Source organism: Phacochoerus africanus, chromosome 6, assembly GCF_016906955.1.
Source record: "Phacochoerus africanus isolate WHEZ1 chromosome 6, ROS_Pafr_v1, whole genome shotgun sequence".
In the NCBI taxonomy this organism is placed as follows: Eukaryota; Metazoa; Chordata; class Mammalia; order Artiodactyla; family Suidae; genus Phacochoerus; species Phacochoerus africanus.
In genome coordinates, this window is record NC_062549.1 from 60484167 (window position 1) to 60628345 (window position 144179).

Here is a 144179-nt window from a genome sequence, read left to right on the forward strand (position 1 = left end):
TAATTTTCTATTTGACCTATCAGTTTTATTAGTTTTTTCTTTTCAGCTTTTTAGATTAATCTAGACTTTTTACAACCGTCTATTAACTATTTGATCACATATATTTTATTGAAGTATAATTGACATAAAACATTATGCCAGTTTCTGCTGTACAAGATAATGATTCTATGTTTGTGTACACAGCAAAATGATCACCACAAGTCTAGTTAACATTCATTATGATTAATAGTTAGAAACAAATTATTTTTCCTGTGTTGAGAACTTTTAAGATCTACTCTCTTAGAAACTTTCAAATATAGAGTATTAGTAACTATAGGCACCATGTACATTACATCCTCATATGTGTGTATTACATTTTTTATCCATTTATACACTGATAAACACTTAGGTTCTTTTCTTTGGCTATTGTGAATATCTTGGATATTGTAAATAATGCTGCAATAAAATGAGAGTGTGTACATAATTTTGAGTTAGTATTTTTGTTTCTTTTGGGTGAATAACCAGAAATGGAATTGCTGGATCATATAGCAGTTCTATCTTTAATTTTTTGAATAAACTCTTTTGTTTCCCATAGCAGCTGCACCAACTTACATTCACACCAACAGGGCACAAGTGTCCTCTTTTCTCCACATCTTTGACAAGTTATCTCTTGTTTATTTATTTATTTTTTTCATAATAATCATTATAACTGGTTTAAGGGGATATATCATTGTGGTTTTTATTTGTATTCCTCTGATAATTAATAAAATTGAGCATCTTTTAATATACTAGCATCTGGTGTATCTTCTTTAGAAAAAAAAAATCTATTCAGAGCTTCCACCCAATTTAAATTGGATTGGTTTGGTTTTCATTCCTATTGAGTTGTGTGAGCTCTTTATATATTTTAAATATACCCTTTTAACAGATTTGCAATTTCTCCCATTAAATAGGTTACTTTTTCATTTGTTGATGGCTTTCTTCGATGTGGAGAAGGTTTCTAATTTGATACAGTCCCACTTCAATTTTGTTTGCTTTTGTTACCCTTGCTTTTGATGTCAGATTGATCACATATTTTATTTTCATTTTTGAAAGTTTTCCCTGCCTTTTTTGGGTTGTTAAAATAATTACACACTGACTTTCCTATCATTATATCTACCAATGCAGTATCACTTTCTGGTTTCCTTCATTTTTTCTTACTTTCTCGTGTTTTCATCTGGTAATATTACTTTCAGTTTTAATGAAAAGCTTAAGTGATTTCTTCGTTCTGTTCTCCCTTGAGAATTGTGCTCCTTTTATCTTTTGTGCCTCCACAATTCTTTGACAGCCTTACTGTAAGTTGGTTGTAATATATCATTTTTCTTATTTTTATTCATGACAGGATTGGCACCCCATGGATAGCATTATTTTACTTGATAGTTAAAGCTCTTTTTTGTTTTAAAATTACCAAATATTCAGTTTTCCCATGCTGTAGTTTTAATCTTAAAGTAAATCAATAATAGTGGGAAATAAAAATGTTAAAAATTTTTTAGCACAATTGTACTACATATAAAAATTTTCCCAACTGAAATTGTAAAGTTATAATGCCCACTGGTTTTGGCAAAATAATCAGTTTCAGGCAACACTATTTCCATCTTCTAGGTCTAACTTAAAAGTTAATACCATTCTGTTTTACTGCCCTAAGACTAAATTGTCTTTTTGGAAGACTCTTTTGTTCAATAGAACTAGTAATACTTTTATTATTTTGCACATTATCTCCACTGTAAAACAGCTGAACTTCTATGAGTCAATATTAGACATGTCTGTAGGTATTTACAGAGCCTCCAAGATTCAATCCATGTAATTTGTCTCCTAATTTATAAGTCATTCTCCTTTGAACAAAAAAGAGCACCCATTTCACAACCAAATATTGTGATACTCATCATCTCTTTTACCTTTTCAGTAAGACAAAAGAAAAGAAGAACAACATGAAGCATATGACATTTCCATCATTGTGCATATGAAGAATCCCAGGTAAGTCAAGCAGTGTATGAGACGGGTTTTGAAAAAATTAAACTTTACTCAAAAAATACCTTGTAGTATAATAACCTATATAGCTGAAAGATTCAAGATCAACTCTAAGCTCAACATAAAGCTGGAGGATAATGAAAATAAACAAAGGAGAAAAATGATTTAATATTGGTTCCCAAACAAGTATGAAACAAAGGTGAATGTTGCACAGCATAAGGTAGGAAGAAATGAATCATATATTCAATTTTCCAAGAATAAGATAAAATGACATTTAAAGTATTTTAAAATGGCACATTGTGCATTGACTTTGAAGATATTATTCCAAAAATCTAATAATAGAGCATAATCCATTTCATTTAGACTTCAGTTAAATGTGTTTTTGATGTAATAATACATTAACATAATATTCTAATATTTTAAATTATGACTTCAGGTCATGACTAATTAATCTATGAGGTTTTATTAGACTCTTTTAAACCCTAGAAATAGTTGGTAAAAAGAAAAATGATGTTTTAATGACTATTTTAGAGCAGTTTAGTCTTTAAAAAGAAATCTGGCTCTAAAAGTTCAAAATTAAAATTAAAGCACGATTTAATGTTTAACTTCTTTCATTTGTTTGGGCTGAGAATTGATAGGGACAGCTAAATAAGTGAGTGCAAAGAGATTCATCTATATAGTACCACAAATTTTATACTGATAATTTCTTTATTTTGAGAATCATGAAAAGGTAAGGAGATTTTGCTTTTTCTGGATGATAGAATATTGACATCTCTACCAAAAAAATTTATTTCCTATACCTGATGAATATTGATAATACTGAGCTTTATGAATTAGGAATCATAAATAAGGGTTACAAGTTTTTCTAGAATCAGTTAATTAGATGCAAAATATGATCATATTTAAAGGCAAAGTGCACACCTACAACTTTCCAAAATGAATGACTACAGTGAATAAATCTAGATAGAGTATATTCACCCTTGAGAATAAAAACTTATTCGCAAACTGAGCAAAAAGATGCCAAATGTCAAAATCCTTTAATTGACCCCTTAATGAGTCATTGAAAATTGCAAGAAAAGATCTCTTGTGACTTGCCCAGTTCTTGATGGAATTTATTCAATTGTTTATCCTTTCAAAAATCAAGTGATAATTCATGAAATTTTCCAGTTTACCTGCATCTTGTATTTTTAGATTAACCCATTTTTATTGATTGGTTTTAAATTAATTCAAGATAAATTTTTAAGATTATTTTGACTTATGTACCTACTAATATACTAACTCAGAGTTTGACAAACCAGAGCCTAAAAGTAAAACCCAAATAGTTTTCTATGGTTCATAATCTAGGAGTGGTTTTACATTTTTAAATGATTGAAGGAAAATTTTAGAAGAATTAGATTTTTGACATAAGAAAATTAGATTAATACCAAATTTAAAGTCCATCTCTAAATTTTTATTGGAACACAGATTTAAATTAGAAACTGACAAGTCAGAGAACTTGCCCTAATTATTAATTACCTGTTGAAGTGATAACACTGTTTTGGATCTATTGAATTAAATAAAACAGATTATGAAAATTAATTTTATCTCTATCTTTTAGTAGAGCTATTTGAACATTTAAAATTACAGTGGTGTCTCACATTATATTTTTACTTGACAACTGCTGTTGTGTTGAATGGTCTCACTAATGATCTACCAGAAAGGTGTGAACAAGAATTTCATGTCTTTTTAATAGGATTAATTGATCAATACAACAGAATAATTCTCAGACCTTATAAGAAAGAGATTGGAGTTACTTATACGACAGTAACAGTGTATGACAAAATGATAAATGATGGTAGCAGGAAAATAGGATCCCTCCAATTTGAAATCCCCACTGTCCCCAATTTCCTAATTTCTTTTTCCTTAAGAGTTAATAGCATTATAAGATTCAATGGTTTTGAAAAAATATTCATCTTTAGATGAGTAGAGGCTTTAGATAGTTTGCATGTGGCAATCACCCAAAATATCTATCATATTGTTACTGTTTTCTAAGCTGTAGAACACTTTTTTTTCACAGAAATTTCTACTTTAAAATTCAAATCTTTACAGATTAAATTTGGGTTGTTTGTCCTAAATCCCTGGTTACTCAGGTTTTACCACATTCATCTCAACCTTAAAAGAGTATGAAAGAACCACATAGCTTGACTTGAATATAAAAATTGAAGGCACAGTGAAGCCAGAATATGAGTATGCAGAAGTCCTTCCAATAGTGCTTTATTGTCTGAAAATCAATGGCTATTTTTAAAATTTGAAATATAAATTTCAGTATTGATTGAATCTTCTTGAGAATAGTTCTCAAATTACATATTAACGTGTGGCTCAACGTGTTAAGGCCCCTACATAGTCTCCTTGGGGATGAAGTTTCCACCCTTGTCCTTGCTCAATGGTGAGTATCCAGAATTTCCACAAACTGCAACATAGGTCTCAGATATGGCTTGGAGCTGGTGTTTCTGTGGCTGTGGCATAGGCCTGCAGCCACAGCTCTGATTCAACTCCTAGCCGGGGAACTTCCTTATGCCACAAGTGTGGCCATAAAAAGAAATATGTGTCATTTATGATTCTCTATAAATAAAAATGTACTTAACCTTTAAAAAATGTAAACATAATTTTATCAATTTAAAACATGTGAAATTGGCAACTATGAAAAGGATGAACAGAGTTCACCATGATAGATTAAAAAGGCATTGATAATGGGTATAATAGCTCCTTTGAATTTCTACAAACAATAACTCTTCCATCCTTTTAATATTATACCCCAAATTAAAACCAATATCAGACAGAGATACTTAGTAGAATAATAAGTATATATCAGGAAAGTTGATTCTAAATTATCTGAGAAAAATTTTTCTTATGTAAAAGAGAGGATCAATTTGGCTAGCTGATGATTTTCCAAGGAGCAGCCGGTAGATTTTATTAAGGATTTTCTGTTGTGAAAATTTTGCTACAGCCAGATTATATAGCCTAAGGAGTTAGCTACTGAGCAAAGGGGGAATTTAAGTTCAACTTCTCCTCTAATGTTTTGAAATCAAATCTCAAATTATCAGCTGACTTATTGATAACCACCTTCAATGCTGCAGCTTTGTAAGTCAATACCTTTATAAGGGATTTCAGGCTGTGGGAGAGATTTTATATATATATACACACACACACACACACACACACACACACACACATGTCAAACTATCCCTTCAGCACAGGAAGGATATTCTTTCAGATATTATCTGCAGGCCTAATAAACAAGCACATGTGTTTGAAAAAGAGTGTAATTCTTATTGCGGACTCTGCAATCAATTTCCCACACTCTGGTAGTTCCAGTTGGTATAGGATGAAATCCTGAGTGAGAAAATTAAAATGGTTCTCATCTATTTCTCTCTTTTTCATGGAGATAATATTGTGAGAATATATAGGAAGCATTTGAGTTTAAGATAAGAAACTCAGGATATTAATTCATCCAACATCTATTGAGCAAGTCTTAACAATTGTACTGGATATTAGGAATAAAGAGATTAAGTCCTAGTCTACCTTCTACAAGAATACATAATTCAGTTGTGAAGGAAGGCCTGTGAACAGTGCTTAAGTGATAGTTTAAGTCATGGATATGAGTATACTTTTTCACTTACTATCCAAGTACTTATGAAATTAGAAAGTTGCACTTTTTTTGTTCTACAATGGAGATCATAAATGTTGTCTTCTCTGTTTGTTATTTGCCTAAGAAACTTATTGCAGCTAATAATGCAAGGATGTAGGGCAAATTATTGCAGTAGTAATATAGATGATGCAGTATTTGGGTGAGTTTTAAGAGATATTTTTCTACAGTATACTCCGTATATGTTCTTCAGCTCCACATTTTTATTTGTATGGTTATAACTCTCTTTTGTTTTTATGTTTGTATATCCACAAAGTAAATCCAGTTAAGAATCCAGAAACTTAATACTGGGAAAAATATATGTTTTATAATCAATCTATAAAATCCTCTTTTTAAATACCTGTGTAAAAGTGATGGTAGAAATATTAAATACAAAGAACAGGATAGTTTGGAGAAGGACAAGTGAGTGAAAGCATTTTTTTTAATGAATTTTGCAGGACACTGATCAAGTTTATTGATAAGAATTTTGAAAACTACTGATGGCACCAAACATGCCATTAACACCTTGATCTGAAGAGAAGTGAGCTTGTGCTTGAATAGTGTTTTTATTCCATATGTGCCAGGCCCCTGGATGTCAGATTCTGAGTGTTCACGATTTTATGACAAATGTATACATGTTTCTGCTCAAGTTATTTCTAGGCTTCTTCATCTAAAACAGCTAGATTATCTTTGTTGAATTTGAACAGCTTTATTTCCCCATTCCATTTAATAGTTTTGAGCAAAAAGGGGACAAAGCAAGATGAGGGAAAATAACAAATCATAATCATAAATGTAACAAAAAACATTTTAAGGCTGATGGTATGCCAAGTTAAATTCTATCACAAACCAAACCAAAAACTAACTGATTCTTTTTACATTTAGAAATTCTTCTGAAGAATTGAATCTGACCTTTTTTTTTTTTTTTTTTTCCTTTTTCGGCCACACCTATAGCATATGGAATTTCCTGGGGCAAGGATCAAACCCAAGTCATAGGTGCAGCAAAGCCAGATCCTTAACCTGCTGTGCAAGGCAGGGGATCAAACCCATGCGACCTCAGAGACATAGGCCTTAAATTCTTAAGCCACTGTGCCGCAGCAGGAACTCTTGACCTTCTTCTAATCAACTTTCTATCATGTTGAAATTCATAATTGCTAAGAATCTTCTGAATTTGGGGAGCAGTAGAAGCTTGCTATAAAAAATTGGGGGAGGAGTTCCCATTGTGGCTCAGCAGTAACAGACCTGACTAGTATCCAAGAGGATGTGGGTTTGATCCCTGGCCTTGCTCAGTAGGTTAAGGATCTCGTGTTGCCATGAGCTGTGGTATGAGTTGCAGATGTGGCTCAGATCCCATGTGGCTGTAGCTGTGGCTGGGGCCTGCCAGCTACAGCTCCAACTGGACCCCTAGCCTGGGAACTTCCGTATACCATGAGTGCAGCCCTAAATAGTTAAAAAAAAAAAAAGAAAGAAAGAAATTGGGGGAAAACGAAAGAGTAAAAATATTGTAGAGCCTTTGATCTCACAAGCAAAATAATGTAACTTCATGTGCAGAGTTTTCCTATTAAAAAAAAGCTTGAAAATAGAAATGTTAAAGTTGTTTCCATTTTGAGACCAATCCTGAGATACTTCAAATATCAGAAAATACTTTTAAAAGTTTCTATGGCCATTGAATTTAACAAAAAAATTTATAAAAAATTGAAAATATAAAACTCTATACCTGCTAAATAATGGGCATAAATGTTATAAATCAGTGAACTTTCTAAGGTTTATGGACATTTCCTTATTGCTTTCAGGCAGTAATTTATCAGCTATTGTTTATCAGATTCTGGGCAGTTCAGGATTTGAAACATTTTTACCTTGAAATTTAAAGAAACCCATTATCTTTGTTTAGTTGATGCTGTCTCTACTAGTCCTAAATACAGATGAGATGCCATTTTAATATTTTACCTTTCTGATGCCACCTTGTATGCCACCTTCTCCTTAAGATCTTCCTTAATTCCCCTTATACTGGGGTTACTGCTACTTTAATTCCACAAACCCTTGTTAACATATTACTGCATGGCACTTTTCTAAGAACCAAAGATAGAAACATAAGAAACTCCTAGTCCTCTACTCTCCCATAGGAAAGTACTTGTATTTTCTTTTAACACTCAAATTATTCTGTCTGTGTTTCCATTAGTTTCTAATGAAAGGCTCTTGTTTTATTCATCTCCTTTTCCCCAGAACCAAGGTGAATGCCCAACTCAGAGATATATTTGATGAATGAAATTGTTGAAATGAAGTATATCCTTTTTCATAAAAGTTTAATATCTTTTGCCTATTAAAGAGGATCACTTTCTATTTTTCATGACTAAAATGGTTTTCTAACATGAGAGATCCAGTGTAATCAGTATAGGAAAGAATAGTACAAAGGAAAAATGGGCGATGTGGCTGCTGACCAGTAAATGCCATTGTAAAGCAAACCATGGCTGTCTCTTCACCTTATATGCCCACACCTTGGCATGGAATCTGGCTCAGTGTTAATGCTAACAGTGTTTTTTATCCATCAATTGATTAAGAAAGTGAGAAAATAGTGGGTGGCATTGCTGTTCTATCTGCTACTTGATGTGTAATTTGGCATCTATTTTTTTAAAACTGTTTTACCCTCTGGAAAAGAGATTTAATATTCACAACAAGATTGGGTGTGACGATTACCTGGGGAAAATGTTTATAAAAAATGCCTTGTAAACTGTAATTCACTGTTTAATTATAATCCTAAAATATATACAAACACACTTTTGTATTGCATTGCTTTACAAAGAGAAAAACCAAACAAAGCAAATGATCCTAGTTTATTTGGCATATATTTCAATGATGTTACAGAATGTTTAGAATTTCTTCCCTGCCATTTCCTCTGTACTGACACTGGTTTTATTGACTCTCTGCCATTCAAACTATAATTTTTTTTGAAACTGACAAATTTTCATTATAATTCATAACATTTTTGTTCGAAAGAATTTCCAGTTTTAAGTTGGCATTGTGGATGTAAACCTGAAAATAGTTTGGTGTATTTTTCTTAGCTGGAGAAAATATCTTAAGAGGAGCTAAATTAGTTTAAAAAAATAAAAACATTTAAGTTGTATCCTATACTTTGAATTACATGTTTTCATGCATTTACATGACCTCCCTTTTCTAAATAGATTCATGAATATTCATAGAGATCATTAGAAATTTCACATCATAAACGTTTCCTATATTTAGTTCTATTCATTTTTTACTCTCATAAGTACTAGCAAGCTCTCAACATTTACCAAATAAAATTTAAATTTTCAAAAAATCTTTTTTTTTTGTCTTTTTAAGGCTGCACCTGAGGCATATGGAGGTTCCCAAGCTAAGGGTTGAATCTGAGCTGTAGACTCTGGCCTACGCCATAGCCACAGCAATGCAAGATCGGAGCAGCGTCTGCAATCTACACCACAGCTCATGGCAATGCCCGATCCTTAACCCACTGAGAGAGGCCAGGGGTCAAGCCTGCATCCTCATGAATGCTAGTCAGATTCATTTCCAATGAGCCACAATGGGAACTCCAGAAAATCAATTATTTTTGCGTGTATAATATGTCTTATAACTTGAATTATAAATGAAAATTTAAGAGGTCTCATCTGCTGTGTACTATTTGTAGTAAAAGTGAGGCTAGTGATAAGACAGGAGACTTTCTAACGCCCATAAGAGCATTCTGTATATAAAGGTACCTTAAAATATTCCGGTACTTTAAGGGAATGGTAACCTTTTTGTAAAATGATTATCCATGGGGTACTGACAAATTAAAACAAGTTTTATCTACTTGTACTCTAGCAAATATGTTTTGCTCTTCTAGTGCCAGATATTACTGAAGAACATTAGGTTCATATACACAAATAAAATTTCAATATAATAATAAAATTTTGGCAAGATTGATAAAGCAATAGGTGACCATTTGGGAAACTGCAACAAGAATTCAATGCATATGCTCTACTTTAAGTTATAAAGATTTATTCATCTTACCAGCACAAATCCTAAACAACGGTCTAAGTTTATTTTGAATAAATTGTAAATCCTGTCTCACTGATATTTATTGAATAACTTATTTAATCATAGGTAAGGAGTAAAAAAAAAAGTTACTATATTTATTGAGTCTAATAAATCTTCACTGTTTTGTTCTTGTTTTTGTTTTTTAGGCCACACTGTGGTACATGGAAGTTCCCAGGCTAGGGGTTGAATTGGAGCCACAGCGGCAGACCTAGGCCACGGCCATGGCGACATGGGGTCTGACTGTGTCTGTAACCTACACTGCAGCTCATGGCAATGCTGGATTCTTAACCCACTGAGCAAGGCCAGGGATCAAACCTGGAACCTCATGGTTACTAGTCGGATTTGCTTCCACTGAGCCACAATGGGAACTCCAACTATTTTTTTAATATAAAATTATAATTAGTACATATGTTAATAAAAATCATGAATACATTTTTTGGATTGGACTAGTCTTTCACTTATCTCAGTCCTTTTTTTTTTGTCTTTTTAGCTATTTCTTGGGCCGCTCCCGCGGCATATGGAGGTTCCCAGGCTAGGGGGCTAATCGGAGCTGTAGCCCGATTAGCTACAACGCGGGAGCCGAGCAGCGTCTGCGACCTACACCACAGCTCACGGCAACGCGGATCGTTAACCCACTGAGCAAGGTCAGGGACCGAACCCGCAACCTCATGGTTCCTAGTCGGATTCGTTAACCACTGCGCCACGACGGGAACTCCTCAGTCCTTTTTTTTTTAAACAATATATTCCCAATACCAAATATTAATTTAAGTACAGAATGACAATGGTGAATTATTTTTGCCTACCTATGGGAAAAAAATAAAAGTCCATGTAAAATTAAAAAAAAACTTTATAGCTACAATTATTTAAACGTGGAACTGAACTCCTTAGAGAAATTGAAATTAATTAGATTTGTTTTGAGCCTCATAGTCTTAACGCATATATGCTACTCTCCAAAAATTTATTTTAGTAAAACTTGCACCTCATCCTATTTTAACAAAGCCTCTTTCTCTCCTTCTTCCTTATAGGGCATATAAAAATGATCTGATCAACTGACATTACCAGCATTAGAGGACAGTGGTGCATAGCAATCAGACTTTTGAAAAATATCTGTCTTTACTCATTCTTATGGAAGGTGCCAAAGATTGTTTAAAATGGTACTACAACAATAGATAAGGCAAAATGGGAATGGAACATCTGGGACCAAAAATGATAGATAATAAATGATGACAAAAATGAAACAAAATCACAAAGAAATGTAATATGCCTTTACTTCCTTACAGCTTTCTTTTCCAAAGTTTCTGTTGTTTAAAAACAGTATGCAGTGGTCAGAGTTAAAAAATGTTGAAAAATTTCCCCATTAAAATGATTAAGAAAAACCTCATTCAAATGTAGTTGGGAGTTCCCACTGTGGTGTAGTGAGTTAACAATCCAACTGCAGGGCTTCAGTTCACTGCGGAGGTGTGGGTTTGATCCGAGCCTTGTGTAGTAGGTTAAAGGATCCTGTGTTGTCACTGCTGGTGTACATTGCAGCTGCAGTTTGGATTCAACCCCTGGCCTGGGAATATCCATATGCTGCAGATTCATCCATAAAGTAAAGCAAACAAACATTATGGAGTTGGGAAACCCTGAAAGGAGAGCATTCAAACACGTACTAATCCTCCCAGCTTGCTTTACACACCCCATCCTGAAGAAGAAGAATTTTTTTTCCTTGCTCAGCAATAACCCAGCCAATGAAAAACCCCTGTAATTCAGCCAATAAGAAGCCATCACAAGCCTAAATTATTGCTATCTTCCAATGAACTTTCATTCAAAACAGCCCTGGAGTTCCTGTCATGGTGCAGCGGAAACAATCCGACTAGGAACCACGAGGTTGCAGGTTCTATCCCTGGCCTTGCTCAGTGGGTTAAGGATCTGGCATTGTCATGAACTGTGGTGTAGGTTGCAGATGTGGCTCGGATCTGGCATTGCTGTGGCTCTGGCATAGGCAGGCGGCTACAGCTGCAATTAGACCCCTAGCTTGGGAACTTCCATATGCCACGAGTGAGGCCCTAAAAAAAAAAAGCCCTGCCCAACTTCTTCCTTTCCTCCATAAAAGAATGTTCCTCTCCTTTGTTCTCTAGACTTCCCTAAGGTTTAACCATAGTTTTCAATTCCCCAATTGCAATTGTCCTGCTTTGCTGGAATAAACTTGAATTTACCAGCTTACATTTCTGTTTTAAATATTGATAATTCCCTTATTATAGCTTCATAATATATACCCACATTATGAAGACTCTGAGAAGGAGTGCAGTCAAGAAATACATTGCTTTGGGGAGTTCCTGTCACGGCTCAGCAGAAACAATCTGTCTAGCATCCGTGAGGACGCAGGTTCGATTCCTGGCCTTGTTCAGTGGTTTAAGGATCCAGCGTTGCCCTGAGCTGTGGTGTAGGTCACAGATGCAGCTCAGTTCTGGTATGGCTGTGGCTGTGGTGTAGGCCAGAAGCTAGAGCTCCAGTTCAACCCCTAACCTGGGAACCTCCATACACAGTGGGTACAGCCCTAAAAAGACAAAAGAAAAAAAAAAGAAAAAAGAAAAAAAAAGAGCTATATTGTTTTTCATTTAGTGAGGGGATTCCCAAATTTATTTAAGGCAAGAATATTTCTCCTTTCAACTCATCCGTTAAACCATGCCCCTAAAACAGCTCGGCAAGTCAACAGACTGGAAAATTCTGTACTGATTTTCCTCTGAGGTTGGCTCACATCTCTCATACTTGACAAGCTTGGTTGTTGCATCACTGCTATCTTCTTAGCATGCCCCAGGACTTGGATCCACACTTCCTAAAAGAAAGAAGTGTTTACAGTGCTCACAGTTTTGAGACAGTCTTGAAAACATGAAAAAGAGATTCAGGTCAATGTAGAAAAGTTTTCACCTTAGAAATCTTTGTAAGGGGTTCCCTGGTGACTCAATGGGTTAAGGATCTCACATTGTCACTGCTGTGGCTCTGGTTACTGCTGGGATGCAGGTTCCATCCCTGGTCCTTGAACTTCTCCATGCCACGGGCATGGCCAAACACATAAATATATATGTATTCGTAGACTGTAAGATATAACTTGATTGCCACTGCCAGAATATTGTAAATATAAAATTAGAAAATAAAAATAATGCTTCACCACAAAATAAAAATATATAAAAGTCACACATATAAAAGTTGGAATTTAAGCAACAATTTTATAGATTTTATTTGAATTATCCTATTTTCAAATAAGGTTGACTTTCTACTTTAATAAAGGTATTATTAAGTCATATTTTCTATTTTTCATTTTGTTATTGTTTGAAAACAGCTTAGCCAAAGCTTATCAAGCTCTGATGACAAAGCTCTTTCCGAGAACAGACAGAATAATCACTTCTTGAATGATGGTGCACAGAAATGAACATTGGCTTGGAAGCTGAGATGCAGATTATAGTCTTACTTGGCTACTAAAAACCTAAGTTAACTGAAGGTATATCAGTTAACCTTTTCTGGCTTTTAATATCCCCACTTGTAAAATGAAAATGCTGAATAACCAGAGTCATTGCTTTTATCTGTAATATTTAATGATTCCAAATGTTTAAAAGCAATCATATTTGAAGCCTATTTCTAAGTTAAATGGAACTTCCTCACTAGAAATGTGAATTGTCAAAGTGTGAAATTCCAGCGTGGCTTGAATTTATAACCAACAAAAATTAACATGTGTTAAAAATATTTTATAGGGCATGCAAAAATTTTTCTAACGTCACATCAACTCCTAGAAAGGCACTGTGTTTGTGAAATTATGGTCCCTATTTTATGGACAAGGAAACAGCAATACCAACAAGGTAAGTTTCTTGCCTGTTGGTTACAGAGCTAAAGCCCGGATTTAAGCATCTTATTCCAAAACCAATGACTTTTCCACACCGCTAAGGAGTTTTTTATTAGTGCATGCAATTATTCAGTTGTGTCAAATAACGCTGTGGTAATTGTTTCTTGCTTTCCTTTCTAATTATTTTTAAATGGAAGCAGTTGCATTTAGCAGGAAACATGTTAACTTCTCTCTCTCTCTCTTTTCCATAGAACAAACTGTACCTTAAAAGCCTTGCTCAAGGTGGAAACTTCTTTTGTTCTCCAAAATTGATACAATCCTGATCTAGCTATTCCACTACTGTAAATGACTTAATATACTGTGAGGCTGGAAGAGTGCTACATTCTTATCCTTGAATTGCTGTCATAGTATTAGTACTCATCTAATTATAATTGTTTTGCAAAATAAATTGTTTTTTTCTTTTCAGTAGGCATTTTTATGTGATAGAAAATCCACTCAGCACTGTGTCTTCTTTGATTATCTAAATCCACTAAAATCATCTTGAAAATGTAGGTAAGACACCTCTGATTTTTACCAGCTACTAAGAGTTCAGTGCACATTTGCTATGAATGTCAACCTAGTACAAATCATTTCCTCACATGAGTTCTTTCTGAGTACCAAAAGAGAGCTTTTAAACAGCCACTAATGAGTACTGATGCATCCCCTGGGATCTGATTTGTGCATATATACAGGACAAAGTAACCATTATATAAATACTTCAGTTACTGGAAGCACTCCAGTATTATTTAATCCACAATTTCAATACATTAATTACATGGCACCCCCATGAAGTGTGCAAGTGCTTTTATTTCCACAGGCAAACCAAAGTAATTAAGCTAATTCTAAGTAAATTAAATGAAATGAGGTTGCAGGGGGAAGTCAACAATACATTTGCCAAGATTGGAATTAAGGATTTTCGATAACCACTTTTAAACTCAAAATGGGGTTTCATAGACTCTGCAGAGTCCCATGAATATTAGTCAGCAGGCAATCCAGGAGCATAATCTGTTTTATAGGATCATCAACCTCATCTTTCCAGAAGACTGTTGTTTAGGAGCATCAATATACTGGCTAGATGAACAGGGTACTACTTGTATTTCAGAGAATTTACTTAGGGACTTATTTGAACTTGTTTATGCACATATGGGTATAGGATTAAGGAAAAAGGAATCTTACTTGTAAAGCTAAGGAATTAAGTTTCTATGAAAATGGAAGAAAGATTATCTCACAATATATTGTTACAAAAATGTTCCCGAATGGGTTCCTCATGTAAAATCGTTTTCATGTTATCATCATAATCCTGTTAAAAAGAGCAAATTTGAAGGCCATCTGGCTGTTGATGGTGAGCATTTTTGAGCACAATATTTGCATAATATATATAAATTTGTTTATAGTGAGTCTATTATGAAAGAATACTGTAGGCTCTGAAATTTAAACACTTTCATAGTACTTTTTAGCATCTATAAATTTCACCCAGATTATTAAATTTTATTGTTTGTTCAAAAAAAAAATGGAATGGTGAGAAGGAGCTACAGATGCAGACACACTAAATTTAAAGAACATGCTAAATTGAAGTACAAACACAAAAGCTAAGCTGTCATTTAGTTTGGAGAAATGAGTCCAGTCTGGAGGCCGCCATCATGAAATACTCTCAATTAAGCAAATCTGAATTTAGAAGTCTAGAAAGAAACAAGGATGACTAAACTTGGCTATAAGGAAGACTCAGAACAGCATATTTTAGTCCTTTCAGAACACAGGTGCATACAAATCTCCGAAAGGAAGATATTTCAACTATAAATACACACAGGGAATAATGGTTTTAAACATATTTATCAACCAAAAGAGTCTTTCAAATATTTTCACCTCTTTTGTTCCGTTCTAAGTAATATTTCCATTGCTTCTACCAGTACTTAAGAGAGTTCAAGGTTATTGTCAAAAAATGTGAGCTAAATTTCTTCTACCCTTGTAGCCCCAAATACTTTGTTCAAAAGAGCTAGTGGTTTCTGTATGGTAACAGACAACTGTGAACAGCTCTGCTAAAGATTCTGAACCCATGCTGAGAACAAATGCCACAAATCTCAAAGTCAACACAAGTAGAAGTAGTAAAACAAACAAGCTCAATTTTTCAAGCTCTCATCCAAATAAGGGCCAAGGCAGCAACTTCTCAATCATATCTCAGTCTTGGCATAGGAGTCATTGGTTCTGTAGACTAAGCAGAAAGAAGAAAACAGGGTTAAAAAAAAAATCACACTCATTAGGCTGTTGGGATATGTGTGGTGAAAAGATAGTTGCTTAAAAAGGAATAATAGCTTGTGATGATGAACATCTTTCTAAACACCGCTCCAATTGTCTCTGGTGGTAGCACATTATTTGGCCTGTTTTAGGCCAAATAATGTGTTGTAAAAGAGGACTTGATTTCTCTAAGGAAGAGAGTTGCTTTTTAATTATTTCTGGCTCAATGGAGGCACAAATCATAGAAGCAATTTTTTTCATTTGATCAAGTGGCTTAAAAATGGTGATTAAAATATAATGGCCTTCCAAAAATATAAGGAAAAAATATATGGATATTCCAGAATTGAAACAGTACAAAGATAAATACTTTCCCATCGTCTCACCCCTCCTCATCTTCCTGGCTGTGTTTTACTTTTGATCAAAATGGATAAAGAGCAGATGTTAAAAAAAAAAAACTCAAATATATAGCTAAAAATATAAAGATACCAGGATTTAAATAAGAGAAAGATAACCTCCCTCCACTTCCATCAAATAAATGTGTTTTCCCGTGTAATTTATATTGCATCAAAATGGCTATTTAAGAACAGATCATTTAAAAACAAATAACAAAAACGGTAGTCTCTCAAGCTTGTAGATAAAAGTTATAAAGGTATTCCCAGATTAAAATTAAAAAGCGTAGAGATAAACCCTCTTACCCTTCCCCCAACAGCCTGCATATTTTTCTCCGTGTGCTTTCTGTGTTCGTATCCATGACACTTCAAATTAATTCTTTCCCCTGAGGGGTGGATTACTTTATCTAGTCTGGGCATTTCAGTAGTTGACAATGAACCCATGAATTAATATGAATATGGAAACTAATTACAATGAAACCTGCTCAGTGTTCACACTTAAAATATTTCCTCACCGTAAATGTTGATCTTTAAAAGACCAAGGCAATTGGCACAAAGGCAATGTTCCCCATTTAAGGAACTTTTTATTCTTCCTATGCAGACATGCATTATTTCCAGAGCTAGCGAGGTTGCATTATGTTTGAAGGTTATCAGGGCACTGTTTGGGTAATTGCACCCACATGGTCTAAAAGGTCAAAATGGCTAAAATTTTTAAGGGAAATTTAAGGAAAAATCTAGAGAGAAAATTGTTGACATAATAGAAAAGTCATTAAATCAAAAAATGAAATGATTGAAGTAATCTAGCCCCCTGGGTGTCTCTTCACGTTTTCCCACAAACAGAGATGTATGTGGTTTATAATCTATTAGGAGTGTATGTAAATATTTTGAGACAAATTATCTATCTATCTATCTATCTATCCATCCCCAAAATAGCATGAAAATTTACTACATCTTTAGAATGACTGATTTTTCAAAAGATGTTAAACACCGTTGCCAAACTTTTAATAGAGTTAGAAAAACAAATACTCCCTATGCATATTATGGCTTTCACATATTTTTATTTCTAAGACCTTGTAATACTTACATAGTCAGGGCCTAAAGAATATCAAGACATCAGCAGTACAAGGTGATTTGCTTTTTTCCTGCAGAATCCCAGCATATAAAATTAATAGGAAATGTAGAGTAGCCTACCCTAATCCCCTCATTACATAGATAAAATATAATTGAAAATACAATGGGGGAATTTTCCTATCCAAAGGTCCTAGGGCTGAGACCTAAATTCTTTGTCTCCAAATCCATTCTTCTTCCCAACAGGCCTCAGTATCTCACATAGTCTGATGCACACACAGGCAGTACAGATAATTACATCTAGGTAGGAGTGGATTCATCCTCACTCACATGCAATTCTTGACCTAAAGATGGGTCCAGGTGGAAGCTCTGCTTCCTTCAGCTCTAAACCTGGCAAAAGAAAAAAAAAAAAAGTCACGGAGGAAATGTCTAGAGACTCCTACCCACCTACTGATAAACTGCTCTCCTAAACCTGAGGGCAAAATAGCAATCACAATTTTAATTACTTTAAGCAATTTCAGGAGATTGTGTGCACTAAAACTCTGTTACATCATGTGTATCTCTGTTAATGGTAGATAAAAGCAGCTCAGATTTTGTGGTTTTCAATTCAGAAGTACTGTCTAGAAAATTTAATCACTAACACAGTGTTCTGAAATCAACCTTCTCTTCCCACCTGTCAAGGACAGCTCTTGCCGTAACGTCCTCTCTTCCCAAGACCTCTTTTAAGGTATAAAGGTATTTGGAGTTCCCATCATGGCACAGCGGAAATGAATATGACTAGGAACCATGAGGTTGAGGGTTCAATCCCTGGCCTCACTCAGTGGGTTAAGGATATGGATACGACTGCAGTGTAGGTTGCAGACAAAGCTCAGATCCTGCATTGCTGTGGCTGTGGTATAGGCCAGCAGCTGCAGCTCCCATTAGACCCCTAGCCTGGGAACTTCCATATATCACAAGTGTAGCCCTAAAAAGCAAAAAATAAATAAATAAAGATATTTGATTTCTGCACAACATTTGATATTAACTCCTTTTTCTTTTTTTTTTTTTTTTTTTGCTTTTTAGGGCCTCGCCCATAGCATAATATGGAAGTTCCCAGACTAGGGAGCAAATAGGAGCTGTAGCTGCTGGCCCACACCACAGCCACAGCAATTCAGGATCTGAGCCATGTCTGTGACCTACACCACAGCTCACAGCAACACTAGGGATTGAACCCAAATCCTCATTGATACTAGTTGGGTTCTTTACCACTGAACCACAATGGGAACTACCTCATTCCTCTCTTAAAGTGACAAATCTCTAGGATGGATGCACTGTGAATTTGTTTTCCAATTTTAAGATATTATCAGTCTTTTATACCTGAGTGTGAATGAGTTTATCAGATCTTTCCTGAGAAAAGGTTTTCAGATCAAGTCTTGTTCTTGTCCTCAAGGAGGAGTGTGTCTTGGTGGAGCATGTGTCCAGACTCTGCTTGCTCCTTCTATCCTTTTGACAATTCACTTCTCTCACACTTTCATCTGCCTCTTCCATTGGAAGGAATCAGAGCTCCAGCCCCAGAACAAATGTTCCTATTTTATGATCTTGGCATTTCTGTAAGGACCTATGTTGATTTTTTTCTAGGCATCCACTATTTTTCTTGATTTTAGACTCCTGAATCTATGGTTTCAACAATGACTTTTGTTTGATCTTCACTTCCAGGTGTCCATTTAGACTTTGGACATCTCTACTTTGGTGATTCCTCAGTTTTCAAACACACATCCCAAACAAAATGTGATATGTTTCCTCTGAGGATTGTTCATCTTCGTGAATTTCTTCCTCATTAAATTTCTTTATTGTTCATCAATTAGCTAAACCAGATAGTTCAGTGATTCTTGGCTATACCCACTTCATTAACCTTTTACATGCAATTGGTCCTTAAGTCCTGCCAATGGACATGTCTTTGGAATCTATGTCCCCTCTACCCCCACCTCCATCTCATTTAATCATATTTTAGTCACAACCCTTATCCTGTCTCAAGATTAAACAAATAGCTATGATCTAAGATTGGAAGCTCTAGTTAGTTACTCCCAACTTTTAAAAGGATAACTAATACATATAAATAATTCCAAATATAAGATTCTTATAAGAAAATATGACTCTCGGAAGGAATATAAGTAGTGGAGGCAGCTTCCTTGATAGAGAAATGCTAGAATTAATAGATATACAGACTAATCCCTGATACCTACTTAAATAATTTAATAATCATAATTAATTTTGACAATTCTAGAATCAATTTTTCAACATTATTAGAAGTAATATTTATAAGCTAAGATTACCTAAGTTTGGTGTTCTCTAGTTGATGTTCTCCATTAGCTGAATATTCGCTTATGTGGCCCACAGATTTTGGCATAGTTTGATGTTGTTTATATTACTAACATGGTATATAAACAAGTTGGGTGTTGATCACATCAACTTAACTACATAAGGAGAATGGAGTGTCAAAAATTAAAGCTATATCCTTGTTTTAGTTTAAGTCTAAAAACACCAAATTTTATGATACTTTTCATGAAAGATAACTCTTATTCTAGGATTCATTCTAAAAGGACAAAGGCCAAAATGATATTGTAGACAATTTTTATTGGAAATTTTCATCTAAGACTTAAGTTGAGAAAAAAAAAAATTCTTTCTTTTCTTTTTACAGCCACACCTGCAGCATTTGGAAATTCCCAGGACAGGAGTCGAATTGGAGCTGCAGCTGCAGGCCTATACCATAGCCACGCAATGGCGATCTGAGCCACATCTGTGACCTACGCCACAGCTTGGAGCAACCCACTGAGTGAGGCCAGGGATGAAACCTGCATCCTCAGGGACACTATGTTGCGTTCTTAACCCACTGAGCCACAACAGGAACTCCAAAGCTTGAAAAACTTTAAAATCTCTAATAAAGACTAGAATCCAAACTTCTAAACATTTCACTAAATATCATACCCTTAAGGTTTCTTACTCTTACCTCAAAGCTCCTTCACGATGACCCTCATAATTCATGTCAGGGGGTTGGGGGAAGGGTTGAGAGGCTTGTCATGACTCTGCAGCAGTCATTCTTCAATTTACTTGGTGCTTGTGGTATAGTAAGGAATAAAGTCTTGCAGGTGACCATATTAAATCTAGAAATCCAGTTCAAGAAGCAAGTTTTCAACAGAAAAAATATTTCTGGATAACATACCTCTAATCATAGATACTATATATTAAGTATAATTATCCCATGCCAAAATTTAAATAACTGTAAGTCTTAACCTAGTACATGCGAGCTTCTAGTAATGCTATTATGAAGTTTAAGGCACATTATCTTAGTCGGTTAGAGATAAAGGTCTACTAAAATGTGCATTTTAGAACATAGTGCTCGATGTTTAACCACCTTTGTCAAAATCTCCAGAAATAACTCAAATCCCTTCTTCTCAAAGCTCATCTTCCACCTCCTATTTAGATAGGACAGAAGTATATTACTCTCTTTTTACCTCAAGCAATACAGTTTTGGTTAAGCATTGCTATGTTTCATTAATATACTTTACATTTACTTTTGGCCTTTTGCCATGACTTTCAGCTTACAAAAAACTTAAGGCAGCAATCAGAGTGAGAACTTGAGAGCAGTTATTTTCCAGACCTCCCTTTGCTATGTTGAGATCAATTGGAAGCATTAGGAAAGACAAAGTTATATCAAATCATAGGTGTAGCAAAGCATGTCGTTAGGACAGTAATATTAAGAAGGAATGCAAAGAAGAAAAAAATTAAGACAGTGGAAGGTTATAAAGATTTGAAGTTTCTTTAACTAGAGCAGCTACACACATAGACTATAGGAATGGCTTAACTAGCAAAAGTTGACGCAAGATGTCTGAAGGTTCAGATGCCTGAGATTAACAGTTGATCTGGAAATGATATTCTTGTTAACTCAACATTGTTCTGAATTCTAAGTATGCTAAAAAAGATCAACTCTTCTTCTAATTTTCCTGTGAGGAGGTAAGAAATAGGCTTTTTTTTTTTTTTTGTATTTGAACAACCTTGCCCATTAGGGATTTGAAAATGAAATCCATATATATGAAATGACTTAACTCAGTGTTCCATTTGTTATTTTATGTTTCATTATTTTATTTATTTGAACATAAAGTTCAAAGAACTAAAGAATTAAAGGAAAATGTAAATATTTCCTACCAAACACTGAACAACAATAAAGAGAAACAAAATAGAAATTCTGGATTTGTTAAGGACATTAATTAAAACGAAAATCTCTGGAGTTCTCGTAGTGGCTCAGTGGTTAACTACTCCAACTAGGAACCATGAGGTTGCGGGTCTGATCCTTGGCCTTGCTCAGTGGTTTAAGGATCTGGCAGTGGTGTAGGTCATAGACATGTCTCAGATCTGTCATTGCTGTGGCTCTGGCGTAGGCTGGCAGCTGTAGCTCCGATTAGATCCCTAGCCTGGGAACCTCTATATGCTACAGGAATGGCCCTAGAAAAGGCAAAAAGACCAAAAAAAAAAATCTCACTTTAGAAGCTCAAAAGCAGAATAGGAAAATGAAAAAAATAAAATAAAATAAAGCAAAGGTCAGTTGAGACTATCCAATCTGAGGAACAAACCAACAAACAAATAAAATAAACAGAGCCCCCAGAGACCTGTGGCTCATCATTAAGTGTGCCAAAATATACATGATGAGGAGTTTCTGTTGTGTCTCAGCGGGTTAAACCTGACAATGTCTCCGTGAGGATGTGAATTCAATCCTTGGCCTCGCTCAGTGGGTTAAGAATCTGCTGTTGCTGCAAGCTGCAGCATAGGTTAAGACACAGCTTGGATCTGGTGTTGCCATGGCTGTGGTATATACAGGCTTGCAACTGCAGCTCTGATTCAACCTCTAATCTGGGAACATCCATATGCTGCAGGTGTAGCTATAAAATATATGTAATGACAGTTCAGAAAGAAAATGAAAGAGAAGAAAATTCGAAGAAATAATGATAAAAAAACTTCCAAAAATTTATAAAAATGATAATAATTTAAGCACTCAAGAATCTCACGACATACAGATGACCTAAAAAAAAAAAAAAACTCATGAAAAGATGCTCACCATCACTCCTTATTAGGGAAATTCAAATTAAAACCACTATGAGGTACCACCTGACCCAGACAGAAAAGCCATTCATTAAAAAGTCTATGAAAAATAAATCCTATAGAGGGTGTGGAGAAAAGGGGACTCTCTTACACTGTTAGTGGGAATATAAATTGGTACAACCATTATGGAAAACAGTATGGAGGCTCATCAAAAAAACAAAAATAGAACTACCATATGACCCAGCAATCCCACTCCTGGTGATCTATCCAGAGAAAACCATAATTCAAAAAGATATATGCACCTCAGTGTTCATTGCAGCATGACTTACAATGGCCAAGACATGGAAACAATCTAAATGTCCATCAACAGAGGAATGGATAAAGATGTGGTACATATATACAATGAAATATTACTCAGCCATAAAAAAGAATGAAATAATGCCATTTGCAGCAACATGGATGGACATAGAGATTATCATACTGAGTGAAGCAAGTCAGACAGAGAAAGACAAACTTCATATGATGTCAGTTATATGTGGGAATTTGAACTTATTTGCAGACTCAAAGACTTTGAAAAACTTATAGTTACTAAAGGGGACAGGTGGGAGTGTGGGAGGGGTCAGCTGGAAGTTTGGGATTGGCATAGGCACACTGAGATATGGAATAATTGGCCAATGGGGATGCGCTGTAAAACACAGAGACCTCTACCTGATCTTCTGTGATAATGTGTGGGAAAAGAATCTGAAAGAGAATGGAAATGTGTATATGTATGACTAAATCATTTTATTGTACAGCACATATTATCACAACCTTGTAAATCAACTATACTTCAGTAAAACTTAAAACAATAAAGAGGTCATGATTCAAAACTTCCCAAACTGTTTTTAAAAACAATAATAATTTACATGCCCAAGAATCTCAAAAATCAAATAGGGTAAACTCTACAAGATTCACATTTTAAAAATTAACTCGACTATATTTTTTTAATGCTGAAAATTGATTATAGGCCTGATTGAAAAAGCAAAAATTATAACTCTTTGAAGAACATTTAAGAATGAATCTTTGAATACTTAAAGACAACTGTTTCTCAGATGTGACACCAAATTCAAGAGGTGGCAAAAAAAAGCAGATAAATTGGACTTCAATAAATTAAAAAAATTGTGTTTTAAAGGACAAAATCAAGAAAGTGAAAGAAAGCCTATAGAACGGGGGAAAATTTTTGCAAATCATGTATCTGATAAGGGACTTATATCCAGAACTCTTACAACTCAGCTATTAAAAGACAATCCAATTTAAAATGGGTAAATTATTTGAACAGATATTTCTCAAAAGATTATATACAAATGGTCAATGAATAAGCACATAAAAATACATACAACATCATTAGTCATTAGGAAAATATATATCAAAGTCACAATGAGATATTAATTAATATCTACTTAGGTGTCTACCAAAAAAAATAAAAATCCAGGCAATAGCAAGTGTTGTCAAGGATGTGGAGAAATCAAAACCATCATATTCTGCTGATGGGATTATACTGGAATAGATAAATATAAATAAAGTAACCCATAAATAATATAAACCCATGAGACAAAACAGTAAGTTAGCTCTTTCAAACCGTTATAACTGCCTTCCAGCTTTGGTGTTTCCTAGCTTCCACCATAAGGGGATAGAATTGTAAGGGGTAGAATTGTAACAGAATTCTGGCCAGTCAATCCTAAGAAGGAGTCTGCCAGGGACTCTTTGCTTTTCTGATGTAAAGAAACAGACCCCACAGACAGATAGCTTTCCACTTCTACTTCTTCTGCCTGGAATACAAATATGACACATAGGGGAACAACAAGCATTATGAGTCTTTAATGGTGACAAGTCTGAGAATAAAGCCCACATTCTACAGATGGTAAAGTGCAAGGCTGTAAAGGCTCTGCTTCAGACTCTTTATTGTATGAAACAAAAAAAACACCTATTATCTTTGTTTCTTCATTTGGTTTGGAATTGTAGGTGGATGTTTCCCTTACTGATACAAAAATTACTTGTGATAAGTGATTCAGAGCTGAAACACATAGTATCTCAAAAACGTAAATTGGAGTGATTTGTTAGATATGGACAGTCTAGAGGTGATAACTGACAGGAGATATGAAAAATAAGTAGCTTGGTAAAGAGGGCTGAGGTATATAAAGAAATGGAAGAATGGAGCATACAGGGACCTAAGGAGGTCAGTATGCAGAAAATGAGGTAGAAGAGGGTGGTTCAATATGAGGATGGAGATTAGAGCTTTATAAACCCTTTTAAGGAGTTCAGGCTTTAGTTTGGCAATGATGATGAGGCACTGGAGAATTTTTACCAAGCAGAGGGTTGTGAAATCATCAGACTTTATTTTTTTTAAATCTTTAAGTTGATTCCCTCTTGCATTTTAGTTAATATGTTGGAGATTTCAAGAGGATACACATGTAGACAAATTAGCATCCTATTGCATAGTTCTATATGAAAGAGCTAAAACAAGAATGACAGACACCGAATAAGCCAGCATTTGGGAGATGGGGAAAATCTACTTGTCTTATTTATAGAAGGATCACTAGGAGTTCCTGTCGTGGCTCAGCAGAAACCAATCTGACTAGCATCCATGAGGACACAAGTTCAATCCCTGGCCTCTCTCGCATGGGTTAAGGATCTGGCACTGCCATCATATGGTTCAGATCCCACATTGCTGTGGCTGTGGTGTAGGCTTCCATTGGTAAAGAATAAGTGGTAATTCATGGTGAACAGAAGAGGTGGAAGCTAAGTCACTTGTCTTGTGGTTACATTGTGATCTTTTTTATTTGTTCCAACCATGGTCATAGAATAGTCTTCTCCGGACTTTGCTTGTTTATGTTCATTTGACAACATGGTAAATTTGTATACTTAAGCTCAGAGGGAAAGACATTAATTTTTCTGCTTCATTGGGAGACACAAGATCAAATAGAATAAGATCACAAGAAAATGAGTTCCTCAAGAACTTTAGTTTTCCAAAATTATGAGTACTTCGTCCTAGAGGAGAGAGAGTCCATTATCCTACATCCTAGTCAACATTTAGTGTTGTTAGTCTTTTCAATATTAGTCATTTGGGTAGTTTTGCATTGATTTGTCACTATGAATTTAATTTATAGGTTTCTTAATATTACTTAAAGTGTTTCTTAATACTACTTAAAGTGTCTATATGTTTTTGTCCATTCGGAGACTCTCTTTTGTTAAATGCAAGTTCAACACTCTTGTCTACTCTTGCCAATGAGCTTTCTGTCTTTTTATTATCAGTTTATACTTCTTTATGTATCATAGATGTATTAGTTTTCTTTTATTATCACTGTGGAACACCTTTTTACTTCCTAATGGTGCCTCTTGAGAAAGAAAATTTTTAATATTCAGCAGGTTGATTATCTTTTATGTTTCCAATTTTTGTCACATTTAAAAATATTTTTCACCTCAAAGTTACAAACATAATCTTTTATATTGTCTTCTAGAAGCTCTATTTTTTTACCTTTTACATACAGATTTATAAACCAAATAGAATTGATTTTTGTATATGGTCTTTGATGAGAGCCTTTATCCAGATGAATATTTAATTGCCTATACACTATCAAAAAGACCTTTCTTTCCTCACAACATTTTAACTTCACTGTATTAAATGAAGATTTTATAATTTCTTTGTTTCTGGAGTTTCAATTATATTTCATTAGTTTATTATTTTTCCTTGTTCCAATCCTATACTTTTTTGAGTGTATTTTTTAAAATGAGTGTTGATATTTGGTAGAGTAAATCCTTGAATATTGTACTTCTTATTTAAGGCTATCTATGCTTGACCATTTGTCTTTTCAAACAAACTATAGCATCAGCTTCTTAATGTCTTCAAAAAATGCTTTTAATGCTGAATTGCATTGAATGTATAGAGTAAGGGAGTTGATGTTTTCATACTAATAATTCTTTAATTAATGGACATATTTTTCTGATTCTATCTTTAGTACTTCCTTTTCCTAGTTTGGAATTAATTTAATGATATCTTACTAATTCTATTTTAGAAGCATAGATCATTGATTTCCAGCCTCTCTTCTTTTCTTAGTATATGCATTTATATATCACAAAGCATAGTTTTACCTGCATCCTACCTGTTTTAACTTTATTATCATTTAATTAAAATATTTTCTATTTTCCATTGTAAATTCTTTTAAAAAGGCTTTATTTAGAATTAGATTATTTATTTCCTAAGAATTCATAGATTTTGTGATTTTTAATTGATTAAAATATCACAAATTCATAATTGGTACTCATTTTATGTTTATTCTGTCAAAAAGTTTAATCAAAATTTCAAATCTTTGTGAACATTATGTTTATTTACTTGCTTGTTATAACAGTTATAGAGAGTATAGTATGTTAGTCATTTGGATTTAATGCTCAAAAAAACTATTACAATAGGTGCTGTTATTAATTATATTTTACAGATGCGAAGACTAAGCTTAGATAGGTGAAACAACTAGTCCAAAGTCACAGAGAAGATAAGTGATTGAATAGCCATTTAAGCTGATTTCTGTAAGTCCACAACATGAATTTTTCACCACCAACAGATGCTGTTTACTTGTACTTCTCTTTCAGTTTTTAGATAGGTTTTTACATTTTTTTATTACTGATGAAGATATGTATTCTCTTACCTGTGATTGCTTTCAGATACCATCCCTGTCTAATTTTGGCATTTGGGGATGTTTTAATGTTCTTGATTGATGGATATATTTTATGTAAAATCTTCAATTTCCAGACTTAAATGAACTTTAACTTTGATAATAATTAAATTAATTGTCCAAAAAGAATAAATGATGATACTTCAAATATTTCCTTTATCTTTAAAAAACTTAAATGCTAACTTTTTTTTTTTTTAATTTTAGGGCCACACCTGCAGCATATGGAAGTGACCAGGCCAGGGATCAAATTGGAGGTGTAGTTGCCAGTCTATACCACAGTTACAGAAATGCAGGATCTGAGCTAGGTCTGCAGCCTACACCACAGCTCCTGGCGATGCTGGCTCCTTAACCCACTGAGTGAGGCCAGGGATTGAACCCCGGGTCCTCATGGATACTAATCAGGTTCATTACTGCTGAGCCACAAACAGGAACTCGAGTACTAACCTATTTTTAAAAGTGCTTGGAGTTCTTGGCGCAGCAGATTAAGGATCCCACATTGTCCCTGCTGTGGCTCAGTTGCTACTGTGGAATGGGTTTGATTCCTGGCCTGGGAAGTTCTGCATGCCATCGAAAAAAAGAGAACTTAAGGCAACATGTAACAACACATCTAATCGAAAGTGAACTGAAAATAAAAGAGATATACTGATTCTTGCAAAAAAATTGGAAACAATGCAAAGTTTGGGATAATTTCCCTAACATTCTCCTTCCCCTTCTCCACACCTAGCTACCCAAAGTCTTTTTCATTCTTAGGCTGATGTGTTCCATGGCTAAAGGATAGGTGCCATCAGTAACCAAGCTAAAATCTTTTCCTTCTTTGGTTGAGGAGACAAATGATTTATTTTCTTTCATGCATGGAACAAGAATCTGAGTTTACCTCTGATTGAAGAAATTTAACTCATGTGCCTACCCTTCAATAAAATTACCCTGACTGCTTTAGAGTAGGTTAATCAGATCCTACCTCTTTAACTAGACTTAAGGGTAATCCAGACATATACAATGAAAGAGGTGTGGTTTGAATGCCTGTTTAAATCACCAATAAGTTTCAAACCATGAAAAAAAAAATCTCATAGAATAATTCACACAGAGAACTTAGAAGTCTATGTATGAATTTCAAACAATTTTTTAAAAGTACAATATCTTAGGATGTAAAGTAAGATGAGTATACATTTAGTTTTACCTTTTAGTTTTCTTTTTTTTAATGGCTGAACCCCCAGCATATAGGATTGAATCCACAGCTGTGGCAATGCCAGATCCTTTAACCCACTGCACTGGGCAGGTAATCAAATCTGTGCCTCTGCAGAGACCTGAGCTTCTGCAGTCAGATTCTTTTTTTTTTTTTTTTAATTTTTTGTCCGCCCTGCGGCATATAGAGTTCCCAGGCCAGCAATCAGATCTGAGCCACAGTTGTGACCTAGGCTGCAGCTGTGGCAATGTGGGATCCTTAACCCACTGTGGTGGGCCAGGGATCAAACCCGCATCCCATTGCTCCCAAGATACTGCCAATCCCGTTTTGCCACAGAGGGAGTTCCTACAGTGGGATTCTTTTTTTTGTCAGATTCTTTTTTTTTTTCTTGTCTTTTTAGGGCCACACCCATGGCATATGGAGGTTCCCAGGCTTGGGGTCTAATCGGAGCTGCAGCTGCCAGCCTACACCACAGCCACAGCCATGCTAGATCCAAGATGCGTCTGAGACCTACACCACAGCTCATGGCAACGCCAGATCCTTAACCCTCTGACCGAAGCCAGGGATCAAACCCACAACCTCATGGTTCTTAGATTCGCTTCCGCTGCGACACGACGGCAACTCCTGCAGTTGGATTCTCATTCCACTTCCCCACAGTGGGAAATTCACCATTTCCTCTCTTTAAATCCAAATATTTGACACAAAATTAACCCTCTTCTGTATTTCCCTTTCTCCATTTCTCTAGCAGCTTAAATTTGCTCTATGAGATTTTAACACTTGAATTAGACTTTCTCTGTATGATTCTCATTTGCTTCATACATACAAGGCTTCCAGTTCATTTGCTCAAAAACATATTTTACTCCAGAGAACAAAACCTGTACCTGTCAAGAGCACATCACAGCCCAGCAAAACATTGGCCATGTCCTGAATAAATACTTGTTGCTTTCAGCTGTCACTCAGCAAAAGAAAATACCCTGATTTACAGAGTAAGAGAAAGGTAGGCAGGCTTTAGTCTCCTTTCTACACAAAATAAGTCACAGCGCAATATACAGTAGTGATACATAGAAGAGGAATTAAGACAGTTTCTAAAGTTTCTATACCAAAATGCTTTCTAGACTTTGGTAGGTTAAAACACAATTTAGCGAAATTTACTTGGTTTTCCAGAGAGTACTGTAGATGAATTACATGAAAAAAAAGGAAAGAAAAATAATACCAGATTTCACAACGTTTTATTTTTTATTTTTATATGGAACAATGAAAATTTTGTTTTTACAAATTTACCAAATCTCCTAGTTTGTTTTTAGTGACAATGTTTTATATTTTTCAAAAATTGTTTCAAGAGTCCTTAAAAATCAAAGATTGGAAGATGTGAGAAAAAATATACGCTGGTATCTACCTTGTGTATCTTAAATCATTCCAGGTGAGGCAATGCTTAACTATCATGTATGTGTATAGGTGTTTACATAGATAATATACATGACACATATTACTATATGCTAAATATGCTACCCTATGGTCTTTTATTTTATTTCTCATTTTTAGAAACATGTGTAAAGCGTGACTTTAGTAAGCGCAGTGTCCAAATTTGAACACAGACTGGGTCGTATTGTATGATCACTGTGTGTCCTTTGTGCTCTCCCTACCTCAGGGATCCATGAATCCTGCTTGTTTATTTTCAGATGAAAAACACAAGGACCCCAGGTCACATCAGACATGATTTAGGCTTCCTTACACATAACTCACATATCTTTTTATTAGTCTAAACCTCTTCACAAATATTTCTGATTTATGAAATTAATAAAATGCTTTTAGTAAAAAAGTCTATGATTTAATTAAGGCCTGAGAGTACAATGGTTATTTAAACTTTGAAGAGTATATTTTTGTAAGCTAAAAGCGAAAATTATTTTACGAAAAGAATGCTGGAACAAAGGCAATGGAGACATCAAAAATTTGCTATATTTTATTACTTTCTATTATTTAGTTGGGGGTCAAACATTTACCATTTTAAGGACTATAATTAAATGCATGTGCTTTTGTTAAATATGTCACTATCAAATGCAGACTCCACTCAAGCATTTTTTCCTCCAGAAGCAACATCCATGCCCTGTAGTATTTTCAATGGAATTACCGACTATAGTTTGTTTTCACACCAAATATGTGACTCTCTTCACGTTAATGGATAAGTTCACTCATCTCTTTCTTTATTATAAGGCAAAGATAAATAAGTCTTTTTCACTCAATCTGTTGAGATAACTTGTGCCCATGCCGAAAGGTGATCTGTTCTAATCAACTTCACGAAGTCTGATGGAATTACACTGAACATATCTCATACCTGACACAACTACAGAATGATACAGTTCAGGACAAACATTGGTGACCTGAATAATACATGACAGACAGATGACCGGGTGAGAAAAGTAATTTTTCACCTACACCACTTGAGTTTCTTTATTAAAGGCTGAGACATGTTTGATGGAAAGAAGGCTGCTTTGCCAGCTAAAAGCTGGTGTGTTTTATTAATAGTTCAGTCAGTATTCCCTTGCGTTTTAGTATTTGAAACATGTTATTTTGGCAGTAAAATAGACATCTACTCTGCATGAAAATTTGACATTTCGAAGACATTTCATAAGAATGTGAAATTGTTGGTAATCAGATATTGTTATTTAATGTACTTATATGCTCAGGAATATTAAGTTTATTGAATAACAGTATCAAAATTTAAATTGAGGGATAGATTATGTGTGAGTTGATGGTTCATAGTTGCTTGTGTTTCCATTTTGGTACATGATTTTTACCCAAAAAAATGCATGAGAAAAAGTGGAGTAAGTCATTGATAATAATCTTATATATTTTTCATGTATTATTTTACACAAAAGGAAATTTAATTACTTTAGAAAGAATTCTTTGACAAATGCCCTGGCACCATTACTAAATAATGCAATTTAAAAGAAATATATGATCTAGTGAAATGTTGAATCTTATTCCTAAAAAAAAAAAAAAATGTAGTTTTATTGCCTTAAATAAAAAAGTAAATCAAACTGTTTAATTCCAAAACCTGGTCTTGATGGACATATTTAAAAGAAGAAATATATCATCTATAGCTACAATATTTATCTCACATGCATGTAGCAAATATACATAGTCTTTTAAATAGCTTGTTTGCTCAAATTGACTAATGGTATATCTCCCATATAATTATTAATTTATACAAGTATCTATAAAATACTTATGATGTTTTAGGCCGTCTTTTGGGATCTGAGGTACACCAGTGAATACGGGATTAAATTGTGCTTCAATGGGATATACATTTGAGTGGGAGAAGACAAATACTAATCAAACAAGTAAATTTTATATTGTGCCAGTTGTGATAAGTACTATGAAGAAAAATAAAGCCCAGGAGGAGGAGGAGGATTGAGGTTGTTACAATAAAAAATAGGGAGGTCACAGAAGGTCTTAGAAATAAGACCTTTTAAAACATGAGGATTAAATGACTCATGATATATGTAGGAAGTGTTTAGACATAGACAACAACAAATAAAGAGACTAGGTGACATATGTAGTTAGCGTGGGGGCAGAGTTGGTAGGAGGGGAGTTCAGAGAAGTATGGGAAGTGGTGAGAATTGAGGAAGAACAGAAAAGCAGATCCTAGAGACTTATCTAGACCACATTAATTAAGGGCTTTGACTTGACCTCTCCAAGGTGGAAAGCCACTGAAGAATCTTGAGCCTAACACATTGGTCTGACTTTGGTCTAACACATTTTGGCTGATACATTCAGAATCCACAGCAGCAGGTGAAAGACAAAGGCAGACCAATTAGAAAAGCATTTCAGCAATCAGAGAAGCAAAGGTGGTGTTTGGAACTGAATGGTGGAAAAGAGGTGCATAACATGGTTCGATTCTGGTTATGTTTAAAAGAGTCAACCATTATGATTTCTTGCTGGTTTAAATATGGTGACTGTGAGCGGGAGGAATCAAAGATGAGTTCTGGTTTTGGTCCCAAGCCCCTGGATGGATGGAGTTGGAGTTACTAAATTGAAAAAGACCAAGGGAGGAGCAGGTTTGGGAAAGATGGAAAATCAGGAATTTGACTGTTGTCTTGTTTTCCTAGGAATTCTGTGACAAAGCAGCACAACTTTAGCGGCTTAAACCTGAAGAAATTAATTTTCTTAGAGCATCAGAGGCTAAAATTCTGAAATCAAGTTGTCAGCTTGGGCCATGCCCTCTCCAAAACCTCTGCGGAGTTCTTCTTTTCCTCTTCCAGCTTCAGGTTTCAGTATTCCTTGTTTGTAACAGCATAACTTCATTCTCTGCCTCCTGGCAAGTGGCCTTCTCCCTTTATCTCTGTGGCCTCACATGACTTCTTCTTATAAAGAAAGCAGTCAGAAATCCAGCAGTGGATTATGGGCCCATCCTACTCCAGTATGACCTCATCCTAATGTAAATAATTATATCTGCAAAAAACCTGTTTCCAAATGAGGTGGCATCCTGAGGCATAAGGACTTGAATGTGTGCTTTTCTAGAGGGAGACAAAATTTAACTTATAACAATTGCAAATATGTTATATTTGAAAATAAAACATGCAAGTGTAGATGCTAAATCAACAGTTAGTTATACTAGTTTGGCAATATCTGCTTTGAAGATATCCATTTGGAAATCCTCATTGTATAAGTGGTATCTAAAGTCCTGAGCTGAAGTAAGTTTATGTAGGGAGTATCCAAAGACAGAGCCCTGGAATATTCCGTTATAAAATAAAGTAGGAGGAACAGGGAAGAAAAAATAAAAAAGACACATCAGTGGTTTAAGAGAGACAATCTGGCAATATATGCCTAAAAATGTAATAGATAGCACCTCCTATCTGGCTGTTTCTTTGCACTGATGATCATTGCTTGGAGGTAATAACTCATTTAGGACTGCAAAATGGTGATATTCTAATTAATCTAATTTAATCGTTTAAAATCTGGAATATATATATGTATGAAACAGCCATTTATTGTTTGGATTAAATGTGTGATTTGTTCTATAATATAGAGTACAATTTTCTGTTTATAGCCAGTCTTTACATGAACAGATGCATATATATATATATATGCATATAGATAGATAGATATAAACATATTCTTTGTTATCTTTTTGGCTACCTAGTACAATTCTTAAAGGAGTAATGATAAATGTTTGCTTCATCCTCTATTTGTCTGGCAGGTTTCAAAATAAGAGGTTGCTTTTCTAACAATAGTGATTACTGATTGTGGGATTTTTAAAATTTATTTTAGTTTTATTATGGACTGATATATTTAAACCTGTTAAACTGTCTTCAATCCGTTACAGTTATGATCTCTATTGAAGCTCAGATTGCCCCATCTTTGACTAGTGTGAGCCTATCCCAGTTGGATTCTGAGTCCTTTTGACTTCACTCTTTCCATCTTTGATAAATACCTTGATCTTAGCTATAATATCTTGTACAATTCTTGCATCAGATCTGGAAATCAGCTGTTTCTCCAGAGTTCTGTTTTCTATTAGTGGGAAATAATAAGTAGAGACTACCGTTTTGGTACTAATGGTGCTTTTAGTGATACTTACTTGGTTATGCTCTCTAGGGTTTTTCAAATGTGGAGCTTTTTTTTTTTTTTTTTTGCTTTATAGGGCCACACCCACAGCATATGGAGGTTCCCAGGCTAGGGGTCTAATTGGAGCTGTAGCCACCTGCCTACACCACAGCCACAGCCACAGCCATGCCAGATCCAAGCCACGTCTGCTACCTACACCACAGCTCACGGCAATGCCAGATCCTTAACTCCCTGAGCGAGGCCAGGGATCGAACCCACAACCTCATGGTTCCTAGTCGGATTCATTTCCACTGCACCACAACGGGAAATCCTCTCTAGGATTTTTCAAAGGCCAGAGATAGGAAATAGTACCAAGCATCTTAAATTCATAGTATTACTACCTGTTAAAATTTAATACCATGGAGTTCCTGTCATGGTGCAGTGGAAACAAATCCAACTAGGAACCATGAGGTTGCGGGTTCGATTCTTGGCCTTGGGGTTAAGGATCCAGCATTGCCATGAGCTGTGGTGTAGGTTGCAGACGTGGCTTGGATCTGACGTTGCTGTGGCTCTGGTGCAGGCCAGCAGCTGTATATTTGATTAGACCCCTAGCCTGGGAACTTCCATATCCCATGGGTGTGGCCCTAAAAGGCAAAAAATAAAATAAAGACCGCTGTGTTTTATTTAACCATATAAAGTGAAATATGCACTATCTTTCTTCCATATTGGAAGGTAGAGTCTCAATATCAATATAATTGTTTCTTTGAAAAAATAAACTTGAAACAGACTCAAAATAACAATGTCAACATCTCTTACAATCTGATAACTAAAAATAAAAGTTTATTTATTCATCCATCCATTCATTCATTAAACAATGCTTTTTGTTTTAGCATATGCTCCATCACTTGAACTGCACTGTCAAATCACTGTGGCTTACAGTCATTCAAAATAGTTCTCTGCATTTTTTCTGCCAATTTACTTCAATTGCTGTTGATTTTTATGGATTTTTAAATTTTTTAAAATTTTTCATATGTTGATGTAAAATATTTGCAGAAGTTCAAAGTTACCTTCATAAAAATTATAGACGCAAAGAAATTTGTCTTTTCCTTCATATTCCTTTACTGTCCATTTAAGTAAATCTTCATTTCTTGGTTGATATGTCATAGTTTATCCTTCCTAAATCAACCCATTTTGAGTAAGTAAATGCATTCACTCTTTTTTTGATGATTGTTTCAAATTATGCACACTTAAATCTATTTTCAATGTATCCTAGAGTTCAATTCATAGGAATCTGTTAGAGATATTTCTCATTGCTTATTTATACAAGTATACTACTCCATTTTGTTGATATAACATAGTTTATTGAAACAGTTCCTATTCAAGTTATTTCTTATTGGTATACATTTGAGTTATTTGTCCTTTGCTATTAAGTGAATGTTGTAATAAATATGGTTATGCATACATCTTTTGTATTTTTTATCATCATTAAAAATTATTTACATTCTCTTGCAGTGTACATATATAAATATATCAATGAGTAACTCTTCATATAATTTTTAGTCTGGTGTTTTGGAGTTAAAGCAGGATATAGCAAAGGAAAAAAATGTTTTGCAAAAAATATGAATGTTTTTCTAGGTTTGCCAAAAAATTATGGACAAATGCATGTAGCTTTTTGCAAAGGGTGTGAATTCCACTGTTATCATATTCATCCTTCATAAAATTTTGTGACTGGGGATTAGAATTCAGTATTTATAATAAAATTGGCTTTTATATTTTAAAATATTAGCGCATGTAAGCATTTTAAATTTTAAAGTATATTTTATATTTGTGATTTCTCCATCCACATCTTTAATACTGCTATATTTATTTATAATCATGATAATATTTTTTGCAAACTTATTTGCTAGGTTGCACTGCCATAATATTACATTTTCACTCATAAATTAATCATAATATGTAAATTATACCTTCATCTTGAAACTTTTTCTTCTATAAAAACTTGAAATATATTTCTCACCACCCAAATTTTTCTTAATGATTTTTATTTTTTTCCATTATAGTTGACTTACAGCCCATACAGATTTTAAATAATCCATTTTACTCAAAAATTTATTTTTCATATTTTTTAAACTGAACTTATTTAATATAATCATTAGAAGAGATGTCAATTTTCTTTAAATTACTAATAAACTATCATAATTTGTTCATTTAATAATGCTCCATTTTTCACTGATTTCTGATGACTTTAATTATATAAATTTTTAAATTGGTGATAATTTCTCAATTAATTACAGCTATCACATTAGTATTCTGAGGCTTATTTTATCTCGATGTTTACCTAGTTTTACCCACTAATGGCTATACAAAGCACAGTCATGAAATGAACAATTTATATTAAATAAGTTAATTAACACATCTGGTCAATTTATAATTAGTTTAATCTCATAAAGTTTTCTTTATTGAAATAGATCTTATTATTTTGGATGCATTTGATACACACTTCAGAAGGCAACATAGTCTATATTTGCCATATTTAGAATTTTGCTTTAATTGATTATAACCTTTATTTTTAAATTCTCTTATAATTATATGTTACAATGCTTCCAATTTTCTATCAGTTTTTTAAAAATTAATATTTATTTTATTTTTATGTTTGACAAATATATATTTCAGCAAATAAAAAAGAAAGCTAGTACCCACTAATATCACTAGTATCAATTTTCTTTTTCTTCCTAAGACAGTACTTAGCCATACTTATCCTGCTTTGCTTTCGATAAAGCCATATGATGAAGCCCTAACCAATAGAATATGTAGGAAAATTACTAATCCCATTTAGGTCTGATCTCTAACCTTCCTCTAATAATTTTTTACAGTTTCTCTTCACTTGTGCATCGTTCACATTCTGAAATTTCAGTGGATAAGCACAAGGCTCTAGAAGATAATAAAGCAACTAAATTGTAGACTATTTCCTAGAATGGAATAAAGAACTCCCAGTATCTGCATTGAAGTACAACATTAAAGAGATTTATTGCATTAAACCACTTATATGGTTTGTTATAGGAGGTGAATTATCATGAATAATATGAGACTACTTTCCTCACTACAATTGAATATTTTAGTAAGAAAAAAGATTCTCTTTATCCTATTTAATGCCTTATACTTTAAATTTTCTATTATTTCAACACTATCTAATAATTTATTTGCTTTCAACCGCTTACAAAAAGCATTTGAGAAAATTAATATCACTGTTCTTTTGCTCTTTAGAGGAAAATTTGACTTACGAAATTTTCTTCATGTTTTCATTTTTAATTTCTTTATGTCTCTAATATGTTTCCTTTAAAAAGTTACTTATCTCTACCTAGATATTTACAAAGATTTTTTTTCTTTATTTTTGGAATCCTAGTGATTTTTTTTCAAGAAAACCCAAGTATGGATTTCCTTACAGTAATTTTTTGCGGATAAAAATAAACCTTGGAGTAAATGGTCTTAATACTTTAAAAATACATTTTTATTATTCCTCCTATTATATTTGCTGTTTCCTTTTTTTGAGAAGAGTCATTATCTGTAACTTACACTTCCATAACAGTTCTCTATTTATGTAATTTTCTTTTCATTAATTTTCTTCTTTACAACTTTCTATGCTCTGTGAATACCTATTATTTGTCTTTTCCACAAATGATTCGCTGTGTTGTATTGTTAAGTCTAATAAATATTGCTCTCTTATTTTATTTAATTGCACTTTCTTTTTACATTCTACGTTGTTCTCTTAAATAGTCCTCTTTTACTCCATCTATTTTACTGTTTAATTTTTTTAAAAAAATTAAAGTATATAGCTCCTTTAAAATTTTTTTATGGGTAATGAACCCAACTAGGATCCATGAGGATGTGGGTTCAATCCCTGGCATTGCCCAGTAGGTTGAGGATCCAGAGTTGCCTGGAGCTGTAGTGTAGGTCGAAGACATGGCTCAGATTCCAGGTTGCTGTGGCTGTGCTGTAGGGTGGTAGCTATAGCTCCTATCTGACCCCTAGCCTGGGAACCTCCATATGAGGCAGGTGCAGCCTTAAAAAGCAAAAGCAAAAAAAAAAAAATTGTGAATAAATTGGTGCAAATGTGATTCCCCACTGAGTCCTGATGATTGTGTAGGTCAGCTTTTCCTCTGTGTATTTCTCTCAACCTGTCCTCCAGTTTCACATTTTACAGAGATATATCCTAACACTTCTTGAGTAGAACAATCTGAAATCAATCTGCTGTCCTCCTGGTTCTCCGATTGAAACTGTAAGAGCTTTTCTCTCATGCATGGATGAATAGAAAGGAAAAGAATATCATTAGTTCTTATAGTTTTGACAATTAAACTTTTAACTGGCCACACAACAGATTATCTAGTGGTTTGTTGATTCCTTTGGATATATAAATTACGCTATTTAAATTCTATTTAATGTAGTTTATTCTCATGACTGCTGCATTAAATAGTGGTTCAAAACAATATTAAAATATATCATAGGTAGTAGTTTTTTTTCTGATTTTCTTGGAAATTCTACTATTTCACCAGTAAACATGATGCTGAAATTTTGTTTTCTGATATATACTTGGTTATTTTCACACTAAGAAAATATTCACCCATTCCTCTATTTTTAGGAGAAAACGAGATCTTGCCAGAGGCCTAAGTATTTGTCAATGCTACATCATCTAGAAAAAAATCACTAGGTCAAGAATAAATATATTTTAGATTATTTTTGGCTATAAATCTTTTTGTACAATGAAATTTGCACTGAAATTACAGAGAAAACAGGTAAAAGATTATTCACTTTATAGAGAGGAAATAAAAGACACACTTAACCAAGATTTAAGGCCCCTTTCACTTGTTTTTGTGGTCCCTAGGACATATTGGTACCCTCTAGTGCATCCCTATGCAACCTGACAGTGATTATCACACCTGACTATGCATAAACATTTCTAGAGAACTTTGCAAGGCCAAGTCCCTAGGCTGACTTCTCTGTGATCTTGACTCTACCACTATGGGGAAAAGAATGAGATTCCATGTTTAAAACAATCTTGAGAATGCTATGAATTGAGCTTTATGTGACTCATTGCTGTGAGCCATGTGAGATCTATACTGTATTATATGCAAAGCTTTTCAGAATTATACTATTCTGTAAACATTGGAATATTGACACAGGGAGTTTCTGTCATGGCTTAGCAGTAACAAACCTGACTAGTATCCACAAAGGTAAGTGTTGGATCCCTGGCCCTGCTCAATGAGTTAAGTATCCCACGATACCATGAGCTGTGGTGTAGGTTGCAGATATGGCTCTGTGGCTGTGGTGTAGGATGGCAGGTGTAGCTCTAATTCAGCCCCCTAGCTTGGGAATTTCCATATGCTGCATGTGTGCAGCTCTAAAAACAATTTTCAAAAAAAGCAAAAAGAATATTAACACAAATATAAGCATAGCATCCTAATGTTTTGAATGCAAACTATATAAAAGATGAAATGAAATCATCTAGGTGTAGGTGGTCTACTAGGCTATGTCTTTTTCTTTCTTACCTTATCAAGACAAAATTGACATATGATTTGGTCAGTGCTAATTTTGGCCAGGGTCTCTACAGAAGCACTAGACAATTACTTTAAGATAATTTAGATCATTTTATAAATCTTGACTTGATATATTCTAGAGAAGTATGATCCATTGTAGTTGAGCACATATATCTTTTATTAAAGAGAAAACTGACAGTAATGTCTCTATTATTCAAATGCATTGTAATGCTAAACGTATTCATGTTGCCCAACTTTCTGCCCAGAGTGTATATATTAATGATCAATTTATTTTGCCACAGGGAACAAAGGAACATTTTTTACTTCACTATAGGCTGTAAGAGGACCTGTAACCAAGTCACATAAAATGTTGCTGTAAGCCAACGTAATTAAGAGTCATCAGTGGGAGAGTTCCCATTTTGGTGCAGTGGAAACAAATCCGACTAGTATCCATGAGGATGTGGTTTGATCCCTGGCCTCATTCAGTGGGTCAGGATCTGGCATTGCCATGAGCTGTGGTGTAGGTCACAGACGCAGCTCAGATCCTGTGTTGCTATTATCTGTGGTGTAGACTGGCAGCTGTAATGCTGACTGGACCCTTAGCCTGGGGACTTCCATATGCCTCATATGCAGCCCTAAAAAGCAAAAAAAAAAAAAAAAAAAATGGAATCAGTGGAACTTTTTTCTACATATCATTATAAAATAGAAAAGAATTGGATGGAATGTATCTATTAGAAGTTTTATTTAAGATAATAAAGATATGGTCTGACATACATGGAAAGTCTCAAATAGTTTACTCACAAGTCACTCACCAGGAAAGAGAATCCAGAACACAGAAGATTGGATTAAAAAATATATCAAAACAAAAAAATCAATAAATCTGGTCAAACACAATGAATTTATCAAAAATTTTATTTTTTCTAAGAAATTCTCTGCCCTAATACTATTTTCCCATATTGCACAACATTTTTGTTGTTAAAGATTATAATATTATCCAAATTCAGCTATTCTGCTGCTAATGGCATCAAGAATTGATGTGATGAAATCCAGAATCTCTTTTTTCTCCTGCAAAATATGTTAACTGAAACTTTTTGCTGCATACAGAGTCTTTTCAATTTTTATGACAAATATATCTTCTAGTAAATGTGAATTCCTCTTATGCATATGTCTTTACTCAGCCAATCAACGGATATTTAAGGGTGCCTAAATATGCCTAATATGAGTCTAGGACATTTTTCCTAGGGGCTCAAAGCTCAAAAGCTCAAAGCTCCTAGAAGATAGGTCCTAAAATCGCCTACTGGAGAGGAACACACACGTTTGTCTGTTGTTCTTTGTATCCCCTGAGAAGACATATCAACTGTGTAGATACAAATAGATGTAGAGAGACAGGCTCAAACCTCACATATTTATTACTAACTTCTTAGCACTTGTGTTATCTCCATATATGTTCTTTTTACAGAAGATATTTTCCAAGTAAACTTATCCATCTAACTTAAATAATACAAAATTAACTTTCAAAATATACTCTGGATGAGCACTTTAGTTTTCAGATAGCTATACCTTTTTTTGCAAAATGAAAACTAGCCACCTTTTCCATGGTCATCCAAAAAGGAGAGATGAATTTTAGGTTAACTAAATCTGGTAGTTTAGGGAAATTCAAGAGCTTTCAGGCAACAAACCAAAATAATGGATGTTAAAATGACAATGCTTTGATCATAAGAACACCATGAATTTTCAGTGGTAATAACACATAAACTCGACTTACTTGATAAACTATTTATTGAGAGAAATAGGGAAATTCTGCAAGCCCCAAGAAAAAAAGCAGTTTGGGCAATAGTACTCAAGAAATTTATGGCCTTGATTCATTGACTTACAAGTCAATTATTCTGCATGATATGTGTTTTTTAAAAAGTTATTTATATTTATCTATTTTTTATTTTTATTATTTATTGATTGATTGATTTATTGATTTTGCCTTCTAAGGCCGCACCCACGGCATATAGAGGTTCCCAGGCTAGAGGTCGTATAGGAGCTACACCACATGCCAGCCTACACCATAGCTCATCACAACGCCGGATGAGGCCAGGGATCGAACCCCCAACCTCATGGTTCCTAACTGGATTCATTTCCACTGAGCCATGGCGGGAACTCTCAAGTCTTTATATTTAAATTACCTGCTCCATAATTCAAAATGGATCAGGACTCAGTATTCTGTTAAAACAACAATCGTATGGAATAAGTCTGCCTTAACCATCATGTTATTTAGTCTTTAAGGAAGTACTTCATGGTTTCTAAATTATCACATATTCCAATATGATGTCAGTTTTGATTTCAGTATCTTATTTAAGATCTTGTGTTAAACTTAGAAAGTAAAATATTTGTACGTAAAATTCTCTGTGGGCTAAGTAACCACCTATACATAGCCTGTGACAAATATATTTGAGAAAATATTTTGCATTTTTTAATGTCTAGCTTTCTTACTCCTGCATTTTCCTGCAGCTCACAATCCTGACCTTAAATTGTGTGAAAGTAGACATCGAGTATACATTAGCTATTTAGCACAAACTGATGACATAGCAGAGCCAAGCCTATTAGGAAGAAAAATGTTTGCTGAAGAGAGATGCAGATTTAACTGATATTGTAAATTGTTTCTAGTTACAGCAAAGTTGTGTGTTTTTGTTTTATCTGTGGCATTTAGTTTCAACCAAAATAAGGAAAAGTGATATACAAAAGTAAATAATTGATAATAACAACAACATTATCTACGAGCCTTAAAATTGTTGAAGGCAAAATAGCTCAAATGATTCTTAATGCCTTTCAGGCACATCTGAATCAAATAAGGTAATTATTCTTTAAAATGCTTACACAAAGTCTGATTTGCATGCTAGTAATTGCTATGCCTTGTGGCATCCAGCAATTGACACAGCAATGATTTTAATTATTGTAATTTCATCAGTATAAATACTTCAAAGTTATGCAAATACTCTCATAATCCACATAGACAGCTCAGAGTATTTGATTTACTGGTCTTGTAAGTCTCTTTGTCTATGCAGTTTACTCTCAGATGTGACTCTGCATTGCAATTGAAGCCTTTCACTCACATCAAAGCTCTAAATCATAACAAGATGAGCTAATTTTACAAAGACTGACACTTCAAACATTAAGTTGCAAATACAATTATAAGATGAAATATAAAAAGGACTTTACTTGGATATCATGAAGCACAGATACCTGCAGCTAATCATGTCTAATGTTTTCTCTGACACGAAAAAGTAAAGATACAACTCGAACAAATGCCTTTGAACGAATAAGAACAAAAAAGACCCTCCCTGTTACATGATTAATTTAAATGCTACAATAGGAAAATCTTACTGTCATGCAATACATTATCGTCAGTATTACAGCCACTCATACTTTCAGCCTGTAGAGGGTACTGAGCTACAAATAAGACTACCAAGTTACATGCACCCCAATGTTGACTGCAGCATTATTTACAATAGCAAGACATGGAAACAACCTAAAGGCCCATCAACAGAGGACTGCATAAAGAAGATGTGGTACATATATACAATGGAATATTATTCAATCATAAAAAGGAATGAAATAATGTCATTTGCAGCAACAAGGATGGACCTAGAGATTATCTTACTGGGTGAAGTAAGACAGACAGAGAAAGAAATATCATATGATGTCACTTATATGTGAAATCTAATAAATAATGATACAAAAGAACTTATTTATAAAATAAGACAGAAACAAGGTCACAGTTTTCAAAATCAATCTTATGATTACCATAAGTGAAAACATTGGGGGAGAGAAGAATTAGGAGGGTGGGAATAACATATAAACAATATTTTATAAAATAAATTGTTAATGAGAACCTACTTTATAGCACAGGAAAATCTACTCAATAGATACTAATAACATTTACAGAAAAAAGAATTGATATATTTATGTATATGACTGAATCACTTTGCTGTACATCTGAAGATAATACAACATTGTAAGTCTACAATACCCCAATAAAATTAAATTTCAAAAAAGAAGTTATCCTACTACAGTCTTGGCTAAAACAAAAGATATTTTGCAGAAAGAAAGCACATAAGATAATATTTAAGAATGCTTTAAAATCCTCTTTTTTGAAAATATGAAAATCACAATAAATGGTGATTTATTGACCCACCATTAGTAAATCTTAGATTCTGACTCGAATTCTCCTGGGATGGAAACTCTTATAGTTGAATAAACCTACCAGTTGGGAAACTGTGTTTTCTCAGAAAATGCTCTGATTGTGGGAAGTTATCCTACTATAGTCTTGGCTAAAACAAAAGATATTTTGCAGAAAGAAAGCACATAAGATAATATTTAAGAATGCTTTAAAATCCACAAGCACTCTTATTTTATACATAACAAATTTTTAAAAATTTACTCGTAAATATTATTTAAATTTTTTGCAGTGTTAGACTTTTCTTCTCATTCTAAAAAATATATATATTCCATTTATTTGACACTAATTATTACCTTTTGCAATGTATTCACATCGTCATGAATGCATTAGATTGCAAGTAGAAGAGAAACAGTGAAAGACAATGGCAAGATAAGATTTTCAACAGAGAATAGTGAAAAGTGAAGTGAAAGCACATTAGCTCTTTGCCATAGATGGAGGAGAGAAAAACCTGATTCCTCTCAAGCAAGTCCTCTGTGTCAGATTCTCTACCATCAATAAGTCATTTTCCCATCACCTTAAGTGGAAAGAGAAGGTGACACTTGTTTGTTCCTCTTAGAAAATTCTGCTTTGTGAATTGATATGTTAGACAAAATATAAGATGACATTCAATGAGCCATGTCCTTTTATAATCTCCTCTCCTTGAATGTGGATAGAACTGTGACTTGCTTGTAGGCAAGAGAATATGGCAAATGTGGTAGAACAGATATGGCCTTTAATCATATAAAGGGCAAAGACTTGGGGATAGTCACTTTGTGATTTTGTTACATTATATACAACTCTGTCTTAGCGGATCAGAATAAGAAATCCCCCACTGGCCCTGAAGAAATGAGTTGCCATGTTGTGAGAGGGCCTGAGAGAAGACCACATGACAAAGAAATATGGGTGGCCTCAAAGGACTGAAAGTAATTCTCTGTTGACACCCGGCTAGAAAATGGGGACCTCAGTCCTACAACTGAAAGGACATTTTTTTTTTCCAATAACCACATAAGCTTCCCAGTATAGACAAAGAATGTCACCAGCCATCTCAGTAAACAAAGGAAGTTGCCATCCATTCGTGTAAACAAGGAAAGTTTCCCACCATTAAGCCACCAGCTTCTGCAGCTGCCCCTTATGCTGTATCCTGAGGGATATTTGGGATGGAGAAAAACAGGATACTGGCTCTAAATAGTCAAGATGCATATCAAAGGAATAATTACAATGAGCCCAGACTCTTCTATCTTTCTGTACATAGAAAAACACTAAAATTATTAACTTGAGGTGTCTGGTTTTTCTGATCAGCAGTAATCTTTTGATATCCAATTACTTCTTTTATTTTCCAACAAAAACTCTTATATAGCCTGGTGCCTCACTTTCCTATTCAGAACATTCCCTGAGAGATATCTGAGAGGCTCTATCCCAGGGTTAAGTCCTCAGTCAGTGCACTGAATAAAACATAATTCTCAAATTTTAGGTTGTGCATTTTTCTTTGGTCAACACAAAACAATGTTATGTCCAGAAAGAAAGACAACCCAGTGACACATTGATTGCAGGGTGGAGATCTATGGAAATCCTGAGCTGAGGACACAGATTAGTCATGCTTAGCCTTCTGGTGCACAGAAACTGAGAAAATGAATTCATATTGTTTTGTACTACTAAGTTTATGGTAATTTGTTCCATAGCAATAGAAACAAATACATCTGATATCACTGAAATGTGGTGGATGGGGTTTTAAGCAATCTATCTTGTGTACATGCATGTGTATATGTGCAATATTCTGACCACTTTGTATCTATCTCATTCTGCATCTGACCTCAGTGGTCACTTAGAGGAAGATCACTGTTCATGAGTCCAAGTCACTGCTGTGATGATAGATTTCCCTTATGCAAAAATAAGTACTAGAGAAGTGGATTTAGAGAGAAAATTACCTGGAAGTTCTGCTGGTGATATACTGCAAGTTAAAAACACAAGAATTTATTTTAGTTCCTGAAATAATAACTTTGGACTTGCTTTTAAAACTTTCTGGAGTTCCCGTCATGACGCAGGAGAAACGAATCCAACTAGGAACCATGAGGTGGCAGGTTCGATCCCTGACCATGCTCAGTGGGTTAAGGATCTGGCCTTACCATGACCTGTGGTGTGTTTGCAGATGTGGCTTGGATCCTGCATTGCTGTGGTGGTGGCGTAGGCCAGCAGCTAGAGCTCGGATTGGACCCCTAGCCTGGGAATCTCCATATGCTGCGAGTGTAGCCTAAAAAAGCGAAAAAAAAAAAAAAAACTTTCTGACACCAACTTCTCCATCTATAACTTGGGATGCATTAGACTTGGCTCATAGTTTTGTTGTAAGAATGAGAAATAATATAAGAATATAAGAATAGTGGCTGGCAAATTGTGGCTGTTAGGATAAGGGTGATAGAAAATACGATTTTTATTCAAAGTCATTAAGGCAAGTACATTTTCTATACACATTTATATTAACAGTTTGGAATTTTGGTGGAAAAAGTAATGCATTATGAATAAATTTAGTGGATCTAAGTATTCTAGTTTCAATTTTTTTCTATTCATGTGAGCTCGAAAATGTCCAGGAACTTCAAGACGTCCTTATCTCATTTATAAATAGGAGGAAAAACATCTACTTTACCTACTTCATGGAGTTTAGATGAATCTCAAAGGAGGTGATATATGTGAAAATTTATTACAATTCCACATGAATATAAGGTACTGGAATTATTTTACAGACGTATATATTTATATATACTGAGAAATCAAACAGGTATTTCATGAGAATTTAACAGGACATTTATTAAAGCAATACCTTGGTTCAGTTCTGCATTTACACAAAGATACATTTCACTTTCAAAAAAGTCTAAAAAAATTCAAAAATTTGACACTTGTCAAAAAGAGACATCAATATCCTGTGTTTCAACTTTACACATTGAAACTCATATCTAGAAATATATTGCAAATTCATCTTGAACAAAGAGTGGAAATATAAAGACTTAAAAGGTAACAGGAACACCGGAAAACAGACAGCAGCATCAACACCTAAATCCATTCCATGTAGCTAACAATGAAACACAGAAAGATAACATCACTAAGCCAACTTGCAGAGTTGTCAGGTGACAGGACTGACATAACAATGGAATCACATGCGAGAAATTGAAAGCACTAAAAATGCAGAATTAATTTTGCACTTCCTTCTAGCAAGGTTATGATTTCTCCAAGGTCTCCTCAGACAAGCTTGCCTGTACTGGGCACACATCAAAACGCTACTCGTTAGCATTGGAAATATATCCACTACAGAAAATTCTAGCTACGTACATGAATCACTTTCAAGCCCAGAATCTTCCTTTTGCCATTTATTTTGTGTTATATAAACATTTATGTTCTTTACAAATCTATCTACCTTCTTTAACCCACCTTCTCAGTATCTTGTGAAAAATCATCGTTTTTGATTCAGAAGAGGGGAGAATGGATCACAGCCAAGAAGAAGTGTCACAGAAGGAAAGCAAAAGATGTATATCAGAGGAATGAAAGGCAGGGGACCCAGGAAATAGAAAATGAGATACCAAAAAAGAAGGGGAATAGAGAGTGAGGAAAATGATCACTCACTTTGAAGAAAATGCCTGGAAAATCATGGCAGTGTTGATAGGGAGTTGTTAAAAAAATAATAAAATAAGAAAAAAGAAGAAAAATGCCTGGAAAAGCATGGAAGGTTTGATGGGGGGTTGATAAAAAATAATAAAATAATGATTTTTAGGGGCACTGTGAGTGATAAAAGGGGATTGGAGTAGGGGTCAGACAAGGCAGGTACGAGAATATTAAATTACCTAATTTAGGAAGAAGAACCAGATCTTGAGATTTCACAGGTAAGATAAAAGTATTAATATAGAGACAAAGGGGCAAGACAGCAATCTTAGAATTAAAAAATCTCTGCACTGGAAAATATTTGGAAAGGACCAATGCTCGAATAATGTATGAGAGATTGGACTACAATGCAAGGGTGGATTACGAGAAGGGGAATTTTTTTTTCCTGTCTGGAAAAGAAACAAGCAGTTTTCTAAATAGTCAGCAAGTAACCATTGCAAACAGCACTTGAAATTTTACAACACAAAAAGTTAAATGTCCTTATTTTGGTCCCTCTGAGTATCATATTAAATGTAAATTCAATGACACTCTTTTAGTTCCTAGTAATAATAAGGCCTTGCATTTGCATATAGCTTCATACCAAAAACAAAACAAAACAAAACAAAACAAACAAACAAAAAAAACACCACCACCACCAACAACAACAAAAAAACAAAGAAGGAAGGAACCAACATTTATTGAGTACCTACTCTATACTAAACATTATACATAGTCTACCTGGATATCCCTTGTTAAGAATAGAAGAAAACTTGTTCAGATGGTAATGTCATCAAAGTCACATAGGTTGTGACAAAATGAAGCCAGAAATTGAATTTGGGCATTTATTTTACACTTTTATGTCAGAGAGGGAAGATAGGAGGGGAAACAGTAGAAATGAAAGAGAGAGAAAAAAATAGTAATAAAGTAATTTGCTTTTTTTAGTGCCAATTGCTGGACAGCACCTAGGCTCATTACCATATGTCACTTCTGGAAATTAGGACAAGATTAGTTCTATCTTTACATAGAAGGAAAATTTAGATTCAAAAAAAGTAAAGCAGCATGTCCAAGTTTCCATATTTAATAAGGGGACTACATCCACTTTGCTTGACTCTGAAAACAAGACAATTTTCATAAATGCTGTGGCACATAGGTGAAGGAGCAACCTGAGTTTACACTGAAGATCTGCCATGTCTTAGGTGGGCAACCATGAGTACACTCATCTTCTCTGTCTCAGCTGCTCTCTTATCGATGTTGGGTAACACATGCCTGGCTTACAAGGTGTTGCAAGGATTGTATGTACTGCAAAGTGTCTTGACCACAGATATGCACAATAAGGAACTGGTATACTTAGATGTTAACTAGACTAGAATATGCTCAACTCCAATTGACAACAAAGAGTATGTGAGGTCACCTCTGTGTTAGATTTATTTTGACCTATTTGGTGTTGCCAACCAATAGGAAAAAAATGAGTCAAGTGCTCTAACTAAAGGAGAAACTTTAAAAACAACATCATCATCACGATTAATTTAAAGACACTTTTTAACTCTAATTTTTTATACATTTTTTTTTGGCTTTTTGCTTTTTCTAGGGCCGCTCCCACGACATACGGAGGTTTCCAGGCCAGGGGTCTAATCAGAGTTTTAGCCACTGGCCTACCTACGCCAGGGCCACAGCAATGCCAGATCCGAGCCGCGTCTGTGACCTACACCACAGCTCACAGCAACATCGGATACTTAACCCACCGAGCAAGGCCAGGGATTGAACTCGCAACCTCATGGTCGCTAGTCGGATTTGTTAACCACTGAGCCACGATGGGAACTCCTGTTGTAAATTTTAGTTGGTTTCATCAGGGAGAACAGATTCCATCTTGAAAATTGGGAAAATTTTACTTAATGAAAACAATAAATAGGAATATTTCAAATACAACCATTTACAAATTGAGTGAATATAAAAAATATAGAAAAACAAAAGACTAGTAGGGAAAAAATCAGAAAACCATGGTAATCAATGTAAAGCAAACATAGCTGTACAATTTCCATACCACCCCTACTTTGGGTCAATGGAAATTTTAGACATTTTAGTAGACAAACAATCCCAGAGTTGTTGGGTTTTTCTTTTTTTTGATGTATAAAATTCTTATATAAGTTTAGCCGTATATTCATTGCTGAAATTCTGCCCTACCTTTCCTCCAACAATATAAAAGCATACTGAGAATTTGCTTTGGAAATAAATTTTTAAAATATATTTTGGTAGCAATAAAAGCTGAATCTTTTATCCTTCCATAATGAGGAAGGTAATTATAGAAGATACTTTGTGGCTGTATTTGAGCCAGATAAAAATAAATGAAAAATTTAAGGTTTCCTGCTGACCAGAGCCCATAATTTTTTCAGGTGTATTAATGAATTCACTTTCATTGCTGGGGCAACAACAAATCCTACATAATGATTGTCAGTGAGACCTCTGCTTAGATTTCCACACTGTTGTGGGCAAGATCAGGGACCTTTAATCATGGCTGACCATGACACGTCTAGAGCTGCTTGGCACTGAAGTTTGACATCTCTCAGGACTACTTACAACCTAGTTTTTTTGCAGTTTGAAGGGTAAGTTCTGAGTATGTGGAGCATGTCAGGTAAATATGTCAAATCAGAATATAATCCTGATTCGTGTGCAATTACCTTTACCTTTGTAACTCTTCAAAATGCAAAAAAAAAAAAAAAAATCTAATGGTATAGCAATGGAAGCACCTTTCAAATTATTATGTGGAGATCATGATAGAAATGAGTATTCATTTTTATAATCTGCTTTTAGAATGACTATTTGTAGTCATGTCTGAAAGTATCTAAATTAAGCATATTAAAAAGTAAAATTTGAAAATTTTGGATGATTAATTGATTTGCATCACGGCATTAAACAATGCTGGAAGACAATCAGAAGTCATTAGCATCCATTCATTTCTTAATCAATCAAACCTACCTAATGCCTTGTTGAGTAGACTAAGTACCTTTATAATGCTAAATAAAACACATTTTTTAAAATATATAATCTCTTTTAAAAATTATAGAGCCTAGAAAAAATCATGTAAATGAAACTTGTGAGAAATGCACATATATTTTTAATTAACATATCAGGTAAAACTAAACTATTGAACATAATGCTAAATAACTTTTTAATTGAAGATTAAGAGCTAGCAATGAATGTTTGCTAAGTAATATGTCATCTAATCCACAAACAGATTTGAAGATAGGTGATATTTATATTTCTATTTAACAAACAATGAAAGTGAGGAACCGAATGTGTAAAGAGCATGCCTAAATTCACTCAGGTAGTGAGTGCCAGAGCTAATCATCTAACTTAGTCTGACTCTGAGGCTTTAACTTCCGTACTAACTGTGCTACAGAAAGGTATAGAGAACAAACTGTTCTGCAATAATGCAGCTCATCATACAGTGCTCCAAGAAAACTGGGAAAAGGAGGCAAACATATGCTAGACACCAAATCAGGAACAATTCCACTGGTGTATGTTTGATTTTCATTCTGGTAAGTTCTAGTGCCACATTATTAAAACTTATTCTTAACCAGAGTTTTTAGTCTATTTGTCTAGCAAAGGAGAATGTCTTCACTTATTCAAGTTTTCATATCTCAAGTATTTTCTGACCCCAAAAGTTATTTGAGGATGGTAATAATTTGAACCAGTGTTTCCGTCCTTATTTAAATTTCATTTACTAATGTATAAAATAAATAATTTTATTAACCTCACACTTTTGAGGAATAAACTAAATGACAAACAACAAAAAAGGTATGTAATATACAATAATAGGTAAATATTTATTGAATATGCATATTACATAGTTGTTTTTTTTTTTTCTTTTTAGGGATGCACCTGAGGTATATGGAATCTCCCAGGCTGGGGGCTGAATTGGAGCTTCAGCTGCCGGCCTACACCACAGCCACAGCAATGCAGATTCCAAGTCAGGTCTGAGACCCGCACCACAGCTCATGGGAACACTAGATCTTTATCTCAGGGATAGAACCTGCATCCTCATGAATACTAGTCTGGCTTGTAACCTGCTGAACTACAATGGGAACTCAGACATATTACAAAGTTTTGTTTTACAATATTAAATGCCCATTATTTCTTTATTATTATTATTTGCTCTTTTTACAACAGTGCCAGTGCCATGTGGCAGTTCTTGGGCTGGGGTCAAATCAGAGCTGCAGCTGCAGGCCTACACCACAGCCATGGCAATGCTGTATCTGAGCCACATCTGCAACTTAAGATGACACTTGCAGCAATGCCAGATCCTTAACCCACTGAGGGAGGCCAGGGATAGAACCCACATCTTCATGGACACTATGTCATAAATACCCATAATTTATAAACAAACTAAAGAGTACATTCTCCAGAGTACAATTGTATATCATGTACCTACCAATAGTTTATGGTATATTAGGGACAAATGCAATTCCACTGATTGTCATATTACATTCCATAGTTGAGAACTTGAATAATTTCCTCACAAATGGTAACAATCCAAAGTTTCAGAAATTTTTTGATAACACATAGATTCTGTGTCAAAAATAATAAGGCAGCTCCATATTATTAGTGCTAGAAGAGTGTTAAAAATGTATTGAGTTCAATTGCATTTTACTTGCTTAAGAAACCAAATTTGAACTTAACTTTGTGTCGTGCATATTTCCAAATGATTGTGTTCTGGAAAACACTCCTTCCCATCATACTCATTTTATGAATGGAATAGTAGCTAAATATTTTTAAATATTAATATTGTAAAATTTAAATTCATTGTTGAGAAGCAAATGCTGTATTAAAAAATGCATTCCTTTTTGATACCAACTTTCTGTGTGTATACCATGAAAGAGTTTTGCTACTTTTGAAAACAAGAATTTGATAGCTGAGAAAATGTTGAGTGTTTACCAAAAACACACAGACAGAAAAGCGAAGAGAAAGCACGTGTATATTTTTTACAATAGGATGTGTGTGTTTCTTATAAACAATCCTGTATTTTATAGCTTTCTGTTCATCGAGCACTCTAGTCATTCAACACTCTGAGGCGGTGAATGGCTCCAAGGATGAGTCATGAGATCAAATACCTTTTGCTTCTAGATCTTAGCCATTCTGTCTGGTCTGTGTCACAATGACTAGGAGTCATCATTACCAGTTGATGGCTGTTTAATTGTTAATGAGAAATGTGTCCTGGCATTGGTCCAATTCCTAACAGCTCAATGTCCCATGTAACAGAAATCACCATAGTATGTTGGCTTCTTTATCTACAAAGCATATTGCTCTATGAATTCAGTCAAGACAAAAAGCTCATTTAGCCTTGAGGAAGTCTATTCAGAATGGAGATAAAGAATACTTCCCCAAAATTATATACCCTCAAAACTTCCCCCTTTAAAATAATATATTTAGAAGGAGTTCCCATTATGGCTCAGTGGAAACAAATCTGACTAGCATCTATGAGGACACAAGTTCGAGCCCTGCCCCTGCTCAGTAGGTTAAGAATCCAGCGTTGCTGTGAGCTGTGGTGTAGCTCCTAGGTACAGCTCGGTTCTGGCATTGCTGTGGCTGTGGCATGGGCCAGCAGCTACAGCTCCGATTTGACTCCTATCCTGGGAACCTCCATATGCTGTGGGTGCAGCCCTAAAAAGACAAAAATAAATAAATAATATAATATAATATAATATATTTAGAAGAATAAGATGAAAAAGCAACAGCAGCTATTCATGGAACAAATACTTTATGAGGTCCTAGCATGTGTTAGATGACGTGGAAGCTTAAATAACAGACTACTGCTATTTTGATCTCAAAGACTATGGAGGGCAACAGAGAATTAAATAAACAGTTTTGATTGTGGGAGCTTAATGCTCTAGAAGAGAGGTGACAGCTGCCCTGTGAGAGCACAGAAAGGGAATTTCTTCTCTTTTTGTGGAGATACGGAGAAAGGCAATCTTGAAAAGGTGACCTTTGACCTGATTCCAGAAGATACTGTAAAACAAGAATGGGCCAGGGAGCAGCCAGAAAGAAGGTTGTCCAAAAATCTGAAATTTATGAAAAAGGCAAAGGAGAATTTCAAAGACTATAGAGATAGCCAACATAGAGATGAGTTATTGCTTTTTAGACTGAGGGAAGAACTTAGGAAAGAAATGTGAAAGAGGGTTCCCCATTAAGGCTGAGACTCACTCCTCAAAGGAGCAGAGTGGCTGCTGCTCTCTAGATGGAGAGAACGTAACTAGGGTCCCACCGGACAGAGCAGATAGGCAGGAAGCCACCTGTTGAAGGGCCAGCAAAACCTGCTGGAGAGGGAACACCCTTGGGCCACACCTCTTGCAAGTCTGGAAGGGGCCTACAGAAATAGCACTCAGAACCAGAAAAAGACCTTCCCCTGATAATGACTTTACAGTGCCCTCCCACTCTCTTTTCATATGCATCACGATGCGGCAGCTGACCAGTGAGAAATGTTTAGGGATCCAAGGCCAGGATCATGAAGCAGAAGAGTGGATTTGGCTGTGAGGAACAATCAATTAATAACCACCAAAGCTATCATGGGGAAATGAGGTTGTAACAGGCAAATAGGGACCTCATTATCAGGATCTTTATAAATCATGCCAGGTGTCTTGGGCAGGATCTGGTGCATCCAGGAGCAAAGAATTGTTCCTGTGTAAAGCAGTCACAAAGGATGCTCATTAAAAATAGGGATTCTAGGCAGCATCCTTGAGAATTTTTCTCTGTTAGTAGGCCAGAATTGCAGTTTTTTAACCTCCATCTCTGTGGATTCTGATACAGATAATATTTTTTAGATTACCTTTTTAAGAAAGATGGTGTAGATTATGAAGAACTCTTGAAAAGTTTGAAGCAGAAGAGTGACATCCATATATTTGTGTTTCTAGCTGGAGACGGATGGTCGTTTGTAACAGTAAAGATACAACTGTTGCATTTTTCATTTTGTATGAATATCTTATTGAAGTTATTATGACTTAATAATTTTGTAGGCATATAATCATTTCCAAAAATATCAGACTTCAAATAACAGAAAACTTAAACACCAAAACAGTATCCAAGAACAACAATTTCAAATAACACATTTGTTACAGTCTAGCTCTTTGGCAGCAGTAGTATTATCAAGGCTGTCTAACAATGTACACTATTTTGTGCAAAGCGGATATTCATTTAATCTTATTGAATGATTGTCTTGCAGGCATTTCTATCTGACAGCCATATTACAGCAAACTAAAGTAATAAGACTTCTTTTCATTTAGCCAGATGGGATGATTGAGACTCAGCCATGGCGTGTAAAATCCAAAATAATTTTCAAGGTATTTGATAAGTCTCTATTTTGTTTCTAGAAAATTATACAGGTTTTCATTTGAATGAGTATAGGAAAGTTCCTAGACATTTTCATTTTAGAGTCTATATAAAAATGTACATTTCTGGACTCTATTATTTATATGCCGAAATCATTAAAATTTGTAGCCATATAAGAAAAAAATCGGTAAACTGACACACAATTCAAATTCAAGATCAAATACTGATTACAAAGAATCAATAAATTCTACACAAACTACTTAGACTAGTGCCTGACACAACTAAGTAAACAGGCCTCTTTATATCCCATGGAATCAAGGAAGAGTAATGATCATTCTTATCTTGAAAATTTAAGAGTTTCAAGTTGCCGTGGAAATAGCATAAACTTTGGATTCACACAGTCTCTATCATATTTTTTTTAGCTGTACGACCATGAGCCATTTTACTTAACTTTCTGCACCATGCTTTTTTTATACATATGTGTATACACACATACGTTTAGGATTGAATAGTTTCCTATGCTAAAATGTGTCAGATGGTTTGCCAGTCAATGTATTTAATCTCATTTAGTTATCTCATTTATTCCTTGAAATAAATCTTTAGCATGCAGATGAGAAAAGTAAGCCTCAGCCAAGCGAACTAAAATGTTTCCTGCCATGGGACTCATAAATATTAGCACTGAGGCTCAAATCCAATCTTGTAGTCACTGTTGGGGATTTGAGGCAACATCACTAAATTCACTTCCGCCACCATGGGTCTAACCAGGAGAGCAGAGGCAGATTTATCAAAATCAGAGAAGACTCACATTTCAACTTTATTTCACAAAGTTCAGGCACCCTTTTAAAAAGTACACTATCTATGTATTAAATTTCTTGGTAAGTCCTGGCAAATACAAATATGTATTTTCATTGAATTTCTTCTTTATCTAAAAAAGAAATATGTACAGAATGTATATAAACATAGACATATATACATGTCATAAAATGCATATATCTGTATATTATATATATATATCTTCTGTATTTCAACTAAAATGTACACTACATGCAGATGCAAATATACACTATTATAAATGTATATTTAGACCTCTTTTCTCTCCAAACCCATGAACTCCTGGTAGGGACCACATCTTCTTATCTCTGGAATACAACATCTGGAAATGGATTCAAAATATCTGTTCTCAAAAATATGTGTTGAATTAGGGTTTTGAAATAAGCCAAGTGCACAATGCATTTTTCTAACCTTCTAAATAAATCAACAGAATTATGCTTAACCTGTGCTAATTTTATTTGTGTAATTCATGGTCCACACATGAATATCCTGAAGTAGGTATAGAATATCTTGATTACAGAAAAACTGTTGACAAAACTTCCCATGAGATTTTATTTGGGATTAAATAGTGAGCTGGTCCTTAATACTATTAGGTAGAGTTAAAGCTAGTTGATTGTTCATACAAAAATAGAGTTGTAATTAATGGCTTTGTGTCAACATAAATCAATATTTCTGTAGCTTCCTAAAGGGTTTTTACATGTTCAATGCATTAAAGCATTTTTGCACTAGTTAATATGGCAAATGATAAAGAAAAATTTTGGAAACATTTTGGAATAAGATTTCTCTATAACTATTTTTTAAATATTATTCTGCAAACAATTTTGTATCCTGAGTTTGTAGTTTTGGTATACTTATGGGACATATTTGTCAAGTTAAACATCTTTTCTTTCTTTTCTTTCTTTCTTTCTGTCTGTCTGTCTGTCTGTCTGTCTGTCTTTTTGTCTTTTCTATGGCCACACCTGCAGCACATGGAGATTCCCAGGCTAGGGGGCCTACGCCAGAGCCACAGCAACGTGGAATCCAAGCCACGTCTGCAACCCACACCACAGCTCACCTCAACGCCAGATCCTTAACCCACTGAGTAAGGCTGGGGATCGAACCCACAACCTCATGTTTCCTAGTCAGATTCATTAACCACTGAGCCATGACAAGAACTCCTAAACATCTTTGTTTAATAATGTATATATTAGAGTTCCCATTATGACTCAGTGGTAACTAACCCAACTAGTATCCATGAGGACTCAGGTTTGATCCCTGGCCCTGCTCAGTGGGTTAAGGACCTGGTGTTGCCGTGAGCTGTGGTGTAGTTTGCAGCAATGGCTTGGATCTGGTGTTTCTGTGGCTGTGGTGAAGGCCAGTAGCTGCAGCTCACTTTCTACCCTAGCCTGGGAATTTTCACATGCCACAGGTGCGGCCCCCCCGCTCCCCCAAAAAAGTATATGTTAGCTTCAGCCTGAAGTGATATTTAGATTTTACAGTTTCAGACAAAGTCATGCTCATCAATTTATTTACAACAGCTTCTAGATAGAGCATTTTATAAAGACAAAATCTGCATTGCATGCCAGATTTGAATGAATCCAATATGATCTTCTTTGATTATGTACATGAAAGAGGGATTAAAAGGGATCCTCCTCTGTGAAACAGCTTGTTCTCTGAGCTACACACCCCTCCACCAGGTTTTGAAGTACTTCAGTGTTTAGCCTTTATTTTCCCCTAAAGGTTATTGTTTATTTTACCTTGTTTAGGTATACTTTTATACCAAACTATCTATCCAAAATAATAATGAATTTCTTTTTTCTCATGTGAACCACATCATGTCACACTACTCTGTAATATTGCAATATTACTTATATACTATTTATTTAGTGAGACTGAGTCTGGAAACAACATTATACCAGAAAAATAATTAGTTTTCAAAAATTTAATGAGTATCACTTCACTATTTAAATAATAGCAAGATTCCCTAGTTTCTCTGTATTGATAATTGTTTTATGTGATTCTCCGTTTGGTATATTCACTGCAAAAATCTATATCAGTGAAAGATTGAATAGTATGAATGAATTTCATTATATTATTGCCAAAGCCCCATGCATCAACTTCTGTGGTTTTAATCACTGATGTAAACCTTGCAGCCAGAGGGTATAGTCTTAATTTGGATGTCTTACTAATGAAAAGAAAAAAAATTTGTTTTGCCAGAGCTTTATAATAAGCAATAAAATCAGCCAATCAGATTTTAAAATAAAAATAAAATAAAATAAAATTGATGAGACATTTCAAAAGAGTTTATGGGGAAAACCATTTATTAAACAGTCATTACATGAAGAAATTCTTAAATTGTCTTTAACATTGCTGTGATTTTTAATTTTTAGAAATCATGGACTTAACACTAACTTTTCAATTATATTTTTATGAAACTATATGATCAAGAGAGTTTGTTAACTTTTAAGTATTTAGGCATGTGCTTCTTGGCTTCCTTTTTGTACTCTTGCCTTGGGATCCAAAATGTCTGACATGGTGGTAAGAAAAACTCGTTGTTTTCTGAAACTTTTTTCTTGTATTTCTTCTTTTTTATATTCTTTATTACGTCTAGATCAAATATACTTATCTGGAATGTTGTAGGCTTTTTAAAGATTTTTCTTATGAAATTTTGACATTTGATTCCTTCTCACAAGATGTGAAGAATTCACACACAAAAAGTTTACACGACAATCTCATGTCCTGAAGTTCCTTCTGTGGATGCAGTAGGTTAAGAATTTGACTGCAGTGGCTTGGGTCACTGAGGAAGCGTGGGTTCAATCCTTGACCTGGTGGAGTGGATTAAAGGATTTAGCCCTGACACAGCTGTGGCATAGGTCACAGCTGTGGCTTGGATTCAATTCAAGGTTCCTGTGGCCCGGTATGGCCCGGGAATTTCCATATGCCGTGAGTGTGACCATAAAAAAAAAAAGAAAAAAAAAGTTATGTCCTAAATGGAATTCCCTCATTAAACATTAAATAATGTACCTAAAATTACTTTGTATAGTTTTGAATACAAATACTAAAAAAAACTATACAAATTAGAATAACTGTATAATTTAATTTACGATGTATTTCTTTATATTGTTATTTTTATGCTAATAAACATCTATTGGATAAAAATACATGTAATAATTCAACTAAAGTTATTTAGGAGTGTATCATCAATCTATTTCCTACTTATTTATTTTAATTTTCTTAATATTTTTGCGTATAAATTTTGTGTCTTTTTTTTTAAAGAACTGTACTCACAATAATAAAATGCATTTATCCTCTACTGACTTTTAGATTGTCAGTTTATCAGATTTCTGATGCATATGCTTTGGTGGTGAGTATTCAGACATTCAGATATAAGCAATTCCTCTAAATTACATATGATGTATCTCATTTATATTATTTACTGATAATGTTCTTGGCTTAGAACTGTGGTTGAACTATCCTGAGTAGTTATCAATATTGTACTTCTGACCATCTCCAACTTTTTGACCTTATCGCCTCACAAAGTTCAAAAATTTACTAATTTCAGGAATACTAAATTGCAACAGACTTTTGATAATGTTCCTCAGTGGGAAGGGCATTACCTCTAGGATTGTGGCAATGAGCAAGTCATACTATTTCGTTTTCTTCATTTATAAGGGAAGATTGCCTTATAAAGTTTCTAAAAGTTTTTCTAACTTTAAGGCTTATGAGGGCAGATGGTCTGTTTATATTTCCTCTGCAGTGCCTAGCACAGTGTCGGGTGCATTGCAGATGCTCAATAGATCTGTGTTGATTGGCTCCATATCAGATTATATACAGTTAAAACATCAGATAGATGGACTTAAAGCATTGTGGTTTAAATATTGACTAATACAGATAAGGAATCCAAAAAACTCTGTTGGAGTCATTCTAAAAGTCTGCATTAACAATTCTAGAAAAAGGAGTTCCCATTGTGGCGCAGCAGAAATGAATCCAACTGCTATCCCTGATGATGCAGTTTCAACCCTGACCTCAGTCAGTGGGTCGGGGATCCGGCGTTGAGCTGTGGTGCAGGTCACAGACGTGGCTCGGATCCTGCGTTGCTGTGACTGCAGCATAGGCCAGCAGCTGTAGCTCTGATTGGACCCCTAGCCTGGCAACCTTCAAATGCCACAAGTGCAGCCCTGAAAAAAAAAAAAATCTAGAAAAACATTGTTTATTATCAGTAACTTTAAAAATCATACATGAATTCTTACGGCTTTGGGATCCCAAATTATCTCATTAATTGCCTGCATTTTTATTCCCTTTTATACTAGTTTTAAGTTATCTATAAGAAAATTGCATTTTGATTAATTTTTCATTGAAACTGATATATTATCCAGTGGCAAACAAACAGGAAAGTTATCACTTCCTCCCTTCCTCTCTCCCAAAAACCTCTCTACTCCAGCTTAATTTTTCCTGAATAACAGTCTAAGTTTCGCATTTTGATTTTCAAATGGATAGCTGGCTTCCATCTAAAAGAATTCATGTTGGCTGCTTGAAATCAGTGATCCCCAATCACTTCATATTGGCTAAATTCAGCTCTGAAGTTCAATATTTGCTTGACCTCTAAACTGATAATCATGACCAGAGGTATATATGCAACGCTATGGAATTATTCAGATATTCAAAAATTTAAAGTGCTCTGAGAAGGAAAGACTGAAAACTCTTCTGGAAACATGAACCACTTGAAGCACTTCAGTAATTTTCAATTGCTTTGTGATGTACAAGCAAAGAACCTCCATCACTTTCACACAGAAGCACTTAAGCTCTCTGATAATTTTATGCCCTCCCTCAAAGGCATTTTCCAAACACCATCCTTTCCCCCACTGAAGTGGATTTTAAAATATGTGAAGTGTTTCAATAATTTTAAGTGATCTTCTACCACCCAAACTTGATCCCTGATCATCTCCAAATTTAACAGATAAATAAAACTTGAAGTATCCCAATATTTTTTTCAAAACCAATGTATCATGATTTCAATTGTTTTATAAATGACTTCAATTTGGATTGGATAGACCACCCAGTAATACAGCCTAAGATATACGGAATGAACCTTACTGGATCAAAATCAATTAAAAATGTAAACTTTAGAAAATGAGCCATCCTTCTGGCCTCAACCCTTAAACAGAATATGTACACAAAATACATTCCAATGCTTTGATATTAAGAGATCAACCAAAAATGTTTACCCAAAACATTGAACTCCACAATCTAGTGTGTGAAATAGAAAACAGTTTCAACAATGCTCATTGGAAAATAAAAATTTTAGAAATATAGAGAGATATAAATATATTGTACCCCAATAGAAAATGGCAAATATATGTTTAGGCAACCAATAGTTTCTAAATTAAGGAAATTTTAGGTCTTTTGGGGCAATATCCAGGAGGAGTATTTTATTTTATTTTTAAGTTTTTAAGTTATTTGATCAATTATTCCTTTTAAAAGTATTTTATTTGTTTTAGGATATGGTTGATTTAAAATGTGTATCAATTTCTGCTGTACAGTATAGTGACCCCGTTATACATAGACATACATTCTTTTTCTCATATTATCTTCCATCTTATTCTACTCCAAGAGATTAGATATAGTTCCCTGACTGTATGTTAAATAATTTGTAACTACAGAAACAGTAACTGAATTATTTGATATCTTGTTTTCTTTATTAATAAAGCTCCTTTGATGTATATTTAAAAATATCTGTATTTTCTCCTAATATTAACAAGTAATATAATGCTTCCTCCACTCTCATAATACTTGGATTAAAATTGGTACTTATGTTTCATGTGCTTCTTAGAACATGGATGGGATTATGACAGCACAATATGAGTAGCAGGTAATTGTGGTGTTGAGGTGGGGTGAGAAAATGTGATATATACCCTTGAAGATGGCTATTTTGTCCACATTGGTAAATTATGGTAAATAAAAGCCAAAGAGATACATTTACTTATATCTAGTTTCATTTGCAAATATCAAGATAGAGATTCAGAAAAGTTAAATGAATTTCCCAGGGACTCTCATTTTCATGACAAACTAACAAAAAAACTGTATTTCTCACTTTGAGCTTCCTTATATGTTCTATTCCCTAGTCAGCTAATAAGTTAGGATGCTGTACCATTAAATGAATGAACTCTTCCTTTGTTGACAATATGAACTAAATGGAAAGAAAAGTCATGGAATTTTACTTCTAGAAGAAATGTTGGACTTCAATGTGGTTCAACCCTTCCATTTTATAGAGGAGAGTGAGTTTTGGAGAGGTGGAGTGACTTGCAAGACAGAAGTCTGACCATAATCAAGGTCTCTGACCTCTGTTTTGTTTTGGTGACTGGCATTATAGATGCACCTTGTATCATTCTGCCCTCAGCACAGTTTCTTTGTTGAATGTCACTGTGAATGAGAAAAGCATGCACAGCCACTTAGCTGTTAAGCATTTTTTTGTAGAAAAAAATGTATTTGAGAGGCCTTATTATTGTATTCTTTAAATTATTTAACCAACCAAGCTTTATTACAAAAAGATAAAATGTAAAAATATTGCAAAGTATCATTTTTAGATACACATAATTATGATACAAATTTTAAACATTTGGGGAATACTGTTAATAACATATCTGGGTTTGACGCCAGAAGAAATTTGGTGATTAGAAACTTGATGAAATTAAAAAAACATATTGTTTAAAACTGATTAACAGATACTGATTAAATTAGTATTGTGCATATACTGTCACTGTGGCCTCCACTACCACTATAACTTTATTTTTAGCCTTCCAAGGACAGCTATTTGCAGAGTCAAGTTATGATTATGATAAAATATGAAGAAAGGTGAGAATTACAACATTCATTTTTCTACATGATTGACAAAAAGAAGAATTAGGATCCACTGCTCCCTTCAATTATTACCCTTTACAAATCAGTTTCTGTGAGTAAAGCCCAGTAGATCATTACTATATAGCAGGTCATTTTAATTACTGAGAATTTTACTCTCAAGCCTCAAAAATCCTACTATCTAAAATTTTATTACATAATAGTATTATGTACTTCTCTTTTGGGTACAATAAAAGGCAAAACAAAGTAAATGGTCAAGGTCAATATAGGGTGGCAGCACATGAACGTCTGTGCTTATGGAGAAGACTCAATACTAGTATGGTTTTGACAATGTCAAACTCCCAGCCTCACCAGGCAGACATTGGGTATCTACTGGCAACTTGAAGCAATATATTCCACAACTGAAGCAACATGCACTAAATAGTATAAGGAAAGCTAGATAATGCTGTCTATTCTTGCCAACATTCAGATTGCCTGTGACTCTCTTAGAGTCAGCCTGAGTCTTTTTACTAAGGAAAATTTACCATTTGTTGAACTCGTCCAGTCCAGAAGCAGAAATAGAACCTACAGTCTCAGATATACACCATTATAGTCCCTAGTGATCTTTAGATAGGCATCTTAGAAGACACTCAAGAGCTTCGTTGAACCCCAGATAGATTATACAGTTTGACTTTACCAGGGGTAAAGCATAAAATAGGAAATTGAATGCAAATTTAAAAATAAAGTTTTAATTACATTTTACTGGTTAAAAGAATGTGTGTATGCTCATAATTTAGTTCAAATAGAAGTGGTAGACAAGGAAAATATTACATACGCATTCCAAATTCCATCAACCAGGATTTACTATAGCTAATTTAAGGTAAATATGTTCTCAGTCAGCCTTTAATGCACATATTAGGTAGAAGGGAGGACAAGTAGGTAGATCGAAGATGGTTAAATAGGTAGATAGATAATTGTGGTGTTTCCCGGTGTAATGGCTAGCACTCTGAGCACAGATACAGCATATGCAAATGAATTTTAAAATTAAACTTTGCCTGAACTTGAAGAAAAATAAATTTAGTGCTAAATTCCTTGTTGAAATTCAAATGAGATGTTATCATTGTTAACCCTATAGAGATTACTTTCAAGATAAAATGTTTATGAAAACGATTAATTTGAGAGTCATTATTTATAAAGCTAAATGTTTAACTTTAGGTGCTATTGACTCTGCTATAAAAGATGAAATGAGGAGTTTAGCACAATTATTCAATATTCTATTAGACCTCTCTCCACCTTTTCTGTCATCCCAACTCAATCTGTCAAATTTATAGCATTTTTCATCTCCTCTGAAGTTGATTTTGCCTTGATCTATGTGAAGATCCTTTCAAAAAAGTTTTCTCCTATTGTATTTATATTTAGTCACTTTTTTCTCTAATTTCCCATGTATCTAAATATATCTATATGTAACTTTTCCATCTCTTTTATATATATTAAATTTTCTACAATTATTTAAATTTTCCTATTTGTTTCTTTTATTGTGTGTAATTATTTAAGTTCTCTTCCTGATGTTTCTTTTATGTTTTCAAGCATGTCTGCATTTTTTGGGGGCTTAACATAGAACTTTCATCTTTGCAATATTTTAATTTTTCTTCAATTCTTTTGCTAAGCTCTATAAACTCTTTACAACATACTTTATTGTCTTGTGATGTCATCTTTTAATATATGTGTCCTCTTTGTTTTTACCTTTTTTTTAAGGGAGATCATTATTAATATCACTTCTTTAAGACTATGAAGAACTTTTATTTTCAGAACTCTTGGTCTGTTTCTTTGTGTCATACTTCTTGTGTTCAGTTCATCTTCCTTCTCTGCTTTAAGCTTGTATTCTTTTTCTTCTTAGATTTTGCATTCTCTTTGTAGGTGCATTATTTTTATGTTAATAACTCTTATTGTGGTAAACAGAATAATCACCCAAAGCTGACCATGCCCAAATCTCTGAAACCTATAAATGTGTGACATTACATAGTAAAAGAAGCTTTGCAGATGTAAGATTAGTGATGTTAAAATAGGGATGTTATTATCAATTATGTGGGTGAACCCCATGTAACCATTTAAGTCCTTAAAAGTAGAGAACTTTCCTCAGGAGGGGTCAGAGATTTGAAGTGTGAGGGGCTCTCTATCTGCCATTGCTACAATGGGGCACAAGGAAAGCATGAGAAAGAATACAGACAACTTCCAGGAATAAAGACCAGCCTCTGGCTGACAGCCAGCAGGGAAATAGGGACATCAGTCCCACAACTGCAAGGAATTGAATTCAGCCAACAACCTAACTTTGTTTGGAAGTAGACATGTTCAATTATATACATTAAAGAAAAAGCTCTGCCAACATCTTGATATCAACCTTGTGAGATCCTATGCAGAAAGCCTACCAAACCCACCCAGAATTCTGACCTATAAAAATTGTAAGACAATTTTTTGTTGTATTTGGTTTCTAAGATTATGGTTATTTATTATGACAGCAATGGAAAGTTAATATATAGAGTTTTTCTGGAGAAGAGTTTTGACATGAGCAGCTTACAGTCAATTTTGTTTACTTCTCGAACTTTCACTATACATATAATCTCATTTATCCTGGCAGGTGCGTCTCCCCTCCATTCTGTCTTGTAAGGGCTCATGATAGCAAAGATTCTCCATCTTGTCATAGATCAATGCCTTCTTATTTTCTCTTTTTCAGTCACAAGGGTAGATTATAGACAGAGATAATATACGGTTAGCCTGTTTCCAACATTATCTTCATGTTCTTTTACTTTTGTTCAAGTTAAACTTGTTCTTTGCAGGGATATTTGCTGCTTTTCCTAAAATACTGGACCTCTAGACACCATCTTCTCTTAAGTGATTCTTGAGAGAGTCTTTCAAATTCAGAGAAATCTACAATCTGCAGGAATTCTAAGAATGCTATAGCCTTCTACTGCATCCAACACCAGACGTCACAGATTCCTTCTTAAATGTAGTTCTGGTTCTGGCATTCTCCTTGTTTTATTGGTGTGTGTGTGTGTGTGTTGGGGGGGTGTCTAATGTTTGCTCTTTTTTCCTTCCCTTTTTAGGAGTAGTGATGGAAGGTAAAAATCCCTCATTTTCCAAACTTTAACCGGAGAATGTATGCATTTTCATTTAGTGATTCAACATGTGAAATGAAAAAGAGAAGGCCTAGTGCAAACAGGAAGTATGAGATGGAAAAAAAAATGAAAAAATAGGAAAAATAAAAAAAGAATCCAATTTGCTTTGAATTTCTCTTATATTTTAGACTGAAATTTTACCTGAATCCGGAGATTGTCTGCCAGAGGTTAGCACCAATAAAAGTGATTATGACACCTATACACAATCGTAAAAATAGTGAAAAACGCTATCACAACCTGAGAAAAACCATGAGCAAAAAATCTATTTGCTTGAGAAGAAAAATGATTGTGAATTTAATAGAATTTTAATATTATTGCCACATAATTTTAAAGTTTTAATAAAATGAAATAAAACTTGATCATCTTCTAAGTGCCAGGATACGATTCTTTGTGTTGAGGTACACTGAAGAACAAAATCCAGTGTCTGCTCTATGAGGCTAATAGTCAGGGGTTATAAGGGAGACGATAAACAGGTAAAAAAATGCATGTCAATTCATGATAAAGAAGAGAGATCCTATTTCATAGAATGTTTTCAGAGAAGTCTTCTCTAATAAGGAAAGAATAATATCAAGCAGGCAGAGAAGTAACTGAAAGTTCTCAAAGATTTAAGGGCACAAGGAGTTCTATGTGGCTGAAGAAGAGAGGAGTGAAGGGCAGAAATGTGTTGGAGATGAACTCAGAAAGTCATGAGTAGCCCAGGCATTAGAGCCCTGTAGGCAATTGTCAGGACTTTGTTTTTTATCATAATGCAAGGTGAGAAGCCATTGGAGGGTATTAGGGAAAGGAATGTTGTGATTTGATTTCTGTTTTCTCAAGATCCTTCTGGCCCTTCCATGGAAATAGATAGGAAGTGGGGAGAGGTAGAAGTAGGAATCTGACTGGGAGATGTTCTGTCCAGGTAAGGGGAGATGGTGGCCTATAGTTGGGTTGTCATGGTGATGGTAATAAATGGGGCAGATTCTGGATATAGTTTCAAGGTAAAACTAACATGATTAGAATTTTGACATATGAGGAAAAGAAAGAAATCAGAAATTATACCAAGTTATTTGATGGCCATGTTGAGATGTCAAACCTTCCCATTCCCTAAAGAATGATGTCCTTACTCTTCAGCATGATATTAGAGATTGCACTGAATGTCACACTCATAGGTCCCTTCATTTTCATCACATATAAGAGCTCTGCAGAGTGCTTGATGGAAGGTGACCCATAAAGTCTGATTGCATGAAGAAGAATTAATTTAATAGGTATAGACTGTGCTTGGGAAATATTTTGTATAATCACACATATGTAAATATATGTAATATTATATAATATGCATTGAGAGATATTCTTATTATAGCAGTATAAAATTTTATAGCATTTGAGACAATTCATACATATACTCCTCACCAAAAAAGGATATGTTTTATGATGTGGCATAATTCAACTCCTGCCTGAAGCATGCCACACAGAAACCATGATGACAATATTCAATCCAATAATATAAAATCAATAGATGTCATTGAACTGCCATCTGAAGCAAATTGAGAATGTCATTTTGTTGACTATTAATTAAATGGACACGTCAAATTAAAACTAAAATTTTTTTCTTTTGTTGGAAAAATTATTGATAGTCCTCTTGTAAAATACTGATTGACATTAACATAATGGCAACATTAGCAAATAATCCTAGCAGATATATTTTTAACAATGAGATTTGACTTCTGACTGTCTGTATAAATTTCATAAGTAAAGCTTTTGCAAATGGTCTTTTAACTCTTATTGATCATGACCTTGGCATTCAAAGTCTAATTATACTAAAAACTGCCTATGTCTCTTGTGTACTGGAAAATCATTATCTGAAATTAATCAGTTCTTCTAACATACCTTTCCTAATTATTATGTGGTTATTGTGAGATAGCATGCAATTTGAAATATATATGATACTAATTTCAAATACCTTATTTATATAAATCAAAATATTAATATGAAGGTAAATACATAATATATTTTTATCTCTTATACCACAACAGCAAAAGACAAACCAAACACCACTCACTATTTCTGACTAAACATTACATCTCAAGAATTAATAATAATTAAAAAAATAATAGCAGCTAATATCCCTGAATGTTTGGTATGTGCCAGTAACTATTTTAAATATAACATTTTCTTTTAACAAATACTTATGTAGTACTTCCTATGTTCAAGGACTGCTGCAGGTACTTGGCAATTGCTACCTCATTTAATCCCTACAGTTTTATTGAATACAACTATTATTATAACCCCTACAGAAATGAAGAGGAAGGGAGTTTCCATCATGGCTCAGTGGTTAACAAACCTGTCTAGCATTCATGAGGACGTGGGTTCAATCCCTGGCATGGCTTAGTGGGTTAAGGATCTGGCGTTGCAGTGAGCTGTAGTGTAGGTCACAGACACGGTTCAGATCCTGTGTTGCTGTGGCTGTGGTGTAGGTGGGCAGCTACAGCTCCAATTCAGCCCCTAGTCTGGGAACCTCCATATGCCATGGGTGTGGCCCTAAAAAGACAAAAGACAAAAGAAAAGAAAAGAAATGAAAAAGAGGAAAAAGGAAAAAATACGAGATCACTGTCTGTAAGTCCACTGTACATCAATATTACATAATATTCTAATTTAGTAACAGACTTCTAAGGTAAACCCCAAGATTCTTGCCCTTAAATATTGGAAGAACTTGTGAATAGGATGGGATTCACTGCCAGGATTGGGTTATTTATGAAGACAAAGGTGAACAGATTTCAGAGATGTAAGTAAGGTCTCTAATCCAGTTGTCTTTAAGTTTATCAAAACGGAGATTTCCTGAGTGAGCCTGCCCTAATCACGTGAGCCCTTTAAAACAGTCCAAGCCTTGCCTGAGTGAAAGACATCAAGTAATTGTGAGGCTCACCTGTTGGCTTTGGACGGGCAAACTGCCATGTTGTTGAGAAGATCATGTGCCACAAAACTGTGGGCGGCCTCTAGGGGTCAATGGCCCTTGCCCTGCAGGTGCTATGAACTATATTTTACCAACAACTGTAACTTGAAAGGGGACACCCAAGCCTCAAATGAGAACTGCAGCTTTGGCTGACACCTTGATTTCCACCTATTTAGACCCAGAGTGGAAAAGCTAGCCAAACCATCTCTGGATTCTTGACCTGTGGGAACTGAGATAGTATATGTATGCTGTTTTGAGGCACTATTATGGAGCTGTGCAGCTAACCCAGGGCTTGGATTTGCCCAGTTATTAACTTAACTGTCATCCCTCTATGCATTCTAGGTGGTTTCTTCCACATGATATTTTTGCCAATGGCAATGAAATGTAGGTTTGCCTAAATACCACCAAGACAGAATTGTCTTCCCCAAGATAATGCTTTAAAATATGTTTATATTGTTTAGCTCACTCAAGGGACGAAATAAATCCAGCAGTGTTCCTTAACTATTATGACTTTATAAAGAAGACAAACACACTAAATTGAGAATAGCTAAATATAAAGAATGGAATCGAAAGAGTTTATAGATCACTTATGCCAAATTCCAAATATCCTTAACTACAAATATTAGGCAGCATGTCTCTGACTCTTTTCCACACCATCTCTCCTTGTAGGGAAGTTGAAGAATCTGCACAACTTCTCATACAAAGCCCTTCCAGCTCCTTTTCACCATTTATTGTTTTTTTTTTTATTAATTTTATGCTGCACCCTATATTATTCTCATTCCATAATGTCTGCTGATACCAGAGTTTTTAAACACTGAGTACAAAATTACATGTTTTTATTTTTTTAATCTCTCAGTCTACACTAACACCAATTCAACACTGAGTACAAGAGTCCTTGACAACATTTCTGTAGTTTCACGTTTATTCTGACTACCCACGTGCAGGCCTATGCAACTTGGAGCATAGGAACTTTGTTCTCCTTTACTGTTCTCTCTGAGAAATGTTAGACCGTAGTTGTCCAAAGAATGCCCTGACTTGGTCCACTGCTTTTCATTCTGGTTCATCTCACCTTTCATTTTGCTGTGTACATGGGAAAGACTTCTGTTTAGTACCGACTGAAACACATTTATGCATTTTAACAGAAAAATATTGAAGATTTAACCTCATTTCTCCTTGCAGTCATGAAAGGTTTTACCATGAATGCTGTCCACCAATCCTATTTCTTTCCCAAGGAACCTCTTCCCTAAACCTAGAGAGATAAATTTCCTATACTGCTGTGGGACCTTTGAATCCATGTAGTAATTAGCTATGGATCCACTGTCATAGCTCAGCTACTATTATCTTCAAATATCATTTACATATTTTATTGTTATGCAAGTGTATATGTTTATATCTGCTTTTCCCAAACAGATTGCTAGGTCTTTAACAGCTAGTCAGTGAAAATTCATTCCTTTTCTTTGAAACAAGGTGAAAATCTGTGTCCATTTCACTCTTCTTCCATCCCTATTTACACATTCCCTAATTACTGCTACTCCAGACAGACATTTAAAGTTTAGTAATCTGTTTTTTACAGAGATGAAAACTGAATTGAAATACAAATGTTCATGACAAAAAATGTGTTCAACATTAAACAGGAAATAGGAAAAAAATAAAATAAAATTATGTCTAAAAAAAAAAAAAGTTTAATGCCTAATTGCAAATACCGACGGTTATTTCATGTTTATGTGTAGGTCTCTGTGTAAGAACACTCCTTACTTTTCTTTCTCCCAGATTCTTCACATGAGAATTTAAAGAGCTTTTTTCCCCTAGCTTGATCTCTAACCCGGTGAGACTATAAAGATAAGAGCTACGTTTTCCTTGAAGATCTCTAAAGAGAAAAAACACTCCACGGGGTCCTTTATGATACCCTACAGCATCTTGAAGCTCTTACAGGCAGGGACTAGGCTGAGTACAAAGCAAGACTGAATCAAGAGTTCCTTGGCAGCCTGGGTCTTTTTTAAGATAGGAAAGGGAAGATGTTGGAAAGAAGGTCCATTCTCATCTCAGCTTTCTGCTCCTATCCTGAAAATACTCTAATACTAGTATTAAAAGTCAAGAAAATCCAGAAATCAAAGATGATAAAAATGTTTGTCCTATTAAAAGAATGTGATAAACTTCCAAGCACACTGAGATTATTCTCTGTGCCTAACTTACATGGTTTGTTATTAAAGACTCACAAATTAATAAGAGAATTAATAAGAGAAAAGTCACTAATCCCATAGGCTATAAAGATAGGAAAGCTGATACTTTACGAATGTGTTTCCTGGATACAGTTTATCCCTTACAAAGATATCAAATAGCTATGTCAATTCACTGTCACCTCTTAATATAAATCATAAAATCATATAATTATTATACAAAAATTTATAAGGTGGTAAGAGAGGCCTGTTAATGACTTCACCATAATTTTAAAAAACTGCACCCCATGCATAAAATAAAATACACTATATTACCACTTTGACATCTCTATAGCTCATTAAATAGAAATATTTAAGGATTTAACATAATTAAAGGAATACTTATTGACTCTTTAACCACCATCATAGCTAAAGCAGTTTACTGCATTCTGAACTCTGGCTAACCACTTCGTATTCATTTCCTAAAGTCATCTTCACAGAGTTCTAAGTGACAATGGTTATTATCAATACCATTTTATATATGAAGAAACCGAGGCTTAAAAATAATAAGTAATTCAATCATGACCACACACATCCAAATTAGAGATGGGGCAATGTCTGAACTGAGCCCACATGCTTACTCACCATATTGCAGTCATAAGGATGGACTTTTATGTAAGCAAGGGTATTACAAGTATTTGTATTTTACATGGAGTCCAATAAAATTATTCCTTAATTTAATATTTGAATTGAACTTTAATATTTTATAACCATTTACAATAAAAGCATATTGCAGTTTATACCATCTACAAAGATAATTAAAATAAAGAACTAAATTAAAACTTACTTTATAAATCTAGGTATCAGATCACTTAACTAAAAGAAACAGGCTCCAAGGGCCCATATAGAAACACAATAACTATCTAAAGTATCAGTCAAATAGGAAATATTGGGGGTTTTTTTTTGAGGGAGGTAGTTGCACCTATTATTTATTAGTTTTATTTTTTATGTTTGCAGAATAGAAGCATTGCCTAAATAATATTAGTATTTATTTAGTCTAGTTACTAATCATTAGTCTTCTTTGATCATAGTTTTCTAACTTTATTTTGTTGAATTACCATCGTGGGAATTAATATATGATGCTTCATTTTGTATACTTTCCTTATAATAATAAAAATGAAAATTGAGAAATCTGCTATACTCACAGCTGTACTTTTAAGTGGTATGGCAGTAACTTTGGTACCTTCCCAGAATTACTGTTTTGGATTCAGAGGACAGTGAGAAGAAAATACTCTCATGACCAACGCACACACACACACAAACATTTTAGCAGATTTAAGTTCCTGGTAGTTTTTGTGATCATTGCTACATGTTTAATCCCAGAAATGTTCAATTCTCATTTAAATATCACTTCTCATCAATCACTACTGCTTTCCTTCCTGGGTCATTGAGAACATAATAATTCATTGTGTCATTTGAAGGTGTGCTGACCTACTTTCCCTAGTTAATTTCAAGAGAAGGATCAGATGTTCCATTGCTTTTTGTAATTGATTTGATGATAGATCTTTACTAGAGCCCCATGACATGATCTGAGGGCATTCCAGGCAGCAAAGGCTCAAGGTCATTATTGAAATGAAAATTCCACAAATCAATTAGTTCTCTAACTGAATTGTCTGTTTCTGTTGATTATTGACTGTTCTAAGTCAATCAAGACAGAATTGGATAATTTTGAATCTTAAATATGGAAAAGATTATATTTAAAAAATCACTTCTGAGCTAGGTACCTTATCTTTATAGTCCATAATATATGCTATTTTAGTCCATATTTCACATTCTATTGATTTCTTTACCCACTTTCAAACAAACTTGACAAATGCTTGAAATAATATTTACTATATTTTGTGATAATCTTCACTCTTTTCATTTCATCTTAAATGGACCTACTGTAAAGGCTTCAATATTTTGAACATAGCTTCTTGTGTGACTTCATTTCACACTATAGCCTTAAAAACAATAATAGGGGAAACCCATGAAATCATCAGATATTTTATCATCCACACACAAAGTAAGTCTACATACTTCTAAAAACTGTAGGAAGTTACTAGCGATGATAAATTTAAATAATATTTATCTAATTTGCTTAGTGAAAAGGACTGACTTAAAGAGAAATTAACAAATGTACTTATTTATCCTGGAAATGATAGAACTAGAGAGGACTCTAGAAATAATTGGTTTAGTTCTTGATTTTCAAACAGATCATCCAAACATACATGAAAATAGATGATAGATACACTCAATAAAATAATTTTGGAATAATCTTTATAATTATTCTCTTTAATATTGACCCTGTCATGGATGGTCTTTCTTATGTTCATTCAAAACATCTCTTTCTGTCAATTTTTTCAAATAAGATATGTAGAGTAATGGCCTACTTTTGACAGATTTTATTTGCTAAAGATAAACCAATTTTTATTTTTCTATTTTCTAGACAGAACCACCTTAATTCCCTTCTCTTGTCTTCATGAGATGTTTTCCAGCTCCTGAATATTATTTTCATGCCTCTACTCAGAGCCCTTCCCAATTTTCCCAATGTACTTTTGAAAGAGAGACATCTAATTATCATTCTTCTTTTTCCTTTGCAGTTACTGCTTTCTGTTTATGATCTTCTGTGGCTACTTAACAAAAGTGTTATACAAGGTTGTGAACCAGTATTCTTGCTATATCTTTCACAATAATGGTAATAACATCATCAAGTATTTTAAAGCATTTTAAATCTTCAATATTTCATCACATATAGAAGTACAACTATGACCATCTTAGAAAATATTGTGAGCAGATTTATTAATCTGTTTTACACCTGAAGAAATGGATGTTAAGTGAATTTTAACCATTGAGCAATTAATGATACATATCTGGCTATAATTATAGCGTTTGGAATTTTGCCTAAGAAGAATTCATAGATAAATTCAAATTCAAATCATAAATCTGCATATTAAAATAAATATGTAATTGAGATGACGACCTTTTCAATCACCTGAGTATTTCAGGCTTGTATGTGCTCTTAGATCTTAATTCTCAAGATCAAAAATGTTAACATTTAGTGAAGGCTTAAGTAGTCATGTTACTGTTACAAGCAGCCGTCAGCCTCCATTGTGTGCTTCTGTAAATTCTTATACTAGTACCCATTTATTTTATTTCACTATGCTATATATCCGTAAACATAGAATCCAAGTCTTTCTTGCTCTTTCTTTACATAAGATTGCATATTCACACAGCACTTACATATACATATGCTATATGTGAATAAATGTGCATATAAACACATGTGTTCTTTTATACAAAAACATATAAACATGTATGTACATAGTTATATCTGTATCTGTATGAAAACACAGAATCCTGTCTGAGGTTTCCACTGGGAGAAGAAATGAAGATATGAATGTTCATTAAGTCTTTTAATGATTTCGTTAGAGCTCAATCTGTACCTGGCTTAATAAAACCCAGTTCTTTACAAATATTCATTTTTCCCCCATAATCACTCTATCATATAGATACTTGTATCCACACTTTGAAGATCAGAAAACTGAGGTTCAGAGACAAAAAGCAAAATCATTCCAGAAACCATGACCACAGTACAGAAACTCAGTTGATTCCAAGGATAAGTAATTCTAAGACAAATGGTCTTAACTAGTAGCTGCTTTGTTTGCTAGTCACATGTTCATATGTACTTTACTTTTCTCCAGAATGAAACACATTGATCATTTTGGTGAAAAAATATACTAATTTGCAGTAATAAAACTCCAAGAATATTCATCCGTAATAATGGCTTTGCAAACGTCTGTATGCTTTAGTTTCTAGCTACTTCCTCAAGGATAAGAATTAGTTATTTTAATATATAAAAACCAAGGTCAAGGTACATTAGTGACTGGAATACTTTTTACTGCACCAACAAGGTCAAATAACATTTTCAATGGTGCTTTCTTATGAACATATATTTCTCAAGGTTTTAGCATCACACAGGATAGATTTTTAATAAAACCTTGATCTTTGGCTGATACTTTTAGTAGCATCTTTCAAACTTTCCCTTTTCTCTCTATTTCATTTTTCCCACATCCCATAGCCTGAATTCAAGACCTCTCTCATCTTGATTATTTCTGAAATCCTCAATTCTTGTACACATTTGTACACCAAGCCATTTCCAATGCCTCTATGAGAGGGAGTTAGAAATGACTTTGACAATGCCTCCCTACCCTTTTTCTCATTCATGTGTCAGGTTGAAAATGCCCTCCTTGTCCAATCAAGAAAATAACTTTGACAGTGCCATTCAGTGATTGTCCTCTCCCCACACTACACTGTGATTCTTGTGGTATCATGTTAAATGTTTAATATGCTCTTCTTTGCAATATTTCAAATACTTCTTTTTTACTCATGTAATAGTCACCTCCAGACTCTTCTCCAGAGGTAAGACTTTATGTTTGGAATTATTTCTTTATTGGTCCTACAAATAAGTTTTGTAGTTCTACTGTTACCAACAATGCATTATTTCGACTTTCCCTTTGATTCCTATCAATTCTACATGGATTATACAAGCATTATATATAATAATTTTAATACCTGTGTAATGCATGTGGGGATTTTATATAATGAATATTAAGCTGTATGTATAACAAAAATTTTACATGCATATACATATATCTCTAAAACAACTATATTTAGAATCAACAAGAGAATAAAGCATAGGAGTTTCTCTACAAGAGTTGTCTCAGATATTAAACTTCATGGATAGGATAAAGCAATGCTAACAATTATAGTGGTTAAACCACAAAATCTCAGTTGTTTCATAAAATGGACATTTTTCTTCTTGCTAATGTAAGAAAGAGTCCAATGCTGGTCTTACCAATGATATGGCTATTACCTAAACCCTCTTTTTTAATATGGTATTTCTACCTGTAACAAGTTGCCTCAAAAGTCATCAGTGGTCTCCATTCCAGCAAGAGTCTAGAAGATCAGTATAAGTTATTCCAATGAAACTTGAAAGTGGCTCCCATCACCTCCACTTGCTTTCTATTGGCTAGTAATCAGTCTTGCTGACTGAACAACAAGAGAGACTGGGAAATGTAGTTTATTTGTGTCATTCAATTTCTTCTCCAGGAAGAGAGAGAAAGAGAGAACTGGAAAATTGCTAGCCAGTTCCTGCCAGAGAAAGTCTAATGGACTTAATTTGGTCAGTATAAAGCCTATAACTCTTTGACTGCTGGATGGAAAAATCTTCACAGCAGGACAATAGATGTTACCCGAAGTTCTGAAAAAAGTGTTAGAAGTTTGTTGAGAAGATAGGAAATGCAAAGGAATGCACACTACAGTGGAACATCCTATTGCCACTTTATAGTGTAGCTTGATAAATGTTATTTTTGTCCTCTTATGGGAACCCCACTCCCCTTTCAATTTATCCTCAGTTGCATCAGTTGTGAATTGCCATAATAATGAATTACCAGTCTGAAAGCAGAGGACTGGGCCAAATGATCCTTGTGTGCCTTAATTGGAATAAAGATTAAATCTTTGAGATAAAAGAAATCTATCACCATATTTCAGGAGAGTATACTTAGGGAAAAAAAAAAAAAAACTCTTCCTCAAGTTCTTTTTTCCTTCTGACATTAATGTCAGCTATTAAGGATTTTCTCCTTTCTTCCAAGAAAGTGAAACTATTGTCAATCCTATCTAAAGGTTTTATAAATATATAACATTTATTATAAATAATACTGTATCTAAAACATTACCTCTAGACTTCGGTGAGACAAGGAGAATATTTTGCAAGCACAGAATGGCTGTTTTCAGTTTTAATAGTGATAAAAAAAGGGACATTTATTTCAGGTGCCAAATGGTAGTGGTACACTGGCTTGGGCTAGGCTGACTCCCTGAGATTAGAGGAAGAAAAAGAGAAAAAGTGTGGAAACCAGCATGTAAAGTTCTCCTATGTAACAAATACTTTACGTTGTGCATTTTATAAACTCAGAAGCTGTGATTCCAGGTCCTTAAACAATTTATGAAAGGATACAGAGCTAAAAAGTAGTTCACCCTGAATTTGAGACAATGTTTGATCCCTAAGCCCATATTTTTTCTATTTAACGAAAAGTGAGGATATTAGTATTTTATTTACCATCCTGTATTTTAACAAAATATTTCTGTTCTTTATATTACAACCTCTCTATTTTGTAGGCAAGCTTTTTATCCCCTGCTGGTAACATAATTTTGCAACCCTCCAATGCCGAGCAGATTATTATGTAGACGTTAGGACTACAAATTCTTTTTCAGAAAGATTAATTACATGATCTGTCATGGAAAAGGATAAAAGAACTAAATTGCCATTCATATGATTTCCTATTAGAGATACGTCACTCTGTTCCTAAGCTATAATAACTTCTGTTTGGAGTTCCTTGTTCACTTTGTTGTATATACAGGTCACACTGGACAAGCTAAACACAATAAATGCATAAATCAGAGCATAAGAACTTATCAGACTAAATCTTAGACATATATTCTCTTCAATAGAAGCAATTATGTCTAGTTTTTAAACATCACTCAGCATTTGGACCTTTGTTTGCTCTTACTGTAACACAATTCCAGCCATTTTAACATTTTAAAAATGCTGTAATGGCATTTTTCCAAGTTAAATGTATTGTTTTTAAATAGAAGCTATTTCCTTCCATTATCAATATGCATTAAAACTGTTGAACACAAACTAATATATGGCATTTGTAATTTTAAGTGAAACTATCTTTGCATAATCATTTGGTTGGCCATACCGAATGTGGAATACAAGTCTTTCCAAACCACATAAATATTCATGACCTGTTTATTCTACATAAAATATAATCTGAATGCATGTTATTGTTCTTTGTATTGAGAGTTCTTTGAAAATGTGTCTGTTTTGATATATGCATTTGAATTTCAAAAAGACAGAAAGTTACATCCCAATATACGTAACTATTCTGTATATTGGCTTTTTGTTTGTGTATTCTGTATGTATAATGGCCAGATCTGATAATATTATTATATCTCATGATATATTCTATATTGAAATCATTTTTAAGCTTCAACTATACTAATTTTATGGAAACTATCTAAAAGAGTAAGAGTTTAGAAAATGCAAAAGTAAATTATAATATTAGATGCCATGTTAAAATAATTAAACTCAAGCCCCAAGATACAAGCTAATAAACATGTTTAAATGTGGAAGTAATGTTAGAAAACACTGGCCCTGCCAACTGTCCAGCACATAGGTTCTATCAATGACGTGGGGGTAGTAATCCCAGGTCCCAGGTTCAATGATGCTATGAGAAACAGTAATCCCAGACCTGAGCAATTTCTAGCCATGGGAAAAACACTGGTTGGTGAGGGCTCCTTTTTTTTAATTCTCTAAGGTTCAGAACATTACTCCTTCAACTAAACCAACACCTTTTCTATTGGAATTTTCATTTATAGGTAGAAATATTTGGCCTTTAGCCACACCACAAATATTGAAGATTCCTTTTGCATAATAAATCCTCAAGTGTGGTGCAATTTTATCATGTATATTTTCTCATTTGGTCTTTTCAAGTAATTTTGTATGAATATGATTTCAAATTCCCATCATTATATAAACTCCTTTTGAGGAAAAATAATTTCATCAATTCCCACACATTGACAGTAGTTCTCAGATAGAATACTCCATTTCAATTAAGTGTCCTAAAAGCAAGTAAGAAATATTAATTTCCCTTTGTTTTAGATAGTGCACTGCTGTTATAGCTGCTTAAGCTCATTCAATTTTTTGTTAGCTATATTATACGAATACTGGAACTTCTAGTCAATTAAATTTCCCCAAACTTTTTTTTTTAGTTCTTGGTCAGTTATGCAGATCAGCCCATCCTGGCCAAGCTTTCTTACATATGTTACAGACAGCTGTGTGCAGGCTGGTCTAGGCTGTCCTCAGCTGAAGGAGTTGGGCCGTGTTCCATGTGATCATTCATCCTCCAGTAGTTTATCTCAGACTTGTTTTCACAACCGAGCAGTGATCAAAGGAAGAAAACAGGATACTTTAAAACCACACATTTCAATTGTTTCATTCTACTGATTAAATTAAGTCACAATGCAGATCACATATCAGTGGACAATAAACTTTATCTCTTATTAGAAAGCAATTCAGTCAGTGCAAAGAGTGTGAATACAGGAAAGGGATTATTTGGGGCAGTTTTTACAACCAATCTACACCACCTATTATGTTAGGATTTCCACACATATACCTCTGTGGCAGTAAAGAAGTATTTAATAGAAGTCCAGAGGTTGGTCTCATGCTTCTATTTTATTTCTGTTAATTTACTCTTTGCAGGACAAGTTGATAGGTCTTCTATCTTGTCTCTATTGCACCTCATCAGTACTATGCCTTGTTCCATGGCCCTTTGCAAAGATAATAATGAGGATTCAGAAACAGTGAAAGCTTAAAGAAATAGATTTATAGAGGTGTCTTGGAGAAGTAAAATATCAAGTACTAGTTTTAAGGGGGAAAAAAAGTTTTTCTTAAACAGTTGATCACAATCACGGTTGAGCCAAAATTTACCAGTGAAATCTGAAGATACACCTAGATTATCCTAGCTTCTTATTTACCACCAGGACTTGTGGAATGTCTCCAAGTGAAAGAGGAATCACTTGGGGCCATGTCCATTCCCAGTTTTGATTTATGCTATAAGCATCCTAATAACCCTAGCAGGAATCCGGGAAAATCCAATACAGGTCATCATCTTAGAAAGATTAAAGTTCCCTATATTAGCTTATTTGAATTCCACCTTCTTATAATCATATGCCTGACACTTAGCAGAGTTTCAGGAGGCTGGGGAAACATGAAAATCACCACTTAGCAGCACCCTGCTCATGTCCTTAGAAAGGCCACATTCAAGTGTGACTTGTGTTCTTTTTACTACATTATAGGGCCCTATACTGCTGCCTCATACTTAACATTTTGTAAGTTTTGTCTAGATAATAAATACTTTTCATTTTATTAATCCTTCATAAAAAAATCAAAAGGCAATCCAGAATATCAACCATATAGCATAGGTCAATTCCACACTGTTGTAAAGTCTATCATTACATTAAAAGCCATTACCCCATACTTAAAAACAGTTCTAGGGGTCAGTAGCAGCAAACAATCAGATGCTAACTCTCTTTTAAAATCTCGAATATTCTTCTTTAGCCCTCAGTCTTTCTGTGTTCTAAGTCAGCCTCTCTTCACCACTAAAATATTGCCCACATAAAGCGATACCTTAGTTCTGCTCAAACTTTCATGAATATTTTTTTATTCCTTGCACTGACTCTGTACAATGTTCACACAGAGCAGACATGCCTACCTTTCCAAGGGATCATTCAAAAAACCAGCAGACTGTAAACTGAATGGATTCTTATCTCAGAAGGTTGAAGGACAGAGCTGGTCTGCTGGGATTTGAAGTGTTGGTTCCAGGGAGTCTAGATATTTCAAACCAGACGCTTACACAACCCATTTCTCTCTGGCCTTATGACTGAATGCCCTAATTCATTTACCATTCAAAGTGTCCGTCTATAATTTATGCCACATACTGATGTGTATTTAACTCTCTGAAATGCCTTGAATACAATTTGTTTGAAAGACATTATATGCGATAAACTATAATGCATTTTTAAGAGACATCTTGGAATAAAAATAAATATAAATTAAAGAAAATGCTTATTAATAAGCATTTATAGGGCACTTCATGTTTACAGATGGTTTTACAGTCATTTTTTATTAGTTTAATGTGCCAAGACTCTTTGGGCTCAAAGTGCTACTTAAGTGCATCTCCGGACTTTATTCCCCTGGAGTCTAGACTTGTGGGGTCAAATGTTGTAAAGACAGTCTTTCTGGAAAAGTTGTATCCTAAAGCTATTAAAGAAATTTTAATGTGATAAATGAGAGTACATCCAAGACATAGTTTACACTGCAATGCCTGGTTTTGAGGAAATAAGAATAAATATATATAGCTATTAATAGCTTTAGAGGCAAAGCTGTGTCTCATGTTAACATAAGGGTCATGGTAGCCCTGCTGGCTTTTTGCCCATATTTGTAGGACCAGATCTTACAGAACAGCATCCTCTGGGTCTATAAAGGATTTCCTGTGGTTGGAATACAAAAGCACACCTAAAGAGCTGTGCCTTTTGTTCCATATCAGGGCTACTCCTGGAAATTGCTGCTGTTCCTGAAGTGTTCCAGATTCCAGACTGATGGCCTATATTTTCTGGTCTTATGGCCCAACTAATGTCACTCCTCCTTCTGAAGATTATCAATTGCCAGTAAGTTCTGTAGAAAAAAATGTTCATGGTTTCAGGAAAGCTTATCAAATAGAACCTGGGGCATATGGTAACACAATGATGCTTGGCAACAGAACTGCAGGGTAAATGATAATGTCTCAATCAGAAATGTATTTGCCAAGATTTCAATATTTGCATATCTATGTTCTGATATGCATTGCTAATAATATTTTGTTGATATACTTGACATCACTTCAATGGGAAATTTGAGAGGTTATCAAATATATTTTGGCTCAGGAAACTTTTCTAAGAAATTTTCAAAGTCAGTATCAGCAAGTAATATACATTGACATGTGATATCCTTTCTTCAATTAATCTTTTTATATTTTAAAAATCACATTTAAAATTTAAATAAAATGATTTTAAAAATCACATTTAAAATTTAAATAAAATAGATTTTGTGATGAGCAAAAAATAAATAAACCCTCAAAATGTACTTAAGACTCAAGGTTGCATCTTAACTTGTTTTTTTTTTTCTGAGGATCAAATTGTAATCAATTATCGCTCTGTAAACCTTGCAACTATGTCTAAAATGTGAAAAATCATATCTGATATTTGCTGTATGGGAATAAGTAAGTGAAGGCAGCCAAACGGAGGGATGGACGTTTGGGAAGCCCTCATAAAGAAAGCTTTAATAAAAGACTGACTATATTCTTTAATATATTCAACTCAAACAAATAAGTTTATTTTATCTGAAACTGTGTGTTCCTGAATATTCATTACATACTGTTTAAAGTATGACAACTACTGAAAAAAATGGGAAGAATTAGTATTAATGAGGAATGAATTAGACTCTCTTTATATACTGCTTCATGTAGTTTAATCCTCACAACCCTGGTATAAGGTTGGTAGCGAATGTCCCCATGTTATAGATAAAGAACCTGAGACCAAGAGTTAAATTGCATCATTACAGTCATTACAAGTGCGTAGTGGAGTCAGCTAAGTGGGACTTAGCTTTGCTTGACTCCAAATCTATGATCTTTCCTCAATGGTCTTTGCCCTCTTCAATGGGGCTTTAAGCTACAAAAATCTCCTAAATTAAATCATTTTCAAAGAGACTACTCAAAAACAATAACATGAATATTATGTCTGTATAGACAGATGATAGATGATAGATAGATAGATAGATAGATAGATAGATAAACTAATTCCAGAGGTTCAGGACAGAAGATACTGATTTTTTAATCTGGCGGGGGCGGGGGGAATTCATACATATGTGTTTTAATGAGCATTTTAGGAGATTCTAATGTAAGTGATGGAGTAACTTTCAGAAACTTTGAGACGGTCTCATTTTTCCTTTTTTGGTAGTAATTTGTACGTTTCAGTTACTATAGCTGTATAAGAAAATATTCAAAAGCATAGTGGCTTAAAACAAAAGCAAAAACTAATTACCTGTCATTATGTCTGTATGTTAGTAATTCAAGAGAAGTTCGGTTGAATGGTTCTAGTCTGGGGACTCCCATGCTGTTCAGTCAAGTGGTGACTGTGGCTGAAGTTCTCAAGTGACTGGTACCTAGTCTGAGAAGACACACAGAACTGGAGTGCCTCATGCATCTCTCTCTGTGGTTTCTCTCCATGATCTCTCTAAGACGGCGTCTGTGGGATGTGCAGACTTGCAGTCAGGTTTCCAAAGGTTTATGTCTGAAGAGAGAGCAAGCCAAATCTGTTATCTTTTTATAGCAATAAACCTAGAAAACTTCATAGTATTCTTCTATTCATTGGAGCAGTCACAAGCCTCTGCCCAGTTTCCAGAGGCAAAAATAACACTCAACCCAGTGATCACTGCCCAACCCAGTTCCTATGATACATAGGAGATAATAAAATAATTGAATTATTTTAGCTAAGATCTTACATTTTGGGATACAAATAAGTTGAGATGAATAAATGAATGGTAGCTTTTTGATAGGTTATTAAAGTGAAGTAAAGCTATATAAGATAAGGGCCCAAACTTCCTGATTTTGTGCCTCATGAAATATAATCATGGCCTGTAGACCTTCCCTATGCGTTTTTGTAGACAGACGGACTTGATCCATGGAAGACCCAGTATGACAAAGTTTTGCTCTTCATCAATGAAGTGTGGATATGCTGAAGGCTTACTTTCAAACTTAGCACACACATACTCTATAATTTAAAGCTTGATGTTATAAATACCCCTGGAATTTCCCATTGTGGCTCAGCAGTAACAAGCCCTATGAGTATCCATAAGGATGCAGATTTAATCTCTGGCCTCACTCTCAGTGTGCTGCAGTGTAGGTCGCAGATGCAGCTCAGGTTGCAAGTTTCTGTGGCTATGGCATAGACTGGCAGCTGCAACTCCAAATGGACTGCCTAGCCTGGGAACTTCCATATGCTGCAGGTGTAGCCCTAAAAAGCAAAAATTAATAAATATCCCTAATGGTACAGTTATCATGTCTTTGTAAATTAAGGAAACAGTCTTATTCTCAATTCAAAAGGTAACGGGAAAAATGCCTTGGCAACACTTAAGTGTACATATGTGCATGTGTATGATATATTTAGATTTTCCAGGATGGATCCCAAATGATCTAAATAAAGAGTTTACTGAAGAGACTGTTTATAGTGATCTGGGTGGAATTAAGGGAATAAATTAGGGATGTTGAAGCTCTGAGGGTGAGCAAGAATAGGCAGCCATTGCTATTCCAAACCTGAAGATATAGACAAGGAAATGATGGGTCTTTGACACCCAGAGAGAAATGAAGCCATAAGATTAAGGTCACCAGACAGGGGCTGCGGCTGTAAAAGTTGGTAGCCACTGCTTATAACATCAAGGGAGAGAAGGAACAGAGGAATTAATTACACCCTTGACTTTCTCTCTTTCTTCTCTCCTGCTGCTGCCTTTTATTGGCCAAATCCAATAAAAATCCAGAGAACAAGACAGCACAAATCGGAAATGTATAGATACAGTCTTCCTGGAGCACAAAGTAGGGAAGAGAAGAACAGTGAATGGTCCTGAATAATAAATGAAGAATAATCAGCCTTAACCAACCAACATATCTTAGATTGAATTTTAAACTCATCCATTCTTGCCTAGGAAATTAATCAGACTAACAAAGACAACAACCAATGAGCTGTTCCTCATAGCCTGTAATCCAGCTAAGATTCTTCTTCACAATTCTCTTTTTCCTGATCACAATTAGAGGAGAAATTATGCATTATGCTTGGACTGACCAATACCCAGGGTAATTCAATCCCAGTTACAGATCTCCTTAGAAACTACAAATAACTTCACCAAAGAAGTTGGGAAAAATTGCCTGGGTGCGGTATTACAAAGCTGATTTCCCTTTCTTAATGTAAACTGGACTGTCTATCAGGCCATAGAAAACCGAAGGTTTGTGTTGAGATTATTATATGAGTTATGAAAGCCACTGCAAGCTGAACCTGTGTATGGATGCCAATATTATTCCTGTTGATGTTTGCCTTTACTTTTAAAAAGTGAGAGCTGTTTTCTAAAGCTTTGTTTTTATAAAACCCATCAAAGAAAAATTTCTTATATATGAGGCAAGGGGAATGGGTCAAATGGTAAGATGAGATCCTAATTCTTGAACAGGTAAAAGCTAAAGGAGTACATCTATGTAGTCCAATGAGTGGACCACAGAAATTCAGAGACCGACACAAGAATATCTATGTTCTAAAAGATTTATAGCAAATTATAAGGCAATATTCAAAAATTTTTGCAAAGTGAATAATTATTTTAATATAAAGATAAATCAAGGAATAAATTGTACCAAAATGGATATAATTATAATCTTCTTGTTAACTGCTTCTGAAACTGTGTGGCTTCTGGTTTCAGTGATATTAGTACAGTCTAATCCAGATTTATTGGTGATCTCTTCATTAACTTTGTAGCTAAGGTGCATATTTAAAATGGAAAATATAATCAAATCCAAAAGTAAAACAAAAACATTTAAAAACACAAATCTTTCCAAAAAGTGTATTCTTATCTAGTTCTTATGGAACTATAATAACTTACTTTTTGCCTTTGTAATTAATCAAATTTGTGAAATTAGTTTTATCAAAGATGTATAATGCCTAATAGTTTTATTGTTATATGTGATTCTCATTAATTAATAATTCTTCAGATCATGATGGGATATATGTATATTTTATTTATGTAGCTCTCAGACAATATTATATATTTGCATTTAGAAAACTAATACAAAACTGACTACACATACACATGCACACACACCAAATAGAATATAGCATTATTGTAGGCTTTCCATTGGCCTATTGGTCAACTTAATGTCACCATGAGTCCTTTAGCAGGATTGATGGCTTGGGTGGGGAGGGGCATCTATACTCTTCTAGAACAGGTCCCAAGAGGGCAGCTACTACAACTTCTAACACTTTATTATTGGTTAATTTGGGGCTTCTTTCACTCAGATGACATAGTTAGAAGGATGTCACTGCACAAATCAATACCTAGTGCCTTGCCATTGATGTACCCGCTACCTTAAACAACAGCTGTGTCTATGAGCATCTCCTGAGTAGTCAGGATACTAATTATTGAAAGCATGCTATACTTGGAAAGTGACTCTCCAAGAAAATTCTGACCTCGTCATGTAAAACTCGGACAGTTTGCTGCACACTCAGCAGCAGCTTTCGTGGACTCTTTCCTGACAGCCTTGACTTTGTCTCTTTGCCGTCAAGGGTATGCAAAAGGTCCCATTCACAGTGAAACTAAAATGCATGTGTAATGCGATTTTAAGCAATAAGAGTAGATGATGAATTTATTAAAAGTAGATGATGTCTGCAATTTCGATATTTCCTAACTTTTCCCACAAAGGCTTCTACTTGTTTTCTGAAATTTACTTTTATAGAAAAAAAAATGTATACATACTTAAGGAAGTATTTGGGGGAAAAAAACCACATTGTAACTTTCTTAACATTTTTCTCTGAAGAGCTCCTTAAAGGATCAATCATTCATTTTCCTAATTCATGGGAACTCAATTCATTAGATGCAACCAAGTGGTATAAGACAGCTCATATTATTCTGTTCAAAGCTACCTATCTTGCTTAAGCCTACATTTGTGCTTAGTTATAGTCTCTTAAATTTGATGGAAATGAAAGAAACATTGTACTACACATCCAGGGAATATTAAATATTGCTTGCCTAGAAAGGAATAAGAAGGTAGAAAGAAATATGACTAGTTCCATCCTATAGATATTTTGTGGGACTCAATTACAAGCTGTTAAAATAATGGCATCTTTAAAACTCATACAAAAATAATCAAGTGTGGACTAGAAAATATTACAGACTACTTAATATCAATTATATAATTTAACTCCTCTGTCTTTGATTTGTCTTACATTTCATTTTTCTTTTCAATTTATGAAAGTATACTATATGGTTTCCATATGACTATTATTCTAATAATGTATGTACTTCCCTTTTAGCCAGAGATTCTAGCTATCAAGATTTCTCACATTAATATCTGTCTAAAAATTATAAAATAAAGTTTTAATGACCTATATATTCTTGCCATGTTTCTGATTGATTTACAAATTAGTATGGTATACTTTACATTAAATGCACAGATCTGAAGTCTTTAGATAAATGATTTTGGATAATTTTATGCACCCATGTCACTGTTACCCAAAATAAGGCATATAACATTTCCATTGGTCTAGGAACTTACTTATGTTAGTTTCCAGTTAATACATTCACCCCTGAAAGCTATTTCTTCCTGATTCTTATCATCACATATTAATTTTGCTTTTTCTTGAATTTTATATAAATAGAATTACAGACTACATAGTATTTGTCTACTTTCTTTTGTTAAATATATATTTGAAGCATTCCCAGGCCTTTATGCATTATTTTTCAACCCTTATTATTACTTATTAGTATTTCATTACTTGAATAAACTCCATCTTGTTAATGCATCCTTTTGGCTACTTTCAGGTTTTTGGCTGCTATGAATATACTACTTTAAATATTCTTGTACAAATCTTTTTATGGATATTTTGAGTAAATACCTAGGAGTGAAATTATCTTATCACTTGCTTTCTCTCTATGATTTGTTTTGATCAGGTTCATCAATTATATTAACCCTTGCAAAGAACCAACTTCTGGATTTGTTGATTTTTCACTATTGTTTTCTTTTTCCTCTACTATTTACTTCTACTTTTATTTTCTTATTTCTAAATAATTTTGGGCTTAACTCGCTCTGCTTTTCCTAACTTCTTTTTTTGTTGTTGTTCTTTTTCAGCCGCACCCATTGCAAATTGATGTTCCCTGGGCCAGGGATCAAATCTTAGCCCCTGCAGAGACAATACTGGCTCCTTAACCCACACAGGTGGGAACTCCTTTTCCTAACTTTTTAATATGGAAGCTTGTGTCATTGATTTTATATATTTCTTCTTTATTAATGGAGGTATTTAAAGCCAGACATCTTTTTCCAAGTGCTGCTATAGTTGAATTTTAACATGCTGTGTTTCATATTATCATTCAGTCAGAAGTGTTTTCTAATTTCCTCCTTAAATTCTTCGTTGAATCTCATAGGTAAAACTAAGATCCACTTAGAATTATTTTTGTACAGTAAGTTTAGAGAACCATGTCTTTTCACATAGATAGCCACTTGGTTGAAAAGACTCATCTTTCCCCATTGAATTGCTTTGGCATATTTGTTAAAAATCAGTTGGCTATGTAGATGTGAGTCAGTTTCTGGACTCTATTCTGTTCATTGATCACTATGTCTGGCCTCATGCTACTTAATTACTATAACTTGAGTAACTTGATCTCTTACTGTGATTTGATACCTAGTAATGAGAGCCCTTCATCTTTGTTCTTTTTCAAAATAGTTTTGTCTCTTCTAGTTCTTTCGCTTTTCCATGTTTTTAATAGCTTAATTTCTACAAAGGTTGCTTTTTTCTTTGAATAAGAAAAAAAAAAAAACACTGTGTGAGGAAAATAACTTGAGTATTTATTGGCCTATGTCTTATATAGACAGAAAAAATATATTTTATGAATGGATTTTACTAAAAGGACAAAGAATAATCCCTCATGCAGTTTTGTCTACTGCTTCACACTAAATAAGTATAATTTCATTTAAATAAATGTAATTTATTTTAACACTATTAATGTTTTCATTGAGTTTTTTCATGTAATCTATAATTTACATATTAAATATAATACATAAAAATTAATGTGATTTAATAAGTCAGGGAACAAATCACAATATTTTACCATGAGATAATATGGTAATAGTCTTTTTGTCTTAACATATTTCTGTATGTTCTACTTTCTTATAAAGAATTAGGTTACCAAAGAGGGCTAGGTATATTGAGTTATATGTGCATGAGGATCTTTTCCTAGATTTTCTTTTTTCTTTTCTTCCATTTTTATTAGGGCTGCACCTGAGGCATAAGGAGTTTCCCAGGCTAGAGGTCGAATTGGGGCTGCAGCTGCTGGCCTACACCACAGTCACAGCAACAGCAGATCTGAGGAATGTCTGCAACCTACACCACAGCTCATGTCAATGCTGGATCCCTAACCCATTGAGCAAGGCCAAGGATTGAACCTGCATCCTCATGGATACTAGTCAGATTCATTTCCACTGAGCCACAGTGGGAACGATTACAATATATTTTAAACATTTTATTTTGTTTTTATGTTTTTTTATTTTATTTTATTTTTTGTCTTTTGTCTTTTTAGGACTGCACCCATAGCATATAGAGGTTCCCAGGCTGGGGGTCCAATCAGAGCTACAGCTGCCAGCCTACACCACAGCCACAGCAACATGGGATCCAAGCCGTGTCTGCGACCTACACCCCAACTCACGGCAACACCAGGTCCTTAACCCACTGAACGAGGCCAGGGATCGAACCCGCAACCTCAGGGTTAATAGTCGGGTTTGTTAACCACTGAGCCACCATGGGAACTCCTATTTTAAACATTTTAAATATCTCATAAGGCTATTTCCTCCAACACCCTCAATTCTCTTCTTTTTCAGAATTGTCCTAGCTATTTCCATTTATTTTATTTCAAATATATATAGTACATATATTTATGCACACAACATAAACACAAACACACATATAGGTATAATGATGTGTATGTATATTTTTATTGCAATGATATTAAATATATATATTACATTGAGAAAATTAAGTTTTCCAACATTTATTATTCTTTTTAAAAAGTATGCCTTTCTATTTATTGTCATATTTCTTTATATTATTCAATAGCTTTTAAAAAATGTCTTTGTATATACATACACACCAAATAGCTGTTACGCTTTTTCTAAGAATTTTTATCCTTTTTGTAGTAATTTTAAAAATAATCTGTTCCTTCGAATTTTTTTTAGCTTAATGTTTCACTGAATGGTAGATTCTGTTAGTACAGAAACTGTTCAGTCTTGTTCATATAGTATTTCTAGATCCTAGAAGAGTACATAGTTCCTATTTTTTAGTATGTGGTCGTACTTTATAGATTTTGACTTTATATTGTGTTTGTGCCATCGTTTTATGAAGTGTAGTTTTCAACTCCACATTTTCCCACAACTTTGTCAGTGATCTTTTATAATGGAGCAGGGAAAATAAGATAAAGATGTCTGAACGTTGTTAAAAAAAAAAACCCAAGATGAAGACTTTTAATAGGGATTTTAATCTTTGCTTAGGCTATCCAGTATAATGTTCTCATTTGGCCAAAATCTATTAAGGATCCTAAATTATTATATAGTAGGTATACATTGTCCTATGAAAGACTGAGATGCTCATTTGAAAGGGAATCAGAGCTGAGTAGAGTAAAGAGCAAGGCTAGAATTAGCCAACCTGTCCACGAATGCTAATCCTAATAAAAGCAGTCCTTTCTAGTTCCCATTCATGGCTCAGTGGTTAACAAATCTGACTAGGAACCGTGAGGTTGCGGGTTCAATCCCTGGCCTTGCTCAGTGGGTTAAGGATCCGGTGTTGCCATGAGCTATGGTGTAGGTTGCAGACGAGGCTCAGATTCCATTGCTGTGGCTCTGGCGTAGGCTGGCAGCTACAGCTCAGATTGGACCCCTAGCCTGGGAACCTCCATATGCCATGGGTGCAGTCCTAGAAAAGACAAAAAAAAAAAAAAAAAAGCAGTCCTTTCTGAGTACAATACTCAAAGTACTAAGTCAATTTAAATGTGATTCAAGAACCATAGCAAGCTATTCTGGCCATGGTTTGCAGTCCTAAAATACTAGTCTTTGTCATGTTTATTACTAAACTAAGTGACAGTAGTAACAAGGAATCAGGGGAGAGTAGGAATTTTGCAAGTATGTATTCCAAGAAGTTACAAGTAACAAGGTGAGTCTTTGTGTAGGATCATTTTTTCCTACAATTCCTACCCATTAAATATTAGTATTTAGCTAAAACAGCACTTAAGTATGTCCAGATCATTTAAGTTCACTTCAATTTGAATGACTAAATTTTGTACTAAAGCATGATCTGTTCAATATCCAATAAAAGCCACTAGTGATTGAGGGAAGTAAAATTACAGAACTGATAAGTGATCCAGGATGGAAATTTCCCATAATTTTGGGTAAAGAACTCTAGTCAATAAAATGTTTTTGGGACTATTTTGCTCATATACCTAAAGTTATATGTTTATTTATTAGATACAGATACTGCCACCTAAATGTATAGATTCATTATAAAATGTGATCAATTTTTTTTTTCTTTTTAGGGCCATACCTGTGGCACATGGACGTTCCCAGGCTACGTGTTGAATCAGAGCTACAGCTGCCGGCCTACACTACAGCCACAGCAACACAGGATTTAAGCCGTGTCTTTGACCTATGCCACAGCTAACGTCAATGCCAGATCCTTACACTACTAAGTGAGGCTGGGGATTGACCCACTTCTTCAGGAATACTATTGGGTTCATAACCCACTGAGCCACAACAGGAACTCTTCAAAAAATTTAAGGATATAATGAATGCAGTAATAATGTAAATAAAAATTTAAATAATACTATTATGTAATTTATTTAAAATGGGATTTAAAAATTGCTGCCAAATTAAGGAGTGTTGTTTTAATGTTTTAGATATTTATTTTAAAAATATATTTCTCACTATTTTGTAACAATCAGAATTATTGCTTTAGGCAAGAGTCATCAATGGCTGCTAAAACTATTAGATAAAAATTTGATATGGAACATAATATTTACATAGCCTCAAAATACTTTGCACAGATTATCCATTAGCTACAAGAGAAATGGCTAATTTCACAGTGTAAATAACTGGTGGACAGCTACTTAGTAAGATTTAATATCACTATATTGGGCAAAGCAACAGTATGTGCCTCCTGATATGCTTCACTAGACAACATGAATCACTTATGTAGTATTTCTGCCAAAAATGAATAATTTGAAACTAATCATCAAGAAATATTGGACAAAACCAAAGTAAAGGATAATGACAAAATACTGGCTGAACTTTCAAAATAAAAATACTGAGGAAAGGAGATTAAAGGTAATCCACAATCCTAGATTGTGGACAAATTGCCACAAAAGTTATTAGAAAAATCACCATAAATTGAATGTTGGAGTGTTTAGTAAATAATATTATACAGTTGTGCCAATGATACAATTTCTGCATGTAATAACTGCACTCTATTTATCTGAGAGATTATTCCTGTTCTTAGAAAATACGTGCTGAATGTTTAGAAGTAACAGTGCATAATGCCTGCATCTAACTTTCAAGAAAAAAATGACAGAGTTCCAACTGTGGCACAGCAGGTTTAGAATCTGGCATTATCTCTGCAGGAGGGCAGTTTCCATACCTGGCCAAGCGCAGTGGGTAAAGGATCCAGGGTTGCCTCAGCTCCAGCTCAAATTCAATCCCTAGCCCCAAAACATCCATATGCCATGGGTGCAGATTTCCCCAAAAAAGGTACATGTATATATAGAGAGAAGGAGTGGTAAACCACATCTCACCATAAAAATTAATGAATAGGGGTCAAAGTTAAATGGGCTTCTTTGTACTATACATAAAACTCTTATATAAGTTTGATATTATCTAAAATAAAATTAAAAGATGCAACATTTTCCATTGGCATCATGCAATAAATGTAGTAAACTTCCTCATTAAAGAAGGACATAAAACTATATATCCAAAATGTTTTGTTAATTTTTATTTCTTTATGAACAAATTGTTCAGAACTTTTTGTATCATCATTTAGACCCTAACATGGCTTATCAGGATTTCTGAGTAGTGGTAGAAGTGTTAGCATTACCATTTACTTCTGGTCTGATTTTACTGACAATGTTAAAATAATCTCTTTTTTTGCAGGATTTTTTTCTCCATTTGAGGTCAGTTTAGTTAAAACTAAGTAATAAAACCTAATTTCCATTTCTCTTGAGATATATAAAGCATAATTTATCAAGATTAGAGGAACACACTGGTGGAACACTACAAACCCCAGTGTGGTAACTACTTGACAAAATTGGCCTTAATCCCAGTGTTATAGCTGTTTGGATCCATACACACAGCCATCTTCCTTCATAACATAACCAAACAGCTAGAAATTTCTACCAAAAAGTTGTTCTTCCATTGTCTGTATATTTATGCAATGAACTCTTCACCCTTTTCAGTTACTATTAAATAATGCTTCCATAATTTTAAAATTTTAAATTTCCTATCCTTGTGTATTTTGCCAGACAGAGGGAAAATCCCTGAATCTGACACCTGAATATTGAATAGGAGTTAGGCCAAGGGTGAAGAGTAGGTAAGAGCCCTAAGCAGATGACAGAACCACAGGGAATGCCTACATATTGGGATTGGGTGGATGAAAAAGAGAATCTGTTAAAGAGCCTTGAAGAGAGTGGATACAGAGGTAGTAGTTTGCCTTCTGAAATGCTTGACGTCTAAAGGAAATCGGATCAAGGCGAGGGACGCAAGACCAATCATTGTGCCAAAGTGCTAAAAAGAGGTCAAGGGGGAGAAATCTATGAAGGAAAGATTATATTGTACAATAATGAACACATTTACAAATTTTAAGAGATTTGTTTTTATATGATGTTTGAGCTGAAGCCAGATTAAGAATGCTTATTGTAGGTGGAAAAACAGTAAGTAAACATTACTCTTTGATAAATGTTATGGTTAAATGAAGGTAAATGAAGGTAAGAGATATGTTATACTAAGTGAAGTATGATATGAAAGAAAAATATGATATCAGTAATATGTGAATCAAAAATATGATACAAATGACCTTATTTACAAAATAGAAACTGACTCATGGACGGCAAAAACAAACTTATGTCTACCAAAGGGGGAATGTCGGGGGAAGGGGTACATTAGGAGTTTGTGATTAACATGTATACACTACTATACATATAAACTAGATAGATAATAACAAGGTCCTACTGTATAGCACAAGTGTTGCAAGACATGTTTCCTTGAAAACTCCATCTTGTCCTTCTTTACTTTATCCCATCTTCTTGACTTACTTTATCCCATCTTCCTGCTTTGAAAAACAGTCACAGTGCTGGTAAATGACTTAAGCTTAAGAGCAAAGACCTAAAGGCATAAGTGACTTAAGCTTAAGAACTGCTATGTGCCTAGAGGTCAGAGTAAGAGCTTAACCCTTTACCACCTAAGTGGCTTTCTAAATACTAAAAGAACTTATATAATAGTAAACAAACCCTGTATCATCCACCCATAGCCACTCCTCACTTGATCTCATCTAAAGAGCACAATAAAAGCAGTGTGGTTTCTTGAGACAGGGCGCGCTTGGTCCCTGAGACCTTGAGTTCCCTGGCTCCCACCTTTACTTAAGATAAATGTCTCTGTGTCTTGTTTTATGTTAACTATTTTTCCTTAAGGTCCACAGCACCCGTTCTCCAGCTCCATCCTGCTGAGCTGGCCCCGGCACACAAGAAACTCTACTCAATATTCTGTAATAACATACATGGAAAAGAATCTGAAAAATAATGGATACATGTATATGTATAACTGAATCACTTTGCTGTACATCTGAAACTAATACAACATTGTAAGTCAACTATACTTCAATATAAAATAAAAATTAACTTTAAAAAAGGCACATGTTATAGCTTGAAGAATTACAAGTTTTGCATGAAGAAACATCTTTTCTTTTTGATGTGTGAAAGACCTAACTGTGCTCTAAGCATTGTAAAAACAGGCATAGCAATGAGAGTGCAGAACTAAAACAAGTCTGAGCAACTGATAGAATGAAGTAAAGAAAAGATGGTCTTCAAAATAAGAGGATCCTTGGTTTTTAATTATAACTTTAGCCCTGATTCATGCTATGAATTTAGGAAGTTTCTTTGGCTACCCTCAGTCTCAGCTCTTCATATGTAAAATTGGAAATCCTCACCTTCCTCAATTTTTTTTTAATAGACCCAAGCATTACCTAGCACCACCAGTAAAAGTTGCTAAATAGATTTTAAGGAAATGTACCATAGGTGGGTTCTAGGCATTTTTTGCTATAAGAATCCTTGTGGCAAACAGTTTGACAGCACAACAAATTGTCCATAAGACAATTTTCATAAAATATAAAATTCTAAAAATAAAATAAAAGATGCATTAAAAAGAATATAACACATGAAAAAATAAAAACAAAATTTAAAAAATAATGTACTGTGAAAAATGAGAACACAGAAATTGAATATATTTAAAACGTGTAGATGCACGGTTATAGTTGGATTAAGGTACATCTTAGAGAAAAGAGATACTTCCTTTCTCAAAGTCGATTGTTAAGAATTTGATCTCTAGTAAATTCTTTACAATATAAAAAAAAATCTACTGTCTCTTCAGATTTTCCTGGAGTAAAATGTACAGACGAGGGGTACAGTTATTTCCTATTGTTACATATAAGGTATAAAACTGGTAGTATATATAAATATTCTGGATTACATTTAAATGTTCCATCAGATGTCCAATCTTTATATTTCACCAAATCATCTAAGCCAGATTCTGTGCCAAATACCAAAATCCTGTCTCCATCATGTTCTCCCCCACTATCCAAATAGCAAAACAATTTTACCATGTTCATGAAACATATACACATCAGGAGTCACAGAACCATTTCTTTTTGCAAGGGTAAAAGGAGCTTGATTCTCTATTTTGCCTCCAACTTCTAAATTTGGTAAAGATGGCAGTAGAGAACAAGCCATTGTATCTGAATTAGCTAAAAGAGTGGATAATTAATGCTCTCAATGGATAATTACTGCTCTCAATTGTATTGTGAATTAGTAGCCACCCCTCTTATATTCTCCATTGCTTGGTAAACATTTGGTTTTGACAGCTGGAAGGGATGACTGTGCTCCCCGAAGTATTTACAAATTGGTACATTATCATTTTACACGTAGTATACAAACTGGCTTTACACTCTTTTATTTCACACATCCAGTAGGATAGAACTTTCTTTCAAGTGGATATGCATGGATGTCGTCATCTGCCATGGAAGGGTCCTTAAGTCTAGTCATCACTGTACATTATGAGGCATCAAATTTAATATTAGCATGGGACTACTGAGTCAGTGGAGAAATGAAACCAACCAACTGTCAACAAGTGGAAACTAAACTGTCAAACCAAACGGTCAATCAGTAATCTTATCTTTTACTGAAAAATTGCCTTACAGCCAATTAATTGCTTGTGGTAAAGATATTTATGGCAAAAATTCTGGACACAGTGGGTGGTCTTGGCACACGGAGTGTAAACACTGGAAAGAGTAAGCCAGTTTTAAAGTTTGAGCTGAGAGAAATTGGTGGGATCAGGTCTCAAATAAATTCAATTTTCAAAATAGAGGAGATAAATAAATCTGCTGAGGATTGGTACTCATAGAAAGTAGAGATTTGGAAAAGTCACTACGAAACATTTGGCAAGAGGTCAAATGATTAGAAACTGCTGAGTGGCTGTAAAAGTACAAGTTGTGTGAGAATGTTTCCTGAGGTTCCCATACATGTCCATTAAATCCATAGATTGCCTATGTTTCTGCTGAACTAGAAGTCCAAAAGATTGGAACATCCTACCAAAAGTTGCAACATAGAGTTTCTGTTCCAAAACCTGTCTGGGTTGGCTAAAAATTATCTATAAAATTTGCATGAAGAAAGTTGTTAAAATCAAATATTAAACAGAGGGTTACTCCTTAAGAAAAATTGCTTACAAGAACTTTATAGGCAAATGTCTATTATTAAAAACAATATGTATTGTATATTTGTTTTGTCTTAGTTCTAATTTTGCATATGTATTTGTTGCTATACAGATCATATGTACTGCTTAAAATATATGATTTTAAAACGTATCTCTATCAAACCTTCTGTTATGGCCTTAATGTTTGTGTCACCCCAAAATTCATATGTTAAAATCTAATCTCCAAAGAAATGGCATTTGCAGATGGAAACTCTGTGACATCATTAGATCATGAGGATGGGGCCCTCTTACATGGGATTAGTGCCCATACAAGAAAAAGCTAGAGAGCTAGCTTGTTCTTTCCACCATATGAAGACACAGCAAGAAGATAGTAGCTACATGCAACAGAGAGACCTCACCAGACATAGAATTGCATAACACCTTGATCTTGAATTTCTCAGCCTCTAGGATTGTGAGAATTAAACTTCTGTTTTTGATAAGCTACCCAGTTTATAGTATTCTGTTATAGTCAGCTGAGCTAAGAAACCATCACAGAGATACTTATGTTTATGTATAATAACATGAAAGTTCTTATTCAAATATCCCTAGAATTTGAAAATATACCTATTAGAAGAGCTAGAGTAAGGTATTATTTTTACCATTTTAGTATGTATGGACTGATAAGACTGATATTTTCAGGTTAGGTTAACTAATTAGATCAAGATTCTCAGCTAATAGGGCAGAGTGGTTTTCAAGAGTCCACCTCCCTTTCTTCACACCTAAGTTCTGCCTGTTACGACTCACCTGAACTAAACCTCCCAGTTCTTTAGTTTCTTCATTTGTAAAGTTTAAAATACAGACTGTGTTTATCTCCTAGAGACTTTGTGAGGATGACATCTAGTATTCATGTAAACCATTTAGAAGACTACCTGAAATATGATATGTGTTCAGTTAAGTATAGACTATTATTATTACCAGTTACAGTTATTCTGTTTTCTTACCCAGATCACAACTCTACATTTCATCACAAATAACAAATACCTGCCCTTGGTTCCAGGGAGTCTAAAGGTGGCTGTGATTGAGTCACCATATTCATCTCTAATAAGTGAAAATAGCTTAGACACCAAGAACTATGAACAAAGGTAAGCAGCAAGAGTGAACTCCATATCAAGATAGCTAATATTTATAATCAGATGATCCACAGATAGATCATGCTTGATCTTTATTAATTACAGTCTTGAGTTCTTGAGGATATTACTAATCTTGAAATCTGTGTTCAATAAGTTACAACAGCTATTTTGCTTATTATCTTAACTACTAAAAATTATAAAAGGAAAAATGAAGCCAACATGTTTATTTGAGATAATCATGAACAACAAAAATCAATTTCCTCTGAAAGGAGGCTTAGAGAGGCTCTTTGACTCACCTGTGGATGGAAAATAAATAATAGAAGTGAAATTAGGATTTTAAATGACATGATACATACTTTAATGTTTTTAAAACAGTACTGTCATCTAAATAGCAATGTATTTCATGTGTGTATTACTTAAGAATTTAGAAAATGATCTCACACTGATCTCATGATTTTAACAACAAATCTGTGATATAAGTATGCTGGGCTTTCTTGTTTATATATAAATATTTTGAAAGTTCAGAAATGGAGACTTCCAGGACCCACCAATATAAGCATAGCCAGTAAGTGGCAGATCCAATTAGAAACACACACATACACAACTATGGTTTGAATGTCTCTGTCCCTCAAAACTCATATGCTAAAATCCTAATGCTCAATGTGATGGCATGCGGAGGTGGGGACATTGGGAGGTGACTGGGACCTGAGGAAAAGGCCTTCATAAATGAGGTTAATGCCTTTGTGAAAGGGGCCCAGGAGAGCTCCCTTACCCCTTCTGTCATGTGAAGACACGAAGAGAAGTCTGCCACCCAGAAGAGACTTCTCACCAGACCCTCCTGGCATTCTAATCTCAAACTTCCAGCCTCCAGAATTGTGAGAAATAAATTCCTGTTGTTCACAAGCTACCCAGTCTATGGCATTTAGTTATAGCAGCCTGAACAACAAAGACACACACACAGAAACAGCAAACATAATTAATAAAAAGCCTCCATCATTTGATTCCAAATACCCAGGCATTTGCATGTACTACGTGGCCTTAATTGCTGTACAATGCTTGGGCCTTGAGGATTAAATTTTGTAATTAGCAAACATACACGAAGCATGAACAGCTGAATAAAAAAAAAAAAAGTGCTGAAATTTAAAATTCAAGGGAACTTCAAGTAATAACAGCTTAGGCCTGCAGGCTGTCACTTCACATCTGAAACAATGATTGTCGCTGTTTTTCTGGTTTTACACAATTTATTAAAACCTCTCAACATACACAAAATAAAATTATGATAAGCCCCCAAATCCAACACAGCAAGCCTAGCATGAAAACGTTTAAGTCATAATTTACCTTAGAAAATCAGGAAAAAGAAACCTGAGAAAAAATGAGAGAAGTTCAAAAGTCATTTCGTCATCCCAATAGAGTTAAGGATCATTTTCAAGTATCCCGTTCAGATGTTTTTATAATTGTGTGGATCCTACAGTGCTCCACATTTGACCAGTTCTCAAGTGGCTGTGCCCAGAAGGTGGTGACTGTTTCTGACTGGCCGCTTGCTTGCTTTTATTTTCATTTCCTGTGCGAGAGTGAAATTGCCATTTGGGGACAGTTAAATCTACTTCACGCATAAGAATCATTTGTCCCATGTGGAGGCGGCTTCAATGAATGGCTTTTCATTTCTTCTTATTCATCTGACTTTACAATTGTGATGCTTAGCATGATAGGATTTCATTTGGTTTCCACTCTGCATCACACGGTTTTTTTCTCCCAGATTTCTCTGGCCAAATTTGGAGTATTGTGGTACAGGCAGCATTTCGACAGGGATTGTCTTCTGTAGACTGGATTTGTCTCTGCATAGTGTGCTTCTTGATTATTTGCTTGTTGCTAAATATATATCGTAACTTTCAGGTGGGGGGAAACAAGTGTCAATACAGCACTAATATAAGGCGAAGTGTATGTCTTTTGCTTTAGCAAAACAGAGAAAAAATGGATCAATTTCTTGATAACAATTTCATAGATTTCTTTCCAGTTAAGAAATGCCTCTTTATCTAATGGCTTAACATCTGATACAAATTAGCTCTAAGCAATGCATTATGATACAAATGTATATATTTGGTTTTTCCAAAGTGATGGGTTTTCATTTAATATTAGCAGTAAAACAAATGCAAACACTCACTGAAAAACTTATAGGGTTAAAGAGATGAACACTATGCTGATGAGATAATTCCAAGGGCAGAAAAAATAACTAGAGATAATTTTCTTTTGAACAGACAGCTTTTATTAAGATCACAATTTAAATAGTTGTCACAGATATAAATTTATAAGGATGCATAGCTTAACTACAAACCAGAAGCTTTCATCTTTGAAGGGTTGGATTTAATTCTTTCTTTTCTTTTTTTTTTTTTTTTTGGCTATGTCTATGGCACATGGATGTTCCCGGGCCAGGGATCAAATTGGTGCCACAGCAGTGACCCAAGCCACCACAGTGACAATGCTGGGTCCCTAACCTGTGGTGTCACACGAGAATTCCGGATTTAACACTTGTAAATCTGAAAAGATATCTATAAAAGGAGTGACATTTAAAATAATTATTCAAGGACAAGCAAATAGTCTCCAAAAAGTAACTTTGTAGTGGACAGGGGAAGAACATTTCCAGATAAGAATACAGATTCTATGAAGACAAGGATATATGGAGTTCCCATTGTGGATCAGCGGAAACGAATCTGACTAGTATCCATGAGGATGCAGGGTTTGGTCCCTGGCCTCACTCAGTGGGTGAAGGATCTGGCCTTACCGTGAGATGCAGTGCAGATCACAGATGCAGTCCTGATTTTGCGTTGCTATGGCTGTGGTATAGGCTGGGAGCCATAGCTCTGATTTGACCCCTAGCCTGGGAACCTCCACATTCAGCAAGTATGGCCCTAAAAAAACAAAAAGAAAGAAAGAAAGAAAGAAAGAAAGAAAGAAAGAAAGAAAGAAAGAAAGAAAGAAAGAAAGAAAGAAAGAAAGAAAGAAAGAAGGAAGGAAGGAAGGAAGGAAGGAAGGAAGGAAGGAAGGAAGGAAGGAAGGAAGGAAGGAAGGAAGGAAGAAAGAGAGAAGAAAAGAAAGAAAAGAAAAGAAAGACAGAAAAGAAATATAACAAGGCATGTTGATTTTTTTTAAGTAAGTTGAAAATTTTTCTACTTCTTTTTGTAATGTGGAAAAAGCATTTAAAGAAGATGATGGTAAAAAATATAGGTGAAGTTATTATTAATGAGTCTGGAAATTTTTCTCATATCATTAAGATGTTTTTATGTGTTGCTTTTTTTTTACAGATTAGTTTGTTCCATGCTATAATTTAGAAACATATCTGACAATCATATAAAGGATAATTTGGATAGGAGAAATTGTGGTGAATGTAGCTGTTTAATTCCAGGCAGTAATCCATACAACAGATGTTGAAGAACTGAATGAAAACAGTGAAAGTAGAAATGGTCAAGGGGAAAATGTGAGACATTTAGAAGGTAGAGCTAATAAAACTTAATGACTGGCATGGAGTGGAGTGTAAGAAAGAAAGGAGTTCAGGAAGAAGCATATTTCAAGCCTGTGAAATAAAAAGAATAATTACATTTAACAAGCTCTATAGAATACAGGAGAAATAAGATGAACACATTTGGGAGGAAAGCTGTTTCCATTTTGGAAATAGATCATAAAGCCAGATTGGAGGACTGGCAATACAGACTTTGCCATCATTGTGCTCTAAATAACAGCCTACCTTGGAAATTCCTCATCCAATTTCCAAGGTAGATTGGACCAAGTGGGAAGAGAAGCAGGCATAGGATTAGACTGTGGACAACAGCCATGTGTACTTAACTATTAAAGCAATAGGAAGGGAACAGTTCAGACTGATAAGAAGGAAGAAGCACCATGATGACCAGTTCCTGTATCAAGAAAGAGAGTAGTCGTGGTTTAGCACTTTCAGAGATTAAGTAAGTATGTATTCTTTTGTAAAACATTTTCCCTTTCAATATTACTTTTCATTGGTTCTTTTATAATGATGCATTTCTTAATACCCTTCGCAGTTTTATTTTCTTTTATCCCCCATTTCAAGTTTTTTTTTCCCCTTGATACTCTTTTTTCTTTACTCTAAATTTGGACATTCTCCACTGCCACAGCTTCAACTAGTATTTCATATTATTTCTAAATGTAAATCTTTGCATTCATTCAAAAACTTTAAGGATTACTGCTCCAGAAAGTAATCATGAAAAAACCCCAGTATAGTGGCTCCTTCTTTTATAGACTTTAATGTCTGGAGAGAGTAATAGACACATAGCCAAACAAATTGCAAGGTGATTAAGTGTGAAATTCTCATATTGGCATTTTAAATGTCACCCAGGTAGCTTTATGGCAAGTGGATTGGCAGATATTCTAGAGGCAATGGCTTCTGGTAGAAATTTGTCTCAATAATCCTAAAAAGTAAGAATTAGGGTCTGGAGTAGTGACATCAGGATAGGGAGGAGTCTAGAGTGACTCACAAGTTTGTGTTTCTATATTTTGTGTTGCTATAGTTTAAGTTGTTGACATTTGAGTTGATAGTAATGGCATTCACTGCATTGGTCATTTCTATGGAAACTGGAATAGGTTTGACTGGAAGAATAGAAATGATGACATCACTTTTAGACATGCTGGGTTTAACATATTTTTTTAGTTTTTTAAATTAAATTTATTTTTCTTTTTAGGGCCAAACCTGTGGCATATGGAAGTTCCTGGGCCAGGGGTGGAATTGGAGCTGCCATTGCCGGCCTACATCACAGCCACAGCAACACTGAATCTGGGCCGCATCTGTGAACTTCACCGCAACTTGCAGCAACACTGCATCCTTAAACCACTGAGCAAAGCCAGGGATTGAACCCACATCCTCAAGGATGCTAGCTGCGTTCTTAACCCACTGAGCCACAACAGGAACTCCAACATATATTTTTTTAAATGTCTCAATGGGGGCAACACACAGATAATTGAAAACATAAGTCTGAGACTCAGGAAATACTGGGAAGTCATTCTTGTGGGAAGGAATGGGAATCCCTTTGGCACATCGCTTTTGGCAGAGAATGAACTGAAGGGAGTTCCCATTGTGGCTCAGCAGTTAATGAACCTGACTAGGATCCATGAGGACTCGGGTTTGATCCTGGCTTCACTCAGTGGGTTAGGATCCGGCATTGCCATGAGCCATGGTGTAGGTCACAGATGCGACTTGGATCCTGTGTGGCTGTGGCTGTGGGCAGGCCAGCAGCTGCAGCTCCAATCCAACCCCTAGCCTGGGAACTTCCATATACCACAGGTGCAGCCACACACACACACACACACACACACACACACACACACACGACAAAGAAAATGAACTGAGGACAAAAATCTAAAAAATTACTACCTTTTCAAGACAGCCGCAATTGTAACCTCTCTCTACATATACATTTATAAAGTATATGTACTTTATAAATATGCAAGTAACCTCATGTATTTATAGCTCAATATCTTAAACTGTGTTCTTACTGGTCTATTAGTATTGCTGTCATTTTTCAGTTATAAATTTCTGAAACCTTGCAAATGTTTTTACTCTCTCCACTTGGGATTATCTTATTTACTAGATCATATTGATTCAACTCCCAGAATGTTTTACTTGTTCATTCACACTTTCCATTCTCATTGCCATTGACTTTGACCAAGCACTCAAAATTTCTTGTCTGATCCATTCTCAGTCTTTCAACCAATAAACTCTCCAAGATACTCACACATTTACCTCTCTGCAATGGAGGTTGTATAGTATTGGGTACCTATTCAACACCCTGGCATAGTCTCTTTACCAAAATAATACAGCCCTGTGGCCTCAAAGTCCAAATGTTTTATATCCCCAATGCTCTTCCCAGACATGTCCCAAAAATCATTCTACCAGGAATTATAAACTCTAGCCCACACCAACTGTCTTCAAATAGCCTCTCCACTCTCTAGCTTCTATGACTTTGCTTGTGTTGTTTTCTCAATCTCACATACTCTTCCTCTAGTTTTTAACCTAGTTAAACATTCCCCATGTTTTAATCCCTGGTTTAAATGTGATTTAAATTAGATCTTCCCCAGTGCTTTCATCAGAAGTAATTTTTCCTTCTGCTTTATTCTCAGAACACCTGTCTTATGGAACTCATTTAATTCTGTGGCATATTTATTATACATAGCTCATTACACATGTCAATTCTGCTGGCTAATATCTTTATCTTTTGCATTCTAATTAGGAACACAACAAATAGAGTAAAGCTATACAAGAAATATAGTTTCTGCAGTTTAAAGTAACTGGTTCAATCCTGTATCAAGAAACCGAGTTAACTTTCACTACAATGTTAACAGCTATATTTAGGGGGAAAAACTGAATCCTATGTATTTTCAAGGAGTAAGAGGCATTTTTAAAAATTGTTTAGTTTCCCTTTATATTTAGACAGTCGAGAATATGTTTGATGGAAATCAAATATCTAATAATTTGTGCTGTTTCAATCAAATATTTAATATATTTTTCTACAATGTTCGAGAATATTCTGTGGGTTAAAAGTTATGAGTTAAAAAAATGGTTAAAATTTAGAGGTAATGAGGCCACCCAGTCATTGGTTCTCAGGAGACCAAGTTTCTCTTGAGGTATATAGTTGACAAATCACAATAAATTAAGAAGAGCTTTTGCTTGTCGCAGATCTCACATGATATGAGCCTCTGCATCTAATCCTTGGATGCAAAAGTCTGGGAAAATTGAGTAACTCCTTTACCAATAATATCCACATGCAAGATGAGTTATTTCCTGTCCTAGCATATCTAACCAAAATTTGTCCCAGATACATGTAATGGTCTCCAGTAGGGTCTCAGTGTCTTATTTTAAAGAGAACTTATATTTACTTTTTCCAACACAGCAAATGAAACACTTTGATGACATTCTCTAGATCCCAAGTTGTTTTTTTTTTTTTTTGAGCATATGCAAAGATATTTTGTGGATTTATACAAACAAGAATGCAAAGAAAGCATTAACCATGCAAATACAACATAGGGAGACTAAGCAGAACTCCTGAATGCGAGGATGACAGCGCACAGAAAATTCAAACTACTTCTTCCCACCGGCAAAACAAGTAATGCAGTAACACTGTGATAGATCTTATTTAATACTTCTTTGTTTTTATTTTTATTTTTTATCACATCTGTAGTTGTATAATGATGATCACAATCCAATTTCACAGGATTTCCATCCCACAACCCAAGCACATCCCTCCACCCCCCAAACTGTCTCCTTTGGAAACCATAAGTTTTTCAATGTCTGTGAGTCAGTATCTATTCTGCAAAGAAGTTCCGTCTGTCCTTCTTTCAGATTCCACATGTCAGTTGAAGCATTTGATGTTGGTGTCTCATTGTATGGCTGACTTCACTTAGCACGATTATTTCTAGGTCCATCCATGTTGCTAAAAATGCTGATATTTTGTTCATTTTAATGGCTGAGTAATATTCCATTGTGTATATGTACCACTTCTTCTTGATCCACTCCTCTGTCGATGGACATTTAGGATGTTTCCATGTCTTGGCTATTGAAAATAGTGCTGCAATGAACATCAGAGTTCGTGTGTCTTTTCGAGTCATGGTTTTCTCTGGATAGATGCCCAGGAGTGGGACTGCTGGATCAAATGGGAGTTCTATTTTGAGTCTTCTGAAGAATCTCCATACTGTTTTCCACAGTGATTGCACCAATGTACAATCCCACCAACAGTGTACTAGGGTTCCTTTTTCTCCACACCCTCTCCAGCACTTATCGTCTGTAGACTTTCTGATGATGGCCATTCTGGCTGGTGTAAGGTGGTACCTCATGGTCGTTTTGATTTGCATTTCTCTAATGATGAGTGATGTTGAACATCTTTTCATGTGTTTTTTTGGCCATCCGTATGTCTTCTTTGGATTAGATCTTCTGCCCATTTTTGGATGTGGTGTTTTTTTGTTTGTTTGTTTTTGTGGCTTTTTTTTTTTTTTTTTGGTATCAAGCTGAAGGAGGTGTTTATAAATTTTGGAGATTAATCCCTTTCAGTTGATTCATTTGCAAATATTTTCTCTCATTCTGTGGGTTGTCTCTCCGTTTTGTTTAGGGTTTCCTTTGCTGTGCAGAAACTTTTCAGTTTGATGAGGTCCCATTTCTTTATTTTTGTTTTTACCGTCATTACTCTAAGAGGTGGATCTGAGGAGATGTTGGTGTCGTTTATGTCAGAGAGTGTTTGGCCTATGTTTTCCTCTGAGTTTTATAGTGTCTTGTCTTATATCTAGGTCTTCAATCCATTTCGAGTTTACTTTTGTGTATGGTGTTAGGGAGTGTTCTAATTTCATTCTTTTCCATGTGGCTGTCCATTTTCCCAGCACCGCTTATTGAACAAGCTGTCTTTTCTCCACTGTATATTCTTGCCTCCTTTGTCATAGATGAGTTGGCTGTAGGTGCGTGGGTTTAATTCTGGGCTTTCTGTCCTGTTCTGCTGATCTGTATGTCTGTCTTCGTGCCAGTACCATGCGGTTTTGATGATTGTTGCTTTGTAGCATAGTCTGAAGTCCGGGAGCCTGATTCCTCCAGCTCCATTTTTCTTTTTCAGGATGTCTTTGGCTATTCTGGGTCTTTTGGGCTCCCAAACAAACTTTAAAATATTTTGTTTGGGTTCTGTGAAAAATGTTCTTGGTAATTTGATAGGGATTGCATTGAATCTGTAGATTGCCTTGGGTAGTATAGTCATTTTGATAATATTGACTCTTCCAATCCAAGAGCATGGTATGTCTTTCCATTTGTTTGTGTCATCTTTGATTTCTCTCATCAGTGTCTTATAGTTTTCAGAGTACAGGTCTTTTGTCTCTTTAGGTAGGTTTACTCCTAGGTATTTTATTCTTTTGGATGTGATGGTGAACAGGATTGCTTCCCTAATTTCTCTTTCTGATCCTTCATTGTTAGTGTATAGGAATGTCATTGATTTCTGTGTATTAATTTTGTATCCTGTGACTTTGCCAAATTCATGGATGAGCTCTAACAGTTTTCTGGTAGAGTCTTTAGGCTTGCCTAGGTATAGTATCATGTCATCTGCAAACAGTGAGTCTTACTTCTTTCTTTCCAGTTTGGATTCCTTTCATTTCTTTTACTTCTCTGATTGCTGTGGCTAGGACTTCCAAAACTATGTTGAAGAGTAGTGGCGAGAGTGGACATCTTTGCATTGTTCCTGATCTCAGCGGGAATTCTTTCAGTTTTTCACCATTGAGAATGATGTTAGCTGTGGGTTTGTCATATACAGTCTTTATTATGTTGAGGTAGGTTCCCACTAGATCCAAAGTTCATACAGCAGAAGTAGAATTAGATACTTCATAATCTCACAGCTCACAGGCTTATTATACCTGAAATACAGAAGATAAAGGAAATGTTTACCAGTGCTCCCAAGGACAAAATGTAAAGATCCGGTTGCAAGAAACACTAGACTACAGTAGTCATTGTCCTGGGGAAAATAATAGAGCAATAGCTCGGAGCCTGAATAAGTGTCTTTAATATAATTGCGAGACCCAAAATAGAAGGGCCCCACCTTCTGGAGCTGTAATAGGAGAAGAAAGCATGATTCTGATGCCCAACCTGATGGCCTTCATTGATGGGAAACAGTCCCAGCATGTTTTACTTCCTGGTTCAGACTGAGGGCAGAAATCAAAAATCCTCAGTAATTGGAAAGTTCCTTCTGATTCCTTATTCTAATCCTCTGACCTTAATGTTTATCCAACAAATCCTTTCCTCCTCCTATTACTTGTCTCCCTCAGGACTTTAGGATTGCTTTGCCTTTAGTTCATCCATATTTACCTGGCACTCATTCCCTGAGCTACATAATATTTTTTTAGTGTAGGACCTTCTACATTTGCCTAAAAAATGTTTGTTATACAACGGTTGTTTAATAGTCCATTAAATCTACCTAAGATGTCTTACAATCAAAATACCTTTAGACTTAATATTATCTGTGATTAATAATGACATAATTTCAGAGCATAAATAATGAGATGTATCTGAAGGGTAAACATCATCTAAGATTTTTCTTTATTCCCTTACATTCAAATAATTAATTTGAACCCATACATATGCATTGAAAAGTTTCATAGCAGAGAAAATAAGGAGTGAAAACCCAAGTATTGATTAATGACATATGTGGGATATTATATTTGTGTCTTCATACCTAGTCTTTACTGAAGCCCCCAGAACACTATTATGTTATTGGCAAAGAAACCAATACTCAGAGAAGTAGCTTCCCCAGTATCATGAAGTCAGTATTTAAACCCAAATCTATGGCACTTTCTAGAAGTCATGTTACAGTAGGGAAACTTTTTCTTCATTCTATAATCTAAGGCAACTTAGACAAAAAAAATAGATACACGAGTAATGGAAATGCTAAGGACCAGACCAACACCTCAAAACAGCTATTTCTGAGAATACTTTTCCCTTAGACCTAACTCCACCTTAAAGTTGGAGGAAAATTGAAACAGGTAGCCTAATCAGAGCCTGAGGTACAGAGCCTCCAGTAGAATCTAAAACCATAGAGGAAGAGGTTAACTGGCTGAAGCAGGGGATATGAAAGAAAATGCAAATGTTTTTACAGACTCTGCCTGAGGGACGAGAATTTTAAAAAGGAGAAATACTCTTACTTTTTCCTTTTTTTCCACCTTCCAGATTTCTTTAAGTGCTTCCCATTGATTAATTTTACTCAGAAATGAGCTCCTCAAGGAGGCTGGGAAACGTAGTTCTCTGTGATGCAGGTGAACTAGAGGGGAAGGGCTGGAAATTGATCTTAGATAAAAGGCAAAGGCCAGTACAGATACCATGATAGTACGTGGCACACTAACTTGGGAAGTGTTAACAAAGACATACAGGTGAGAGAAACTGGGAAGTATATATTCTGGAGTAAAAAGCAGTGCAATTTTGGGGCTGCATATGGAACTTGTGGGAAAATTAAGCTGGAAAAATAGGATAATGCGACAATATATGGAAATATGATGGTCAGGCTAAGCTGTTAAAGCTTAATTTAATGAGAAGACAATTTGGACCAGAGACATGATGCAATTGACATGTTGTTTGGAGAATATTAATTTGAAAATTGCATATAGAGTACTATTGAGAAACTGGAGAACATTGCCTAGCAAGGAAGCAATTACAATTGTTTGGGCATAAATGATAATGACAGTGTGATGAAGAGCTATAATTTATTGTTCATCTGCTATGTACAGGCCACTGTTCTACATAATTTATACATAAGCATTACTTCAGCTGATTCTCAAAACCATTTCTGCAAGGTAAATATCATTATCTGACTAAATAAACAGTGAATCAGAGGATTGAAGTGAGAGTCCCACAGTTATTCTCAGAATCAAAGAATTTAAGTGAAATTCCCTTGATCTAAACTACTGATAATGAAATAAAATTATTTTGGAGGATTCCAAATTGATGTGTTTATGAACACAGAGCTTGATACTAAAGTTGGAATATGTTAGTTACCATATCAGATATCCATTATCTGAGTTGTTAATCTTAACTTCTCTAAATGTTAATGCTGGAAAGTATTTCTTGGCTTTTTACCATTTTTTAAATTTAATATAACCCAGATATTATTCCAAATTCCCACAGATTTTTAACTTATGTTCTTTATAGGTTGGATTATTCTTTAATTCAAAACTCTCCTGTCATTAATAAAATACCTTATTGCAATTATATTCATGTTAAAGTTTGTCTTCAAATCCTATATTAGAGGCTTTCATAAAGTCAGAAGAGTGCTAGCACTGATATCAAATATATATTGAATGCCTAAATTTTATTTTTGTACTGATATGCTTTAGATTCCCTCCCTATGAGGACTTAATATTTTCTCCAGTTTTTCATTAATTGCTGTTGGTTAATCATTCTCAACTACTAGCTATTTATAGATATTCCCTTGAATTTCAATAATTTGAGTGCCTCTAAGTGAACACATCTATCAAGGTAAGTTATCTGTTGAACATTTATAGTGATGCATGTTCATTTCAAATCATTTTTATACCACTCCTGAAATTCTTCATAAGTCTTGAAGTGATGATAACTTAAAATAAGAGACTATGGGGCTTAAATTATCTAAGTATGTAAAGTTAATAATATGAGGCTTATTTTGGTTTTTTTAAAGCAATGGTCACTGTTATTTGGTCTAGTTTTAATTTATTTTTTTGTTGTAATTTTTGTTAATGGATCAGCAGCCTTAAAGAATCACCAAAGACTGTCTAAATCTCCTTAAAATTGGAACTAGTATATAGAACTCTTAACTTGGCAGCTGTTTCATCCATAAAAACAATTATATGCTATTGGGTCTGCCCCCACCCTACCTCTCTAAATATCAATTGAAAGTCAGTCTTGAAAACTCATGGCATTTTAATAAATCAGAGACTGAGTCAGAAGTATTGTTAGGATAAAAATGACTCATCTTAAAATTATCATTGCTTAGTTCAATCTATAATGACCCAGTATTTACATTCTTGTAAAATTTCCAATATTACACCCATTTCTTCTCAGAATATTAATCTAATGAGAAGAATAAGTCATCATTTCTGAAAGGAATGGCAGTGCTGTATGGAAAGAAGATAGACATATTATTCTCAGTACATTTGACTCATTGCTTCCTGGAGGACATAAAAGCACACATTATCACTAGTCTGAGGATGTTTGTCCTTATGAAAGCTTAGGCCAAACCACACAAATCTATTATTATCTTGGTTCGTACCCAAAATTCTGCACTCAGACCAAGCCCTGTACTTTTCAACTGCTAAATACTTTGGTGGTTCTAACAACCTCTTGTTCAAAATTTTCAGTAGGTGACATTTCTATAATTTCTGTCTATACAAGTTCTTTCTTTCCTATGACATTTGTGACCTTCCCAAATATTTACTGAGAATTCCAACTACCATTTAAACTGGTAAGAACTAAAGCAGAAAGGCATCTTGTAGAGCATATGAGGCCTTAGAACCTTCAGGCCACAGAGCAATAGATTAAATGACCTCTCAAGACCCCCTCCAGTTCTATATTCTATGGGGACTGATAAACCACAGAGATAGCCAAACAAAGAGGATACAATGAAACTGGTTCTATTATCCCAGCATTTAATGGTTTTCTGTGTATGAAGTTCAAAGCTGAAAGTTTCAACAAAGATTCCACCAACACAGTGTTTCCTACACTAACCACTTTTCTGCTTTCAATACTTTCTCACATTTTCAAAGGCCAAGAAAATGTGCTTTCTTTGTAATTCCAAAAGTAGTTTAAGTAACAGGAGATATTATTACAGATAAAAAAAATATGACAGTGAAATCAAAGTAATAAAGTTGGATTTTTGGTTAGGCCATCAGAACAACCAAAAGAATATTAAAAAAGGCAAAAGTATGATTTTAATAGACAGAAAGAAAAGTAAGTTTTGAGTAGAGACATACACGTAAACCAAATGAAAAGGAAAGAGAGAAAGTTAAAGCACTTTGAGAAAGAGTAAATGAAATATACTGAAAGATGAATTAAAGTATGTTCAAGGGCTATGCACTTCATCTAGAAATAAATATGGTTTTAGTTAGAATAAAAAGTCAATGCAGAGAAGGAACAGAGTCCAAAACTAATCAAAGCCAAGAAAGGAGGAAATGTACAGGATCAAACATGAGGTAAAGAGAAGCACTGAGATGATGGAATGAAGTTAAAAGTGTAAAAAAGTATAAGAAAATTAAGGGTAGAAAATGAAAGGAAGATCACACAAGAGTTTGAGATAAATCAGGATATCTTCAAGTAAAGAAGTAAGAAGGGGTCAGGGCCGGAGATAATTGTACCTCCACAAAATTGAAACTGTAATTTAATCACTGAAGTGGTGGATATTGCTATCAATTTTAATGACTTCTTTGCACCAGCTTTCAGACTAGAGAATTGAGAAAAGATATTAGCAAAGAGGCATATATTTGCATATCTCAGGAAAGGAGGGTGAAATAAATATCAGGTGAGGGCAGTGATTAAGTTATTAAAGTATTTAATTTCTGGCAAACTGCAGAAAAACAATTGAAAATCAACTGGACTTCAGAAAGCAATATTAATAAATAAGAAGACTATTATCAGATACCTTTTAAAACTTTATAGAATTTAAGGAACTGGAAAAAATAGCCAAGTTTTTTGGGCTCACTTATTTTTATACCCACTCTGTGAAATAATTCTTCAAAAAAAAATAATACTCTGGCAGTTATGTATATACATTTAGTCAATCACAGAAGGCTTCGTTAGCTTTCTCTGAGAGAATTTTGGTGTGAATATGCACACAATGCAAATGCACTCTCTACACACATCAATTTTAACTCCATTTTATTCTGCCATGAGAAGGTAGAATTTTTCTCCTCCAGGAAGCTTTTTCACCTCAACAGAGTATAAGCACTCTTGGAAGTGCTTGAGGCAATCATTCCTATACCCACCACTGTGTGGATGATGAAAACACACACAGAGACAAGCAATGGAGTACAGGTCATGCTGTAGCCATCACTGCCTCATGCTGCCTAGCAGCTTGAAGAAACCAAAAGCCTTACATCAAATTATCCCGGCCAGAGCTTCATACTTACCATATCCTGATAGGAAATACCAATAAAAATCATCCTTTCCCCATGCTAAGCAGAGTGCCGCCAAGTGATTCATTAATGGGTATGGAATCAAAACATCATTTGCATCAACTCAAAGAATTTCTAGTAAGATTGTTGTTAAAATTTTGCATGATTTGATCTCTGTGGGGGTGGGGGGGACTCAACTTCTGACGATCTCATCAAATTTGAAGTTGGACCTGATCTCAGCATTGATGAGTTTGACTTCACAAGAGAATGTAAGATTGCCTGGGAATTACTTCATTGAATGCTTGCTTCAGTAGTATCTGATGGGCACCCCAGCTGGAAAGCCACTGCTAAGGAGGTCTTATTTCTCATACCATGTGAATTTGGCTTTTCTCAAAGGCAGAAGGCAACCAAGCCTGCATTTATCTAGATAGTAAAGGTTCAGGTAACAAAGATAGGAAATGAGTGTGACTCAGTGGAAATGATATGCACAGACTCAGAAGAGTGGAGGATTCTGCCGCTAAATAGACTTAGAAAAATCTCTTGAATATTTCCAATGTCATGGGGCCCAAAAGGGGTATAGAGAATGAGTATTTTAGAATTTATGAAAAAACTAGAATTCACATCTGGCTGGGGTAATCAGGAAATTATTGATATTGTAGATAGGATTTAAGAATAGACCAAATCTAGATGTGGTAGAAGGCTGAGCAAATTTCCAAGTATATCAAAGATCATGAATGAAATCACAGAAATTTGGAAAATTCTAGATGTTCAGGACAAGGTACTGAACTAAAAGGAGAACTAATGTTATGAAGCTGAAATTACAGGAGAATAATTTATAAAGGGAATTACATATCAGGTAATATTTTTTGGAACTTATTCAAATAATTGGACGTTGCATTTTGAACAAATAGGTATCATGTTCTAATGAAATTACCTTTGGATTATGTGCAGGATTGGTGAAGCTATTCTCAGATCTAAATTCAGGTAGTGTAATCAGGAATAGAGAGAGATTGACTGACTAGGTAGTCATTGTGAAAGAAGAAGCCACAGGACATGGGAAGTGACTGGGCAAAAGGCAAGGAGATATTAGATAAAGGAGTTGAAGCTTACCCAGAAATGAGGTGATGTCATTCATACAAAGAAGACTACTATAAAGAGGAACAAGAGAATAAATAATAGTGTTGAATTGAGAGATTCTGCCACTCAGAATCTTAGCAGGTTATGGTTTAGAAGGTTAAGAACCTGACATAGTGTCCTTGAGGATGAGGGTTTGACCCCTGGCCTCGCTCAGTGGACTAAGGATTCAGCATTGCTGCAAGCTGTGGTGTAGGTCACAGATTCAGCCTGGATCTGTCATTGCTATGGCTGTGGTATAGGCCAACAGCTGCAGCTCTGATTCAACCCCTAGCCTGGGAACTTCCATATGCCGCAGGTACAGCCTAAAAAGAAAATAAGTAAAAAAATTAAAAAACAAATAAATAAATAAATTACATGCTGAAATGGAGGTGATGACCAAATGCAAGTATATATGTATATTCTGTTATGTTATATTATTGACAAAAATTGACAAACATCTATTTCTACTCAATGCCAATCAAATTAATGATCCGATAAATTATAAAAATAAACATAGCTTTAAAATACCATTAAATAACATTTTGTTTATTTGAGCTGGTTGAGAGATTAAGACAAAGTTCTTTGAGGAGAAAAACACAGAGTTCAAAAATATTCACAAGAAATACTCTGAAGTTGAAATTAAAAGAATGTGATAGTCATTAGACTAAATCTAATATTCACAAAAATAACGTAAACTCAAAACTGTTAGAAAGTAATCTAAAACCCACTATTCTTAACACATACACTGAGGTTCAAATGTAATTGCTTTGGAACAAAGATTCTGGGGGAAAAAAATTACTTCCTTCTAAACTCTGACCCAGCCTTTTACATCTCTATTTGTTTTCTGAGTCAAACATCCAAAAATATTTGAAAGACTCCAGCACTAAGTAGAAAGGCTGATTCCACCTGTAGAAGTGCCTCTGCTTGTCAATTTAGGAAGCTGAGAAGGCTAAAAACTGTATCAACTGTTTTCTGCAGAAATAAAGTCTAAAAAATTACTTTAGCAGAATTTAGCATTGAGTATGTCTGTAAAATAAACTCAGCAGTCTCTCCTCATTTTACTTTCATGCTGACTCAACTGCTGTCAATTTACAGAAATAACCATCACCTACAAATATGACTATTCACTGATGTTGAATTCTCCATATATTTGGTTTGATGTGACTTAATTGACATCAACTCTGATAATTTCTATTATTTTATTTTCATTACTATTTATTCTTACCTCTTATTATGAAGCTCAATTTAAAATTACCTCTAAAAATGTCTATTATGAAATAAGCACGTAGTCATTCTTCTGTGCATTCTTTCTTCTTTTGGGGGGTACTTGAAAAACAGAAGGAAAAAAAATGGGGGAACTTTGAAACAAAAGCTTTAGCAATTAAATTGCTCACAAACTTGATCAGCTTGTAAGACAGGCTTCAATTAGTATTTCCCTTTTGGGGATGCAACATCCCAGAACCTCCCATTCATTGTCTGAGGCTGCTCCAGATCAAGACACTCTGATCTAGTATTAGGCCAATATAAGTCTTTGTACATTAAATGTGACCTCTAGTAAGACACAAGCTCTTTGAGTCTCTGGTTTTCTTATTTATCAATAGGCATTATCACACTACTGCAACAGAATAGTCTGAAGCTAAAATAAGCTAAAGAAATACAAAACTGTACTTTCTAAAAAGTAAGTAAAATCAGTAAGTAAAGTTTTGTTAATCAGCTTGTCACTTTTTTGATGCAATGCTATTATAAACAGCTTCATATATATTTGGTAGCAATAGTACTGATTTTATTAGAACTGATGAGTTATTTAAAGTAGTTTAAAAAGAGTGTGAGTATATCCATAATTTGGGAGGGCAATGAGACATTCAAAAAGAGAGAAGAAGGCAATTTGCCCTCTCCACCCTACTAACTTTGATAAAATCGATCATTGATGAATCAATAGCATTTCTGACAGCATTTAGGGCACTTCGGGCACTGATCTACCTCCTAACTTGTCAGCTGCTTCTGCATATCCATTTATCTGCCACAAACTATGGCCTTTATGGAATGATTTCTTACGTTCTCTTCTGGCCCTCACCTTAATACTATTATCTTTATTATATGTGGGCAAGAAATCAACTTTCCCTTCCTAACTACTACTGGCACTTCAAAACTACTTTTTTTGTTTCAAAGACCTTTCTCACCTTAAGAAATATTCATGATCTCCACATTGATAGCTGTGATTATTCCTGAGCCAACAAAATAGGTCATCAAAGGTGTTTTCTGCCAATCTTAAGTGATTTTAAATTTAATGTTATTTTATAAGAGTACTTACTATATACACTTGGAACATATCCAAACTTATCATATTACACTACACGTGTACACTTGTATATATAAAGGCTGTTTGTTGAGATGTTGGATTCAAGGATCTTTTGCAATCAATAAGTTTTTTCCCTCTTGTTCCCAGTAGACAATTTGGGTACATGCATTAAACCAACAAGGATCTCACAGGAGCTAACGTTGTGATTCTCAACCACTATTCTTTGAAGCAGTTTGGAAATCTGTAGAGATACAGGATTATAACAGTGATGGGGGATGCAGTGCCATTTAGGTGGAGGGAGTCTGAGATACTGGATTCCCTGCTGTGTAACAAATAGTCCCACAACATTTTTATATTTTCTACCAGCCATCTTCATTACATGAAGAATATGATTATATTTATCTTATCCTAGAAACCAGGTCCCTTTTACATATAAATTCAAAGTATTGGGGGTAGGTTTTTAACATGCCTGGAAACTTCCAGGAATATATCTACCATGTAAATCAAAGGAAGGTTGTACTTTGTCTTGCCTGAAATTTTACTTGGAGTTAATCACCAGTTTGAATAACAGGTGAATAAAGGCAAGGTTTTATATGGTATTTGACTTGTTGGTAAACATTCTTCTATCAATCTTGATCTGTAATTGTCTGATTAACAGTATTTCTACATATAAATGTTAACCTCTGTCTTTCATTATAGTCATAACCAAGCTCCTGCAAATTAAAAAGTCATGTTACTTTGTTAACAATTATTTTCTTTTGTATTTATCCTTTAGAGTTACGATATTATGCTGACTCATTTTTGTTTAATCATGTCTATTGCTGGCTGAAGATATGAATGAATTTCAAAATAGTAAGCGTTATTAAAAAATATTTGTTAAAAATAAAATGTTAGGTCTGATCTACACCAAATGACATTGCTTTGAATTATATTAAATACTTTCTGTAAGTGAAGAAGTTTTTTGGGGGTCTCTGATTCAGATAATTTAGATTTGTTTCATCAAAATACAGGTGGTCAGAATCCATCCCATGCCAGACATTCATTTCTCTTTTACCAAATGAAGGTGAGGTGATGTCTGGAGAGGTTAGGATGAAGGGTTCCTTTATCATGCAAGCACTTGCAATAGTACCCTCAGATAACAACTCAGTCTTAACTAGTGGAATATGAAGAGAATGGTGCTCTACTAGAGCACAAAAGAAAATGAATCAAATTAATAGCTGGTTATGGGACACTACGTTTCCACACAAATGCAACTATACAACTATTACATAGTAATACAACTCTAGAAAGCTTCAAATTCCTTCTCAAAAGAAAAATAAGAGCACAGCCTGGAGTTGCTACTAGAATCACAGACTTCTGGTTTTTGTGTTGACAATAATCTTGAGTTGCAAACTGAAGAAATGCCTAGGAAATTTGAGGGAAAGTCACAATTTACTTATTGTGAGCCTTAGAAAAGAGAGCAAGAAGAAGCCACTGTGAGGTTTTCCTATGACTGAGATTCACACAGGAAATTAGTCTGAGCCGCTGCCCCCAAGGCTGTGAAAGCTGAAGGTCACCCCCAGGTGGAGGTATTGTAGACCTGTGCTTCCATATGCTGACCTATGCAAAGGGAGCATACTCATGGAGAGAGCCAACTCCAAGAGTAGTTTCTGCCTCTTTCCTCCTGCCCTGCCTGGTCCATGACTAGAACCCAGTCCCAAAGTGGTAAAAAAAAATAATAATAATAATAATGGGACTCTGGCTATCTCACTCCAATGCTTCTCATTGGAAGTGTCCTCATTCCACCTTCTTTCACTTTGGTCAAGTTAAAAAAAGTATGAAAATTTTCCCCACCATTTTTTTTTAAGTCACCAGTAGTCTTGTGTAAAAGAGAATTTGATTTGTTTAGCTTGTACCCTGTTGAGCTCCTGCAAGTTCCTTCCTGCTTATATTGCCTTTACATATACATAAGAGTCTACTTGCTTGTGGGATCTAATGTTGGGCAAAAAACAGGCACTGTTCATGGTCTCACAAAGTGTGAAACCAAGTCTAGAAGACAGACTATTCAATAAACTCACAAATAAGTTAAACAGAAACTCTGATAAATACTGCAAAGTAAAGGTGCATGGTTCCCTGAGAGCTCATATAGAGGATTTGACCTAATTATATGGACCAGGGAAGAATTTCATGTAAAAATGACAACTGAGCTGAACTTCAAGAATGTATAGGCTTTCAAGGGTAGAGTGAATGCTCTAGGGTCTTGCCCAGCCCAGCCCTTCAGAACTAAGGTACTAATTCCCACTAACGCTGAGAAGTCAGTGGCTGATGACAACTTGCAGCTAAATTATTCTCCAACTGGAAGCAGTTGAGGGTGTGAAGGCCAGGCAAGGTAAGTTAAAAACCTGTCTGGTATCTTTAGCCATTTCTCATCTTCTATATCTTCACTTATAAAACAGAGTTAGTAATACTACCCTAATTACCTCAGAAAGTTTGGGGGGAAATTAAATTAAATCATATATATGAAGTACCTAGTACAGGACTATCTATGTGATAGATAGTTGAGCAAAACTGTAAAGAGCATGGACTTGAAGACAGACCATCCTGGTTTCAAATTAGGACCATGCTAGTACTCAGTATGTGAGCCCGGGCCAAGTGCTAAATGGGTACGTAATTTTCAACCTCATAAATTTGCTGAAGGTTCTATAACCCAGCACAAAGCAGAAAAATAAGCACTTAATTTTGTTCTTAGTACTAGCTAATACCAAATAACTTAAAATCATCAAGTGTATTTGTAGGTTATTATTAATCTTTATATTTTAGTGCCTAGAATAGCACTAGAATTTTATAAATATTTTAAATGAATAAATGATAATTTCCCATGCCTAAATTACTCAAAGATACTTATATTCATTGATTATATTTATGATTTACTTTCTAGGTGTGGGGCCCGTTATAAGTAAAATTTCTCTGGCAAAACTGGAGAATCGGTAGATATTTATGATGATTGTAAAATTCTGGTTCTGAAGGGTAGAGGCTTCCAAATGAGATCAACTTCAAGGTTTGAACAATATAAATATCCTTACCCATCCATAGCCTGTACAGTTTTGTAAGATTTTTTCATATCCCTTTCTGTCATTCTTTCTTTTGTTTATCTAGAAGTCGTTTAAAAAACATCTTTGAATTATTAGTTATTAACTTCTCAAAATTGCAAGGTGGTGATATATATCTGTTACAGACTGCACAAGATATGCTCAAAGCCATATAAATTAAAAAAAGTTAGATGTTATAAATTTTGTGTAAAATATAGCAATATCAAATCAGAAATGCCCCTACAGCCTAACTGCCCTGATCTACCATCATTTCTTTATGAAATTGCCAGCCAGAAGAAACTTGTCAAAGAATACAAGTAAAAATCTGCCCTCACTCTCTCTCACTTAAAAAAAAAAAGTTTGAATCACTTTTTCTCTTTCAGAAAAGAAAATAAATTATTTGAGTAAAAAGGTCTTTAAGGTCTTAATAATCAAGATGGAGAGGGTATATTGGAAGGCAATAAGATATAAATGTAAAAATATCAAAAGGAAATACATTATCACTGGAGCTCAACCTCTCTCCTAAAAACAACAAAATTTACAACCAAATGCTGAGCAATCTTCAACCAAATGGACCAGAAACTTTCAAAAAGTTACCCTACTCCAGAAGACAAAGAGGAGGCCACATCAAGAGGTAGGAGATATAAGCAACCCCATACCTCCCAGGAGGGAAGCCCCACAGACTGGAAAGTTAACTGTTTCACAGAGACTCACCTACAGGAGTGAGAGTTCTGAGCCCCACATCAAACTCCCACGTGTGGGGATCTGGCACCGGGAGAAAGAGACCCTGGAGCATCTGGCATTGAAGGCCATTGGGGCTTATGTGCAGGAGCTCCACAGGACTGGGGAAGTGGAGACCCTATTCTTAAAAGGCACACACAGGCTTTCACATGCACTGGGTCCAAGGGCAAAGCAAAGTCTCTATAGGAACCTGGGTCAAACCTAACTGCAGTAAGTAGAGGACCTCCTGGGAAAACAGTGGTGAACCTGGCTTGTTGTGGGGGAAGCATATTGGAAGCAAAGCTCTTGGGAATATTCAGCAGCATGCCTTTCTCTGTAGTTGGCCAGTTTGGGAAAATCTGGCCCCACCCATCAGTCATCTGAGAAGCCCCAGGCCAAACAACAATCCAGGTGGGATCACAGCCCCACCCATCAGTAAACAGGCTGCCTAAAGATCCCCCAGGCATACAGCTACCTCTAATCCCATCCAGAGACAACGCCCCACCCACCAGAGGGATTAGAATCAGCTCCACCTACCAGTGGGCAGGCACCAGTCCCTCCCACCAGGAAGCCTAGCGCAAACCCCCATACCAACTTCAGCCACATGGGGGGTAGACACCAGAAGTAAGAGAGGCTACAACTCTATTATCTGTAAAAAGGTCACCACACCAAAAACCTATAAAAATGAAAAGACAGGTAACTATAACTCAGATGAGGGAGAAAGAAAAACCCCCAGAAAACCAGCTAAGTGATGAGGAGAGTCTCAGCCTCCAGGAAAAAGACTTTAGACTATTGATGCTGAAGATGATGCAAGACATTGGAAAAAAACTGAGGCAAATGTGGATAATTTACAGGAAACACTGAACAAAGAGATACAAGATATAAAACCTAAATAAGAAGAGATGCAAAATACAATAACAAATAAAAAATCCATTAGAAGCAGCCAATAGCAGAATACAGGAGGCAGAAGAACGAATAAGTGAGGTGGAAGACAGATTAGTAGAAATTATGGATGCAGAACAGAAAAGAGAAAAAAGATTGAAAACAAATTTTGAAAGTTTCAGAGAACTCTGGAACAATGTTAAAGATACCAACATCCATATAATAGGGGTTCAAGAGGAGAAGAGAGAGAGAAGGGGACAGAAAAAAATATTCCAAGAGACAATAGCCAAAAAATTCCTTAACATGGGAAAGGAACGACTCACTCAAATCCAGAAAGCACGAGTACCATATAAAATAAACCCAAGAAGGAATACCCTGAGACACATATTAATCACACTAACCAAAATTAAAGACAAAGAGAAAATCTTGAAAGCAGCTAGGGAAAAGAAACAAATAACAGACAAGAGAACCCCAATAAGGTTATCAGCAGATTTTTCAGCAGAAACTCTGCAGTCCAGAAGAGAGTGGCATGATATACTTAACATGATGAAAGGAAAAAAACCTCCAACCAAGATTCCTTTACCCAGCAAGGCTCTCATTCAGATTTGAAGGAGAAATCAAAAGCTTCACAGAGAAGCAAAAGCTAAGAGAATTCAGCAACACTAAACCAGCTTTACAACAAATATTAAAGGAACTTCTCTAGGCAGAAAAGGAAAGGCCACAACCAGAAACAAAAATTCCACAAATGACAAGGCTCACCAGTAAAGGTATATATACAGTAAAGGTAGGAAAACACACAAAAACAATTATCTCACCAAAATCAGAAATCATGAGAAGAGGAGGGTACAAATGCAGGACAATGGCAATGCACTTGCAATTAAGAGACCAACAACTTAAAACAATCTCATATGTATATAGACTTTTATATCAAAACTTCAGAATAACTGCAAACCAAAAATCTACGATTGATATGCACACAAAAAAAATAAGAAAAATCTACTCAAGTACAACACTAAAGATAGGCATCAAACCACAAGAGGAGAGAACAAGAGAAGAAGGGAAGAAAAAAGAGCAACAAAAACAAATCCAAAGCAATTAATAAAATGGCAATAAGAACATACATATCAATAATTACCTTAAATGTTAATGGACTAAACGACCCAACCAAAAGACATAGACTGGCTGCATGGATACAAAAACAAGATCCATATATATGCTGTCTTCAAGAGACCCTCTTCACTTCTAGGGATACATACAAATTGAAAGTGAGAGGATGGAAGAAAATATTCCATGCAAACAGGAATCAAAAGAAAGCTGGAGTAGCAATACTCATACCAGACAAATTAAACTTTAAAATGAAGAATATTTTAAGGAACAAGGAAGGTCACTACCTAATGATCAAAGGATCAATCCAAGAAGATATAACAATTTTAAATACCTATGCACCCAACATAGGTTCACCACAATATATAAGGCAACTGCTAACAACCTTAAAAGGAGAAATTGACAATAACTCAATAATAGTGGGGGACTTTACCACCCCACTTACAGCAATGGACAGATCATCCAGACAGAAAATAAATAAGGAAACACAGACCCTGAATGAATCATTAGACCTAATCGACTTAATAGATATTTATAGGACATTCCATCCAAAAGCAACAGAATACACATTCTTCTCAAGTGCACATGGAACATTCTCTAAGATTGATCACATCCTGGGCTTCAAATCAAACCTCGGTAACTTTAAGAAAATTGAAATCATATCAAGCATCTTTTACGACCACATGCTATACAACCGGAAATAACAAGAAAAAGACTGAAAAAAACAAATACGTTTTTGAGACGTATACGTTTTGTATCCATGCAGCCAGTCTATGTCTTTTGGTTGGGTCGTTTAGTCCATTAACATTGTATTTTGATACAAATACGTTTTGTATCCATGCAGCCAGTCTATGTCTTTTGGTTGGGTCGTTTAGTCCATTAACATTTAAGGTAATTATTGATATGTATGTTCTTATTGCCATTTTATTAATTGCTTTGGATTTGTTTTTGTTGCTCTTTTTTCTTCCCTTCTTCTCTTGTTCTCTCCTCTTGTGGTTTGATGCCTATCTTTAGTGTTGTACTTGAGACTAAACAACATGCTACTAAACAACCAATGGATCACTGAAGAAATCAAAGAAGAAATTAAAATATACCTAGAAGCAAATGACAACAAAGATATGACACTCCAAAACCTATGGGCTGCAGCAAAAGTCGTTCTAAGAGGAAAGTTTATAGCAATATAAGCCCACCTCAGGAAACAAGAAAAAGCTCAAATAAACAAGATAACTTTACATATAAAGCACCTAGAGAGAGAAGGACAGACCAGACCTAAAGTTAGCTGAAGGAAAGAAATCATAAAGATCAGAGCAGAAATCAATGAAATAGAAACAAAGAAAACCATAGAAAAGATCAGTGAAACGAAAAGCTGGTACTTTGAAAAGATCAACAAAATTGATAAGCCCTTAGGCAGACTTATCAAGAAAACAAGAGAGAGGACTCAAATCAATAAAATTAGAAATGAAAAAGGAGAAATAACAATGGCCATCACAGAAATACAAAGGATCATAAAAGACTACCATATGCAACTATACACCAATAAAATGGAAAACCTAGAGGAAATGGACAAATTCTTAGAAAAGTACAATCTTCCAAGACTAAACCAAGATGAAATAGAAAAGATGAAGGGACCAATCACAAGCACTGAAATTGAAAGTGTGATTAAAAACCTTCCAACAAACAAAAGTGCAGGACCAGATGGCTTCACAGGTGAATTTTATCAAACACTTAGAGAAGAGCTAATACCTATCCTTCTGAAACTTTTCCAAAAAATTGCAGAGGAAGGGATACTCCCAAACTCATTCTATGAGACCACCATTACCCTGATACCAAAACCAAAGATACCACAAAAAAAGAAAATTACAGGCCAATTTCCCTGATGAACATAGATACAAAAATCCTCAACAAAATACTAGCAAACCACTTCCAACTGTACATGAAAAGGATTGTACATCATGATCAAGTAGGTTTTATCCCAGGGATGCAAGGGTTCTTCAATATGCACAAATCCATCAGTGTGATATACCACATTAACAAACTGAAGAATAAAAACCATACGATCCTCTCCATAGACACAGAAAAAGCCTTTGACAAAATCCAACACCTATTTCTGATTAAAAAAAAAAAAAAAACACCTTCAGAAAATGGGCACAGAGGGAACCTACCTCAATATAAAAAAGACCGTATATGACAAACCCACAGCTAACATCATTCTCAATGGTGAAAAACTGAAAGAATTCCCACTGAGATCAGGAACAATGCAAAGATGTCCACTCTCGCCACTACTCTTCAACATAGTTTTGGAAGTCCTAGCCACAGCAATCAGAGAAGTAAAAGAAATGAAAGGAATCCAAACTGGAAAGAAAGAAGTAAGACTCACTGTTTGCAGATGACATGATACTATACCTAGGCAAGCCTAAAGACTCTACCAGAAAACTGTTAGAGCTCATCCATGAATTTGGCAAAGTCACAGGATACAAAATTAATACACAGAAATCAATGACATTCCTATACACTAACAATGAAGGATCAGAAAGAGAAATTAGGGAAGCAATCCTGTTCACCATCACATCCAAAAGAATAAAATACCTAGGAGTAAACCTACCTAAAGAGACAAAAGACCTGTACTCTGAAAACTATAAGACACTGATGAGAGAAATCAAAGATGACACAAACAAATGGAAAGACATACCATGCTCTTGGATTGGAAGAGTCAATATTATCAAAATGACTATACTACCCAAGGCAATCTACAGATTCAATGCAATCCCTATCAAATTACCAAGAACATTTTTCACAGAACCCAAACAAAATATTTTAAAGTTTGTTTGGGAGCCCAAAAGACCCAGAATAGCCAAAGACATCCTGAGAAAGAAAAATGGAGCTGGAGGAATCAGGCTCCCGGACTTCAGACTATGCTACAAAGCAACAATCATTAAAACCGCATGGTACTGGCACGAAGACAGACATACAGATCAGCAGAACAGGACAGAAAGCCCAGAAGTAAACCCACGCACCTACAGCCAACTCATCTATGACAAAGGAGGCAAGAATATACAGTGGAGAAAAGACAGCTTGTTCAATAAGCGGTGCTGGGAAAATGGACAGCCACATGGAAAAGAATGAAATTAGAACACTCCCTAACACCATACACAAAAATAAACTCGAAATGGATTGAAGACCTAGATATAAGACAAGACACTATAAAACTCAGAGGAAAACATAGGCCAAACACTCTCTGACATAAACGACACCAACATCTCCTCAGATCCACCTCTTAGAGTAATGACGGTAAAAACAAAAATAAAGAAATGGGACCTCATCAAACTGAAAAGTTTCTGCACAGCAAAGGAAACCCTAAACAAAACGGAGAGACAACCCACAGAATGAGAGAAAATATTTGCAAATGAATCAACTGAAAGGGATTAATCTCCAAAATTTATAAACACCTCCTTCAGCTTGATACCAAAAAAAAAAAAAAAAAAAACCACAAAAACAAACAAACAAAAAAACACCACATCCAAAAATGGGCAGAAGATCTAATCCAAAGAAGACATACGGATGGCCAAAAAAACACATGAAAAGATGTTCAACATCACTCATCATTAGAGAAATGCAAATCAAAACCACCATGAGGTACCACCTTACACCAGCCAGAATGGCCATCATCAGAAAGTCTACAGACGATAAGTGCTGGAGAGGGTGTGGAGAAAAAGGAACCCTAGTACACTGTTGGTGGGATTGTACATTGGTGCAATCACTGTGGAAAACAGTATGGAGATTCTTCAGAAGACTCAAAATAGAACTCCCATTTGATCCAGCAGTCCCACTCCTGGGCATCTATCCCGAGAAAACCATGACTCGAAAAGACACACGAACTCCGATGTTCATTGCAGCACTATTTTCAATAGCCAAGACATGGAAACATCCTAAATGTCCATCGACAGAGGAGTGGATCAAGAAGAAGTGGTACATATACACAATGGAATATTACTCAGCCATTAAAATGAACAAAATATCAGCATTTTTAGCAACATGGATGGACCTAGAAATAATCGTGCTAAGTGAAGTCAGCCATACAATGAGACACCAACATCAAATGCTTCAACTGACATGTGGAATCTGAAAGAAGGACAGACGGAACTTCTTTGCAGAATAGATACTGACTCACAGACATTGAAAAACTTATGGTTTCCAAAGGAGACAGTTTGGGGGGTGGAGGGATGTGCTTGGGTTGTGGGATGGAAATCCTGTGAAATTGGATTGTGATCATCATTGTACAACTACAAATGTAATATATTCATTGAGTAATTAAAAAACTTACCCTCTAGGAGCATTTTATATCTATTCATATATTCATGTCTTTAATACTTTGAATAAAATTTTGTGGTATAGGTAAAAAAAAAAAAAAAAAAGAATTACATTATCAAAATGAATCTGCTATTCCTTTTGCCCCAGACAGAGCTACAGGGCTCTGAGTCAGCCACTCTTAATTTGAGTGAGTTTACATTCATTTAATTTCACAGATTCAATCTTGAGAACAGTAACAGCTCCTCTTCATTATTCAGTCCCTACCGTGACATCAATATTTTTTTTTGGCCATGGCTTGTGAAGGTTCCCAGGCTAGGGATCAAACCTGTGCCGCAGCAGTGACCTGAGCCACTGTAGTGACAACACCAGATCCTTAACCTCTAGGCCACCAGGCAGCTCCAACATAAATGTTTATAATGTTGGGAATAGCTGCCCCCTCCCGGGAGCTAGATTTTACATTTGGTATACCAGTTTATAGGTACCTTGTGGTAGCAGATTATTGTAGAGCAGTATTAATATTATTACATATGTAAAAATTCAAGTCATGATAAGTCTTTGAAAGAAAGGATGACTGACAATGTGCTACTCATTTTAAAGTCTAGACTTGAGAGATAATTTCTCAATTTTTTAATAACGATGGAAAGCTCAGTAATATTTCATAGCATTATAAGGAATAGTGAACTACCAGAAAAATGTATTTTTCTTAGGCACCATTCTAAATATTTTACATCCCTTCCTTCATTGCCACCCTAATAGCAGTTAATTATGAGGTAGGCATTGCTATTACCATCATCCTAATAATAAAAATAAAATTTAAAAAAACAGTGCTTTGGAAAACATAATAATTTGAGCAACATCATTATTTAAGTGGTAAACCAGGATTTGAACCCAAGTTGTTCAACTCTAGAGTTTTCACTTTTAATTGCCCTTTAGAAATTCACAAGGATTTTGCATATAAAATATGGCATAATTGTAGAATATTAAGGTCAAATGTACAATTGCACATCATTTGTTGGAAAACTCTATTGAGCTAAATTTTCAGCTTCAATTCAGAGAATCACCTGGGAAAAAAATCTTCCTTATAGCTTCCCAAATATGTCTCCAGATTCATTTTTCAAAATAAGATTTCCAAAAAGTAGAACTACATCAAAAATTTATCTTAAGAGTTCCCATTTTGCCTCAGCACCTAATGAACTTGACTAGAATCCATGAGGACTAGGGTTCCATCCTTAACCCCACCCAGTGCGTCAAGGATCTGGCATTGCTGCGAGTTGTGCTGTAGGTCACAGACACGGCTCAGATCTGGCATTGCTGTGGCTGCAATGTAGGCCGGTGGCAGCTGTAGCTTCAATTGGAAACCTAGCCTAGGAAATTCCATATGCCATAGGTACGGCCCTAAAAAGACCAAAAAAAAAAAAAAGAGTTTATCTTAGTGAAAGAAAATTCCTAAAGAAAAATTATCTAAATAAATGCTTTTTTATTTTTTTGTCTTTTTGCCACTTCTTTGGCCGTTCCTGCAGCATATGGAGGTTCCCAGGCTAGGGGAACAGCTCGAATCGGAGCTGCAGCTGCCAGCCTACGCCAGAGCCACAGCAACATGGGATCCAAGCCATGTCTTCAACCTACACCACAGCTCACAGCAATGCCAGATCCTTAACACACTGAGCAAGGTCAGGGATCAAACCCACAACCTCATGGTTCCTAGTTGGATTCGTTAACCACTGAGCCACGACGGGAACTCCGATAAATGCTTATTTTTGACTATACTTCTGAATATGTCTGACTACTATCTTCTAGAGATACGTTCTCAGCAATTTTCCTCAAAGTTACCTATTATAGCAATTGTGTAGAAAATAAATGATAAGTATAGAAAGACTGTTTTCCATTTATTTAAGACACTAAGTAATTATTTCATTCTATTATACCAAATCTACTCAGTAAGTTAAAACAGGCTCAACCTGATGAAGTATGTAATTTGAAATTCTTAAGTTTGTAATTTGAATGATTACTTTCTCCCATAAGCTGCTTAGGATTTTTTTCATTTGTAAAGCTAAAACATTTGGCTACCCAAATGCAGCATCAACAGAACTTGTCACGCAATCCATTGTTTATTAATCATTTTCTACTGATAATCTAAATGATGATTAGTCTTGCCTCAGTGAATTCTTTACTCTTTTAATACACATTTAGTTTAACCCTGTTACTTACTCTGATTTGTCATAATCTGAAAAGAGAAAGTAAAGCACATTTTTTTTTCAAAAAAAATTAAGGCAAAAGAAAATGTTTTAAATGTGAAAGAAATTGCAAAACTAATATTTTTAGCAAGGCCAGATGTCATCTACCACAGAGAAAATGCCTACATATTTTACAGTCACTAGTTTAAAAAAAATCAGAAGTTGAAAGCATAACTCAACTGTTAATATTTCCTTTTAATTTAGATATACAACCTGTTCATTTTCTTACTAAATAGGAACATTTTAGAATTATAATAAATAGTAATAAAAACTACCAACTGAATAGGGCAAGTTATTTTTCACGCAAATGAAATTTCAGAGAAGACTGGAGTAAACAAAGCTTCCAAGAAATATATTTTATTACATGCTTTTCAAAAAGTCACCATTGTGATTTGTTAAAAGGGTGTAATAGGCAGAATTGGACAGCCCTCAGACAGATATAAATTCAGTTTGGCAAACCATCCTTTTCACTCTGGAGTAATCCAGCCTTGCATGTATTGCTAAATCAGCTCTCAACTCCTCAGACTTCTCAACACTCCTTTTATCTATGTAGACTCATCCGTTATACGTTTCATCTCTCCAAACCAACTTTGGATTGCTTTCTATTTTTCTAGTCATGCTTGTAACAATCCATCTTCTTCTTCTCTACATCCAGTCTATTTTTACATTCATTTAAAAAAAAATCTCTTCACAAAATCAAAGTTTCTATAATTCTTGTCAGTGGAAAGGCCTAACCTCTTTTTTTTTTTTTTTAAATTCTGGAAAGACAGAAGTATGGGAAACAAAAATATAGAATGACAAAATAAAAATAGGCAAATTAAAAATACATATATTTAGGAAAAAAAAATCTCTATTTTAAAGCTAGTTATCTGCTTGGCTAATGCAACTGTCCATGCTTGTTTAATATAATCTCTGAGTCTCTGGGACGAAGACCAAGTCCTTCAGTATGGTGTATAAAGCATTGGGCTCACCAGGCATTCAGCAAATGGGAATAATGAGGATCTTGACCTTTTGAAGTCCTTTTACCTTTACTATTTACCAGAATTCTCAGCATTGCTATTATTTGCTTGAATGATTTCACTGCGTTTGAAAAGGGTATATAGAAAGCATTGTATTTTCCATTCTTACACCATGTATTAATACACTCTGGAAAGTAAATGGGTATGAACATTAAAATTTATTTCTATTCTTTTTCATTGAATTAAATTATTCAGATAAACTAAGTTTGGTGACGGAAAGAATTCTAACGTCTTAATTATGCTGGGTGCTGGTTGCCTCGATAAATTAGATCACGGTGGTAATGACGGCAAACTCTGTGCTGAACAACGACTTTGTCCTTTTCCTAAGCTTCTAGCTCTATCCATATCATCGGCAGATGCCTACTACACACCTCCCTTAGGCAACGGGGTAAATGAGCAACAGAGTGTGAACAGATCTGCAAAATCTATCATCACTATTGAGAAAATTGTTTGGTGTCCAGGTACTACTAACAGTGAGTAAAAAATATCTGTTTGGTTAAGAAAGATCTGGTTAGCTTTCAATTATAGTTTAGTTTAACCAGAGCAATGTCAATGTGTTTGCTGTATCATATATAAATTGTTTAAAATTCTAAGAACCCCTACATAATAGCAAATATTTAGGACATTAATACATAAAAACATAAGGCCATATTTCCAATATGAAATGTTTACACACCTTTAAATGAAGAAGTATTTCTGTTTATTACGACTGGTAGGAATAGTCATCTGCAAGTGATAACAACCAATGGTCAAATGGTCTAGTAAAGTTTCATCTCCTGTGTTGTTGTTGGCTTATTTTAATGTTATTTGCTTTACTTATTACCTTTTTTTAAAGAAACCCTACCCTTATGATAATGTTATATTGATAACATTAAAAAATATATCTTGTACTGGTTATTTTACAGTTTTGAGGCAAATGAGACATGGTGCCCACCCTGGGGGATATTTCAATACAGTTCTATAATCAAGTAAAATCCTTCAAAGATTTTTTTCCTATGTCATTGGGATCCTGGAGCCTAGCTCAATGCCTCACACAGAGATAATTCTTGGAATATACTTGTGGGATTTCAAGGATCCATTGAAGCATCCTGAGATGCATGGCTGGTAATTTTTGGCAGTCCTAGATTCCCAAGGATGTGAAACCTGGATCACAATTATTCAAGTTTTTATCAACTCAAATGAGAAGCACTTGGGTATAGAAAAAGAATATCATAAGTAAAATTCTTGGAGGGGGGAACAGGTAAGTAATATAAATCAGCAACACAGAGAAGAATATGAAATATTAGAGAATAATTGAAACTTGCCAATTGGAGAGTCCAATCTCTCTAATGTGGGTGCTTCTACTTAGATTTAGCCAACTGCTGTCATTAAGTCATGAGCACCCAGAATTATCACATAATCTGATTTCTAAGAGAATTTGGAAATCCAGAGTTTTATATGAAATCTCATATTATTAGAGTTTGGAAACAACAAAAAATATTTTAAATCCTCTATGAGAGCCAAACAGAGCACATTTGCTGGTTGGACCTAGCCCCCTAAACCATAATTTTATGGTCTTTTGTGAACTGCAAAGAAACTAGAGGAAGAGTTACAATGATCTGCTTCTACAGTATAACCTGAATTCCTCATGTTTTTTATTTTCTTATGTAAAGTAAAGGTGGAATTACATTATTTTTAAGGTTCCTTTCTGCTATAACAACTTACCATCTTTTATATGCAGAAAGATGTGTTATAGACCAAGACCATAAAATAGGGATGTTTACCTACATAGGCCTTGGAACATCCGAAAATACACCATGTAGTCTATCATAGAGGCAGGAGGATGTGATGGGGGTAAATAAGAAAGAAGAGTAGGTTTGGGTGCCCTTACACAAGGAGATTCTGTGATAAGTATTCACAAAACATGACTGAAGTTGGTTTGCCTGTGGAAGGACTAAATTTAGACAGTCACTGACAGAAAAGATACGATTACTTGCAGGGCTGGTGAGGAGTCTGTTTTGGTCATTAGACTTTAGAAAAAGAAGGTCAGAGGATTTATTCTGAAAAAGAGGTTTTAGGGAATCAGCAATGAGGCTCAATATTAAGAGATATATTGTCAACAAAAGAAGTAGGAGAGAAAAGTTAAGAGCAGGATTGTTGGAAATACTAGAGCCAAAGGAAGTGTTTTAGTTTTGGGATAAGAAAAGTCTTATTTAGAAGCAATGTCTACGAATAAATCAGAGGTAGAACAAAACAACAGGAGCAAACTGAGTGATTTTCAAGGACACACGCAAAATTGGCAGGCCTACAAAAATAGTCTATTTGGCAGCTCCTTAACTTAGAAAAACAATTTTTGACAAATCTATCATATTATTTGAGAAACATCCTCATTTCTTACACAGACCTGAAATTTGCTGGATTTTTTTTTCTTATAAATTAAGAATAATAGTAAGAATGATTAAGAATTAATTTAGATAACTGAGAACAAACAGCCTATTCCCTTCCTACTGGCCAGCTTTTTTTTTTTTTTCCTGTTGAATCTTCTCTCTAGAATTTTGAATTAAGAATGTGAAAAAAAGAGTTCAATGCAAAAATAAACATGTGTGCTATTGGAGGATTAACAAAAAAAACAACCTGGGTTAGTAAACAGAACCGTTCCACACTGTGGAGGAGGAGATGAATCAGAAGAGGGGAGAGTAAGTTATATTAACTGTCTACATATACCTTGGGCACTCTGCTAAGAGTTTTATCACTATTATATCTTAAACTGCTGTCAGATATTATCCGATATTTATATGGTATTAGTACATTTCTTGAGAAGTGAACATTGAGGATTAGAAAATATAAATAATCTGCCTAGAGTCCCTGACGGGCTGACCAGAATTAGAATTCAGACCACGTGAACACCAGAATCTATACGCATAATTGTTCCATGTTATTTTTTTCCAAGCAATGAAGAGAAACCATTATTGCAATTCTCAAAATGTTTTATGTTAAAGTGCCTTCAAGCTTTTGTGCTTGCTATTCTCTCTTCCTCAAATGCCTGTCCTCCAAATCTTCAGGTAGCTCATTTCTTTCTCTTTACTTATTAAAGTATAGTTGATTTACAATGTTTCTTCAATTTCTATTCTACAGCAAAGTGACCCAATCACACAGAGTTTCCTGTACTGTACAGTAGGACCACATTGCCCATCCATTCCAAGTGTAAGAGTTTGCCTCCGCCAAACCCAAACTGCCCATCCATCCCACTCCCGCTCCCCTTCCCCCTGGCAACCACAAGTCTGCTCTCCTTGGCCTTGATCTGTTTCTGTTTTGTAGATAAGATCATCTATGCCATATTTTAGATTTCACAAATAAGTGATGTCATATGGTATTCATCTTTCTCTTTCTGACTTATTTCACTTAGTATGAGAATCTCCAGTTCCATTCATGTTGCTGTAATTGGCATTATTTATCCTTTTTATGGCTGAGTAGTATTCCACCATAAATGTATACCACATCTTCTTAATCCATTCATCTGTCAATGGACATTTAGGTTGTTTTTTCATTTCTCAGCCAGGTGACAATTCATTTGCCCCCTCCTCTGGAAACTCTCTTTATCTGAGCTATGCCCAGTGGCTCCCTTATCCAGATCATGCTTTCCCCAGCACTGCTTTTTCTGCCACAGCACTTGCAATTTCTTCCATTAATTTAATCACATTTCATCTCTATTCTATCTCCTTCTAGAACGTAAGCTGTATGAGAGCAGTTTTCTGGTATAGTGTTGATCCCTATAACTCTAACACATAAAACTATGCCCTGCGTATAATAGGCACTTTATACATTTGTGCTGATTTCATGAATAAGTAGTCATCTAACCTTGATGTTTTTTATATCCTTTAGTAACTAAACTGATAGTTTTGTGACTTCTTTGTTAAAAAGGACCACATCCTAATATGTCAGATCCTTAATTCCCATGGGAGTAAGTAATATGACTAAACAAGGTGTACAATATCCAAGATGGGCTTCATTTCCATCCACTGTCATAACCCTTCCCACCAAACATAACACCACAGTCATGGACTGTGGGTTCCAGTCCCCCTGTATCTACACACAACCCTCGTGGCCTTTCCTTCCTAGGGCTTTGCACGTCACTCTTCCTGAAATACCCTACTCTCCACTGGGTAAAAATTTACAACAGGTTTAGTGTTTCCCTTCCATTTCCCCAGAACTTTGCTTTCTTTTCAAACAGAGCCCTTACTTCATAACACTGTAGTGGTTATTCTCATTTCTATCTCTCCCATCAGATTTTGAGATCTCAAAAGTTAGGAACACAAAATGATTGACTTAAAAAATGACTATTTTATTGTTCTTTGCCATTCTTAATGATTCATGTCATCTTTCATTTTATTTTACTTTATTATTTTATTTTGCTTGTTAAGGCTGCACCTGTGGCATACGGAACTTCCCCGGCTGGAGGTTGAATCAGAGCTGCAGCTGCAGCCACAGCCGCAGCCATGCGGGATCCCAGCTACATCTCTGACATACGCCGCAGCTCACGGCAACACTGGATCCTTAACCTAGTAAGTGAGGGCAGTGTGGTAGTTGGGTTTGTAACCACTGAGCCACAATGGGAACTCCTTGTCTACATTTTAGACTGAACTTGAAAAATGGCAAACAAATATTGGTATTCATAATAAAAGTTCAATTTTTTTATGTCTAACATGAATTTAAACATTTTTCTGACTGCTATTTACCCATGATTTAAAAAAAAAAAAAAGGCATGAAGATTGCTACAATCAGGGTGAAGTAAAAAGAGCCAGTAGCAATATGCAAAGAGCACTCATGAACTGGGTCAGTTACGGAATTTCTGGAAGGCTTTGATATATGACAAACCACAAACTCAGGACTAAAACCACAGTAGCCCTAAAATATCCACAATACCTAATGCAGGTCAAGAGCAGTTTCATTTTTAATTCTATTTAACTTCCGTATGTACAGGTGTGTGTGCGTGTGTAGTGTATACATCAAATTTGTATCTGCCCTAATTTATCTTTTCTATTTAGGAGTGAGAGTCTCTGCCCTAAAAGTAGCTTTAAGAATGTTCTTGTCTATGGCTAATAATCTTCTCATCTCTTTATCTTTAAAGAACTAGAGTGACCCCTACTGTCCAAGTTAAAAGTCTTCACTTTTCCTAGGGAAGTTTCAAATGCAAATTTTAACTTATTGCTTACAATTTCTAATCAAAGGCAGAATCCTTCACTTCACCTTAAACCCATTATTAAAACAGAATGAAAAGAGATATTTGATGAAAGTTTTTCTCCAAAAATATATGCAACTAATTTAGCCTCACTGTGTATTCTACTATTTCTAGCATGGCAAGATTTTTTTTTTTTTTTTTTTAGAATTATAATAAGCAGAGAAAAGAATAACTGAGGTGAAATGTCTTCTTGGCAGTAAAATAGGCATTTGAACAATTGCAATTGATTTTGAATGTAAAAGAAATGTAGAAAGATCTTAATACAGGGTTGCCTAAAATCGAGATTTTTATAATTCTCTGTTTTTAAAGGCTAAATTAGAAGTACTGGCTTTTTTTCACAATTTTTTTTGGTTTTAATGGACATTAAAAGTTAATAGATGTCTTGGCTATAGATAATAAAGATTTCTGTCATTTGTTGAAGTAGTACAAATCAGTATAAAAGCTAGAGACTGCAGTCACAACAAAGACCTCAGTATGGGGCTACCAAGAAAGATGACATCTCAAATTTTCACAGAAAAAAAAATTATGAAAGAACTGTTCTTTGAACTGCTATAAATCCATTCTCCCTTTTTAGATAATGTGCCTTAATTGAATTTTTTTTTAAAGCCACCTTTGGAGACCTTAAGAATTTTTTGGAACTCACTTAGGTTTTTGTATTGAATATATATATATATATATATATATATATATATATATATATCTTTTTACAAAAGGTAATGTACCACACTGACTTGCATTAAAAATTAAAATAATTTGAAAACTTTTTAAAACCATTTCCGCCAAAATGGGTTCCAAGAGAAACAGATGAACTAGAAAATATTTTTCTCTAGAAATCTGTTTGTGGCCATGATATCAATACAGCATTGATTAATGTTCAAATAAACTAATTATGCAAGATCAAAAATGATTTTTTATAATTATAGAAGTAACAATAGTTTGGATACAATTTTCTTTTATTTTTTTTCTTTTTTTTTTTTTTTTTTTGGCTACTGAGTTGCATGTGTAAGTTCCTGGGCCAGGGATCAAACCCATGCCACAGCAGCCACCTAAGCGGCTATAATGACAACACTGGATCCTGAACCTGCTGCACTACAGGGAAATCCCTAGATATAATTTTTTCTTAGTTATGTGCATCATAAGATAGCTACACCCCAAACTCTGTGACAATTTGAAGGTAATTGAGATAAAAAATACTACTATAGAAAATTCTTAACACACAATGTAACATCTCATGCTAAATTTGTAGTAAGTAGTGTTGATTTCTGCATGGGTCCTCCCTAAATAAGCAATCGATTTGATTTGTTCTGTCCATTCATTTTTAGCCTTGATATTTGGAGATCAATGTTGCTTCAGAGGATAGTTCTGAAAAATCCATGCCACGATGAAGGGGCTAAAATAGGATTTGGAGTATTGAAAATACATAGCTTTAAGGAGAAAAAAAAAGATGACAGAGGTAGTGAGATGCTGAAGGATGGAGATATTCATGGATTCTATATTACTGTTACTAAATGCATTTGTTCAGCATGGTTTATTTGGTTTCTGCTTAAATTATATTGATTGTTATAAATATGATATTGTACAATTCTTTTTCTTCTTACCATCACTAAATAATTTAAGACCTGTCATGAAGAAAAATGCCAACTCCTCAAATTTAAGACGGTTTTGCTTTTACACCAATATATAAAATTAAAATAAATTTTCTACTTAACAACATATATTTTAGGTAGAGGAATAGTATTATCAAATATCAAACTATTTCATAAGTTATCAAATTCTTATGTTAAAATTCATATCTATAAAAGGAGACTCAAGAACAGAAAATTCACACACTTGCTCTCAGCATAAACTTTAGTAAAAAAAAAAAAAAATCCATAGACAATATACCATCTGTCTCCTAAACCAAGTGGAAAGAAAAGCTTTGAAAATCCAGCCGCTGCTAATGTGACATGTTGAAACATTAATCACCCCCTTAGGCCAATATAATTGTAGCTCCATGTTAATTACCTAACAATTAACAGCAGTAATTTCCAAGGGGCAATCAATGAATTAGCTTGTGATTTTCCCACAGATTTCAGTCCCACACTGCCAATCTGAATGCATTTCAAATTCCTCACTGTGGTTCATCAATGACACTTCTGGTGTATGAAATAAAAATTCATTTGCACCCTTACTAATTAGGCTCAAATATATCCCTATGTGTATTGCAAACTCTATTCACTAGCACAAAGTCTCTGCCACAGGCATTTTTCCCCATTTAAAAATTCATTTTCTATTAAATTAGAAGGTCACCTAGCAGGAAAATGTACTAATCAAGATTTTATCACTAACGAATTAAAGGTTTTTAATAAGCAAGTTTAATTAAGTTATCCTAACAAGTGATAACAGCTATTTACAACTTATGGGAATATGGGCATGTGCATTAGAGCACTGAGAGTTTGAAATCATATTCCTTGATTCAGTAGATGCTACATATTCCATACACAGATAGAAGTTGAGTAGATATATATACAGTATATATATATATATATATATATATATATAAATAGTTTAAAATACAGCAATTATTTTATGGAGGTTTTTTGGTTTGCTTGAAAAAATAATTAGTGTTTTGCATTTTATGTAATAAAGGACATAGAATATTCAGTTGAATATCTTTTCTTGATCCTGTACTCTTCTTGGTGTCAATTACATCCATGTGTTGATAACTTACATTATATCCTAAATCCACAAATATTGTAGTTGATTACTATCTCTTGAGATAAGGATAAAAATGGTAGTTTCAGGCAGTTATATATCATTAATATTATATATCATTAATATCAAAAATATTATTTTCAAGGAAATATGATATGGCAAAAGCAAACTTACTCCAAAGTGCACTACCCTCTACAAGGTAAAAATGAAACATGTATGCTCAATATGTAACCACCTATCTGTTTAGAATTCTTGTTGAATTTACTACCACTTTGTTTTTGCCTTTATTACTGTTACTAATATGTGCAAAGACAGTGTTCCTTTAAGAATACCCTCTTTAAAATTAGCCATGAAGAATGAACAGAGGAAGGAGTAACAATATGGCCATGGCAAAGTTCCAACAAATACCCATAGCTGTTTTGCAATTCCACAATTGGATTTTTCTTCCTTTAAAAGATCTATCCATCAGATTTATCAATTCATAACTGAGTTCATTCAGAAGTTCTCACCACTCTCACCATTATATCTAATATAAATCAGAAGAAAGAATTTCATGTTATTAAATTGTGCTTTGAAATCTGTGTGAGGCATGCACAGAAGTATAATGTTAACTGTTTTTAAAAAGGAGAGGAAAAGGAAATAAAGTCAGAAATACCAGGAGCAAGAGCAAACTCACTTACCTATATGCTGTCCACAGTGATTAATGAACACATGCATTGGGGTTTAGATAATTTAAGAAGACTCAGAAAATGCAACCCTGAATATTACGAAATGCAAATATTTTCATTCTCAGATTCTCTTTCTTTGAGCAATGTTTGACACAAATTATGACTAAACCTTGTTACAAGGCACTCATCATTAAATCATAGAATTTTTAAACTCAGAAGAACCTTAAAAGGTTAATCTAAAAATGAAAGAACTGAAGTTAAGTGATGTAAAGTGACCTATTTATGGTCATACAACCAGTTAATAGCAGACATAGATTTACTGACCTGCTAGGCTTATGCCCTTTACACCACATTATGCTGCTCCACTGTTAGTAATGTCATTATTTTTGTCATTAATGTCATATTTAGCAATAATTAATACATTTTATAAAGAATTTGGGGGGTTAGCCTCTTGCCTCTCTGACCCATTCATTCTTTTCCACCATTAACTGTTAAGTGGTAATACAAAGAACACAATAGTACTTCTACAGTCCTACATAATAATAAATGCCATTAGAAAGCCTCATTTGCCGGCTTTGAAGGTATCCATTAAACTGACTAGCTTCCTATTATCCATCTCTATTTCTCATCACTCTCCAATAATCTTATACCTGGTCATGGATTAGAACTTTCAAGGGAAAAAAAAAAAAGAAGCATTATATCCCATTGTTAAATTTTACTTTCTGCAATGCAAACATACAAAACAACAGTTCTAGGGGTTGCCATATCTATAATTTGTCAATAGAAGTGACAATTTTTCTATTCAGTTATTTTTTTCATTTACAAAATGTCTTGATATAATACCCAGAGACATGTCACAGTCATTCCAACATCTGTGCTTTAATTCCATTGTCAGAGACACTTTGCCTTCATCTTATTCAACTCTAACACATTCTCAAGACTCACATGCCGCCAAAATCTGGCTTAACTATGCTAGACTTCTTCTATTTTCTTTTCTAAAGCACTTTTATACTTGTAATGAGTGTATGTCACAGGTTAGCTTTAATTACTAGCATTCAATGTTTCCTTGTATTTTTATATTGGTGTATAGTGACTGATTTTATATATATATATATAGTGATTGATTATATATATAGAGAGATTGGTTTTATATATATAGGTATATAGATATATATCACTATATATATAGTGATTGATTATATATATATATATATATCTCAGCTTAAATATCACATCCTCAAAAATATATTATCTGATCTGATCAAACAATTTAAAAATAATACCCCAGCCAAAATCCCTGTCAATATCAATAATACTCTCTTATAATTTAATTGCATTTTAAATATTCTGAAATTATCTCCTTGATTTTACTCACTTATTCTGTGCTTTCTCTTTGTGTAATGTAAATTTTATGAAAAAAGACCTTAACTTTTTAAAAACTGTTCCCCTGGGTCTAGAATGGAGTCAAGAAATCTTAACAGTAAAATCTGAAAAATTTTCCTCATATTTAACCCTTATCTTAAGAGGAAAAAGACATGGATATCTACTCTGATTACTTCTATTCAACATAGTTACCTATGGAAGTCTTAGACAAAGCAATTAGTCAAGAAAAAGAGGAGTTCCCTTCATGGCACAATGGAGACGAGTCCGACTAGGAACCATGAGGTTGCGGGTTCCATCCCTGGCCTCGCTCAGTGGGTTAAGGATCCAGCATTGCCATGAGCTATGGTGTAGGTCACAGACGCGGCTCAGATCTGGCTTTGCTGTGGCTCTGGTGTAGGCCAGCAACTGTAGCTCCTATTAGACTCCTAGCCTGGGAACCTCCATGTGCCGTGGGTGAGGCCCTAAAAAGACAAAAAGACAAAAAAAAAGAAAGAAAGAAAGAAAGAAAGAAAGAAAGAAAGAAAGAAAGAAAGAAAGAAAGAAAGAAAGAAAGAAAGAAAAAGAAAGAAAATCCATCCAAATTGGAAAGAAAGTAAAATGGTCTGTTTTCAGGTGACATAATCATATACATAAAAAACCCTAAAGACTTGACCAATGCATTCCAAAAATCTAAAATAATAAAAACAGTGTGATAAAAGCTTAAAAACAGATATGTAGACCAAAGGAACAGATTAGAGAGTATAAAAATAAATTAGTATATGTATATATGGTAGCTGATCTTTAACAATGGTGCCAAGAATACCAAATGGGAAAAAGATAGTCTCTTCAACGAGTATTGTAAGGAAAACTGGATATCTACTCTCAAAAGAATGAAATTGAACTCATATCTTATACTGTATGTGAAAATTAACCCAAAATGAATAAAAGACTTAAAAGTATGTTATTAAACTGCAAGATTTCTTGAGAAAACATAGGAGGAAAACTTCTTGATACTGATCTTGGCAATGATTTCTTGGAATTGACACCAAAACTACAGACAATAAAATAAAACATAAATAAATGGGACATGTAAGACTAAAAATGCTGCACAGCAAAGGAAATGACCTAAAGAAAAGGCAACATGCAGATGGGAGAAAATATTTGCATACAATCTACCTAATAATGGATTAATCCAAAATATATAAGAATCTCCGACAACTCTATAGCCAAAGATATATAACTCGATTTTAAAATGCACAAAGGACTTATGTAGAATTTCTCCAAAGAAGACACATATGACCATCAGACATAAAAAAGTGCTCAAGACTCCTAGTTATTAGGGAATTTCAGATCAAAACTACAATGAAATATCACCTCACATCTGTTAGGATAGCTCTTAACAAAAATACAAAAGATAACATGTTGGCAAGGAGATGGAGAAAAGGGAACACTTATACACATTGGGGAGAATGTAGAATGGTGCAGCCTCTGTGGAAAACAGCATGAAGCTTCCTCAAAAAAAGTTAAAAATAGAACTACCATAAAATCCAGTAATCCCACTTCTGGGTATATATCCAAAAGAATTGAAATTCAGATCTCAAAGGGATGTCTGCACTTCTGTGTTCATTCCCTCATTATTTACAATAGCCAAGATATGGAAGCAACTCAAATGTCCACCAAGAAATGAATGGATGAAGACAATTTGATGGATGTATATCAGTGGAATATTATTTATAACATTTCATCAGTGGAATATTATCTATTCCATACAGATTAGTTCTTGAAAAGGAAAAAAGTCCTGTCATTTGCAACAACATAGACTATCCTAGAAGACACCACAGAAGGACAATTTCTGCATGATTCTGATAATATGAGGTATCTAAAATAGAGCCATAGAAGCAGAGAATAGAATAGTAGTTGTCAGGATCAGGAGGGTAGGTAAAATGTGGAATTGTTTTTCAATGGGTATAAATTTTCTATTATGCAAGATGAGTAAGTTCTAGAGACATGCTATACAACCTTTAAAGTACCCATAAGTTAACAACCTGGTATTGTGCACATTAAAATATGTTGAGAGGATAAATATTTTGTTGCATCTTTATCCAAAAAAAATGGAAAAGCAGAACACAAAAGAACATATGGAAATTTTTAGAGGTAAAAGTTATGTTTAGTACTTCGGTTGTAGTAATGATATTATGGGTATACACATACATTCAAACATTCAAAATCATCAAGATATTTACATTAAATGTATGCAATTTTATTATATATCAATTATACCTCAATAAAGTTAAAAAATGGTTGGCTACCAGGTCTAGGATTTTCAAGTCCTGCACATTCAAGAAATGTCTGGCCTTAGTCTTGTTCCTAGAAGACAACTTCTAAGCCCTTGGAACATGCTGCCTCATAACAGTATCCTTGTTAACCTGGACTCTGATACATGTAAGATAGTTCATGATGACAATGTGATTTAGTTGGGCCATGTAGAATCAGTTTGACCTCTAGACCAACTGGAGATTAATACCTAAGATCAGCCATGTGGGTGCTCCTTGCCTATCACCAATTAAATCCTTGGACACTAAGGTTTGGACTAACTACCCTGGTTGGCAAAGTTCAATATGTGTCGTCACACATCACAGCTTGAATCATTAAGTACTATTCATTTGACTCTACTGGGAGAGGACAATTGAAAGTGTGTGCCTGGTCGCTCCTAGACTCTGCCCATGTGCCTTTTTCTTTCACTGGTTTGGATCTGTATCATTTCTCTGTAATAAACCACAATCATAACAGATTTTGTGAGTTCGATGAATCTTTCCAGTGAACAACAGAACCTGAGGGTGGACTTGAGGACCTTGGACACACTATGTCATTTTCAGGGTGACACAGCCTCCTGATTTTAAGAGTGTTATAGTATACTATAAACTTTTGAAAGTTTGGATTTTCCCCCTGCTGCCTAAGCATCCCTGCCAACAGGCTCTGCACACCCTGCCCAGGTAATAGGCTGCAGTGATATGATAAGGACAGCCCCTCTCTACCACAAGTTCTTCCTGCCCTCCCCTTTCCATCTGTCCATGACCTAGTAGTGACCTAGTAGCATTAAACACACCAGTGAAATCCCCTCATGTCTTTTTTTCTGTACTGCATTACGACCTTCAATAAAGGATTTGACTGTGGGTCTCAGATCTGCTTAGTTGAGCCCTAATCCTTGGCCTTCCTCCCTAACCTCTGTGATCCCTCATGGCATATGGTAACTCTGTTTCTCTAGGACCTGTGGATGTAGTATATTTTGTTTTCCAGTGCCTTTCTTATAGCCACATCTGAATGACCATCCCATAAAAGAACCCAAAACAGGAAAGTAGGAGCTCAGAAATGTAATTTTCAAATATTTTTATTAGCATTGTGTTGTTGTTGGTGGTGTTTTATTTGCCTTTTTTTCTGAAAGGGGGTGTGTTAAACCCTCACTCTAGCTTTTGTTTTCACAAGTAAATATAAGGAAATTACTTTAAAGTAGCTTATTGGTTTTGACTGCTTATCATAATATAAGTATTTGCAATTATTTCAAACCCTAGAGATGGTTCCTCAGCATCCCCTCTAACAATCCAAGTATAAATACAGCCTCAGGGGGGGGAATGATAATTTGGATAAATGGATAACCCTAATTTTTAGGATTCTTGCTTTTCTTTCAGAACCTAATGTGAACCTACAAGCAAACATGATATATGAATAAAATCTAGGATCCTTGGACTTACAAATGTCAAGAGAAGTAATATCACATTTTTCTTTTATATGCAAATTGGCTCTCAGCTTAAATAAATGAATGTATTAGTATTCCACTTTTAAGCCAACAAGTTTGTGAATTTTATGATGGTTAACAAAATTCAAAACATATTTAATGGAATGAGGCTATTATATATCTTTAGATTGGTTTTCTATATACTCCAGTAGCAGTTTTTACTATTGTTGTTGAGACATGCTCCTTGGTTTTCAAGAATTATTTAAATCCAATTATTTTCATCATCAATTTTTAAAATTGTCACTCTTTTGAAATATACCCCCAAGATGATCCCATCATTTTGGGGCCAGCATGCTAAATAAGTCCTTATTTAGAAATGTCAAAGATGGATGAAATAAAAAATACATATTTTATGTATTCAAATATATGTACACATTTTATATCACCTGCAGGGATTTTTCCATTACAATCTGATCAAAGATTACTCAATAAAGCAACACAAATCCCTAGAGAACTTTCAGTATTGTCTTTGAAATATAATGTTTTAAGTCAAGACCAAAAGCAGAACTAGGTATAAAGGGGGAAAAAAAATGTAGCAACAAAAACAACTTCTTTAAAATGTAAAATGCAAGGAAACAGGAGAGATGTATGAATTTAATGGAAAGTGAATCGAATCCCCCAAATAACCATTTTTTCCTCAGTTTGATTTGAACTTAATGATTCACAGAATGTCTTTCCACCCAGAAAAGTACAGAGTACCTCTCTCATTGTAAAAATATTGCCAGTTCTGAAAAATCTGTTCAGTTATCTGTCCTTTATTTTTTTAATATTCATTTATTTACTTATCTATTTTTGCTTTTTAGAGCTGCACCTGTGGCATATGGAAGTTCCCAGGCTAGGGACTGAATCAGAGCTATAACTGTCAGTCTACACCACGCCACAGCAATGCAGGATCTGAGCAGTGTCTGCATCCTGTACCACAGCTCAGGGCAATGCCAGATCCTAACCCACTGAGTGAGGCCAGGGATCGAAACCACAACCTCATGGATACTAGTCAGGTTCATTACTGCTGAGCCACAATGGGAACTCCTTATCCTATTTTCTAATCACAGATAAGCTCAGCTGTCTTAGTTCATCATCTCTTATTTTAACTTAGTGGATATGGGACCCGGTTTCGGTTTAGCCTCATGGAACAGCCACAAAATGGTTTAAGTTAAAATATTGAAAGGTATCTTTCACTTTTCTCTCTGTCACAAGACCCAGATTTCCAGCTCTCTGTGTCTGTATCAGAACTTGGACCCTAACATCACAAGCAAAAATCTCTGAAGCAAGAAGGGCAAGTTTCCAAATGCTGTGGTTGTCCCTTTCGGCAAGTAGGAAAAATGTTCCTAAAAAGAACTAAGCATATTGAACAAGTGGAATAGTAAAGGGATGTATGTCTCCCTAGGATAGACTACAGACGTAGAAAATCCCTGGAAGCAGGGGCTGCTGAGATTGAAATTTACTATAAACTTCAGATATTACAGCAATTAAATCATAGATGGTTGGGGCAGGAGAAAAAGTCACCAGAAGAGGGCAGAAGGTGCTAAATGAAGTTCACTCAAATCAGGAAATCTTATAGGACATTGAAATTTTTTACATCTCAACAGTAGCCTGGAGAATAATATCTGACCAAAATGTGATAAACCCGAGTTTGAAGAAAATATTGTGATTCAAGCATTTTAAAACTAGGAAAGTTTTTTTTATTATTTTTATGTCTTTTTAAAAATATTTTTTATTATTTAAAAAAATAAAAGATATAAAAATAATTTAAAAAGCTGTGGCTCAGCAGTTTACGAACCCGACTAGTGTCCATGAGGATGACGGTTCTATTCCTGGCCTCGCTCAGTGGGCTAAGGATTCCCCATTGCCATAAGCTGTGGCATTGGCCAGTAGCTGCAGTTCTTATTCAACCTCTAGCCTGGGAATTTCCATATGGCACAGGCACGGCCCTAAAAAGAAAAGAAAAAAAATATGTATATATATATACATATGGAGATATGAATATCTACAATGAAAATTTAAAGGCCTCTGAGATCTAGAACTCAATTTGCATAACCTACTAAAATAAAAGTATTTTATTCTAGTAAAAATATTTGAATATTCTGGTAAGAGTGTTCAAAAAGGTATCTATTTTCAAATAAGTATGTAAAAATCAATAGCTTTTTATGCCAGTAATAACAAATGTGATCTTACAATAAAATACA